Raw genomic sequence first — 144179 nt, forward strand, 5'->3', positions numbered from 1 at the left:
GTCTCCAAAGTCTGGGAAGAGCAGCACGGCAGAGAAGGCCGCCATCCTCCCCGCCGGCCGGGATGCCAGCGCCAGCAGTACCGTCACAGGTCAGGAGACACCGCTGGAGTCAGTGCACTGGAGGGCACCAGTATCGTCACAGGTCAGGAGACCACCACCGGAGTCAGTGCCCTGGAGGGCACCAGTATCGTCACAGGTCAGGAGACCACAGCCAGCGTCAGTGACCTGGAGGGCCCCGGCAGCCACAGCCCCGCTGGGCACTGACGGACCGTAATGCTAAACACACCGCTGCACAGGTCAGAGACAGCAAAGGCAAGCACCGCTGAACAGGGCAAAGACCGCCATGGTGAAGACCGCTGAACAGGGTAAAGCACCGCCATGGCAAAGCACCGCTGAACAGGCCAAAGAGCGACATGGTGAAGACCACTGAACAGGGCAAAGCACCGCTGAACAGGGCAAAGCACCGCCATGGCAAAGCACTGCTGAACAGGCCAAAGAGCGACATGGGGAAGACCGCTGAACAGGGCAAAGCACTGCCATGGCAAAGCACCGCTGAACAGGCCAAAGAGTGACATGGTGAAGACCGCTGAACAGGGCAAAGCACCGCCACATCAAGCATCGTTAGCCCATGTGCAGCTGGGACAGTGACGGAACAGGAACCGCACTCTGGGCATCAGTCCCCCTCCAGAACCAGTGGAGGCATGCATCCACTACCTCTGTCCTGCACAGGATGAAGCACTCTGGGCACCAGTCCTCCTCCAGAACCAGTGGAGACATGCATCCACTACCTCTGTCCTGCACAGGATGAAGCACTCTGGGCACCAGTCCCCCTCCAGAACCAGTGGAGACTGTTATCCACTTGAGGGACTGTGGCTTTGCACTCCCCAGGATGGTACAGTGGGCAAACCACCCACTGTAGGGACTTGAGAGACTGTGGCTTTGCACTCCCCAGGATGGTACAGTGGGCAAACCACCCACTGTAGGGACTTGTGAGACTGTGGCTTTGCACTCCCCAGGATGGTACAGTGGGCAAACCACCCACTGTAGCGACTTGAGAGAGTGTGGCTTTGCACTCCCCAGGATGGTACAGTGGGCAATCCACCCACTGTAGAGACTTGTGAGACTCTGTCTTTGCACTCCCCAGGATGGTACAGTGGGCAAACCACCCTCTGTAGGGACTTGAGAGACTGTGGCTTTGCACTCTCCAGGATGGTACAGTGGCCAATCCACCCACTGTAGAGACTTGTGAGACTGTGGCTTTGCACTCCCCAGGATGGTACAGTGGGCAAACCACTCACTGCAGGGACTTGAGAGACTGTGGCTTTGCACTCCCCAGGATGGTACAGTGGGCAATCCACCCACTGTAGAGACTTGAGAGACTGTGGCTTTGTACTCCCCAGGATGGTACAGTGGGCAAACCACCCACTGTAGAGATTTGAGAGACTGTGGCTTTGCACTCCCCAGGATGGTACAGTGGGCAAACCACCCACTGTAGGGACTTGAGAGACTGTGGCTTTGCACTCCCCAGGATACATCAATGGGCATGGAGCCCCGTTGTGGATCTGGCTTTGCACTCATCCGGCTGAGGTGCCCCGTCTTCCCCCTGAGGTGCCTGTTGTATTTCTATCTGATGCCCCTGCAGTGTTCTCTCCGTTTGTGGATAGGTATCTAGTGTGGGCCTCACCCATGCATTTTGGGCCCAGTGGTCCACGGACATTGAAATGTGCATACCTGCACTACTAATCGTGATGTATATATTTGGAAAGTGTATATCTATCTGTATATATTTGGTTACTGTATTTTGAGACATTACAATGTTTGCACTGATTTCCTTTTGTCTTAGCATTCTTCCGTGTGGGTTGGGGGTTGTTACTGTGCTGTTTGGAACTGCATTGGTGTGTGTGTGTTGTAGTGTGCAAGGGTCGGTTTGGGGTTGGGGGTGTTGCGTGTGTGTCCCCCTGACTTTTGCCTCCCCCCTCCCCTATGTCGTAGGTGCAGTACTCACCGTTGTCTTCGGCGCCTACGTTGCTGGTGATCGTAGATGAGCAGGAAGACAAGCGCAGGGAGGATTTGTAGTTCGGGCTCCATGGTAGCCTCCTTCCTCGTGGAGTGTGTTAAGGTGAGCGTTTTCCCATTGCAAAAGCTGTTTCTGCGTGTTTTTATCCATGGTGAATCCGCCCCGGAAAAGGTGGCGGATTGGCGGGTTGTGATACTGTGGGCGGTACTTTGTCTTCCGCCTGTCTGTTGGCGGTGACCGCCGCGCTGCTTGTCTGTACCGCCGTGGCGGTCGGAGTGTTAAAGTGGCTGTCTATGTTGGCGGTTTCCGCCACGGTCATAATTCCCTTTTTTGTCCGCCGGCCAGTTTGCGGTATTACCGCAGCTTTAACACCGTCCGCCAGGGGTGTAATGACCACCAATGTGTCTGGCCATTTCAAAGTGGTGGATGCAAATACTTTTGCCCGTCTGGACTTCAGGGTTCCATTAATCTGTTCTACAAGTACTGAAACCACTGGTCTGTAGCTGCAATGCAATCTTTGCTCAAGTTGTAATGCCACATACAACAATTTAAGGATCCCACTGTTGAAATGAGTTAAACAAGTTCCCCGGTCTGATTCCAGAGAAGATGGAAAGCCAACTGTGCGTTTCCCAACATTCATCTGCTGGCATGTGACACATCTGTGGCACACGGCTTCTGCAATCAGTCTGAATGTAGAGTTAAGCCACGTTTGTCTGAATGTTCTAATCATTGCAACTCTACTTATATGTGCATGTCCATGATAATTTCTAACCATCACTTGAAACCCAAACATCATCCTCATTTCTTTTTATGCTTCCTGCTCTGACCCAACTTTGCTGTTCTTCTTTTATTTCTTCCTGCCATCTTTTAACTTCTTCCAAAGTTTCAATATTGGGTAATAAGACATTTTGGCTTGTCTCATCACTGTTTTCATTGGTCCATTCCCCATTAAAGGAGGTGCAGCTAAGGGCACAATATCTTGTCGCTTCATCGCCATAGGTATTTCCTAATGTCACACAGGCAGTAGAATTTCTATGTGCAGCACATTTTACAACAGCAATTGTTGCAGGCAACTGTAATGCATTTAGAAGATTGTAAATTGTGTCACTGTTCCAGATAGGGGATCCAGGAGAGGTCATAAAAACTCTCTGAGACCACAACTGTCCGAAATCATGAACAACACAAAAACCATACTGAAGATGATCACATTAAGCTGTTCAGAAGCAACCAGTTTGACTACTTGGTCTGAAAAGACTCCTTGAAGCCAAGAGGTTTCTATCACACCTGAGACTGTGCAAACTGCAAAACCAGTTCTCAGTGTACCATCTTTATCTCTTAAACAGGAGCCATCAACAAATATGACATGGTCATTTTCATCTAAGGGGACATCTTTAATGTCTGGTCTTGGTTTAGTGCACAGTTCAGTCACATCAAGACAGTCACGCTCAATCTCACCCTCGCGGTCATCAACATTTTCAACAGGATTGGGCAAAAGAGTAAGGGCCAGATGTAGCAAAAATAAAAATTGCGACTCGCATTTTGCGAGTTGATGCGACTCGCAAAATGCGAGTCGCAATTTGGAATGCCAGAAAAAAAAGCGATCCGATTTTGCGACTTGCAGCCGGACTCGCAACGCTGTGTGCGAGTCCGCAGTTTGCGAGGTCGCTGTTTGCAAATGTGCAAAAAACGAACTTGCAATTAGCGAGTGGGTGTCGCAAATTGCGAATACCTTCAAAATTGCTTGCAGATGCAGCAGAACACTCCAGAAAGCATACCAGAACACCCTGGAAACACTTCCTGGCACATGATGATGACATCACAGCCAGGAAGTTAACAAATATACCTGGGAGGAGGGCTCAACAGTGAGCAGTGTCTCTGCCACTCACAGTAGGGTGCTGAGGAGTGGTAGGCACAGCACCATGGACGCAGCAGGGACCAGCCAGGCTGGCAGGAGGGGCAGGAGATCATAGATAACAGCCAGGACAGATTCATGTGGCACATGGCGTTAATGTGCCACATGACTGGTTGGCATTTTCCTGCCCATGGACAATTTCAACTTGTATATAGTTTCTTCATGACATTAATAAAACAGTTATTTTTGTTCCACTTAACAAATGGTTAATAGGTGAGTATGGTGGGAGTTGACACGTACCGTCCAAAATATTGCGTTGCAATGTGGTCCCGTCTCAGTCTGCCTTGATTAGCTAGACTCCTATCCCCATGATGGCGATGTGGTTGTTCTTGCTCTTCATCATCAGGATCTGGGTCTGCAGGGGTGAGAGGTAGCCCACGTCGGGTGGCTATGTTGTGGAGGATGGCGCATGCGACCACGATTTTGAAAGCGGTAATGGGGGTGTATTGGAGGGCGCCTCCACTGCGGTGGAGGCATCTGAATCTTGCCTTCAGCAGTCCGAAGGTGCGCTTGATCAGGTTCCTGGTCCTCTTATGTGCACTGTTGTATTGCCTCTCTGATTCAGTTCTGGGTGTTAAAAACGGAGTCATGATCCAAGGCCTGAGAGCATATGCACTGTCACCTGTTGGGCACAAAAGTACACGGTTAGGAAGTCCAGATTGTCGCGCACAGTGACCTGTGTGTATGTCTTCAAGTGTCTGTGGCTCTACCTAGGAGGTAACCGTCTCCAAATTCCCCACGTTCCAGGCGTTGATGTATCCCACTATGCCTAAAAATGTGTGAGTCATGGGTACTGCCAGGAAACTTAGCTACGATGTCCGTGATGACATAATGGGCATCACAAACAACCTGTATGTTGAGTGAGTGGGTACACTTCCTGTTGCGGAAAATGTGTTCCAGATTAGCAGGGGGGCATATTTGAATGTGTGTCCCATCTACACACCCTATGACATGAGGAAAGTGGACAATGCGGTAAAAGTCCAGCTTGGTGCTGTTAATTTCTGCCTGATTCCTTGGTAAGTATATGAAGTGAGACATGTGCGTGACTAAGGCATCTAGGAATGCCCTGAGGAACCTTGACACTGCACTTTGGGATACCCCACCTGCCACGGCAATGACCCCCTGATAGCTCCCTGAGGCCAAGAGGTGCAGTGCGCATAGCACTTGCACATGCGTAGGGATGGCGCAGCCACGCAGAGTCTTGTGTTCTAGCTGTGGTTTCAGTAAATCTATTAATTCTAGAATGGCTGCGCTGCTAAGGCGGTATTTGTCATAGATCTCCTCTTCAGTTTGCTGAAAAAGAGTCTGCCTGGTTCTATATATCTTCTCCTGTCTGTGGCCCCTCCTCCTCCTCTGCTGGGCTGCGTAGACTCTCCTCCTCACTGCTATCAGGTATATCTCCGCCATCTTGAGTAACCAGATGCCTTCTGGGTCCCCTTTTATACTTTGGTAATGGTTACCACCTGCTCTGAGTTAGTGGTAAATGGGACATGCAAACTGGGCTTTTTGCGACTAGTCGCAATTTGCGAGTTGCAATTGCATAAGGTTTGCGACTCGCAAATTGCGACTTGCAATTTGCGGGTCGCAAAATGTGGTCGCAACGGATGCGACTCGCAAACGGGTCCCATCGCTTTTTGCGAGTCGGAAATTGGCTTTTTGCATCCCATTTCCGATTTTGCACTGTCGCAAATTGCGAATCGGCCCGTTTGCGAGTCGCAAACGTTTGCTACATCTGGCCCTAGGTGTATTCAAGACATTACAGTGCTTGGATTAACATCAGGAAAGGCAAGTTTAATTTGTTCATAGTGGGTCAATCGTGCACTTGTTAAATACTGTCTCTTTGTACAGGTCGACAACATTTCCACTGAATGGGGAATAGAAATGTTCAGGGGATGGCCCATAACAATGCCTTTGACATGTTAGATGCTGACGCTAACAGCAGTAACAGCCTTCAAACAACCAGGTAAAGCTGATGCTACGGGATCAAGTGTAGCAGAAAAATAAGCCGCAGGCTTGTTTGCATTTTCTTGCAGCTTTGTTAAAACTGGGAGAGCACATCCATACCTCTCACAAAAAAAATAAGAAAAATATTTCTTATAATCAGGCATTCCCAGAGCTGTGGCTTGGCATTGGCTTCCTCTCAGCTCTGTGAAGGCACGCATGCAGTTGTCATCCAATGGTACTGCATCAGACACATCCTTGTCTGTCAGCCTCTGTAAAGGCTTGGCCAAAAGGGAAAACATTTTAAATACGCTGGCAACAGTAGCCAACCAGTCACAGAAACATTTGAACTTTTCTCTGTGTAACAGCAGGATTCATTTGCATGATTGCTGAGATTCTTTTTTGGAACACCTTTCTCACACATTTGCCAATGTGGTGACTCAGTATACCCTTGAGGAGTTCTGCACCATGGCAAAACACAACTATTGAATTTGAACACAAAGAGGAATTGGCTTTTAAATGCAGTAGTATAGAAAAGATGGCTTGGTAAAGGTCAATCACAGTAAACCATTCTGCTTCACAGGGAATCTGGAATGAAATCACTGCAGGATTCGGTACCAGCGGACAACAAGGAACAAGTCACATCATGGACTATACAGTACTTTCCATTAGGCTTCCACAATCCTAGAATGGGAGAGTTACATGGACTTCCTAAAATATCATTCAGGATACCTTGTTCAATCAAACTGTTTAGTAGGGGTGTAATTCCTGTAATTGTCTCTGGTGTCATGTTATACGTGGGTGTCTTTGAATGCACTGCATTTGGCTTCACTGTTATTTTAATAGGCTCAACTCCTTTGATGAGTCCTATACCTTTGCCTGAAAAATTCCAAACCTCAGGTGTCACTATGACTTGTAATTTTTTGAGCAGATCATTATGTCAGCTTTGGTATATTGTGACACTTGGGTGCTCTTTCACAATTTTACAGGGCACATCTTCATTTGTTTGGATTTCTGTTCCAAGGGGTGTGCAACTAATAGAGCGGTTTAGTTTACACAGCAGATCATGACCAAGCAAGCTTGGAGGACTCGAATCGCAAACCACAAATTGATGCTCATCTTCAGATGAATCTATTTTTACAGGGACATGTTACATTATAGGATTGGTTAACTGCTTATTTGGAACTCCTAGAATCGGAATTATTTTTCCTGAAAGGAGCAGATTTGGCACTGCTGCTCTTCTGACAGTGGAAAGTGTAGCTTCAGTATCAACCAAGAATGACACATCATGTCCCATAATGTTGCAATTTATATTGGGGCCACAGGTATTTACTTCAAAGGATGCAGCTAACATGCAGTCTTCACAACTGAGCTATCAGCTTGAAGGAATTCTAAAAGTTCCCCTTCACTCAGAACTATCAGGTGAAATTGTGATGTCCTGTGGTTCACATTTGTGATCCGGTTTATGTTCTTTTGGGGCACAAATATTTGCTGTTGAGCCATTGGGGATTGTGATACTTATATCTGTTGTCCTGGAGAAACATTTGCGTGTTGTACTCTGGGCTTTTGAACTCTGAATTTGAACCTGATTAATGCCTTACGCATGAACAACTCCAACATTCTGTACTTGTTTTTTTGCATTATTATAGGGACACTCCCTCTGCCAACGTGCCAAAATGTCTCCAAGCATTACAAGGATTAGTTCTCTTCAAAGTCTGAACACCAACAACATTTCTACTATGAGCTACATGAACTCCACGTCCTCTACCTCAGGGATGAATAGCACTTGGCACACCTTACATTCCACTGGTATTTACCATCATCTGTGGGCTCTGAATAACTTTCTGGGCAGCCTTCAATTGCATCATCATTGGTTTTTCCTTCAGTTTCTTCTTTTTCAATCCTGTTTCATCACTGCAGTATTTTACATACCGCAGGATCACATCAATTGGTTTGTTCTGCCAACAAATCAGGTGCTACTGAATCATGTCACTCATATCTGGCTCCAATCCTTGCACAAACCTGAACACAAAATGACCCATATCTTTAATCTTGATTGTTTCTGTACCACTATGCTGTTTGAATGCCTGCATCAATCTTCCATAATAAGTGTGAATCTACTATTTCAACTGCTGGGTCCCATTATCTTTCAGGAACTTAATTACCAAATGATTCCTTTTATCACCTCTTTAGATGGCGCACCTGAAACTGGATCTCTTGGAGGTTTACATTCAGGCTGTTCATCATGCACTTGACATGAATTCCATAATTCCTGATATTTCTCTCATGGATATCATTTTCACATTGTCCTCAGCTTCAATTGCTCCTGCTTGAGGCATATTTGGCTTTGCTTTGTTCTGACCTCGTTTAATTCTTTATTGTGTAATCTAATTTCTAGAGATTTCATGTTAACTATGTCTTTTGTGATGCCCTCCAATCTGTTACTTCTTTTCAAGTGTTTTGATTTTTCTAAATCCACATCATATGTCTCTGCTACGTCTGCTAAATCTCTCATATGCCTGTCCTGCACGCTGTGCAATGTCTTTGCACATGAACCTCCATTTGTATTCTGTGTAAGTTTCCAATTGGGCTTTGTCCAACGTACATAAAATCATTTCATTCAATTCTAATTTTAATCTGGATACAGTAACTGATATCTCTCTTTCTGGAGTCTCTTCTGTTCTCTTGTTGCTATTCGTTACACCTCTTGCACCTTGTGGACTCAAAGTATTTAACATTTAACCAATCTGTTAGCTGTTGTACAGTAAAAACTTGCAACCTGATATTATTTCTATTTGGTACTTCTGCTTTCGGATGTCTCATAATCTGCTGAATTGGGACATTGAAATGTAAAATGCTCTCTGCAGTGTACATTTTGAATCTGATTAGGTCTGGGCATAAATGGAAGTGGATTTCCCTGAGGAAACCTTGCATCAGGAGTAATTCTTGTCTGGTTTGTCATTGAATTTAGATCTACAACTCGATTTGGGCTTAACTGTCTAATAAGAGATGCATGTCTCTCCATTTCTTATATATTGGAATATACTGACCTCTGCATGCCAACTGGTGATATCCCAGTCAAAATAGCTGGGCCCATATTTATACTTTTTGACGCTAAACTGCGCTAACGCAGTTTAGCGTCAAAAAGTTTTGCGCCGTCTAACGCCATTCTGAAGCGCCATGCGGGCGCCGTATTTATGGAATGGCGTTAGACGGCGCAATCAGACCGGCGCTGCCTGGTTTGCGTGGGAAAAAACCACGTAGACCAGACAGCGCCGGCGTAGGGGGAAAATGGCGCATGGGCGTCTTAAAATGGGGCAAGTCAGGTTACGTCGAAAAAATCGTCTTAACCCGACTTGCGCCATTTTTTAACGACGCCCATCCCCCATCAACATGACTCCTATCATTGTAAAGATAGGAGTCATGCCCCCTTGCCCAATGGCCATGCCCAGGGGACTTCTGTCCCCTGGGCATGGTCATTGGGCATAGTGGCATGTAGGGGGGCACAAATAAGGCCCCCCTATGCCACCAAAAAAAAATATAAAAAATAAAAAATAAAACTTACCTGAACTTACCTGAATGTCCCTGGGGTGGGTCCCTCCATCCTTGGGGGTCCTCCTGGGGTGGGCAAGGGTGGCAGGGGGGGTCCCTGGGGGCATGGGAGGGCACCTGTGGGCTCATTTTGAGCCCACAGGCCCCTTAACGCCTGCCCTGAGCAGGCGTTAAAAAGTGGCGCAAATGCGCCGTTTTTTGCCACGCCAACTCCCGGGCATCTCTTTTGCCCGGGAGTATAAATACCACGTAAAGTCCTGGGAGTCATTTTTTAGACGGGAACGCCTCCCTTGCATATCATTAACGCAAGGAAGGGGTTCACGCTAAAAAATGACGCACATTCCGGGAACTTTGGCGCTATTCGCCTCTAACGCCATAGTATAAATATGGCGTTAATTGGCGTTAGTTTTGCGTCGAAATTGCGTCAAAAAAAACGACGCAATTTCGGCGCAAACGGAGTATAAATATGGCCCCTGGTATCTCAGGAACTTGTGGATCACTCATTGAAAAGGCATTACTTCCAGATGTACGTGAAGCATACAAAGAGCTGATTCACACAAGGTGGCTGCACCTTTTGATTCACATTAGAATTTGGCACAGCTTGGTTTACCACTGGACTCAGTAGAGACTGAACTGTATCTACAATGGGAACTGATGGATACAATGCGAGAGCTGCGGTCACTGAAATTTTAGGTGTACCTGCCACTATCTGATTTTGGGTCTGTGCAACTGGGGCAGTTGGCATATTAGAGTTTGTGCTGCTTCACTTGTTGTTCCTATCTCAAATGAATGATAAGGAGGGAGACGAGTCATCAAAAGCTGATTAATGAACTCATCATCAGATTTACTGCCAAATTTTACTGTCTTTTTATCCTTATACTCCGTTGTTTATTTTGCCTTTCCTGTCTTAGGTTTTGCATGTTCTTCTCTTCATTGGAAATAGCTGGAAATATCCTAACTCCATCAAGTATTTCTGATCTCCACATTTTCTGCTCTCCATCCCATCTAGCATCTGCAAGTATCGTCTGCATCCTGTTCTCATAATTAGTTGCCATTTTCTCCCTTGCTATGAGTTACCTAATGATAAGGGCTTCAAACAGTGCGAGTCTTGGAGGCATTTTAATTTTATACATTATTTACCTCAAGTTGTCTAAAAGTCTCAGATAACATGTTCCATAATGGGGAAATGCTAAAGCACCTTCTTTTTCAGTAAGTCTGCTCCACTGTTCAAGCCATACACACGCAGGAAACCCTTTTACAGATGACACATAATAGCCTGGAGTTTATTATGTGGCGCATCTATACCCTCTCTAACTGAAATAAATACCTCCCAACATCTTCTTCAAAGCTTTGGAAAACTTCATTTTTACTTAAATTCTTTTAATCCTAATAACTTTTGATTGAATTAGGAAGTAATTTAAATCCCACACTCCTTTTATCAGGATGTTCTCAACCATTAGCAACGCAATACTGTTCACCAATACCAGCACAGCTTCACACCAACAGACCTATACCAGTGCGGCACAAAATGATGTCACACTCCTTCTTTCAATTGTTGCAGTCACTTTGCAATTTTCTTTCACACAATCGCTCACACACTCTTCTAATGCAAAATATTGAGAGCAAAAATCGCCAATGTGTCTGCGCACTACTGGGTAGGAACTCAAACACTTCAAACCTATATGGATATACACTTTCCAGCTATAGCTTTCACAGTTACACAATGAGTGAAACTTGACCAGCAATTTTCATTCCGGTGATACAGATCCTCCATGTGACCTCAGGATTCACTTAATACCAACCATAACCTACACTCATGCAAGGAGAACTATTAGCACTGTCAACAATGTCTCATGACAAGTACCTCATTGCAGACAATAAATTAAGAAAGTGTCTTCTACACTTGTGCGTTATCCTGGGATTATAAGCCATGATTGTCCCATCAACAGCAACAACAATGCGGATATCTTTTGTGCAAAAGCTTCACAATCAAATGAATGCAATGACTCTGCAAAACAGTTCACAGCATCACACTTCACCTCAATCTTCAAGGCAAAAGCAATGCAAGCGCAAAACCCTATTAATATTGACACATCTGTAATTTGTAGGCACAACGCTGGAACATCATCAATCTTCAGAATGGATCATGGGACAGAATTCAGGGTGGGGAACCTTTGGACTGGGCAATTTTATTGGTCAATCCTATCTCCCTAACAGTACATAGGAATGGTTATTCCACCCTTTTGGGTCAAACCATAACTCTGCTACCAGAACTGTTGGAGAATTTTCATCCTTCACAGGAATCAATGCTCATTGATTCCAATGGACCTTTGAACCTTTCGACACGGTTTGGCCGAACCATTCTACTCAATTTCATTACAGATCAATGAATTTAAAGTGTATGACCCATTTGGCCATACTAGGTAAACTCTAGTCAGAAATAAAGCTAGGGGGTTTATTACAAACTCAAGCTCAAAGTCATGTAAATCAGTCTTAGGACAAAGTTATAAAGATACAGAATCATTAAGGGTTTCCCAAGGCAACTAAATAAATTCAGACAAACTAACATTGATGAAACTAAGCATTCAATGAGAAAATCAAGTCTCATCGGGGCCTCTCAAAGGGGTGAGCAGAGAGGAAAATACCTCTCCAAGGGCCTAAGCATGTGAGGTTCTTCACCAGCAAAGGTTCTGGTTACATGGTATTTGCTCGAAGTCTAACTGGTCAACGGTATATTAAAGTTCAAAAAGCAAATTGATTCCCTCTGAAAAGCAATTCATGTTACATTGAATGGGCATCATCCAATAGTACTTGATCACACACCTTCAGATTGCAACATTTACTTGCATTCCCAGGTATGCAACATTTACTTACATTCCCAGGTCTGGCTATGGAAACCTAATCCACCCTTGTAGTTCCACATAGGATTGAAACATTTGTAGAATGTATTACTCCATCAACTCAGGTTGTTCTGATACCAAGGACATTGTTACAACTTCTCTCTGTGTCTAAACAATAAAACCTATTACCAAACCTAGTATTCTCATGGGAGCGAAGTCTGAAAGAAAGCTCACTTTATTAAAAAATGTATCAGCTTTTTCTGCACAGCAACGACATGCAAATCTAACTTGCCGCACTCAGGCTAACACAAGTGAATCAAAGCAATGTATTTAATTAATACGTTTTTAATTATCACACTTTTAATTTGCAAACATTTAAGTTCAACATTAATAATAATAAATATTATGCATGTTACATGCATTTTAAACGGAAAAAAACTTTGTTAATACATTTAATTAGATATGATAGAGAAGTACATTTCTTTCTTTTTTGCACACATATTTAATTCATTAACCATAGGAAATTAAATGTTTTTTCAATGCAGTTTATTGGATTAAGGCCTAAATTATAAAGTTATATCATGTAAATCCTGCAAACACTTGATTTAATTCAAATGCCACCTATATCGAACTCCACAGTGTAAATGAGAGCCATGCAATTTCAACATTCAAACTATTAACATAATGCATAAACTGTCACATATTGACGACTATTGTGACATGAGTTACAACACTAATATTTAGACTAAAACAGTGTGCATCCAACCAAAATATCTAATGTCATCCCAGAATACTACTCCCACCACTATACGTTCTGTATGAGAAAACATTGTTCCTAAATATGCGATCTACATGTGAGGATAAGAACTCCAGGTTGACTGCAAAAGCACACTTCATACGAACTATCATCACAATGGTTGTGAATGATACTGTGTCTAAGGTCTTGTGCTAACTGTAAGAAATTGGAGTAGTAGTTGAGAGGGGTGAGACCCCACCTCAAATAATAATGACAATCCTTACAAGGGTGAACCACTAAATTCACCAACTAAAACTGTGCTTAACCCTCTGGTAGCTTGGAACAAAGCACTCAGACTGAACTTAGGGGCATTGTGTAAAGTACTTATGCAGTGCTCAAACAGTAAATCAGTAAAACCACAACACAAGAAAGATCCCAAACCAAATTAAAAAAATATCATAATTGTGATAGATAAAATGACACGTAAATTACAAAAATCAAAACATTAGAATAAACAGAGATACAATTTTCTAAAGTTTGTATTAGAAATAGCACCAATAATCACAAACCACCAACCACAGTTGTAAGAAATTGGATTGTTTTTGACTGGGTGTGGGCGTTGGTCAAGCAGAAAGCTCAATCACTATCATAGTAATGCACAAGCAAACCCCAAATTAACCTGTGCTCCTCCCCGGTAGCTTGGCACAGAGCAGTCAGGCTTAACTTACGGCAATGTGTAAAGTATTTACTCAACACTTCAAATAGTAAAACAGTAAAAACATACATCAAAAGGAGTTCACAACAGAGTTAGAAAGATAGTGTCATTTTTAATACATAAAGCAAGAACAAAAAATCCAATAAGTAGAACCAGAGATAATGAATTTTAAAATTCTAGGTAAAAATAGCACCAAACGGCATAAAGCCCCAACTGTGGACATCTGGTTGTGCTGGACTGGGAAAAAGCCACAAGTGATGGAGCCTGGGAAGCCTGCAAGGACCCAGTGCGGCCAGCTGAACAAAAGTACCTTTAATTCTGGTTTGAGGAGCACTGTGTAGGCTCTGAGATGCGGTGAGGCTGAAGTGTGAGGTCTTGTTGCATCGTCAAGAATCCCATCAATGGGGTTTATGATGCAAAGTCCGACGTTGGGATGCAGCGTACAGCGAGCGTTGTGAGGTTAGTTGTTGAGGCTGCCGCTGACAAGAAATGTAATGGCCTGGGCTGTGGCTGCACCATGGGTTAAGCCAATATTACCATGTTTAGAGGAGAGACCACAAACCCTTTATCCCTGGTTAGCAGTAATAAAGTGTGCAGAGTCCAAATACTGGCACAGACCAGTACCAACAGTTATCTGGTCATGCTAGACCAGGTAAATGTCAACAACGAAGGCTGATTGTGATTGAGTGTGCACTATATGCAAGGACTATGTTCATCCCAGTGGAATTTTTACCTTGTGACTTAGAAACTCTCATGGAGTAAAAGGGTCATCAGGGAAAGCTGCAAGCTGGATCAAAAGTAGGGCTTTTCAGTGGATTGTTGAAGAGCAGGGTTCTGGTGTAGTCAATGATGAAGGCGAGAAGGCCCAGAGCAGGTGAAGTTTGAAGTCTGTGCCCAGAAGGACCTTGACATCAATGGTTTGTTGCTTGTTGCCGGCCCCAATGAAGCCCTCTATGTTTGGACTTAGAAGCCTTTCTGGAAGTCGGAACTCTTTCAGTGGGGCAAACCGCATAGTGAGATTGACCAGAGATTCAAAGTATTTGACTGCAGCTTCCATGGTGGTCCCGGTCTCCAATAGTTCTCCAGGCAGAATTATGACAACAAGTTTCTAAGTTCCAGATCTTGAGGTGTGGGGACACAAGGAGTACACTCTAACCCCAGCCCATGGCCCAGGACCTGATGGGCACACTTCGGAGTTAGGACTCACTCAACAAAGGCCAGCAAAAAGGGACAAAGGCAGGTCCAAGTGGTAGTGTTAAGTTGCAAGGAAAGGCCTCTGGAATCTTATTGTTTCTCTGTACCTCAAACAGAGGTCAGCCAACTGACCCTTGGTGTCATTTCCGGGGTCCTGCTTTCAAGGCAAGCAGGTGCACTGATGTAGTATCTTTATTGTTTAGTTAATAAAAACCATAACAATCAGCTCATAATATACCATATAAAATTCTGTTCAAATTCCATAAGCTCCTTTACCATAAAAATCCTTTTGTGTGGTTAAAATCAATGCAAGGCAAGCAGGTGCACTGTTCCTTCAGGGTGCAGTCAAATGGGCAGTACTTCTGATCTTCTCATGTCCAGGAATTTTCTTAGGAGAGTTATGTGGGTTCCACTCTTATGCCCAATGCCAGCCTGTGGGTGGAGGACAAGCCTTTGCCCACCCTTAAAGAAGTTCTGGTCCGTTCCACTACCGCCACTAGGTTTGATGCCATCCTGATTAGATAGAAGAACGGGAGTCAGGCCTAGGTGTGAGTGTCACTTACCAGTGACACAGTAGGCATCCTTTGAACATCAGGAAGGGGCTTGGTGCAGCTCCCCAGGCCATCCTGTCAAGGGAGGAGTCCCCCTTTCAACTCTGAGAGCCCTTTATCCACTGTCTGGGAGCAATACATGTCTCATTACTAGGGAACCATCAGGGATCTGGTAACAGCTGGGCACTGCCAAGAAATTTATTTGGTTTTAGGCAGGAAAATTGCAACTTTCTATAAATGTAATTCCGAAATAGTAATATCAAATCCGACTTGACCATTAGATTGGATTTTAAATTTCTAACAAAATGAGTCCTTGAATTATTTTTTTAGCTTCTCCCAAATTGAATTTATCACCTTTAAAGGTATTAGTATAAACCAGGGCTATGCTATGAAAGAGCCAGCCTTGCCACAGTGCAAAACAACTTTGCAGGTTTTTCAGTGCCAGGATATTTAAAATATTAAATATACATGCTCAAATTTTAACTACCATGCATCTTGCTCTATGGATATTTAGGGCCTTCCTTTATGGTGACTTATATGTATTAAAGAGGAAGGTTTAGGCCTGCTAAAACATTTATTTTGCCAGGTCTTAATGGTAGTTTACAACTGTACACCAAGACTGTATAATCAGGCCTGGAGACATGCTATAGAGGGTACTTGAGTGGGTGGTATAATGAGTGCTGCAGACCACTAGTAGCATTTAATTTACAGGCCCTGGGTAGATATAGTATGATATACATGGAACCAATACGTTTTGTATGCCTAAAAATAAGAGCACAATCACTTTACCACTGGTAGCAGGAGTAAAGTGTGCAGAGCTGGATGGCCAACAAATACGGGTAGAGCAAAAGAAGGAAAATATCTGGAGTGATATGACACAAAAAGGTCACTTCCAACACTAACTCTCCTGCATTTGATCAGAAGAAGTTTTACTTAAAACTACCCACTTGCTGCCTGGTGACTGTTCAATTCTGTGTCTAACTGATGTACCACTTTCTTTTGTTTTTATTCAATTAATTGCCTAACGATCCAAGAAGTCAGCCACAAAAGCATAGAAAAGGCCATATGGGTAAATTCATAAATAGGCAAATACATTTTACAGTATCAAGATTTCAAACAGAATTTCAGGCATTCACCTTTTCCAGAAATTGGATTAGAAGGAGAAGAATGATCAGGCCCTTCCTGACCTAAGATGAAACAGGTATGACACTATTTCTTAGGAAGATACTACCCCCTTTTGCACAAACATAGGCTAGCTTCTAGGCTTCTGAACTCCTACCTGAGCACTGAGATTTTGTTCACAGCGGTCCCTGTGGTTTTAGCTTTTCTGTCAGAGGAAATTAGAAAGCATTCTGTCTTGAATGCCATCCTGATAAAGATTACCTGCTGAAAGTCACAGCATTCAAATAAAGGAGCTGGATAACCCAAACAGTTTCAGTAGAGTTGACTCAGGGCATAGTGCATCCCTCATACCTCTCACTTCCGACGGCAACCATAGGAAATTCCTGAGACCCAACAAGCCTTTTGAATTGTTTTCTGGGGAGGAATCCTCAGCCCTATTCAGCTTGCACTCATCTTCTTTGCTAAACTTAGCCAGCTCATGAGGTGAAGCCTAACTTTGAACCTCTTCCTGTGCACACAATTCTTCCAGGTATGACACAATAATATGAACAATTCTGTGTGCCATGGACATGCCCTTCACTTTCTCTGTGGGGCCGGATCCTCTTTTCTGTATGTCTGTCTTCTTAACATCCTGTGAGAGGCAATGTGTCCCCTGAGCGCCACAGCCTTTATTGAAGAATAGGACATATTTTTCTAGGAAGCCTTTCAATGGCAAATCTTAGCATCCAGCTATGCTTCTCTGAGCAATAACAATTTTCACTTAAGTATAAACAAAGTAATTGATTGGTCATGATAAATTCGTTGAATCCTACCCTCTGTATGCAATATCCTCAAAAACCTCACACATTTTCAAGGCAACTCACGATATTAGAAAGCAGCCTCCATGGAGTCTACATCCAACTCACACCATGCTGTCCCTTAGGTCATTTACTAACACCAAGACGTAAGCCCAACAAGTAAGGTATTTTCTTGGACAGCTCCTATTCATGTTTATGGTCTATAATGGTTATTCCCTCCTCAAGTGTTCTGTGACACTTTTGCCTTGGCATAATTGTGGCGACCTTTTTGGACTCCTTCTGGTGTCCACTTTACCCTAATTTGACTGCTGGAGACATTAATCACTTATCAGTAAGTCCCCTGTAGCACATTCTTGGCCACTTTGGTACTGATAAATTGATCTGCAGCATTGCCAAGTTACTTTGAATCAATGATCTCGGTAGCCAATGTGTATTGGTTTAAATCTGCAAACACATTCTTAAACTAATCTATGTTTTAAGAAGGTTATATAAAGGTAAAGTCTCTTCATTCATAACGCCTGTGTGGCCACTCTAACATTTATAAAGTACTTTCCTAGGACCAGGACAATCATCTTGATCATACTTTTGTTAATGTAAGTGCAGGCTCGACTTTTTCATGCTCAAGTGCTAACATAATATTACTGACGTGGTTGTAAAATACTAATATAAATCCTGCTTAAGTGTTGCATGTTTATCTGATAATTATTACAAATGGACTCCAAAGCTGTCAACCATGCACTAATGGCCATGAATACACAATTGAATACCAATTCCAAGTTTCTTTAGTCCTTTGGAGGCTGGGTTTTGTCATACTTGGATTGCCAATCTCCTTCCTGCCACCTTGCCTTCCAGAGATGACTAATCTCATTCTTAGAAGCTTACCCTCAGCCTAGGTAATCACCTAACAGGCCACATGGTGCTTACATATCTGAGATGGCCCTTGCTTTTCCTGACCAGGTATTTTTCTCCATTTGCATGGCCTCTCTCTCTACTTCACTGGAAGTGGTACTCATACAGGGCACACTGCATTTTGTAGGGGGAATAAGAAACATGAATGCTTAGGGGCTCATCAAGGTTTTTCAGGTCACATCCTCATTCCTGGGGATCTACTCATTATTGGAATTTACTTGCCCAACTTGGTCTGCCTTGCCCTCTTCCTGTGCTCTTGGTACTGGGTTAGTCTCCTTTTCTCCAGTTTTTATGGGTCTCCCGTTAATTCACTGAATGTCAGATGCATTACAGAGGCCCCACTGATGGTGGAGGCAGCACTTCGGTGAATGGGAATTCAAAAGGGTTTCTAGGACCTCCTCCTCACAATCATTCCAGAGTCTCTCATTATTACCAGAGCCTTCCTGTCCTACTTGCACCTTTACTGCCTCTTCCAGGGCTCTTAGGGATCCTCAGGTTTATAGCCATATGTATAAACATTCTCTCTGAATCTCAATTAGTAAATCGGTATTCCTAATGCAGGAAACTCATTGAGTTTCATTTAGGGATTCCTTATGGGCCACAAATTGACCTACCTCATAAATGTTGATGAGGAAGCTTGCAGTTTCCAACGCATTAGGAATCACAGCCATCAAAGGGACGGTGGCCTGCTGGGGTCAGAAGACCACCATGTCTGTGATTACCCCCCAGTTCCCCTTGAAACACAGATAGAAATTAATAGGGTACTCTTCGCACTAGAGAAATCTGCTCCTGGAAAAGCCCCCGGCCCGGGTGCGGTCCCAGTTAACATTTTGAAATCTAATAAAGACTTATGGGTCCAGTACTGACAAATATTTTAAGAAGTGCTGCGGTGGGGGAAATTACTGGGGAAATTCCTGACTCATGGAGATCGGCTATCCTTGTCCCCATTTTATACAAAGGGAGACAAATCATGCCAGCTTGCTACAGGGCAATTTCCTTAATAGATGCAACAGTAAAAAATCCCGGGATGGGTGATTCTTGCCCGACTCAAGACATGGGCAGAAGATAACAAGGTTCTAACGCCCATCCAATATGTGTTCAGGCCAGGTATAGGGACCTTTTGGAGCAAACATTACATTTAAATTTGATCATCAGTAAATATGTGAGGGCAAAAGGGGGTACCAGTCACATGTCTTTTTTTGATCTGTCAAGCGCTTTTGATTTGGTCAACAGGGACAAACTATGGGAGGCAAAGCAGAAATTGGGGGTGCAACCAAATTTGGTTATCCTATTAAAACTCTTACACCATGACCTTAAAGTCTCGGTCAAGGAGAATTATCATCTCCTAATGAAGTCTTTGAGAGGCGGTAGACAGGGTTGTATTGTACCACCCTTTCTGTTCCTAATATACATAAATTGTATCACATAACATCTAACTCTTGCAGGTCTGGACGTACCAAAGTTAGTTGAACAACCTGTGCCGATACTTTTATACACAGATGAGGCCCTCCTGATTGCATGCACCCCAAAAGCACTGCAGAAGCTGTTAGATCTGTTCACTAAGTACATGGAAGGCTTGGACCTGAAAGTGAATTATTCAAAAGTCAAATACAATAACATGTGGGCCACTACGCATGAAATTCATGCATTTTCAAATGGTGGGCACCGCCTTAAAACGAACAAATGATTACAGCTACTTAAGAATTGTTTTTATTGCATCCTTAGCTTGGAAATCTCACCTTCTTATGAAAGCCCAACACTGGGAAGGAATGTGGAGGGCACTTTTTGTTTTGCAAGGTAACTAAGTCATAAACCTTTGGCAGAGATGACTGCCCTGTATAAAGCTTAATGTATCGCCGCCGTCACCTATAGGGCAGGGGTCTTGGGATACCAAAAATCAGGCAGACTTCAACATATTAAGAAAACATATGGCAAATTTTACATGTCATGAGGAGTTGGGTCACCCCTACATAGATAACCAAATAAAAATGTCACCACTTCTTTTGTGGATCAAGCGCTGGCTAAACCCAGAGACAGCCTTGGTAGGAGCTTCTATGTCAGACTGTTTAGCCTTAGGAAATGTGAACAAGATGTCTTGGTTGATGTATGTGAAATCAGGCTTTCACAATTTAGGCTTAATAGAAATGTTCAGTTCTCCTACCCATCTTCCACCAAATGGTAAGTCGATTGTGAAATCTAAATTTGTCAACTTTTGTGTGGAGGAAAGGTTACAGGGCATTTTGGACATGAAAACAGTTGAACATTATTTGAAAATTGCCACAGTTACATTATTTGAACCAGTTCTGGGAAGGATTGAGAATGCAAATCATCGGCTACTTTTGACATATTTTAGATTTAATTTATTTAAATTTAAAGTGCCTTTCCTCGTACAATGCACTTGGCAGTGGGCCTACTCCCATGCCACTGTGACAATGCCACCAAACAAAGCAAATGCCACTTTAACTTATTCTGTCCACTCTATGCACGCCCAAAAAGTACCTTTCTGTTTCCTTTTTTGCAACAGATGGAGATCAGGCAATACCAATCTGCAATGGAATTTTTACAAAGAATAATTACGAAAGACTTGTGTCATGCAGTACTAAATTTTATTAGAAGTGCAATCCAGGTTATGAGTTTGTTAATTTAAACTGACTTTATTTTAAAAGAGTATTAACTTCTTTAGAATTTTAGAAATAGTATGAATTATACTTTTTATTGTGTTTTTTTTTACCACTTCTGCCTTTTATATAGAATTGTATGCATTACATGCTTTTTATGGCATGTTGCCGAAATAAAGATTCAATGATGATGATTGCTTTTTACTGGTGGTAAAGTATTACTGTTCTGTGACCGGAATTCAGTTGCAAAACAATAATACATAACGTACCAATTTAATATTTGGAAGGGATGCCCTAAACATGCCCCTTGCAAATATTGAATCGCAAATATCAACTGCGATTTGGTAACAAGTTGCCAGATCTAATTTTGCATTTTGTACATTTCTAAAAGCATTTTTTAGGGAGCAAAATCAGGTAATTTGCAACTAGAAAATGCTTTTTACATCTAGCTCTATGTTTTTGAACTATACAGTCATAAGAGACACATCCTCCCGTATGTAACACTTGAACTTTAAGCCTTGGTTTAGAGGAAAATACATGCCCAATTGTTTCAAAAGAAAGTATCTAGATGCACTATCCTTGGTAACAACTCTATTTACTTCTAAGACTGACAGGAAGCTATTAGACCTAATTTACCATTTACAGGTTTGGGATCAGCATTGTGCTTCTGAGAAGGACCTTTCAAGGCTAGGTATTACATGCTTCTTCTAGCATTGATAAATAGCAGCTGCCATGTTTCAGAGCAATTATTGCATTTTCCTCCTAATTTTGGGGCATTTCTGCTTCAGTGACCAAGTGAAAAACCTTGACAAATATTTTACATGTTCACCCCGATGGCAGCAGTTAATTTGCAAAAGCCAAATAAGTGCTGGTCCCCAAAAATGATTCCCGGTGGGCTCCAACTGCAACCATCGGCTCAAATTAACCACTGCAGCCAGACATATCTTGGATTTAAAACATTTGAACTGTTTGGCCTACAAATTAAAAATACATAATCACTGTAACCTGATTATCTAATTCTCCTACCAGGTCAAATATGTTCTTTTCCTTTTAATCTTCAAGGCCTAAAGCTCTTAAATCCTGAACGTGGACCCAAAAACATTTTTGAACTGATGAACTCATGCATTAGCATTTCTCTGGAACACAAGTCACAATTATTCAGCAGCTAATTGGACTCTAAATGCTTGGCCCTTGTTAGGGCAAAGATTCTCCTGTCATAAGGATTTTCCTATGTTATCAGATAGGTATAAGGAGGCTGGTGTATATCAAATACTCCACTCCAGGGTACAGATTGTTATTTTGCAAAGTAAGATAGCAATTCTTTATAAGATGGGGGCTTACACATTTTCCACAAATTAAATGTATTTTAGTGGTTGAAGGTGTCACGATGAGCTCCCTCCACTCTTGTGCCCACCATCAGGGGCCTGCATTGTGAGACTCTGCAGTGTTCCAATCAGGTTTTGCACCTTTTACTGTCTGCATACAGTGATTTCCACACTCTAGGACACTAATCAGAAATTCCCAATCTGGTTGCAATTCATCATGGGTTTTGATGAAGCCAGTCTACTCATGCTAAAAAAACCATTTCCTATAATTTCCTACTCACTTCTTAATCTCCAAACCTGCAAGCCACGGATGAGTGGAGGAATTCAGCACACCTGTAGCTGGCAGCTGCTAGACAGCTCACACCTGATGCATGTGATCTCTGTGAGCTAGTTTAAGCCCCAACTGCCTTCAGTCCAGCATTGGTCTTTGTAGCAGTGTTCCTGTTTGGCCTACCCTTTGTTTCTTGAGTTTCTGAGCTTTTGTGTTCCTTGCTTCCAGATTTCTTGAGCTATAGTTATTCCTTATTTCCTGTTCCTGAGTTGTAGCTGATTTATTTGTTTTAGAAATGGCACTGCCTGCAGTGCTACCATGATTCATGAGCTGTAGCTAATCCTTGTTCCTGAGCTAGCACCGCCTGCAGTGCCCTCTTCAATTCTGAGCCAGCACTATTTTAGTGCACCTTTGAACTCTCTCCTCCTATGTTTACCATTTCCCTGTGCCTGTTTTCTTTTCCTTTTCCTTTTTAAAAGTTTCTAGTTTGCTACCTTCCTATTCCTGCTGTTGTAGCCGCTAGTTTCCTTATTGGGCTGTTTTATGCTTTCTGCTAAGTGTGACATTTGTTTTCCCTACTTTACTGTTGGGTACCCCTCCTTGCCAACTCCTTGTCTATTGTGGCTGTGTATTTAGTTCTACACCATCGCTGTTACTGCCTTCTGTGTTCCTATTTGATCACCAGGATCCATGGTCACAGCTGACAACTTAGGTGATGTATCTTGTCCACTGCAAACATTGTCTTTGAGTTACTCTCATAACATCACCATAAGTATCAGCTCCAGAGACTCTTACTCTGCATGTATATCCTGTATGTCGGTATTTGCAGTCAGTATCTGTAACAGCAATTGTGGGTGAGGAACTTGCTGAGCTTCACTTTTACTGTGTGGAGCTCCAGAGTGCTTTACCCCACATTCACTTTGCTGTTAATGTTGTTATGGATAGGTCTTACACATCCATTCTGGGTGTTAGTCTGAATGCCAAATTGTCTCATGAGTACCTGTTCTTTCTGAGCTTTGACAAAATGGTTTGTTTTTGCAGAGCTTTCCTTTGCATCCTTTTTTCCTTCTGACTCTGTGTTATCTTGGGAGCTCTGTACCCAATATTCTGCTTATTTCTTCTACCTTGCCACCAGTCTTTGGCAGAAGGATAAATGTTCTCGTGCCTCAGAATATCTCCATCTTTAGTGTTAGATTTGCAGCTTTAGATGTAAACAAGAGCTTGTATTTGGTTCAAGAGCTTGTACTAATCAACTCTTCAACAGTCACTCGGATTTGGGTTTCAGTGGTGCTTTTTGACATGTACTGAATTGTAGCTTTTCTTTCTTTAGTTAAGTTGTTTATAGGTAAACGTGCATTACGGATTTGCTGATGGATTGCCTTAGACAAAAGAAGATATGTTTTGTAGAATTTATTTGTTGGATCTCGACTGACTCAGGGAGTTTGTTAATTACCGATATTTCACTCTTATAAATTAAATAGGATGGAGTCTAACTGTGGCCGAGGTATCAGGGTAAGTACTGAAAGATGCAGGCCACTAAAAAACATATAAGTAAACTTGGCCACTCCGGTAACTGAAGCTTAGAAGATGGCTTCTCTGCTGTATTAAGAAGAAAAAAGAGATTTCAAAAATGACAATTTTATGAATATTGTTGTCTAAAAGTATCTTTCTGCACTTGTGTTTCTTTCTCATATGGCCCCAGGAAAGCATTCTGATTTTGCCATGATTTCATTTGATGTTATTTGGCCTCAATTTGATAATGTAGTCTGCAACACTTTTTGAAGAGCACCAATGTCTTTAGAAGGAGAACAAATTAATTTGCATATAATACAATGTGAATGCTGGTGCTTCCTATTGGTAGAACATTGGCTCATGTGTAGAGATAGTGAAATGCCCTAGCACTGTTTTTTTCAGGAAAATTGTAAACACTTGATTCCCAAAAGGTATATGAGTCTCACCATTGTCCGCTTTCCAATCACAAAGACAATGTGAACCAAGACAAGTGAGAAATACATCACTCAATGAGCCAAACTAGGTTTTATAGAAATGTATCAAAATAAATTTGATAAACACCTCATTGGTTCTGTTACGGTTAAGTGGTGAGTTGATAATAATACCAATAGGAGGGATAGTAATCTGTTAACCAATTTTCTGCAAGTGAGTTAAAAAACAAATGTTCACAGAGAACATTTGTCCATGTTTGTGTTACTTTTTGGCTCAAAAGCGGCGCTAACTCACAAAACACAATTGTATTTAATAGGTTAGTGCCACTTTTGCGTCAAAGAATGACGCAAACGCGGCGCAACAAAAGTATCAATATGGGCCTAAATTCGATCTGTCAAAGTAACCCCTTTTGATAGGCCTAAAGCTTCCTTTAAAATAATAATGCCACATCTAAATAGGCCTTATTGCCCATAATGGCATAAATAGGCCGTACTGCCCATAAAAGTAGGACATATAGGAATTTAGGTTGAACATGTCCTTACAGTGAAATATCCCTCAAATTTATTTTCACTGAAAGAAGGCTGGCTGCTTCCATTGGCAAACATTGGGCTGCATCATTCATTAATTAAATGCTAATTTCATATTAGATAAAGAAATAATTCAAGGACTCATGTTATTCCTAATTTAAGATCCAGTTTAATGGTGAAATCAAATTTGTCTATTAAACAACTGACACTTTTAGAATGTTAACAGTTTCATGCCTAAAGCTTGAAAGCCTTCAACTGTCATCTGGCATCTTGATGTCTCCCCTGTGGTGCGATGTGCATTGCACCCAGGGAGAGGACAAAAGGTTTGGGTCTGGGCCTTCCCTTGACAGGAAGGTCTGGGGACAGTGCTCTAGGACTAGTTAGATTTAAAAACAAGCCTCCCCATTACAAGTGGATTAAATGCCACCAGGCCTGCCTTTTTACATTAGGCCTCTGGCCAACTTGGCTTCAAACCCTATTGCAGGGAGGGCTGCCCTAGTACTGGTTTGGAGTAACCACAAGGGAGGGTTTGACCATTACCATAGCCACATCTCCAGGTGGGTACAGGATTTCTGACCAAGGGAAGGAGGATTCCGCCATATTGTAGGGGTGCCAATCATCTAGAACTTTTCAGCCACACTTAAAAAATCCTGCGTAAGGGAGAGACAGAGAGCAAGACACTGGACCTGGATGACAACAACACCAGAATCATGGACAGTTGGAATGAGGAGACACTTAATGCCCCTTATGGACTAAGGATTTTGCCTGCATCTGCCCCAGGACTAGATTGGCCTCTCCAGGGCAAGTGGTGCTGACCCATTTAACCTCCTGAGGAACAGTTGGGGGAAGACCTGGGCTCCTGTTCCCACTAGCTGAAAGATAACCAGGAAGCCATGAAATCTGTGGCAGGCAAAGTAGATAAGAAGGCTGGTCTAGGGAGCGTATAAAACTGGCCCCCTCAAACTTCACTCCTTTTGAAGCCTGATGAAAATGCTCCTGGTAGGTGGAGTTCATCACCAGGAGTAAAATAAGCCCAGGATCAAGGAAAATGGCCCAAAGTGGATTATGGCACTTTGAAGTTTCTGCCCATTTAAACTTGCCTTCAGGACAAAATGGAGAGTGTGGCGCTCTGCCGCAATATCTTTCAAACACCCCGAGGTGAACCAGATCCTAAGGGTGTGCGCATAAATACTTTTTTGGTTACTTCCCCTAGTGGCCCCCATCCTCCCAAGGCCTGATGCTTTATATTTTGATGCAGTGACCCCATGACAAAGCCAATAGACCTGCTTTCTTTCAAATCAACTCCCACCCCTATATTGTAATGTTGATTCCGGTAGAAGTGTTGTGGGAAAACTTGGCTGATTGCAGAAGCCCCGTCATGTTTTGCTCCAATTTTTCACGCATACTGGTCTTTTCCTGACTCTGATTTTGAACTGGACACTGCTAAACAACCTCAGGGCCTGTGCTCTGATTAAAATGGTAATGCCAAATTAGGCTAATTATAATTGGCTGTACCAATGTACTTATAAGTCACTAGTATATGGTAGGGCATGTAGGTTTAGGGACCCCAGTATAGATAGTACACCCAGAGGTGCACTGGTGTGGTGCCCAATGTCATTTTAAAAGCAGGCCTGCCTTGCTGGCTGCTTTTAAGATACAGACCCTCATTCTAACTCTGGCGGGCGGCGGTTGCCGCCCACCAGGCGGGAAGCGCCATTTGCCTGCCACGCGGCCAAAATACTGCTTCCCGCATTCTAACATTCCCGCTGGGCCGGCGGGCGCTAAGCAAGTTAGCGCCCGCCGGCCCAGCGGGAATGAGGGCCGCAACACAGGAGCCGGCTGCGAATGGAGCCGGCGGTGTTGCAGTGGTGCGACGGGTGCAGTTGCACCCATCGCGCTTTTCACTGTCTGCTAAGCAGACAGTGAAAAGCCGCCCTGGGCCCTGTTAGGGGACCCCTGCACTGCCCATGCCAGAGGTATGGGCAGTGCAGGGGCCCCCAGGACACCCGTTCCCGCCAGCCTCTTCCTGGCGGTAAAAACCGCCAGAAACAGGCTGGCGGGAAGGGGGTCAGAATCCCCAAGGCAGCGCTGCTTGCAGCGCTGCCCTGGCGGATTCGCCCAGCTGGGGGTAAACCGGCGGGAAACCGCCGGCCCCGGTTTTCTGACCGTGGCTTTACCGCTGCGGTCAGAATGGGCTAGGAAGCACCGCCAGCCTGTTGGCGGTGCTTCCGTCATCCGCGGAATGACCCCCACAGTTAACCCCAAATTCAACTTTTAAATTGAGAGTACTTCCAAAGTCCTAATCTACCTTGTTTTTACATACAGGTCACCCCTAAGGTGTGCCCAAAGTTGAGTGCACTGTAACTATAAGCAGGGGCTTTATCAAAGATGTTTGATAAGCCCTGGTGAGGGAAAATAGCCAAATACATTTTCCCCATTGTAGTGAATGGGCTCCAAAGAATATGGAGAGAGTTTTATTTTTTTATAATAAAGTCTTACTTTCCATAGGAATGAGGTAAAATAATAACATATTTTTGTATCACATTAAACGTTATTTTAAATCCAACATATTGGCACTGTTGAATTTAATATAACTTGGACAGATCAAGATTTTGAGAACTCTTGCTAAAAGTTACCAACTTCAGCCCTGTAGTGCCCTTCTCTGATTGGTCAGACCCTGGCAGCCTAAGCCAGGCTGCCTTGATGAGGTGTGAAGTGGCTTGGCCTGAAACAAAGGGAGCATCTGGTAGGAGGAGATCTGCCTCAGCAAATGGTAGAACAGGATGGGGGGCGGGAGTAGCCCTGCTGGACTTCAAAGGAGGGAAGGACATTTGAGATAGCAACTGGGCCTCCCCCATTTCCTGCAGCCCCAGACAGCCTGTGGCCCCCTGATTAGATTAGGAGAGGGCTGGAAAGGGGTGTGAGAAGGGAAACTTGGCTACACCATCGAGTGGACTTAGCCAGATCTAAAATCTATGACTGATTGTTTGCCATCTTTGCTTTTGGAGGAATGTTGCTCCCTGGGATTGATTTTAGCCACACTTCCCAGGAAGTGGTCACTCAAGAGGGTGGTGGCCTGCACATGATTGGACAGGAGCACCCCCTCTGCTTTTCACCCAGGAGCAAGGATAAATATGGCAGAGCTGCCCCATGCTTTAGATCCCTGCTGGAAAAAGACATGAAGAAGAAGGACTGCACTGCTGGACCCCTGTCCTACACCTGGAGCCTGCACTCAGAAGGACTGCACCAACTGCACACTTTGGGACCCTGTTCTTCAAGGGAACAGTCCAGCCTGAACTGCCAGGCCAGGTCCTCCCTGGACCGGAAACAAGCATCCTGGGACCGGTTTCAGGGTATCACCCTTCATCAGCCTGGGTCTGCAGAAGAAGATCTGCAGGTTGTAGTAGATCTCTACAAGACAAAGTGGTGTCTTAATTAACCATTAATAGAAATTCAGAGCATAGCAATAATTGCAAATGGATGTACATTAGCAATCATTCCGTGTATCTTACTCTCTGTACTTCAATATGAAACTGGTAATTCCTAAAAATCAACATAAAGAATGAGTATGCCAATTAAAGAAATTCACTAACACCTGTCCCCATTTTCTGATTAGCTACCTCAAGCTTCATCATGCCGCTCTCTTGTAGTGGAGGAGTTATTGTTTCTACTTGACATCTGTAAACCTTCTACATGACATTTATATATACCTATAAAACACTTTCCACTCTAAGAATCTTTCCTGTTTCTTTATTTTTAAAAACAAATTTGTTTATTGAGACTTTCAACAAACAGCAACAAACATCCAAAACACATTGCAGTAGTTATTAGAGTTCCAGTTCATTCGTGTTGTGTGGGACACAACGATTGTCTAGGTGACAGAAAAAGATAGAACAGTAGCATGACGATGGGAGGGGACATGCCAGGAGTGCTAATGGTGAGTGAGGATATCATATCGGGTATTGAACATGAATGGCGTATGATGACATATTGGGGAGAAGCTTATAATATGGAAAATAAGGGATTCTGTATCATCCAAGTCTTTTGAGAGGAGGTAAGTGCGAAGAGTTGGCCAAATGACTCCTGGTCGAGATGTGGGGGGCTGGAACTGAGCGTAGTTGTAGATGATCCTCTCGCAGTAGGACATGGATTTAAGACAAGCTGCATCTCCGTGTGGGTGTCTTCTGCCCCAAGGAGAGTGATTTCTCATTTGGCAAGCAAGAATGCTATGGAAATGAATCTACATACAGACTTAGCAAGGTCATGTGTGTACCCCAGCAGTGCCATTGTTAGGTCGGGTTGGATTGTGATGCCTGACAGCGTTGTAAGGCAGGAGAAAATGGTAGTCCAATAGTTGCTGATGATGGGGCATGACCTGGTGAGATGTGCAAAATCAGCATCAGGAGTTTGGTATTTGAGGGAATGGGAGGAGCGCATGGGCTCGGATCTAGCAATATCTATATAGGAGACATATGCTCTGTGGAAAAACTTAAAATGTAAAAACTTGTGCCTTTGATTTATAGACACTAGTTTTGAGAGCAGCAAAACTAACCTTGTTAGTTTAGAGGTCATACCATAGAAGGGTATGTTAAACAAGTCTTTCCTGCGTGAGGGGACCCCAAAGTTATCAGACAGTAGACGGGCTGGGGAGTAAAGGACACTGTCCTCTAAGGAGCGATGAAGCCTCTTCCAGGCCAAGCAGATGGTGGACAACATCTGGACATCAGTTGGGTCTATAGGGATACCTTGAGGTAATAGGTAGGAGAGTGGCTATTGCCCAGCCTGATCCCGCTCAAGCTTGAGATATGATATGCAGATTTCCGGGTGGTATCAGTGATGTGTGTACTGACATTGTGTGGCTGGACAGTAAAAATAGAAGTCAGGGACTCCAAGCCCACCACGCTCATGAGGGAGAGTCAAGGTGTCTCATTTGATGTGTGGTCAGCCTCCAGCCCATGCCAGCCATATCAGAAGGCTACGTAGTGAGGTGAAAATGTATTGCGGAAGTGGGATAGGAATATTCAGAACTAGATATAGAAAACAGACGAGTATTACCATTTTGATTATTGCCACCTGTCTGGCCATAGAGAGCGGAAGGCCTAGCCAGCGTTCTACTTGAGAGGTAAGTCTGTCAATGGCCGGGCCATCGTTGAGTCGCAGTATTTGCTCTTTATTTAAGTATAAATGAATACCTAGATATTGGCATGGCAGACAGTGAAAAGCGAGACGGGTGCAACTGCACCCGTCGCACGGCCGCAACACCGCCGGCTCCATTAGGAGCCGGCTCTTGTGTTGCGGCCTCATTCCCGCTGGGCCAGCGGGCGCTAACATGGTTAGCGCCCGCCGGCCCAGCGGGAATGTTGGAATGGGGACAGCGTTATTTTGGCCGCCTGGCGGGCGGGTATCTTTATATTAATGCTGTGTCCAGTTGGAAAGGTGGAAGGTTTGAATGTGACCTATGTGGGAAATCTTTCTGTGTGATAAAGAATGATTAGTGGATTGCTCCTCTCCTGTACTTAAGTTATGTCTGTGTGCTACTGCTAGGCACACGTATGCCAGGTGCAGAAAGGGGTTGAATGAGAGATACCTTTGTAATTATACATACAATCCTGGAGGAGAAAGGTTTTGTCTTCTGGTGAGTAAAATCCCAGTCACCTAATGGCTATTCTTTCCTTCTGCAGAAAATGGATTCTGTTTACTTGTTGGTGAGATGGTCTTTAGTGAATTCCAAGTGATTTTGGTTATCTATTTTCATCAATGGAAAGGACAGCTATGCTTTGCTAACTATAGAGATTGAGTTTTCCTGAGCTGTTTCCTTCTGTAGGAAAATATGATCACTTGAGATGCCAGTTTACAGCAAAGTGTTCTATCAGCATCTTTGGGACCTTACTAAGATAAAGTATGTGATATTGTAGTTTATGCCTCAATGGGTAATGCAGTGTCTTTAAGGCTTAGCATCTGAAAAGAGGAAAGCGGGAAAGCTCTTGGAGAACAGCTATAATATGTTCCAATGGTTGAAAGTGTAGGACTACTCTTCCTGCAGGGTTTTGGATCCTTTGCAGTCTTCAGAGAAGAAAAATGGAGGGCTCTAGCTAGGTAGCTTTTTTGTAGTATAGATGAAACAAGGGCAATGATGGCCAGTAGCATCAGAGGAAAACCTAGATGACGGAAGCTGCATCAGAGATTGTATGGTGTAAGAAGTGTTTTTTTTTATTTTAATTCACTTGGGAACCAGGGGACATTGGAGCCTATGTTAATTTCCAGATTCCCTACTTCTATGAATGTCCCTGGTAGTTAGGGTCTCAATTTTGGAAGAGTTAAATTGAAATTGATTCTCAACTTTCATTGATCATCAACTCAAAGGCAGTGGTCAGGTACTGAGGCTTCTTGGTTGTTTGGGTTTTCTATTTTTAGAATAATCACTATGTCATCATCTCTTTGTAGCAAGTTAGGCTGAAAGACTTCATTTGATCTGATAGCAGGGTATGATAGAATTTGAAGAGGGGTTGTGTGATAACTAAGGCTTGAAGAATGCCAGAGCTCTTGCTGTAAGTAGCTTGCAAAATGAAGCTAGTGATAAGGTGTTGTATTTGCCATGTAATTAAGAATGTATCAACTTTAGGATTCCTCCTCAGATGACAAGTTTCTCTAGACTCAGTAGAATGGTTTTGTGGCACACTGTGCCAAAGATTGCAGACAAAAGAAGCAGTAATTCACTTCTGTTCATTGTATTTCTGATCTCATTTTAGATGCATGGTTGAAACCCATTCGATGGTCAGGGAGTAAGATGTTTTCTTCTAAGAAGTCAAAGATTTGAGTAGATGCAGCTCCTTAAGCAGTTTTCTTAAGAATGGGCCATCGAAGATAGCAATTTTGTCAGGTTGGAGGGTAGAAGAAAGAGAGGAGGAGGGTGCACAGCAAAACTGTCTCAGGCACTTAGCCATGAGTGTTAGGTGGAGTTAACAGAGACGGTGAGCAATTCATTGGTGAAATGAGAGACTAAGAAGGGGAGACTCAGGGAAGAGATGCAGCAGAGGTGATACAATTACTTACAGCATGCAGCTGTCCTCTTCTGAGTCATGTGTGGAACAGCAAGTGCAACGGGCCAGCAATATAATAGAAAGCGGCCTGACAACTTTATATTTTGCTAAGGCTTCTCACATTTGCATAGGTTCACACCCAGCTCTCCTCCCTCACCTTTGTTATGTTTCTCCTTCAGTACATATCTTCCGTGCAGGCACACACAACACTTTGGGGGTCATTCGCCACCCGCCAGACTTCCCCCCTCCAAAATACCGCTCCGCGGTCGCAAGACCGCTGAGGGTATTTTGGCTTTTGCACTGGGCTGGCGGGCGACCGCAAAAGGCCGCCCGCCAGCCCAGTGCAAAAACCCTTCCCACGAGGACGCCGGCTCAGAATTGAGCCGGCGGAGTGGGAAGGTGCGACGGGTGCAGTTGCATCCGTCACGAATTTCACTGTCTGCAATGCAGACAGTGAAATTCAAAGTGGGGCCCGCTTACGGGGGCCCCTGCAGTGCCCATGCCATTGGCATGGGCACTGCAGGGGCCCCCAGGGGCCCCACAACACCCCATACCGCCATCCTGTTCCTGGCGGGTGAACCGCCAGGAACAGGATGGCGGTATGGGGTGTCTGAATCCCCATGGCGGCGCAGCGAGCTGCGCCGCCATGGAGGATTCAGAAGGGCAGCGGAAAACCGGCGGGAGACCGCCGGTTTTCCTCTTCTGACCGCGGCTGAACCGCCGCGGTCAGAATGCCCTGCGGGGCACCGCCAGCCTGTTGGCGGTGCTCCCGCCGACCCTGGCCCCGGCGGTCTAGTACCGCCGGGGTCAGAATCACCCCCTTTGTTTGTTGTTACTTTTATGGCTGATTACTGTTCCCTTTGATAGGATTACCATCCTGGCACAGTGGCCAGTCGGACTATACCAAAAGGTGAAGCAGGCATGAAATCTGGATCTGTGTTTTGTTTTTATACTTCCTTTCCCCTTTTCCCTATGGGTTCTAGTCATCTATCTGTACAACACAGGAGCATGGCTTGGTAGTTTCAGGGAAGTGATTCCTGATTCATCCTGACAATAGGTTGGCCTGGCAATTAGGAATAGAGGGACTGTTGCCATAAGGAGAAGGGTCAGTACTAATTAGCATGAAGTAGGCCTCTGCTTCAGTTGCACGGTGGGTGAAAAAATGTGGGTTTGAATGCTGCTGTGAATGATCGCACGTGGTTTAGACTAATTGCAAACATTCCTACCATTACCTTTTGTGTGGCCGTTGTAATGCACTAAGTAGACAAGTATATGCCCAGATCAGGTTTCCTTGCTTCATGTGCCACAGGATCCGTGTTATACATCACTGAAAAGGCTTAATAAGGGAGAAAATAGTCTGGGGTTGCTTTTGTTCCCTTTTGGAGAAATCATCACCTGCTAATTTGGTATGGACTGTTCCCAGGAAGAGCTGGGACAGAACTGAGTTCCATGAGGTGACCCTCTGTCTAGAATGGCACAGAAGACAAAAAGCAATTGGTTAGAATCCTACCTAGAGCAATAGTCAGTGGTTTAGACCAGTGTTTCCCAAACTGTGGGTCATGATCCACTGGTAGGTTGTGAGCCAATTTTTGTTTAATTGTGAAAGTCCAAGCAACAAACAAAGATGCCTTTAAATTCTGTAGTGATCTTGTCAGATTTGCTGCACTTAAAAGAGAGGGGTCATACGTTTGGCCATTTCTTCTTACAAATTGTTGCTTGTAATTTTTAACTTGGGAATTGATGTTTACAAACTCCTCTCACTTTGAAGTCAGAGAAAGAAAAGTAAAGTCAATTATGTGACAGTCTTGCTGAGGTTCCGGGAGTGTGAAAGGGAAGGTTGTAGGATATTAACACACAATAAAATGTAAATATCTGTAAATGAACTGTACACATTCAACAGTTGGGAAAGCAAACACGAGGCACATTGTTTTTTGTAATTCGACAGTGTGCTGGAAACAAAGATTTTAATAGGATCAAAACAATTCAAGACACTTTGGTGGTCATTACAACCCTGGCAGACGGTGTTAAAGCGGCGGTAAGACCGCCAACAGGCCGGCGGTAAAAAGTTTGGAATTACGACGGCGGTACAGACAAACAGCGCAGCGGTCACCGCAAACAGACAGACGGGGGACAATGTACCACCCACACTATTATGACAGGCCAATCCGCCACCTTTTCCAGGGCAGTTTCACCGCGGATAAAAACACGGCGGAAACAGGCATTTCAAAGGAAAAATGCTCACCTCTACACACTCCACGAGGAAGTAGGACATCATGGAGCTGGAACTTCATATTCTCCCTGCGCTAGTCTTCCTGCTCCTCTATGAGGAGCACCAACGCCAGCGGCGAAGACCACGGTGAGTACTGCACCTACGACATAGGGGAGGCAAAAAACAGGGACACACACACGCAACACCCCAACCCCCACCCTGACCCACTACAACACACACACCAATGCATATCTATACATTACAGTAACACCCCCCAGCCCCCCGGAAGAATGCAAAGACAAAAGGAAATGAGTGTAACTATTGTAATATATCAAAAATCAGTAAGCAAAAAGATATATATATATATATACACAATAAACAAAATATACACCACGATTAGTAGTCCAGGTATTGCACCATTCATAGTCCGTGGACCACTGGGCCCAAAATGCATGGGCGAGGCCCACACAAGATACCCAAACATGACGGAGAGAACACTGCAGGGGCATTAGATAGAAATACATCAGGCACCTCAGAGGGAAGGGAAGGGGGGGCACCTCAGCCGGATGAGTGCACGATGCCAGATCCACGAGGGGGCACCATGCCCATTGATGTATCCTGGGGAGTGGAAAGCCACAGTCTCTCAAGTCTCTACAGTGGGTGGTTTGCCCACTGCTGCATCCTGGGGAGTGCAAAGCCACAGTCTCTAAAGTCTCTACAGTGGGTGGTTTGTCCACTGTTGCATCCTGGGGAGTGAAAAGCCACAGTCTCTCAAGTCTCTACAGTGGGTGGTTTGCCCACTGTTCAATCCTGGTTAGTGCAAAGCCACAGTCTCTCAAGTCTCTACAGTGGGTGGTTTGCCCACTGTTCAATCCTGGGGAGTGCAAAGCCACAGTCTCTCAAGTCTCTACAGTGGGTGGTTTGCCCACTGCTGCATCCTGGGGAGTGCAAAGCCACAGTCTGACAAGTCTCTACAGTAGGTGGTTTGCCCACTGTTCAATCCTGGGGAGTGCAAAGCCACAGTCTCTCAAGCTCCTACAGTGGGTGGTTTGCCCACTGCTGTATCCTGGGGAGTGCAAAACCACAGTCTCTCAAGTATCTACAGTGGGTGGATTGCCCACGGCTGCATCCTGGGGAGTGCAAAGCCACAGTCTCTCAAGTCTCTACAGTGGGTGGATTGCCCACTGCTGCATCCTGGGGAGTGCAAAGCCACAGTCTCTCAAGTGGTTGCATGTCTCCACTTGTTCTGGAGGGGGACTGGTGCCCAGAGTGCTTCATCCTATGCAGGACAGAGGGAGTGGATGCTGCTCTCCACTGGTTCTGGAGGGGGACTGGTGCCCAGAGTACTTCATCCTGTGCAGGACAGAGGTAGTGGATGCATGTCTCCACTGATTCTGGAAGGGGACTGGTGCCCAGAGTGCTTCATCCTGTGCAGGACAGAGGGAGTGGATGCATGTCTCCACTGGTTCTGAAGGGGGACTGGTGCCCAGAGTGCATCACTCACCCCGTGACGGTCCCAGTTGCGTCACTGCCCCTGCCGCTCATGGGCTAGCGGTGCTCACCTTGGTGGTCTTTTCCCTGTTCGGCGGTGCTTGCCCTGTTCAGCGGTGCTTGAGTTGGCGGTCTTTGCCCTGTTTGGCGGTGCTTGCCCTGTTCAGCAGTGCTTGAGTTGGCGGTCTCTGCCCTGTTCAGCGGTGCTTGCCATGGCCGTCGTTGCCCTGTTCAGCGGTGCTTGCCCTGTTCAGCGGTGCTTGCCATGGCGGTCTTTGCCCTGTTCAGCGGTGCTTGCCCTGTTCAGCGGTGCTTGAGTTGGCGGTCTCTACCCTGTTCAGCGGTGCTTGCCATGGCGGTCTTTGCCCTGTTCAGCGGTCCTTGCCCTGTTCAGCAGTGCTTGCCATGGCGGTCTTTGCCCTGTTCAGCGGTGCTTGCCTTGTTCAGCGGTCCTTGCCCTGTTTAGCAGTGCTTGCCCTGGCGGTCCGTCATTGCCCAGCTGAGCTGTGGCTGGCGGTCCTTCATTGGTCAGATGGGCTGTGACTGGTGGGGCCCTCCTGGGCAGCTGGGCTGTGGCTTGCGGGGCCCTCCTGGGCAGCGATGATTGGGTTGGCGGGGGCCTCCTGGGCAGCGACGATGGGGCTGGCAGTGGCCTCCTGGGCAGCGACGATGGGGCTGGCGGTGGCCTCCTGGGCAGCGACGATAGGGCTTGCGGGGCCCTCCTGGGCAGCTGGGCTGTGGCTTGCGGGGCCCTCCTGGGCAGTGATGATGGAACTTGCGGGGCCCTCGTGGGCAGAGACGATGGGTCTTGCGGGGCCCTCCTGGGCAGCGACGATGGGGCTGGCGGTGGCCTCCTGGTCAGTGACAATGGGGCTGGCGGTGGCCTCCTGGGCAGCGATGATGGGGCTGGCGGGGCCCTCCTGGCCAGCGGGGATGATGGCGGTTCTCTGCCGTGCTGCTCCTCCCAGACTTTGCAGGTTTCTTCTGCCCCTTCCCCACCTTGGGAGGAGTCACAGCTGAGTCCACACTACCCCCAGGACCCCTGTGAGCGGCTTGGCTGGCCGGAGTCTTCCCCCTCTCCCGCTGGGCGCTGGTCAACTTCTGGTGCTTCACAGGGGGGGGGAATGGCTGTGCTGTGGCTCCGTGAGAGACTGGCTGGCCTGGTGGCCGGTGCACTCCACATACCTGTGACAACAGACACCACTGGTCCCGGAGATTTTGTGGCTGAGGTGCTAGTACGGGACCTATGAGTTGGACGGGGGTGGGAAATAGGTTAAGGGTGGACAGGAAAAGTTGTTTGGAGACACTGGGACAGGTAGCTGGAGAGGGTTTGGGAGTGGAGGAAGAGGTGGTGGTTGTAGGAGGTGTACGTTTTGTGGCTTTGGGTGCAGGTGTATGTTCTGGAGGCTGTTGTGAGGTGGATGTATGTTGGGTGGGTGTGTGCCTGCATTTGTGTATCTTCGGAGGGGGCGTCACAGACACACTGGTAGAGGACACAGGGGACGTGTAAATGGTAGTGGGGGTGGTAAGTGCACGTGAGCGGGGTGTGGTGGTGGGTGTGCTGGTGCGGGACGTAGTGGCTGTAGTGGTAGTGCATGCAGGTGTGAGTGTAGACGAGACTGGGAGGGAGGAGGGAGACGAGGAGGAGGGGGACACAGTGGAGGCAGTGGATGTTGGTGTGTCTGTATGTGTGTGATGCTTACGTGAGTGCCTGTGGGATGTGTGGTGCTTATGTTTACCTGAGCTTCCCTTGTGTGGTGAGGTGTGTGCAGGCTGGTCTGATGGTGTGCTTGGGATAGGCAGAGGTACAGGAGATTGGGTCTGGGTGGAGGAAGTTGGAATGGGGAGGCTAGACACAGGGACAATGGCTGCCATCAGTGCTGAGGCCAGAGTTTGAACGGTTCGATGAAGGGCAGCCTGACCAGAATGAATGCCCTCCAGGAATGCATTTGTGTGTTGCATCTCCCTTTCTACACCCTGGATGGCATTCAAAATGGTAGACTGCCCAACAGTGACGGACCTGAGGAGGTCAATGGCCTTCTCACTGAGGGCAGCAGAGGTGACAGGGGCAGGGGCTGAGGTGCCTGGGGCGAAGGTGATGCTCTCCCTCCTAGGTGAGCGGGCACGGGGCGAAGGCTAAGGGGCTGCTGGGAGGGCAGTGCTGGTGTGGGGGGGTGGGGGCTGTACCTGTTGAAGTGGGGGGCACAGATGTTGCCGCCACCACAAGGGAGCTTCCATTGGAGGGCGAGTCCGTGTCGCTGGTTGCAGATCCTGTGACCGCCGTGGTGCTCCCCTCGCCCTCCGTCCCACTGGTGTATTCAGAGTCCGTAGTGTGGGCCTCCATGCCCATGTGGGATGCAGCTCCCTCGTGCTCCGGTGCCACTGCCCCTCCGCCTGATGATGCTAATGCACACAAGAACAGGGAGACCGCAAAAAAAGTGGGGGAACAGAAGAAAGACAGGTTGAGTGCATGGCTTACCGCTACCGTTGGCGGACAAGACAGACACAGCAGCCCCCTGCACTACGTCGCGCTGTTGACCTCTCCAGTGCAATTCCTGGGAAATGGCCTACAAGGCTATGGACGACATCTGCACACATAGATGACACAGGTGCATGAATAGCTGTACTTGGCACTCTTCAGAGGTGGGGTGGGGCGCCACAGGGCCATGCCTTACGAAGGGGCCTAGCCTACGGAACTCACCCTGGCCTAGGGAAACCCACAGCCCTCCTCCCCTACCCAGACCCCTCCACCGCGCGCAAAGTCAGCAGAATGAGAGTGTACTCACCCCCTTGTGTCTGCTGTGATGCCCTCAAGTGCCCATCCAACTCAGGGTAGGCCACCGCCAGTATCCGGAACATCAGGGGTGTCATGGTTCGATGGGCACCCCTCTCACGTTAGGAGGCCATCCCCAGCTGAGCCTCCGTTGTCTTCTTGCTCCAGCGGCGAATGTCCTCCCATCTCTTCCGGCAGTGGTGGTCCGTCTGTGGTGGACCCCCAGGGTCCGGATGTCCTTGGCGATGGCACGCCAAATATCCTTCTTCTGCTGGGCGCTGACCTATATGACATGTACAGGGGAAGAAGAGAAGTCATTAACAACTGCACCGTCAAAGTGAGTGGCCCCATCCCTACCCTGGCCATGTGGCACATGCCCCCACCGTCTTTCATGCACGCAGCACTCTGCCCCCTTCCTTCTTACAACCAGCCCTCTCCACACAGGTATAGCCCATACAACATGCTCCCTGTGTACTTACCTGTTGGTCTGGAGGACCGTAGAGTAGCGTGTATACTGGGGGAGGACCCCGTCGACGAGCTTCTCCAACTCCTCCGATGTGAAGGCAGGGGCCCTTTCCCCAGAAGCAAAAGCCATTGTCTCTTCCAGACCGAGGTCACAGCAGCACTTGCAGTGTAGGTCCTTTCCTGTCGAAGATCAGGTATCGAGTGATTCAACAGCTAGAAAATCGCGGTCACGTCCGCGGCGGTGCGTACCATCACCGCTGGCATACATCGTCATTGGCTCCTGGGACCCATAGGGTCCAATGTTAACCAATGCAGCATTGCGCCGCGGTCTTCGACCGCCTACCGCGACGGTGTACAACGCCAGCGCAGTTACCTCACATCCCATTGTCCCACTTTAGAGGTCAGGCAGCCGCGATTTCAGGGGCCCACATGGCCTAATTACCAACTGCGTCACACATACCTAGGCCTACTCTCAACACACATACAGGCCAGATTTTGTGTATGAATCATGTTCTGTGTAGACTGTGGGTGCATACCTCTGAGTTGTTTGAGTCTGTGCTCGCTGTTGTCCTTCATAGGCACCGTCCACTGGGACATCTGAGGAGATGGCGGAATTCTCCAGTGTACCGACCGCTGGTGGACCTGTCGACAATGGAGGAAAGAAATTTGATCATCACCTACAGGTTTGACCGTGCCACACTCCAGAAACTGTGTACCCAGTTGGAGCCAGACCTGATGTCAGCAATCCGCCATCGATCAGGAATCCCCCCTCAAGTGCAAGTGCTATCAGTGCTCCATTTCCTTGTAAGTGGGTCTTTTCAAACAAATGTGGCCATGGCATCAGGGATGTCCCAGCCTATGTTTTCCAACGTGTTGTCCAGAGTGTTGTCTGCCCTGCTGAAACACATGCAGAGCTACATCGTTTTCCCTCAGGTGGAAGACTTGCCTACAGTGAAAGGTGACTTCTATGCCCTTGGACATATCCCCAACATCATAGGTGCCATTGATGGGACCCATGTGGCTTTGGTCCCACCCCCCCACAGGAGTGAACAGGTGTACAGGAACCGGAAGAGTTATCATTCAATGAATATACAGATGGTATGTTTGGCAGACCAGTACATCTCCCATGTGAATGCCATGTTCCCTGGCTCAGTGCATGACGCCTATATCATGCGGAATAGCAGCATCCCTTATGTGATGGGTCAACTACAGAGGCACTGGGTGTGGCTATTAGGTGACTCTGGTTACCCCAACCTGTCATGGCTACTGACCCCAGTGAGGAATCCCAGGACCAGGGCAGAGGAACCCTACAATGAGGCCCATGGGCGCCCTAGGAGGGTGATCGAACGCACCTTCGGCCTCCTGAAGGCCAGGTTTAGGTACCTCCATATGACAGGTGGATCCCTATTCTACTCACCAAAGGTGTGCCAGATCATTGAGGCCTGCTGTATGCTTCATAACTTGGATTTGCGACAACAGGTGCCTTTTCTGCAGGAGGATGGTCCAGATGGCGGTGTTGTGGCAGCTGTGGAGCCTTTGGACAGTGATGAGGAGGAAGCAGAGGAAGAAGACATTGACAACAGGGACTCAGTCATCCAGCAATATTTCCAGTGAAACACAGGTGAGAATACATTCCTGCCTACTACAAGTACTTTTACACTTCTACCTCTATCCTGTCTGTCGATTTCACCCAGTGTATGGTCACTGAGTTGTCACTTTCCCTTACGGTTTCACAGGTGTAGGTCCCAACGTGAGTCATCTGCTTAGATTCCTCATGGACTAGAGCTGTGTGACATAGGTGTGTTCCTGGAAATGTTGTCACTGTAATTGCAAATACACTATTTCAAAATCACAGACAGACTCCAGATCTTTTGGTGCTTTAGGTGTGTTTATTTACATAAAAAATATTGGAGGGGGAAGTTAAATGGTGAGGGGTGATGGCGGAGGAGTGTTCATGGCAGAGTCCAGTCAATTTGTCTCATAGGTGCATTGCCCATAGGGGCATAGGAAGTGGAGCTGGGGCAGTTCCAATATGGACAGGGTGACAAAGTGGGACAGTGGGTTGACAATCAGGGTGGTCTCATTTCTTGGCGGGGTTCTTGGCATCGTGCTCTGTCTTGTTCCTGGATCTCAGGGACCGCTTGCGGGGTGGTTCTCCATCTGCAGGGGGTGGGGTGCTGGTGTGGTGGTCCTGTTGCGGTGCCTCCTGTCCAATGGCGCCGGCGGAGGTGGTGGGCAGTTCATCGTCCATGATAGTGTCAGGGGCCCCTTGGAGTGCCACAATGTCCCTCCTGGTGTTGAGTATTTCATTCAGCACCCCTACGATGGTGCCCAGGGCGGAGCTGATGGTTCTGAGTTCCTCCCTGAACCCCAAATACTGTTCCTCCTGCATGCGCTGAGTCTCCTGAAACTTGGCCAGGACCGTTGCCATCGTCTCCTGGGAGTGGTGTTATGCTCCCATGATGGAGGAGAGGGCCTCATGGAGAGTGGGTTCCCTTGGCCTGTCCGCCCCCTGTCGCACAGAAGCCCTCCCAGATCCCCTGTGTTCCTGGTCCTCCGTCCCCTGGACTGTGTGCCCACTACCACTGTCCCCAGGTACCTGTTGTTGTTGGGGTGGTGGGTTATCCTGGGTTCCCTGTAGTGGTGGGCACACAGCTGATTGACGTGTCCTGGGGAGAGAGGTATGGGCCCGCTGGGTGGGTGCTGTGCTGGTGTTACCAGAGGGTGGAAGGTCTGTGGTGGTCTGTGCCTGTGTGAAGGGAACCGAGGCCCACGATGGTCCAGGCTGGTCATCTAGATCCAGTTGGACAGAGCTGCTGTCATCACTGTGGGCATCTTCCGTGGGTGGGGTGGAGATGTCTGGACCCTCCTGTCTGGTGACGTTGGGTAGTGGTCCTGCAGGTGTGTAAAAGCATGATTATTGCATCTGTGTGTGTCATGGTGTGCAATGGGTGGGTGACTGTGTACCCCAGTGCTTGCATTCCTATGTGGGGGCTTGTGTGATGATGGTTTAGGTGGGTGTATGGGTATGTGCAGTGGGCATGCTTTAGTGATGGGTGTCCATGCGTTGGTGTTGCATGCACGGCTTGGTGTTGGGATGTGTCGTTTGTGATATTGGCACATTTGTGAGGAGTTGGAGTGATAGGGGAGGGGGCGAGGGTGGGGGTATGTGATAGCATGCAGGTAGGGTGGGGGATATGATAGTTAAAGGTTTGACTTACCAGAGTCCATTCCTCCACCGACTCCTGCGAGGCCCTCAGGATGCAGAATCGCCAAGACCTGCTCCTCCCATGTTGTTAGTTGTGGGTGAGGAGGTGGGGGTCCGCCGCCAGTCTGCTGAAATGCCAGGTGGTGTCTGGAGACCACGGAACGCACCTTCCCCTGTAGGTCGTTCCACCTCTTCCTGATGTCGTCCCGATTTCTTGGGTGTTGTCCCACTGCGTTGACCCTGTCGACTATTCTTCGCCATAGCTCCATCTTCCTTGCAATGGAGGTGTGCTGCACCTGTGCTCCAAATAGCTGTGGCTCTACCTGGACAATTTCCTCCACCATGACCCTGAGCTCCTCCTTTGAGAACCTGGGGTGTCTTTGCCGTGCCATGGGGTGGTGTAGGTGATGTGTGGGGTGGTGTGTGTGGTGATAAGTGTGGTGATATGTAGTGGTGTGTGGTGTTTTGTAAGTGGAAGTTGTGTGGGTGATGGTGTTGAGTGCCTGTGGATGCTAGTTTGTGGATGGTGGCCTTCTCTCTGTAATAGTGGTCGCAGGGGTTTGTGGGTGATGTGGGTGTGTGTTTTATATTGTAATGGGTGTGTGGGAGTGGTGTGTGTATGTGTATCAGGTGTGTGTATTTCGAATTGTCCAATGTGGCGGTGTTTTGTAGAAGTGTGTGTATTTTGAGCACAGCGGTGTGTACCGCCAATGGAATACTGCGGTTGAAAGACCGCCACGTGGATTTGTGTGTCGTGATAGCGTGGGCGTATTTCTGTTGGCGTAGCGGTGGAGGTTTTGTTTTTGCCAGTTTATCACTGACCTATGGTGTGGCGGACTTGTGTGGGTGTCTGAATTTTGTCGTATTTCGAGATGTGGGTCATAATAGCTGTGGCGGAATTCCGCGGCCGCACCAGTGTGTTGGCTGTCTTCTGCACGGTGGTAAGTGGCTTTTACCGCCAATGTTGTAATGACCGCCTTTATTTGGTGATGTCCAAATGACAATTGTTCACTGAAACCTGAGTTCCACATTTGTGTGCTTATAGTTTTATAAGTAAAAATGTATGTCTGTGCAGATTTAGTGGCCATTTTGATGAAAAATGTGCTGTTTGTAAATGGCAGTGTGCTCCCACAAGATGCTATAGTTACATTAACGAATCGCCTGCCTCATCTCCATTAAAGCGTGGTGAGGCACATAAGTTTGCTGTTCTACAAATTTTGTCTTGGCTCTAAATTTTTGGGAGAGCACTGATTTATACTATTTACAACATTTGTTTCATTGCCTGTTTTGTGATTGGCGGTGGCATGATATGGAGATGAAGTTCTTTTTCTTGTTAAATGGTCTGATGTAATATGTCTTGTGGCTGAAGGGTATGCTTCCTGTAAGAAAGTGAAATATGAATTGGGGTGGACGGAAGTCCACCACCAGTAATAAAGTCACCAATGTATAAGGTTGAGTGAAAGGTTTCAGCAATTTAAACCTATGCTTAACCCCTCAAAGTCATGGCACAGAATAGACAGGCTTAACTTAAATAACACGTATAAAGCACTTAGAAGCACCAAAGAAGTTAAAATGTCTATATCACAACACAATCAATATCCCACTCCAATTTAGAAAAATAGCATAAACTTTAATAAACAAAATGACAAGAAAATGAAAATATCAAATACAGGGAACCAGTAATATGACTTTTAGAAGATTTAGGGCAAAATACAGCCAAAAAGCACTAAGTACCAATGAAAGTCTATAATCCGGGATTTAGGTATGATTTCAGGCCAACTGTCCAGGCGTTTTTACCCTGGGACTTAGGGCCAGATGTAGGAACCAAAAAATTAGCAAGTTGGAAATAGTCACTCTTTGCGAATCGCTATTTCCGACTCGCAAAACGAGATGCACGTAAAAATCGCTATACCAAATAGCGATTCGATGCGGAGTTGCACCGCACTTTGCGACTGACTCGCAAATTACACGCAGGTGCAAAGAAAATGGTGAAAAACCCACTTCCTGGTTCTGAGGGATGACATCAGAACCAGGAAGTACCCCCATGGAACAGGGAGGAGCTTACTCATCCAAAACTGCAGTCACAGCCAGCTGAGAGGAGCTACTACAACAATAGTATCTCAGGACAAGGAGCCACCCAGTGCTGGCAGGAAAAGAAAACTAAAGTTTTCAGAGAATGAGTTGGAGGTGCTAACATAGGAGTGATGCCTGCACCATGATGTGTTGTTTGGAAAAGCAGCAATGAGTGTCCCTGACAGCCAAAAGAAAAAAATCTGGCAGGTCATCCTCACCAAGATTAATGCCTTTGGAGTCAGCCACCACACAATAGATGAGGTTCACAAAAGGTGGTACGACCTCCGCTGCAGGACCAAGGAAAGGGCAGCTGCGTATGAGGGAGATGCATGGCACTGGAGGAGGCCCATCTACAGTACCACCCCCTACAGTCATTGAAACCATGGTGGAGACCACTCTGGAGCCAGAGGCAGTGCTTGGCATTGGAGACCTTGACAGTTCAGCTCCAGGAACATCCAAAAGTAAGTACCAAAATTAACATAGTTACATGACTCTATGCACCATGCACAAAACCACAGTACACATAAGCATGCACCTCCAGATTAGCTCCATTCCCATTTTGCAACCTATAGAACAGTGCATTATGGGCAATGTAGTACAGTAGTCTAAATATAGAGACATTTTTATTCTGCAGCATCAAACATGTGTGAGGCACTGACAGTGTTTCCCCTGTGTCCCACAGGTCTCCCACAAGGAGCCACCAACAGCGCTACTGGGCAGGGAGATGAACCAGCCACACACACACAAGAGGAGGCTGCCACATAAACTGTTGGGGAGTGCTTGACAACACCTCCCGTCCAACATGCACCAGAGGACATGGATGATCCTGATCTGGATTTAGAGGCAGCCAACGTGACATCGGGGCCAACGATGAGGGAGAGTCAACCACATAGGTCATCTGGCTCTGTGTGTAGACGGCAACGCCCAATGCAGTCAGAGAGTGAGGAGGATGTCAATGACGAACAATTGTTGGGACTGGAGGCATCCTTACTGAAAAGTCACCGGCTGCAAAACAGACACATGCGGTTGATGAATCGTAACCTGACCAGACTGCAGAACACACTCTCCCAGGGTTTTTCTAATGTGGACAACCAGTTCACTGCTATGAACGCAAACATGGCAAACCTTACCTCTTCCATAGACAACTTGGTCAGGGAAATGGTGGCAGGTAGGGCACATTCAAGGCGCAGGGAGCGCAACACTGCTTCCCATTTGGACAGACTATGGGGGTCATTATGAACACGCCGGAAACAACCGCCGTGTTCATGCTGGCGGTCAAAACAGTGACTGCCAGCGACCCCGGAACCCTGCCGGCCATATAATGAAACTTTCTGAGAGCCGGCGGGCGGAAACATTGTTTCCACCCGCCGGCTCCCAGAAAGGTTTTGGCCGGGATATTGACGGAAAGCCTCTGTGCGGCAGGTGCAGTTGCACCCGTTGCACAGATCACTGCCTGGAATTAGGGAAGTGACCTGCGCGACGGGCTCTGCACCGAGGCCCCTGCACTGCTCATGCAAAGTGCATGGGCAGTGCAGGGGCCCCCAGGGGAGCCCCGGGGCACCCCCTCCGCCAGCCTTTTCCTGGCAGGATATCCCGCCAGGAAAAGGCTAGCGGAAATTGAAACATTATTTGCAGGGTAGCGCACCTAAACCCGCCGCCAGGCTGCCTGACGAAGGGAGCCTGGTGGTGGGTGACAGCTGCTGCTGGCGGCCGTCACCATGTGCATAATATGCCGGTTCGGCCCACCACTGTTGGCATGTTCAAAATGAGGGTCTAAGTGTTTCAATTGAGCGCCTTGCTAGCACAACAACCTGCCTGTCAAAGTGCACAATGAAGCTGCAGGTTGAACTTGGCCATTTTGCATGTGATGTGGCAAGAGGACTTGGGTGCATCAGCCATGCAGTGGACCTACTGGAGACCAGCCAGGTAGCAAGGGGCATTGGCGATACCCTTCAGCATAGCGAGGAGATCTCCAGTGTCAGCAGTGTGTCTGCCACTGATGCACGAATCCTGCGGAGTAGCAGTGCCCGGCAAGTATCAGGGGACCAACCTGGACTGAGCCCTGGTGGCCATAGTCGCAGGAGGCTGTGAGCTACCAATATGTGTTGTGACAGAGGCACATGAACTAAATGTGTCAGACTATACTTTTTGCTTTTTTCATGCAGTTTAGTTGACTATAGTTTACCCATTCTATTCCTGAATTTTGCTGAACTACACAAATGGGCTATGTGTGTCTTACATTAGTGAGTGTTGTTGCGGTTGCCACGTACCTGCCAAAGTAGTGGGTTGCAATGTGGTTCTGTCTCTGTCTGCCCTCCATTGCTATGCTTCCATCCCCAGGCTGTCAAATGTGGTAGCTCTTGCTCCTCATCCTCCGAATCTGTGTCGTCAGGGGTGAGATATAGCCCACGTCTGGTGGCAATGTTGTGTAGGATGGCACAAATAGCAATGATCTTGCATGCAGTTTCCGGGGCATACTGGAGTGCCCCTCCACTTTTGTGCAGGCATCGTAATCGTGACTTCAACAATCCGAACATCCTCTCTATAACAGACCTGGTCCGCCGATGTCCAATGTTCTATCGCCTCTCATTCTGATTGCCAGGTGTTAGGTATGGGGTGAGTATCCATGGTCTCAGGGCACTGTCATCTGTGTGACAAAAGAGGCAAAATCAGCAGGGCATCACAGGGTTACGCTGTAACATGTATTTTAGGCATCAGAGTGTACTCGCCAGTACCTAATAAATATCCTTCGTCAAACTCCCCGCATTCTAGGCGTCGGTGTATACCACTGTGCCTGAATATGTATGCATCATGTGTACTCCCTGGATATTTAGCCACAATGTCAGTAATGACATTATGGGCGTCACATACCACTTGGCTGTTTAGTGAGTGGGTACATTTCCTATTGCGGAACACATATTCCAGATTTGCAGGTGGGCAAATTGGTATATGTATCCTGTCCACACACCCTATTACATGGGGGAAGTTGGCAATTCTGTAGAAGTCCAACTTGGTGCTGTTAATTTCCGCCTCATTCCTTGGAAGGTATATATATCTGGACATGTGTGCGAGTATGGCATCTAGGAAACGTCTGAAGAATCTTGAGAGGGCACTTTGGGATACTGCACCTGCCACAGCAATCACCCCCTGATAGCTACCCGAGGCCAAGAGGTGCAGTGAGCATAGCACTTGCACATGTGTCGGGATGGCGCAGCCACGCATTGTCTGGCGTTCTAGCTGAGGTTTCAGCAGTTCAATGATCTCTAGGATAACTGCACTGCTCAGTCTGTATTTATCATAAATCTCATCCTCAGTTTGTGAAATAGTGTCTGCCTGGTTCGGTATATCCTCTCCTGTCTCTGCCTCCTCTTCCTCTGCTGGGCAGCCTGGACTCTCCTCCTCCATGCAATCACGTATAGTGCAGCCATTTTGAGAAACCCAGATGCCTTCTGGGTCTCCTTTTATACCTTGGTTCTGGTTACCACCTGTTCGGAATCAGTGCTAATCCGGGTGTGCAAAACTGGCTTTTTGCGACTAGTCGCAATTTGCGACTGGCTTGTGCATTCAGTTTGCGACTCACAATTTGCGACATCGTAATTGTGAGACGCAATTTTTGTGAGTCGGTAATGGGTTGCATCGCTATTCGGTACTCCGAAATGGGATTTGTACATCCCATTTAGCTTTTTGCGAGGTTGCAAATAGAGCTGTGACCCATTTGCGACTCGCAAAAGTTTCCTACATCTGGCCCTTAGTCTCTGAAATGGAAGAAGAAATCCTCCTGCGGGGCAAGGTTACAAGTTATGTCTGAGAAAGCCCTCTCAAAGTCAGAGAGCTGAGAATGCTTCATTCAAATTTTCTGATTTCTCTTCCTTCAACAGACCTTTTTAGAAGTTCTGAGTAGTAAAGGGAGTCAAAGTTAACACTTCTAATCAATTAACAGTGTAACCTGTTTGGTCACACAATAAGGGCCTGTTTATGACTTCGGCGGAGAGGATTACTCCGCCTCAAATGTGACGGATATCCTGCCTGCCGAATTGCGAGTCCATTATATCTTATGGAACTCGTAATACGGCAGGAAGTATATCCGTCACATTTGGGGCAGAGTAATCCCCTCCACCGAAATCGTAATCAGACACTAAGGGGGTCATTCCGACTCCCGCCAGCGGCGGTAACCGCACGCCCGGCGGGAGCCGCCGAATGACCGCACCGCGGTCAAATGACCGCGGCGGCCATTCTGGCTTTCCCGCTGGACTGGCGGGCGACCGCCAGAAGGCCGCCCGCGGGCCCAGCGGGAAAGCGCCTTCAACGAGGAAGCCGGCTCCGAATGGAGCCGGCGGAGTTGAAGGCGTGCGACGGGTGCAGTGGCACCGTCGCGATTTTCAGTGTCTGCTTGGCAGACACTGAAAGTCAATGTGGGGCCCTGTTAGGGGGCCCCTGCAGTGCCCAAATGGGCACTGCAGGGGCCCCCAGGGGCCCCACGACACCCGTTACCGCCATCCTGTTCCTGGCGGTGAAAACCGCCAGGAACAGGATGGCGGTAAGGGGGTCGGAATCCCCATGGCGGCGCTGCAAGCAGCGCCGCCGTGGAGGATTCCCTGGGGCAGCGGGAAACCGGCGGGACACCGCCGGTTTCCCGTTTCTGACCGCGGCTGTACCGCCGCGGTCAGAATGCCCATGGAAGCACCGCCAGCCTGTTGGCGGTGCTTCCGCGGTCTTTGGCCCTGGCGGTCGGTGACCGCCAGGGTCAGGATGACCCCCTAAGTCTTGAAGTCAGAGATTAAAGTTCAAAGGTTTATTACAGATTTAAGGCCAACCGATGTAGCTAAGTCTAAGGACAGAATCATCAAAGGTGATGTAAAGTGGCAAATCAGATTAAATCACACAAGTATAAGGCATACAAGAATCTCGGTTGAAGCAATATAAAAGATGAGAAACAGAATCTGATGGTTAGTATTCAAGTCACTGTCCTCATGATTAATCATTTGAAAACAAATGTAACCTAATTATTCTAGCTAAGCTATAGTGAAAATCCTAATTATCTCTCAGGAAATACAGGGTAATCAAAATATTCGGAAAGTGTCAGCATAACAGAAACCTCAGCAGACTTTCTGATAGAGAGTGTGCGTAGCATAAAGCCACTCAACCAGATTAAGAATAGAGAGGTCTATACCTCTCTAAGGGCCAGATGTAGCAAATGCATTTCCGAGTCGCAAATAGTAAGGGGTGTTCCCTTCCTATTTGCGAGTCGCAGTGGTATGCAATTCCATTTGCCACTGTGAAAGCGGTCGCAAATGGACTCGCAGTTACCATCCACTTGAAGTGGATGGTAACCCACTCGCAAACGGGAAGGGGTCCCCATGGGACCCCTTCCCCTTTGGGACTGGACCAAATAATAATTTTTCAGAGCAGGCAGTGGTCCAATGGACCACTACCTGCCCTGAAAAATACCGAAACAAAAGGTTTCGGTTTATTATTCAAAGTGCAGCTCGTTTTCCTTTAAGGAAAACGGGTTGCACTTTGAAAAAAAAAAACGGCTTTATTTAAAAGCAGTCACGGACATGTTCCGAGCAGGCCTCTATCCCCGTGAGTGCCCTGAGTCGCTATTGGGTCGCAAATTGCGACCAACCTCATTAATATTAATGAGGTGGGTCTTCGCTGGGACTCGCAAATTGCAACTCGCAATTTGGAACCTACCTACATCTGGCCCTAAGTCTCAGGGGAATCAGCTCTAATCAAAGGTTAGAGGAGTCTGCTGGTGTCTATCTAAATAAATATCAATTTAGTCCTTTTGGAACCTTTGAGAATCCATGTAATCAACTCCAGTAGTTTTCCATCTTCCATGCACAGTTGGAACTGGCAACTCCCATCCCAAGAAACAAGCATCAGCAAAATGTGGTTATTTCCCAGATCCTGGTGCACACAGGGGAATCTTTTCCTTCTTCAGTATGTTAGCGCTCCTTGTCAGCATATCCTCCTGTACCCCTCTATCTCAAATACACAACTTGCCTTTAATTAACTGTAGACTCGTGCAGATGCACCTGCAAATAAAGAATAATACGACATGAGCAAAACTCCACATTGAAGGATGAGCATCGAAAAACAACATTTCAAGCTTTGAGTTGAGCTCACTTAGTAGACCATTCAATTCACATTTGAGATACATAGTTATACATGCATTTTACTTCATAGATGTAACATAATTATGAAGAACAGTGATTATACATTTTTCAACTATAATACCGTAATTCAGATACATTAATATAAATGCTTACAGGTGTTGTATTTCAACTGATTAAAGTCATTATTAAAACACACATATAAAATTATTACCTTTCTACTTGTGAGTGCATATTATGATTTCGATTTAGATGCACCACTTCAGATAAGTTACATTAAAGCACACAACATATAGGGCCCTATTATGAGTTTGAAAGCCTTTCTGCCAAACTACCGACCACAGCCTATGCGGCGACCTCCCCACCTCAGTTATTAAGAGTCTCCTGTTAGGTCAGAGGATGGAAAAGTGAGTTTGTGCCCACTGGCCTAGTGGGCAACAGACTACAGCATTGTCTCTGGCTCATAATCGAGCCGGCGGCAATGCTGTAGCTTGCAGGGTGCAAAGCAGACAGTGAACATGGCAAGGGTGCTGGCCAGGGGGGCCCCTACACTGCCCATGCCAAGTGCATGGGCTGTGCAGGGCCCCCCCTGGGGCCCCTTGCACCCATTCCCTGTCAGTCTTTTCATGGTGGTGGTACAGCCATGACACAGCTGGGGAAGAACAAGGTTGTACTCCCCAGGGCAGCATTGCTTGCAGCACTGCGTTGGTGGATTGGGACCACCACCATCCTCCAGACCGCCGAGATCTGAGATCCTGGCGGAGTTGGCAGTTTCCTGATGGTCTGAAACATCAGGATTGTAATGTGGTGGTTGGACCGCTGCATTTGGTGGTGGTCCAGACCACCACTGCGGTGGGGAGGTCTATAGACCACCACACTCGTAATAGGCCCATAGTTATGATTACAGCTTCTATGCCAACCTTGAAGTGCATAATGGCGCAGCCAAAGTTATGCATTCTCAGAGCCATTGGGCAAGGTTTCACTGAAGATGTTGGTTGTGACAGGAAAAGCTCTCAGCGGAAATCTTTGCACCCAGCACAATCCTTGCATTGGTAGGATAGTTTTGGCTCTTTCACCCCTTCAAGATTTCAATGTTTGGACTTAGGGCCGGATTTAGATATTGGTAGACGAGTTACATCATCACAACTGTGACAGATATCTCATCTGCTGAAATCTAAATCCCACTACATCCTATGAGCAACTTGTCCGCCAGTATCTTAATCATGCCCTAAGTCTCTTTTTCAGATGGCAAAATCCTTTAACAAAAGAAGGTTCCTGCTGTGAAGAAATTCAGAGTGGGTGAATTCTGTTTCTTCAGCTCAGTAAAGTCACAAATTGGAAGGAATGGCTTGGGTGGTTGGTCTTGGTCTTTCAAAAGTTTGGAAGTCCAAAAATGTTTCAAGTACCAAGCCTCCTGTGGTGTTAGGCGAAGTCTAGTTAGACACATCCAATGGTTCCAGAGCCTCAGTATCATCACTTGAATTCAGTCCAGAAGTGGCTATCAGCCAGTTGCTACTAATCAGCTGTGCACTTCAGGGAAAAGGGCTCTTGCAAATTGTTGTGTCCCTGTAGCCACAACAGAAGCCAGCTAACTGACCCTTGGAGGTCACTTCTTTGTCTTGGGTACAAGTGGGAGGTGGACTAGCCCTGTTTGTGTTTCTGAGAAAATGTAATTCTTCATTAGAGAGGTCTGGCATCCTGTAATGCTTTGTATATGCCCATATTGCTAGGAAATGTATCTTGACTCTGAATTTGATCCTTCCCTCAGCAGGTTTCATTCAGAGACTGAGGGTGATTAATTTCTGTCACCAAAAACCAGCGCCAAAAACAGTGCGCACAAGTAAAAATGAAACTTGGCTTGCTGACATACCTAATTCCTTCAAGATACAACACCAAAAGGAAGATCCCATCCCCACAGCATGTAGGTTCTGCAGTGCTTAATACATGGCAGGCCCATGACTGTGGGTCAAACAAGAAGCTAGCTTATCAGGACTTGTCTGTGGAAATTCTCATACCTAGTCTTCTGCAGGGGGGGATGAGTAATCTACATCCTCTCTTCTCAAGGCTTTTGCTTGAGGGTTTGGGATGAGCATGGTATTTTAAAGGGGCAGCATACAGTATGTTGTGGGTAATGATGTACCAACTAAAAGGCATCTTTATTGTGCCCCAATCATCCTTCAAAGTTATTCCTAAGGTCCTAAGAGAATAACATGCGCACCCTCTACTCCCATCTAGAAGAGTCATAAATCCAAAGAAGTACAATGGAACACGTTGACGTGAGAACTCGACTAGTACTTTCCATACCCTGGCCCAGAATCTTATCCTCTTAATCTCACTTCTGTAGTTAGAGTGCTACGGAACAAAGGAAGGCTGGTGGCTACGAGAGGTGGTTGTCTGTATTCTTTAAATGTTTGTCCTTCCAGGCACACTTGTCAATTATCCTTCGTTAGGTAATCCAACCCGTTATCTAATTTGTGACTTTTATTTGCACATCAATCATACTTTAACATTATGTTTAAAACAAAACTGTCAGCAATCAGAAATTAATAATGCAGTTATGGGATATTCAACTGGGACCAGAACTGCATGGCTGGCATAAGTCAAATGTCAGCAAGTCATTTTTGTCAAATGCCACATTAGATAATGCTTGGCAAGGGGAAGCAACAACACATAGTTTACCATTCCTTTAACAGTAATACCCAACTGAAGAGTCATTAGTCACCCAATGCACTTACTCCCAATGGACAGACCACGCATTTCTGTGACAACTTGATGAATTATAACAAAATATGTTATTTATGTGCCATTTTAAAGGGACTGCATTGCAGAGGAAAGAAATTCCATAATGGGCATATTGGGAGTGAGGCCTGGCTAGCTGTTTTCATACTACATTGGGTTAAGCAAATCCACAAATTCCAAAATGGTTTGGTTTTACTAAGGACAGAAGGGTTTTCCTAAACATCCATTCTTGTTCTAAAAGAATATAAAAAATGCCTGACAATAGTCTTCTGCATCAAGAAATAGAGCAACAATTGGTTTATCTATAGTGCAGAAAAATAAATAGTGTAGATGAAGGTTTCTCTTCGCTCAAGCTTTCATGATGTTTTGGAACTTCAATTTTATATATCCTTTGTTTTTAAAAGTCAAAGAGGAGGTGGAGGAGTTATGAATATGAACACGCAGACCTCGGAAAATGTTTATTACTTACTAAATGGACTGTGTGTCTTCATTATTTTAAATTGTTTAAATTGTTTAATTGTTTTTGTTAGAAATTGGGTTACTAGTTGACTGAGGTGTGAGCCCTAGTCAAGTAACAACCACACACACTTCTAGTGAGGGTAAAGCACAAGCAAACCCCAAATGAACAGGTGCTTAACCCTTGGTAACTTAGAGCAGAACACTTTGTGAAACACTTCAAATAGTAAAACAGTGAAAACCCCAGACAAAAACTATCCCACAGAAAGACAAAATGACAAAAATACAATGAGTGGAACAGAACTTATGAATTTTTAAAGAATAAACCGCAATATAGTGCCTAAAAGCATAACGTGCCAACCAGGGCTATCTGGTCACACTGGACTGGGTCAAAATCAAAAGTTCAGGCCAACCGCAATGGAGGGCGTGTCAGATAGGGTCTCAGTTTAGTGTTGCTGAAGTTTTAGCTCCTCAAATTGTGTGCCAAGAGTCCCGTTCACATTGGAGAGGGTCGGGGACAGCAGGAAGTGCATCACTGGTGGTTGTTGGCATGAGGTGAGGAGCAGGCTGGGCATCGCAGACAGGCAGGCAGGTACTTTGCATTGGTGGTCCTTCACAGCGATTGATGCTGTTGTTTAGAACATGAATAAAAGCAAACACCTAAGAAATATTATAAAGTGATGTAAAAACAAATTATATTTCTGAAACATTACTACTCAACAAAAGACCTGTAGACAGTGCTTCAATGTACACAAGACCTCACAATTTACATTAACAAATATGTATCCACAAACAAAATGTCATAATATATCCACGTACATAAGGGTCAAACAATTAAAAGTGTCCCCAAATATTAATGTTGGCAAGCATAATGAGTAAACATGTACACAGCTCATTCAACTAATATAGTGTCCAATAACATTGTTTAGTCACAATTGCTTGGGGTGTATTATTACCCTTGCAAGCATACTGCTCCAATTTTCATGGGGGCCCTAAGCGGTCTGGACATGATGTTGTAGAAGGATACAGATCCCCTCAGTCCTTGTCCTTTGATTTTTGGTTTTATGAAGGTAGGCGATCCCACAATTCGTGTTTTAAAGTACCCCAACTCGTTTCGACTTTCAAGGATTGTCTGTGATTTCTGACCAAGATCTTTTTCAGGGCTAAATAGGTGTTGGAGCTAAGCGGACACCTGTTACTGTGAAGCGTACATCGGGTCTTTGCGATGTAGTAAGTGCAACATAGCATGTAGGGTCAGCAGTAATGCCACACCTTCTGTCTAATTACTATATGGAACAGTGTAAAGGTCCTTTAAGGGATTAGGAAAAGGAAGTCCTGTGGTTGTGTTATGCCCATGGAGTGGTGCACGTTAAAGGCTGATCACATCGCTTTGATTATTATTATGTTGGAATGTGGAGTCAATTTCTCGCTGGTGGTGGTTCCATATCTGGTCAAGGCCAATGTTGTTTAACTTTCTAAAAGTAGCATTTTTAGAATTGTCATTTAAAATTCGACTTCAAAATAAGTGAGGATGTTAAATTAGGAATCCAAAGACACTACCCTCTGGGCTGTCCAGTGCCTACCTTAAGGGTGATGTATATGTAAGATGAATATGTAAGAGGAGGTTTGGGCATAGCAAAAGATTTACTTTGCAGGTCAATTTGACAGGTTAAAGCTGCGCTCACAGGCTCTGCAGTGGCAGGCTTGAGACATGTTTAAAGGACTACTTAAGAGAGTGGCACAATCAGTGCTGTAGTCCCACTAGTAGCAGTTAAAATACAGGCCGTGGGCACTTGTAGTGCCAATTTATTAGGGAATTAGAAGAAAATCAAACATGCTAATTGTGTATAAACCAATGTTACCATGGTTTAAGCAGAGGGCACAAACACTTTAGCACTAGTTAGCAGTGCATCCTTGCACTTCAAAGACATGCATCTAGAGGATTTCCCACAGTTCAAGGGCACAACTGTGTATAAAAGAAGGACCCCAGGCACCACCACTTCAGTACACTTCTAGACGAGTGGCTGCTCTAACAGAAAGAAATACTGCTGAAGGACTGACCCTCTGCTGCCCTGCCCTCTGCTGGTCTCCTGCTTTGCTCTGCTGGCCTGCTGTCTGCTACCTTCTTGCATGGGTGAGAAGGACTGGACCTACGTCTCTTGAACCCAGAGCACAAAGGGACTCCAAGGACTGGATGGCTGGTCTTCTGTTCTGAAGCCTCGGGGACATAACAGGCTTTCAAAAGCCTTGCATCTGTGCCTGACTCTGCCATCTGTGAGTCTATCCTGCCAATGGTGCCACCTGAGTACTGGACCCTTGAGCTTAAAATGCTTTGCCAGCTTCTGCGGATCTAGTGGAATTGATGCATCTCCCCCGTTGTGTGGCACATCCCCAAGCAGAACAGATGCATATCCACTGCTGTGTGGATTGAACCCGTCGCAAAGACACACATCACCACTGCAGCCCACATTGCCTTTGGAACTGCCACTATGTGAAATATCTTTGGCTCATGCCCTAACATCTGTTGTTAACACCAGCCTTGAATAAAATGACGAACTCTGCCTCATAACTCCTCAGCATTGGCCTATCGCCTTGACTTTGTAATGCAGCCCGACTCCGAACTTTGCATTACAAGCCCCCATTGATGGGATCCTCGACACTGATGTAACAGGACCCAGCACCGCAGCCTCGCCAAACTCAGAACTGGCACATCACTTTGACTGCAGGACGCATCCTCAACATGAACCAACACAGCACTCTGCAAACCAGAATTTAATATATTCTGTTCAGCAGGCCTAACAAGATTACAGTGGCTGTCCTGCGCTCCATCTCAGTCAGCCTGAACTTAGGACTTTGTCCTTGTCCGGCATGGCCAGATTTCCACAGTTAGACCTTTATGTCTTTTGAAGCTAGTTTCTCCAAAAACATTACAATTCTGCTAATTGAATTTTTTATCATTTTGGTATTTTCTATTTATTAAATTCAGATCTATTCTTCTAACATTGAGTGGGGTATTTTTGTGTGGTGCTTTCACTGATTTACTGTTTGAAGCGTTGCACAAATAATTTACACATTGCCTCTAAGTTATACCTAACTACTCTGTGCAAAGCTATCATGGGGTGAGCACAAGTTTATTTGGGGTTTGCCTTACCCTGACTAAGATTTTGGTCCAGGGCTTGACCAGGGTTCATGTCCCAGTCGACCAGTAACCTAATTTCTAACAGTAGGCCATGAACGTAACCGGGAAGAGTATGAAATTCATGAGTGCATCCCTGTCACTCACTGGACCTCCTATCTTAGTGGTCCTTGCAACCATTCTCCAGCTGCAACTTTATCCCACCTCAACACGAAGTATATGTGAGGCAGCACGCCGAATAGGGTGTCTGAACTATATTGAATGGCTGGTGTAAGTGGAATTTTGTGAATGCATCCCACATGGGTTTCAAACTGAGGTGTGTCAATGTGGTGAAGTCATTGCATGTGGCAATGAATTACACTAATGATCTATATCATGAACCATGATTAACATTGGATGCTAAATATACGGCATATATATGTATGAGAGAAAGAAGCATAGTCCCACAGCGCAGGCCCGATTCTACAATACCAACAATGTGCCACGGAGAACAGCTAGTGCTCACAGTAATTGTTGCAGCACATTTCGATGTGCGCCAAGTGGCATTTCAAATATGGATGGCCTGAAAGTCTGCACCCATTCACATTAGGTACGGAGGCATACTTTTAATTTGTGTAAATTAAATGACCATTTGTAGCAGGCCTTGAGTGAAGAGTGTTCACCCTTTCTCTTTCTCTTAAGGTTTCCTTTTAAAGAAAGCACAAGCCTGAGAGAATCATGTGTTTGTATCCTTCCGGTCCTCAAATAACATACAGTGCGACCTACAAAACAAGCCGGCATATTACAGAATTGTCCATCAACTCAATCGCCCTAGCCAAACCTCCCCCTCCACGCCTCCCTCCCCCCCCCGTTCATAACTGCCTCCCAAAGATCTGATCGTAATTACACGTTGTATTACAATTCTCCCATGGGCATATATACATTTCTCACTCGCCCTTATCAATCAACAACTAAATATTTTAACTAAAAACATTCAATCTTTCCTGATACAGTTAAGAAAATATAATGCATGCTTCAGTTAATCTCACACCTCCTTAACTGGCTCTAAGCCAATTTACTGGAAGCAGTACAGCATGTGACAGATGATTCTTAAGGGAATCAGAGTGCAAAGAAATGTACCAATGTGTCAGTCTTCTCATGCACTGTTGTGAAGATGACAAGTGCAGAAGAAACAGCGGGCCACAAAAGACAACCTTTGCTCAAGAGCTGCATTTTTCGTGCTTGATGCTGCGAAAATAGTTTAGCTCATAAGTTACAATACTAGACCAGGCCAAAATGCAACTGATTTGCTAATCATATTTTACTTAATTAGTCACATATGTATTCTGGGAAAATATATGTTGAGATAAATCGCGAAATATTGAATAGGTGATTTGTTTGAATTAGGAAAGTGTGAGACAATGTAACTTGGAAAAGTGATTCATGTGAAAGAACACTGCTACACCTGTCTGACAAGTCACCTGTTAACTAAGCTCTTCTTTCTATGAAGCGTACTGGCTGGTGTAGATCCAAACAAGTAAGCAATCAAAACAGACATTATGCAGTACATATTGTTTACAGCTCTGTTCTGCCATTTGTTGTAATTTCTCATCATTTTATTCTTCTTCTACAACTAAACCAACAACCTACAAACAAAATTCCTGGCACCATTCTCTTGACATATCTGAAATGCCATTTTTAATAAATCTCTTAAACATATCAAAACAGTAACTGCTGATTATACATATACTTTTGTTCGAGAGTTGCTGCATCTTCCTCATTAGGTATTTTTGCACATTTCCAAAGCAAACGCTGTCAAGTGCAGATTAAAAATACCTTGATTCTGTCATATTGTGAGCACACTAGGACCCCGCAGACAAAGGTCCTTCCAGGTCCACAGTCAGGAAACAACTTCTTTTGTGTAATAAATTATGTGAACTTTAGAATATAGTACAAGGAAGACTAGAAAATGAACTCGTAATTTAGACCTTTGTGAGAAATAATTGAAGTTTTGTTTTCCATAACAGATGTCAACCAAAATCATATAAGTAATCAAATTGAAAAGAAATGGTTATGGAGCCTGTAGGAACATGAATTATTAATTGGGAGGATGGTAGACCACCATCAGTAATTAAGTCACAAACCTGCTAAGTTAAGGCAGAGGTTTCAATAGTTTAAACCAGAGCTCAGTATATGGTAGCTATAACACGCAGCCAGTAGGTTTAAATTAGACAATATGTGCAAAGTATTTAGAAGTAACAAAATACTTAAGAACATTTGAAAACATCATGCAAATCCCAGTCTCATTCATAAAAAGAGTATTATTTATTAAATAAAATGACATCAAAAATCCAATAAGAGGAACCAGAGATATGAGTTTGTTGAGAAATAGTAGAACAAATTTCAACAAGAAGTAAAGCTACATTCAGTAGTTACTGTTCGCAAATGACTGGGACATCAGTACAATTTCGGGGCCCACTGCGATGTTGTGCAGATTTGAGACACCACTCAGGTTAATCACAGTTAAAGGCTTTGTTCTAGAACTTAGGCCCTCAATATGAACTTGGCGGTAATCACTGCCGACCGCCGTGGTAATGGTGAACAGAAGACCGCCAGTGGCGGTAGACTGCACACCGCCGAATAATGATGCCAAAAAGTCAAACCTCCAAAAATACTGCTCCACCCACTGCCAGGGCCTACGATGGCGAAAAGGCAGTACACTCCACCCTGCCGCCACCATGCAGACAAATCCTCCGCCCACCAAATAATGATGCACAAATCAGAGTGGCGGATAGTGAATGCCGAACGACTATTGGCAGTACGGACCGCCATGGCCAGCAATGGGACCCACCAACAACAAATGCACACATTGGCAAGTTTGAAAGCCACACACCTGACTCACATCCAAAACACTATAAAACACTCACATACACACACCACAATCTTTAGCATCACAACAGAAGACAGATATTGACAACATGACACCCATACACTGAACTAACCATCACACAAGTCACACACACAAACACACCACCAAAACACATACATACCTCAAACACCATCACAAGCCACACACACAACCACACAACACACCACTCACAACACACACCATGGCACCCCCTAAGCACCCCTGCTTCAAAGACAGGGAGCTAATGACCATGGTGGACGAAATACTCAGGGTCGAGACACAACTATTTAAGGGCACAAGTGCAGCAGACACCCGTAGCCAGGAAGATGGAGCTATGACAGACAACAGTCAACAAGGTCAATGCAGTGGGAAACCATCCACACACAAGGGACGACAATCGGAAGAGATGGAACGACCTGAAAGGGAAGGTCCGGTCAATAGCATTCAGGCACAACATTGACGTACAAAAGACTGTTGGTGGTCCCCCACCTACACCCCCTGAATACATCGACTGGGAGGAGAAGGTCCTGGCTATCCTACACCCAGAGGGCCTTACCGGACTCACTGGAGAACTGGACTCGGGTAAGTCAACCTTAACAGTCACCACACCTGTGATGCATGTATCACCCCATCCCTCTTACTACCACCAGTACCCCATCCCCTACCCAGTCCACAACACCCACATCCAACTTCCCTGCATGCCCACAATCCCACAAACAGACCGCCATCAAGCCCTCTGGGCACAGTAACCTACCCCAGCATAGATTCCCAGTGGCACGACAGCACCCACAATGCACCTCCACCCCCCACATAAAATGCAACTAAATGTACAGGAAGGGACCTTGCATGCCATGACAGGGGAATATAACCATCAAATAGTGCAGAGCAGTGCTGCATTTGCTGATAAAGTACCTGACACCCACCTGTCTATTCCCCTACACACAGGCACCACTGCCCATTCCACCCAGACGGAGACGTCAACGAGTGTCAGCGCCCCACCTTAAGACAGAGGCCCTACTCAGGAGAATGTGAAGGGATGCCTTTAAATTGAGGAACTCCCTGGCCCATCACTATCACCCTCCAGCAGCCCCACCCAGGATACCACTGACACCCCTACCACCCAGCCACCATCATTAGCTCTGGCAAAAGAAACCACACCAGTGTCTCCCAGCCACTGACTGGCAGCCCACATGTACAGGGGCCAGAGTCTCCACCCACCAACATGCAGGATGACGAAGGGCCCAGTGCAAGTGGGACTTGCAGACCTGTGCAGGTGTCATTGGCACAGTCGGCTAGGCCCAGTGGGAGGGCATCAGAGGCCCAGGGGGGTGGCCAAAGGATGGATGCAGCAGCCCAGGAGGTGATATCCGAGGTCCTGGGAGCATACCACTATACCCAGGACAGGATGGGCCAGATCCTGGCCACCTTGGAGCAGAATCAGAGGCTGCAGGTAGCACACCACCAGGAGGCCATGGAGCAATGAAAACAGCTCAGTGTCACCATGGCCTCCATTGCACGGGTGCTGCAGCACCAGTACCACAGCCAGTCTTAGACCTCCACCCACCTGCAAGCCCCAACCACTAGCCAGGACACTGCCCTGCCCCCTACATCTGCAGCATCTACTGGACTGGTGGCACTGTCAGAGGTCACACAGGAAACCAGCACCGCTACCCCTGCAGCCCAGCTTCACCTTCCCAAACGTGCTGTCAGACCCAGATAAGCCAGTGAAACACCAGCCAAGACCAAGTCCAGTGCCAGGAAGTGACTCTGCCCTGAACTGTCTCCCTTGTGTGCCACTGAGCTACTTTGTTGACATGCCACTGCCATCACACCAACTTCCAATGGCCACATGGACTAAAACCCAGTGCTACCAACAGCTGAGCATATGAACCTGAGAATGTATTTGCACCATGTACCCACTTCCGTTCACTTTTCCAACACTTATGTATATGTCCTTCTTGTGGTGGAAATCCCTCTGTGGTCATAATATGGTGGACAGATGGTAGCCGCGGCGATGGTCTTTTATTGGCTATCGCTGCGGCAATAGGCGGTTTTTACCACCAATGTCAAACTGAGGGCCTTAGTCTCTTTTTAGGAGTTCAGAATCCTCCATCAGGGCAAGACTGCAGGCTGTTCCACAAAGTTTGCACTGAAGTCAGACATGCTTGCAGCGAGGATCGGTTGAACACATTTTTTCAATGACAAAAAAGTTTCAGGATGAACAACTTGATTTTCTTGCTCAGCAAAATCATGTCTCGGGCAGACTGACTGGGGTGGTTGATCTCAGTCCTTGAGGCGTCTGAATGTCACATTTTTCAGAAATTGTAGAATAGGTCCGTCTGGATGCCATGAAGGCTTCCAGGACTTCAGGGACAGCATCTGGGATGTCAGGAGCCATTTCAGCAGAAGCCACCAGAAGGCTCCAATCCTCTTCCATTCACAACTGATCACTTCAGAAAAATGGCCTCTTGTAGTTTGTTGTGTCATGGTAGCCACACATGAGGTCAGCTAACTAACCCTTGGAATCTACTCCTTTGTCCTGGGTACAGGTTGCAGCAGGTCCAGCCCATTAGGTCTCAAACAGAAGTTTCAGTTCAGTTCTTCTGTTTTTCCACATGAGAGGGTTCCTGAAGTTGCCACCTTTATGGCTGCACTAGAAAGTTGGTGGCTTTGACTCTTAGCTCATCCCTAAACAATGGGTACAAATTCTGACTTTTCCAGCATTTTATCTGTGCCTTACTGCAGAAAACCCTACATTTCAACTATTTCCTAAAATTCTAGTTGGAAAAACATGTACCCCTTCATGCAAAGCCACTGTTTGCCTTCCCCAAGGTTTCAGCTTACATTTACTTGTAAAAGGGTAGGTCCTTTATAAGTTAATGAAGTCCCTGGGTCCTACCTAACTCATCATCTGCAATGGGAAGAAAAGGTTTTCTAACCTTATGAAGGTCAATCTCTGTCTGGAATTTAGCCTACAGGAACTTCAGATAGGAAAAAGGTAACTTTCTAAAATTACCTTTCCTAAATACCTACTAGAAGTCTAACTTTAACTTTAACATAAGATTAAATTTTTAATAAATATTAAAAATGATAGTTGGATTGTTTTTCTAGCTGTTCCTAAAGCTGAAATAGCAGAATGAATATTTTAGTCAGTGATCTAGTTTTCATATAGGACAGTGACAGCCTTCCACTGTGAAAATAGCTGTTTGGGGCTTGTTATTGCAGGGACATGGTAACATTACATTTCCAAATGTCCCACATTTGAATACCATGCACCTTATCTTGTGGGATATAAGGCCTACATGGGATGACTTATTAATATACAAAATGAAGGTTTTCCCCCTGTAAGAAGGGTTATTTTGTCATGTTGGCAGGTTTACACTAGCACTTAGGCTACAAGGTTAGGCCAGAAGCCATGTATTCCTTTTGCACACTACTGTTTTGCTAAATAAGTGCTGCAATTCACAGGTGATTTTTAACTTTCATGCCATTGGTGTATTCCTGCACCATACTGTCAGGAATGCAATAGCCTGCATCACTCTCGAATCAAGCATAAAGTATTTTTCAGGAAGCTGGAAAAATAAGAAAAATAAAATATGTTTCCTTACTTAAGTATCACTGGAGAAAGAACCATGGTTCAAGAACTTCTGAAATGCAAACAGTGGTGAATGCCCTGTTGACCAATGGATACTCAGGCCCATATTTATACTTTTTTAGCGCTGCATTTGCGCCGCTTTTTGATGCAAAAGCGGTGTAAACTTACGAAATACAATAATAAGTGCAGCACTAAAAAAGTATACATTTGGGCCTCAGTGGTCTAGTCTTTTAGCTGTCAGCATGAGCTACAGTGAAAAGTCTGTGTACTTCAACTGTGATCTGAGGAGAAAAGGCAGTGTTCCCAAGTCGCGCACGCTCAGAACAAAATAACTGAGGTACCCTTGTATTGTTGTTTCTGTTTGGGTGTGCGTACTGAGGCAGTTCTCAATTTGGCAAGCCTTAATTGCAGTTTTTCCAATGGTTCCGCTGCATTTGGAATTTTCAAAGTAAATTTCTCTGTGAGAGGAAGAAGCGAGGTGTTATTAATATAGTGAATGGAAACCAATAACGTGAAGAGAATTTTGGGTAAAGATTCAAAGACTTAGCCTTACTATTGTTTACCTGTTTTCTTTATTTGCATGAAGCCAAGTTTCAGATTATTTAGTCAAGCAGTAGATAGTCAGTTTAGTAAAATATGTTTAAAACAGAAAGGGAAGAGTTTTCATCAGTCATCTACATCATTTCATGGTTAACTAATAGGAATAATATGCAAACCAGAGAGAATACATAAAGAGATAAAAAACAGTCTCCACACCATTATTACAAGAGAGAATTAATACCCCAGAAGAAACTAGGTACCATGTTGGCCAATATAATTCAGTATTGATGTATAGTATAAACAGAATGAGATAGAGGGTGACCAGTGTTTCACTAAGTTTGTAAATGTGCTTAATTTGTCTGATAAAAATGCCTGAGGTAGTCTCACAGAAGGTGCAGTAAGAGAAGAGCACCCATCAGCCCAAGAGAATACAGTTCACAGACCAGAGCATGTATGACAATATCCCTTCTGAAGCAGTCTCTCTTTCCTCCACTTCTCTTCCCCCCTTTTGGTTTACCAGGTCATACATTTCTCTGTGCTCTTGTAGTAGTGAGAGAGTATTGGGAAATTCACTTCTGCTCCTGTGAATTATGACTGCCATCAGGTTAGTCTACAGTTCTGACAGATTGAAGTGCCAGCTTATCCACTACCCAAACAGAATGGTAGAAGGATTTGACATTAAGGATCTAACTCAAGTTCTAGAGAGTATGCGGAAACAACTGAATAACAACATAGAGGAGAATAAAGTGCTGAGAGAGTATATTAAAAGATCTCAACAGGGGACTAGGCATTATTTTCAAAAGATAGACAAGATAGTTGTGGTCGGGTCCTGATTGCCCAGAAAGAAGAGAGCTCAAAGCCAACCTAATGCTTAAGACATCTCCACTCAAGTAATTCATGCAGTTTCCCCCATCATCTCATTGGCCCCACCCACAAAATGTAGTGGTCATCCTAAAAAGGTGCCAATATTTCTAATCCAGTGTTTCTTACATTTATTATGCAGACCATTATTGTTCATGGAGAACCAATTCAAAGTTGCGTTCATATTGTCTTATTTGAGTGGGCATGCAGCAGCATAGTCTAAGCCTTTGGTGTCTGCAAATACCTCATCTATATGACTTGAAAGACTGAAAGTAGAATTCCTTCACATTTTTGATAGAAGCAACAGATAATTAACTTTTAGAGTTGAAACAAGTCAATAGATATCTGATATGTTATTTGGCCCAATTTAACAAGTTAATTGTGGAGCCACAATGGCCAGAAGCAAACAGAGCTGTAATTTCTATCAAGAATTAAGAAAGGATTTGAAGGATGCATGGGAGCTGTTAGAAATGGGGTATCTGGTTGGCAGTCAGTTTGCACTCTGTCCAAGCCGGGACCTTCACTCTAACCATGGCAACATAGATACACACATAGATAACCCCTGCTCACCCCTGCTTGGCACAAGCAGTCAGGCTTATCTCAAAGGCAATGTATAAAGTATTTTTCAACAACACATACAGTAGTACAGTGAAAACACTACAAAATGGACACCACACCAGTTTGGAAAAATAGGCAATATTTATCTAAATCAAAGAAGACTAAAACAACAAAAATCCAACATACACATTTAAAGTTATGAACTTGAAAAATAATAGATTCTTACCCCATAGAAAACAATGGAAACATTGTTGTTACACAAAGCACCTTTTTCTGTGTCGAAAATAAAGCCGCCTGGGCAAGTGTGTGTCAAAAAAGTCAGTGATGCGTTGTTTTCTTACTGCATGTGAGGCTGTGCATCGTTTTCCAGATGGGCACCTCAGGTCCATGCAGGTTTACGTTGATTTTTGATGCCCAGCGATGATGCATGAGAAATCTGTCCGCACGGTGATGGAAAACCACCTTGCGTGGGGTTTGCCTTGTTTACAGCAGCTGCAAGTGGGTGTTTCATCATTTCTCCAGCCTTGATACCATTGATGAGTCGATTTCTCTGCAGGGATGCAGGTTGTGAGTCAATTTTACCCGCAAGGTGGGTCTCCCATCGTTTTTACAGCTGTGTTGAGGTTGTCCTGATGCTATGGGGTCGCCCTCAGCAGATGGCCCTAAGGTACAGGCTAGGCACCCCACTGGTGTTCCCTCATGGAACCCTCCAGACTCTGGGACTGGATCCCAGGCATCCTGGGACTCAGTCCATCCAATTCCCTCTCCTCTGAGACTGGATATGCCATCCTTCATCCATCCCATTGCACAGGGACCTACCTGGGACACTTCAAGTCTTCCTCACCTCGCCTGGTGTGAAATACCTAAGCCACTCCCTTCAGGAGCAACCCCAAATGCCTCTTCAGACACTCTGGAACTCACCCTGAGGTCTGCCTCCAGTGCAAGTCTCCTGAGGTCAGAGAACTCACACTCCACCTGGTGTTGGCATAGCTCTGGAAAACAAGGACTGGACATATGCTCTCCAGCAATCACATCACACAGCCCCTCACATGAGATAATCAAACTACCCTCCGCCCAACCACGCAGTGCCTCAGCCTTGTAAACATACCCCATATCACCCTTCTGAGACTGGTGAGATAGTATCTGACTGTCCCTGACTCTCAACCCATTCTCTTCTGGAGTGTCTCCATACCACACAACCAGGACCTCTACCTGAGGGAAACCTCTCTCCCTGTCATTCACACTCAGAGCCAGAAAAGTGTCCCTCCCACCACTAGGAATATGACTCCCCATGCCAGTTCCCCAATCCACCTTAGGGATCCTGTGCACCGTTGAGCTACCTCATACCCCGGAACCTCCTGGTGTATGTTAACCCCCTCCTTAGAGTTGAGCACCAAGTCTTTGGGCATGTGCACTTCTTCCATTCTAGACACAAGACATTTACTTCCACCATCTTAACTGGACTCAGCCCTCATGGCTTCCAGCCTTCTCAAACTTAGCTCATGAGCAAAGAGCATCTTTTTCTCCTTTAAGGCCAGCCTTCTCTCCTCCATCTTCATCTCCATCTTAAGCTTCTGTAGCTCAAACTGGTGCACCCTGCCTGCCTGTCTTTCCCGCATATCCTTAGGAGTCAGACCCTTGGATGACACACTGCAACCTGCCTTCGAGACTCCCCCTCCAGGCAGAACAGGCACATCCACTACACCACCTGGATTACTCTGCACCTCTTTACCCTCCTCCTCCTCTGTGTGCCACCCAGCCTCCTTGGCTGCCACCTACACCCTCAATGCCTTTTGCAGCTCCTCCTTCCTGGTGTAACTCCTGATTGGGCAGGCAAGATCATTACAAAACTGCTTCAGTTGAGCCACTGCATACACCTCCAGTTTCTCTAACTCAAAAACTGCCTTTGTAGCCACAGCTGGTGCATTCCCAGATTGAGACATGTTGGTGAGTACTTAAAAAGGCAAAGTTCCAAAAGTAGTTCAGAGAGTTCCCAAGAGAAGTTCAAAAGTCACAAAAAATATGGAAGCAGGAAAAGTCCAAAAAGAGAAAAAGCAAAAACAGGTAGTATGTGATCACGTAATGGTCTGCACTGAAACAGTAGTGTACACTTAATCACTGTATGCCAAGTACAAATACAAGTTCTATCCTCATCGCTGATCACCAATGTTAGAAATGGGGTCTCTGGTTGGCAGTCAGTTTGCACTCTGTCCAAGCAGGGACCCTCATTCTAGTCAGGCCATTGGAGATACACACTTAGATAACCCCTGCTCACCTTCATGGTAGCTTGGCACAAGCAGTCAAACTTATCTTAAAGGCAATGTGTAAAGTATTTGTACAAACACACACAGTAATACAGTGAAAACACTATAAAATGGACACCATGCCAGTTTAGAAAAAAATAAAGCTGCCGGGGAGCATGCTTTGAAAAAGTCAGCCATGTATTGTTTTCTCACTCGCAAGTGAAGCCATGCATCGTTTTTATGGACAGGGGACCTCGGGTCCGTGCAGGTTTATGTTGATTTTTGACACCCAGCGATGATGTGTGAGAAATCCTGCTGCACGTTGACGGAAAACTGCCCTGTGTGGGGTTTGTGTCATTTTCAGCAGCCGCAAGCAGGTGTTGCATTGTTTCTCAAGCCGCAAAGCAGGTGATGCATCAATTTCCCAGCCGCAATGCAGGCGGTGCATTGAATTCAGCAACAAGCAGATGGCGTATCATTTTTACAGCTGTGTTGCAGGCTGTGCATCAAAATTTTCCCTGCGTGGCTTTCAGTCCTTTTTCTACCAGCTTCACCTCTCAAGTGCCCAGGACTGGGTAGGGCACCACTTGGCAGGACAGGAGTCTGTAGGAAAGTACCATCTTGCCTGGCATGTTACCCCCATATTTCACTGTATATATGTTGTTTTAGTTATATGTGTCACTGGGACCCTGCCAGCCAGGGCCCCAGTGCTCATAAGTGTGCCCTGTATGTGTTACCTGTGTTATGACTAACTGTCTCACTGAGGCTCTGCTATCCAGAACCTCAGTGGTTATGCTCTCTCATTTCTTTCCAAACTGTCACTAACAGGCTAGTAACCAATTTCACCAATTTAGATTGGCATACTGGAACACCCTTATAATTCCCTAGTATATGGTACTGAGGTACCCAGGGTATTGGGGTTCCAGGAGATCCCTATGGGCTGCAGCATTTCTTTTGCCACCCATAGGGAGCTCTGACAATTCTTACACAGGCCTGCCTTTGCAGCCTGAGTGAAATAACGTCCATGTTATTTCACAGCCATTTACCACTGCACTTAAGTAACTTATAAGTCACCTATATGTCTAACCTTTACCTGGTAAAGGTTGGGTGCTAAGTTACTTAGTGTGTGGGCACCCTGGCACTAGCCAAGGTGCCCCCACATTGTTCAAGGCAAATTCCCCGGACTTTGTGAGTGCGGGGACACCATTACACGCGTGCACTATACATATGTCACGACATATGTATAGCGTCACAATGGTAACTCCGAACATGGCCATGTAACATGTCTAAGATCATGGAATTGTCACCCCAATGCCATTCTGGCATTGGGGAGACAATTCCATGATCCCCCGAGTCTCTAGCTCAGACCCGGGTGCTGCCAAACTACCTTTCCCGGGGTTTCACTGCAGCTGCTGCTGCTGCCAACCCCTCAGACAGGTTTCTGCCCTCCTGGGGTCCAGCCAGGCTTGGCCCAGGAAGGCAGAACAAAGGACTTCCTCAGAGAGAGGGTGTTACACCCTCTCCCTTTGGAAAAAGGTGTCAAGGCTGGGGACGAGTAGCCTCCCCAGCCTCTGTAAATGCTTTGATGGGCACAGATGGTGCCCATCTCTGCATAAGCCAGTCTACACTGGTTCAGGGATCCCCCAGCCCTGCTCTGGTGCGAAACTGGACAAAGGAAAGGGGAGTGACCACTCCCCTGACCTGCACCTCCCCTGGGAGGTGCCCGGAGCTCCTCCAGTGTGCTCCAGACCTCTGCCATCTTGGAAACAGAGGTGCTGCTGGCACACTGGACTGCTCTGAGTGGCCAGTGCCAGCAGGTGACGTCAGAGACTCCTTCTGATAGGCTCCTCCAGGTGTTGCCAGCCTATCCTCTCTCCTAAGTAGCCAAACCTCCTTTTCTGGCTATTTAGGGTCTCTGCTTTGGGGAAATCCTTAGATAACGAATGCAAGAGCTCATCAGAGTTCCTCTGCATCTCTCTCTTCACCTTCTGCCAAGGAATCGACTGCTGACCGCGCTGGAAGCCTGCAAAACTGCAACAAAGTAGCAAAGACGACTTCTGCGACCTTGTAACGCTGATCCTGCCGCCTTCTCGACTGTTTTCCTGGTGGTGCATGCTGTGGGGGTAGTCTGCCTCCTCTCTGCACTAGAAGCTCCGAAGAAATCTCCTGTGGGTCGACGGAATCTTCCCCCTGCAACCGCAGGCACCAAAAAACTGCATCACTGGTCCTCTTGGTCTCCTCTTAGCACAACAAGCAAGGTCCCTTGAACTCAGCAACTCTGTCCAAGTGACTCCCACAGTCCAGTGACTCTTCAGTCCAAGTTTGGTGGAGGTAAGTCCTTGCCTCCCCATGCTAGACTGCATTGCTGGGAACTGCGTGTTTTGCAGCTACTCCGGCTCCTGTGCACTCTTCCAGGATTTCCTTTGTGCACAGCCAAGCCTGGGTCCCGGCACTCTAACCTGCAGTGCACGACCTCCTGAGTTGTCCTCCGGCATCGTGGGACCCTCCTTTGTAACTTCGGGTGAGCTCTGGTTCACTCCACTTCGTAGTGCCTGTTCCGGCACTTCTGTGGGTGCTGCTTGTTTCTGAGTGGGCTCCTAGTCTTGCTGGATGTCCTCTCTGTCTCCTCATGCAATTGGCGACATCCTGGTCCCTCCTGGGCCACAGCAGCATCCAAAAACCCTAACTGCGACCCTTGCAGCTAGCAAGATTTGTTTGCAGTCTTTCTGCACGGAAACACCTCTGCACGACTCTTCTCGACGTGGAACATCCATCCTCCAAAGGGGAAGTTTCTAGCCCTTGTCGTTCTTGCAGAATCCACAGCTTCTACCATCCAGTGGCAGCTTCTTTGCACCCACAGCTGGCATTTCCTGGGCATCTGCCCACTCCCGACTTGATCGTGACTCTTGGACTTGGTCCCCTTGTTCCACAGGTACTCTCGTCAGGAAATCCATCGTTGTTGCATTGCTGGTGTTGGTCTTCCTTGCAGAATTCCCCTATCACTACTTCTGTGCTCTCTGGGGAACTTAGGTGCTCTTTGCACCCACTTTTCAGGGTCTTGGGGTGGGCTATTTTTCTAACCCTCACTGTTTTCTTACAGTCCCAGCGACCCTCTACAAGGTCACATAGGTTTGGGGTCCATTCGAGGTTCGCATTCCACTTCTAGAGTATATGGTTTGTGTTGCCCCTATCCCTATGTGCCCCCATTGCATTCTATTGTGACTATACATTGTTTGCACTGTTTTCTATTGCTATTACTGCATATTTTGGTATTGTGTACATATATCTTGTGTATATTTGCTATCCTCATACTGAGGGTACTCACTGAGATACTTTTGGCATATTGTCATAAAAATAAAGTACCTTTATTTTTAGTATATCTGTGTATTGTGTTTTCTTATGATATTGTGCATATGACACTAGTGGTACTGTAGGAGCTTCACTCGTCTCCTAGTTCAGCCTAAGGTGCTCTGCTAAGCTACCTTTTCTATCAGCCTATGCTGCTAGACACCCCTCTACACTAATAAGGGATACCTGGGCCTGGTGCAAGGTGTAAGTACCTCTTGGTACCCACTACAAGCCAGTCCAGCCTCCTACAGAGTCTCAACACAGAGTCAAGGTGCAGGCAGAGGAAGGCTTTGATGACCCTGAGACTTCCAAACAGGAGGCAAGCTCAATCCAAGCCCTTGGGGATTCTTCACAAGCAGGAATATACCACAAAGTCCAGTATTCGTTCTCTTTAAGCTCCTCAGCTCTTCTCCTTGACGGAGGTTCCTCTTGGTTCCGGAAGTAATCAAAAAATCTGGGGTTTTGGGTCCAATACTTATACCCCTTTCTGCCTTTGAAGTTGCCCAATTTCAAAGAAAAGTCTATGTTCTTTACAAGATCCTACCTTGCCCAGGCCTGGCTTTAGACACACACCAGGGGCTTGGAGACTACATTATGTGAGGGCAGGCACAGCCCATTCAGGTGTAAGTGACCACTCCTCTCTCCACTCTAGCCCAGATGACCCCTCAGGATATGTAGGCTACACCCCAGCTCCCTTTATGTCACTATCTAGTGGAGAATCACAAACCAACCAAACTGTGAATACACAAGCAGGCAGAGCCTCTGAATGGTTTAAGCAAGAAAATGCCCACTTTATCAAAGTGGCAATTTTCAAACTGACAATTTAAAAAACAACTTTACCAAAAGATGTATTTTTAAATTGTGAGTTCAGATATCCTAAACTTCATATCTCCATCTGCTCCCAAAGGGAAACTGAACGTCAAAGATATTTAAAGGCAGACCTCATGTTAACCTAAGAGAGAGATAGGCCTTACAACAGTGAAACCGAATTTGGCAGTATTTTACAATTAGGAAATGTAAAACACACCAGTACATGTCTCACATTGAACATACATTGTACTCTGCGCGTGGGGCTATCTAGGGCCTACTTTAGGGGTGACTTACATGTCTAAAAAAGGGAATGTTTGGGCCTGGCAAGTGGGTACACTTGCCAGGTTGAATTGGCAGTTTAAAACTGCACACACAGATACTGCAGTGGCAGGTCTGAGACATGTTTACAGGGCTAATCACGTGGGTGGCATAAACAGTGTTTCAGTCCTACTAGTAGCATATGATTTCCAGGCCATGGGCACTACTAGTACATTTAACTAGGGACTTACTAGTAAATCAAAAAGGCCAATCAGGAATAACCCAATCACCAATACAATTTACACAAATAGCATATGCACTTTAGCACTGGTTAGTAATGTTAAAGTGCCCAAAATCCTAAAGCCAAAAAACTGGTCAGACAAAATAGGAGGAAGGAGGCAAAAAGTTTGGGGATGGCCCTGCAAAAAGTGACAAATCCAACAGGCACAGATTTCCCAAGTGACAAACTGAAATTTCAGCTCTGATTGATTTAGTTCTTCAAATAGACCAGATATTGAATAAGTGAAGATCAGAGAAGAGGAGAAATTTTCATAATTTCCCACCAGGGTAAAATAAGATTAAGATTGAGACTCACAAGAGCACTGGGAATGCACCTGCTGAAGAACCCATGCACATAGGGTCCATTAGAGGTTGGTTAACCAAGGAACCGAAGAAGAATACACAAGGGAATTTATGCCTGTTTTGTGGCAATGCTACCAATTTCATTAAGGAATGCCCAAAGAAGACTAAATTATTTTCAAGTGGGAAAAGAGAAGCGCCAAAGTAAGAGGAGTTGCTCTGATGGGTGCCAAGAACAACACAACTTCTAATGTGCAACAAGTAGTAAATACACTACAATCAGCAGCCCCCATCGTACAGTATCCTTCACTGCAGAATTTGGAGATACCATAATTCCAGAGTGTTCTGCCATGATCGATTCAGAAGCCACTGGAAATTTTTGTGATATCAAGTATGCCCATAAAAGTGGATTACGTTTCATCATGAACAGAGTCCAAGAAATAGTCTGAGCTTTGGACTGAGCCAATCAGTCTTTGGGGTACATCACAAATGTAACCAAACCAGTACTTTTGAAAGGATTAAATTATCAGCAAGAAATGACACAGTTCAATTTAATCGATGTTCCACAATTTCAACTAATTTTGGTTCTGCCCTGGCTTACAGAACATAACCCAAACATTAATTTGGAAGGAAGAACAGTATTTATGAATTCAAGCTTTGGCAATGAAACTTGCTTGTAGGTAAAGGAGAATACTAGACATGAAGATTCACCTGTCTCCATGTTAGCACAACAGTCCAAAATGATATGTGCTTTGGAAACAGTCCGATTTCCAGTAGAATATGAGGATTTGTCAGCAGTCTTCGATGAGAAAGATGCAGAAAAGTTACCTCCTCACAGATCTTATGACTGCATAATCAAACTGGAACCATGAGCTAATTTGCCCTGTCATCATATAAATGCATTAAGCTGAAAACACTTCCCTGAACAAATAATTGGACAAGTATTTGGAGAACGGTTTCATACACCCATCTCAATCTCCTGTGTCATCTCCACTACTTTTTATTGCAAAGGAAGATGGGGAACTGAGAGCCTGTATCGATTATAGAGCCCTCGACCATGTTACCATCATGGATCGGTTAGCTTTACGTTTAAGTTCCATGCTGTTAGATGAAGTGAGAGGGGCTAAAATATACACAAACTTGAATTTGAGAGGACTGAACCATTTGAATTGAGTTGCTGAGAGAGATGAGTGGAAAACAACCTTTCAGAATCAATATGGGCTTCATGAATATCAAGTCATGCCTAATGGGTTGTCCAATGCCCCAGGGTGCTTCAACATTTTGCAAATGACATCTTGAGAGAATTCTTGGACAGAGTGGTGATGGTGTATATCAACAATATCTTGATTTTCTCTGACACAGTGAAAGAACACATTCAACATGTAAGATCAATCTTGAAAAGACTACTGGACAATAATTTTATGTGAAGTTAGAAAAGTGTTCCTTCCATACCCCCAAGGTTGAGTTTTTTAGGATTCATTCTTTCTTTGGAAGAAGTATCAATAGACCCAGCCAAGGTTCAGGTAATCTCCAAGTTGTGTAAATGAGTTGCAATGCTTTATCGCATTTGCAATTTTTTTTTAGAAGGTTCATCAATGGATTCTCTCAGAAGGTTAATCCAGTTACCCGGTTATTGAAGAAAAGTGAAAACTTTTTCTAGACCCCAGAGGCAAACCAGGACTTTGACTTCTTAAAACTATGTTCACATCAGCTCCCATTTTGTTGCTCCTAGACCCTGAGGAACCATTCAATGTGGAAGCAGATGCATCCGATTTAGCCATAGGCGGAATTCTTTCGTAATGACACACATCTACAGGTCAACTTCATCCTGATGCTCATCGGTCCAAAAAGCTATCCCCTCCAGAAATTAATTATTCAGTTGCGGATAAGGAACTACTACTGGTAAATGATGCCTTTCAGGAGTGGAGCCATTACTTGCTGTGTTGGCATGTAGTTACAGTTTTGACAAATCACGGAAATCTACAGTTCTTAAAATCAGTTAAGGCACCTACCCCAAGGCAATTGAGATGGCCTCTCTCTTTTGCATACTTCAATTTTATGATCATTTATCAACGTGGATAATCTAATGGGAAGGCTGAGACTCTGTCAAGTTTAAACACCACATTGGCAGTAAAGAATTCAAAAGAAGAACCTATTATACCTGAAGAGAAATTTGCTTGTCTCACTCAATATTCAGACTACAAGGATGGAGTTAAGAAGGCATTATGAACAGGAGCAATGCAGGAGTGGGTTAGGATGATCAAGAGAGAGAAATCAGAAAAAATCATTTTTTCCATAATGGGGCCTTGTTGTTTTACATGAAGAAACTTACAAATTGGCCCTAATGACTTGTCATGATGACCCACTGGCTGGACAGAAAGGAATTTGTAAATCAACTGAGTTGGTAAAAGGGGACTTTTGTTGGCCCACTATGACTACTCAAAAAGGACGATAGGTACTTACATGTGAAAAGTGTATCAAGGGAAAAACAAGTAGACAAGCCCTTCAAAGGTGGTTCCTTCCCCTTCCAACAGCTCCCTATCCTGGGCACAAAATCACAATGGATCTAATTGTAGATTTACAATTGAGTATAGGGTGCAATACCATCTTAGTTTTTATAGTCACCTTCACCAAAATGAGTCATTTTGTGCCCTTCAAAGTCATTCCTCTGGCAAAACAATTGGAGCAAATATTTGTTCAGCATGTACTAAGAGCCCATGGAATCTCATAGTGATAATCTACAATTGTGGACCACTGTTTGTGTCTCATTTGTTAGAGCTTTTATGAAAGAATTGGGGGTTGATGCCAGATATTCGATCAGTTACCACCCAGAAACTGATGGGCCGATGGAAACAGTAAATCATGAGTTAGAACAGCATTTTCGTTTATACATACTAGAACAAGAATGAGAATAGCCAGATGTAATTTGGACTGCAGAATTTGCATATAACAACACAGCACTCGCCTCCACAGGGTTTTCCCCAATTTATTTAAATAGTGGAAGACATCACTATGTATTCTTAGGCTGTAAGGACGGGTCAATGCAAGCTGCAGAATTAGTGGTTACAGGTCTTAATGGGGCCCATCAACTTCCTAGGAAGAATTTGTCCCATCCTCAAAGTTCCTACAGGAGACAAGCAGATAAAAAGATGAGAAGGAATCCAAACTATGTGAAAGGAGATAAGGTTTGGTTCTCCACACAACACATTTGTTTGAAGAGAAATAGGAAGTTTCAGCTTAGATACCTAGGGCCGTTTGAAGTCACTAAGATAACCAACCCAGTGACAGTGAAATTGAGACTGCACCAACAGTTGAGTATCCAGTCACTTTTTCATGTATCTCTCCTTAAAAAGAGTCCTTCACAATTGAGATCAAATTTGTTTGAAGTCATCAGAATATTGCAAACACAATTAGTCAAGGGAAGATAACATTATCTGGTTGATTGGAGGGGTTATGGCCCAGAGGAGAGGTCTTGAGAGCCAATGTCTAACCTCCATACCCCTCAGGTAACTATAGAATTTCACAAATAATTTCCAAACAAACCTAGAAGGTTGAGTGGTATTTTGGAGGGAGGTACTGTCAGAAATGCAGTAGCCTGCATGTACTCTAAAATCAAGCATAAAGTAAGAAGTCATCAAGCTGGAAAAATAGGAAAGGTAATGGTTGTCCCTTTCCTAAGAATCACTGAAGAAATAACCATGCTCAAGGACTTCTGAAAAGCAAACAATGGTGAAGCCCTATTGGCTAATGGACTCTCAGTGGTCTAGTCTTCCAGATGCAAGCATAAGCTAAGGTGGAAGAACCATCACGCATTTGCTGAGTCTGCGCTGCACACTTCAACTGTTGTCTGAGAAGAAAAGGCAGTGTTCCCTCTTCGCGCACTCTCAGAACTAAAACATGGATACCATTGTATTGTTGTTTCTGTTTTGGTGTTTAGACTGAGGCATTCCTCATTTTTGTAAACCTCAATTATAGTTTTTACCAATGGTTCAGTTGCATGTGGAATTTTCTAGGAAATGTATCTGTGAGAGGAAGAAGTAAGGAGTTAGTAATGTAGTGAACTGAAACTGATAACGTTAAGAAGATTTTCGACAAAAATTCAAAGACTTAGCGTTACTGTTAGTTAGACCTGACAGCCTTATGGTGGTCACCCCTAACTTTTTGCCTGCCTCCCTCCACTTTCTAGATACTGTTTTTGCTGGCTTTTAGACTCTGCACACTTTACCACTGCTAACCAGTGCTAAAGTGCATATGCTCTCTCCCTTTAAACATGGTAACATTGGATCATACCCAATTGGGCTATTTAATTTACTTATAAGTCCCTAGAAGAGTGCACTATGTGTGCCCAGGGCCTGTAGATTAAATGCTACTGGTGGGCTTGCAGCACTGATTGTGCCACCCACTTCAGTAGCCCCTTAACCTTGTCTCAGCCCTGCCATTGCAAGGCCTGGGTGTGCAGTTTCACTGCTAATTCAACTTGGCATTTAAAAGTACTTGCCAAGCCTACAACTCCCCTTTTTCTACATATAAGTCACCCCTAAGCTGTGCCCTGGGTATCCCCTGGGGCAGGGTGCTGTGTAGACAAAAGACAGGACATGTACCTATGTAGTTTACATGTCCTGGTAGTGTAAAACTAATACATTTGTTTTACACTGCTGTGGGGCCTGCTCCATTCATAGGCTAGCATTGGGGCTGCCCTCATACATTGTTTGAGTGGTAACTGCTGATCTGAAAGGAGTAGGAAGGTCATATTTAGCATGGCCAGAATGGTAATAAAAAATCCTGCTGCCTTGTGAAGTTGGATTCAATATTTCTATTTTAGAAATGCCACTTTTAGAAAGTGAGCATTTCTCTGCACGTAACTTTTTTTTGTGCCTTACAATCCACGTACGGCTGGGCATAGTTGACAGCTCCCTTGTTCATTCACTCAGACCCAACCCAAACACAGGATACTCAGCCTCACTTGCATACATCTGCATTTTGAATGGGTCTTCATGGGCTGGGAGGGTGGAGGGCCTAACACTTGCATGTCAAAGGACAATAGCCTGCCCTCACACAAACGACTGCCACCCCCCCCGACTGGGGCCCTGGCAGACAGGATTGAACTGAAAGGGGACCTTGTGCACTTCTAAGCCACTCTTTGAAGCCTCCCCACCTCAAAGGCACATTTGGGTATTTAAACAGGGCCTCTGCCCCTACCAACTTGGACACTTCTTGGAGGAGAAAACTTGAACCAGAACCTGCATCCTGCCAAGAAGACCTACTTGGCTGCTCCAAGGACTCACCTTTCTGCTTACTGTGAAGGACTGCTGCCTTGCTGCTCTCTGGCTGTGTTGACGAAGTGCTCTCAAGGGCTTGGATAGAGCTTGCCTCCTGTTCCCTGAAGTCTCAGGACAAAAAAGACTTCATCTCGGCCAGAAGGACTCCTTGTGCAGCGAAAATCGATGCACAGCCTGCCAGAAACGACGCACAGCCTGAACCGTGGTGAAAATTTCTCTGCACGCCGAACCGGAATGACCCAGCCTGATTTCGCAACAAGAAGATAGATGCAGCGCCAGCGTAGTGACCAGAAATTCAACGCACGGCCTCACCGGATCGACGTGCAGCTGAGCTGGAACAACACAGCCCAACTTCAAGAGAGGAATTGACGCAGTGCCTGCCATGCAGTAGAAAATTTGACGCAGTGCCTACCGGATCGATGCAGCTCCTGGGTCTTCATACTAGCAGTGCTGGAAATCTACGCATCGTCCCTGGGGCATCTGAAAACCCTGCAACCCAAAGAAGATCCAAGACCGAGCATCGGAAAACGACGCACAGCTGTCCCTGCATGAAAACTAAACGACACATCACCATGTGCGACCTGAGAAATCGAAGCACACCCCTTTGTTTCCACGCATCTCCTCCTCTGCGGTTCTTTGCAGAGATTTTTCACGCGAACCAGGTACTTTGTGCTTGAAAGAGACTTTGTTTGCTTTAAAAAGACTTAAGACACTTTGGCGGTCATTCCTACCTTGGCGGGCGGCGGTCACCGCCCGCCTGGCGGGAACCGCCAGAAGACCGTACTTCGGTCAAAAGACCGCGGCGGTCATTCTGACTTTCCCGCTGGGCTGGCGGGCGACCGCCAAAAGGCCGCCCGCCCGCCCAGCGGGAATGCACCAGCAACGAGGAAGCCGGCTCCGAATGGAGCCGGCTGAGTTGCTGGTGTGCGACGGGTGCAGTTGCACCCGTCGCGATTTTCAGTGTCTGCCAAGCAGACACTGAAAATCAATGTGGGGCCCTGTTATGGGGCCCCTGCAGTGCCCATGCCAGTGGCATGGGCACTGCAGGGGCCCCCAGGGACCCCGCGACACCCGTTCCCGCCAGCCTGGTTCTGGCGGTGAAAACCGCCAGAACCAGGCTGGCGGGAAGGGGGTCGGAATCCCCATGGCGGCGCTGCTTGCAGCGCCGCCGTGGAGGATTCACAGGGGCAGCGGGAAGCCGGCGGGAATCCGCCGGCTTCCCTTTTCTGACCACGGCTTTACCGCCGCGGTCAGAATAGCCCCAGAAGCACCGCCAGCCTGTTGGCGGTGCTTCCTCCGTCCCGTACCCTGGCGGTCTCGGACCGCCAGGGTAGGAATGACCCCCTTTATCTCACTTTTCAATGATATCCCAACATATACTTATTGCATTTTAATCGTTTTGACCTGGATTTACCCAGATAAATATTATATATTTTTCTAAACACTGTGTGGTGTATTTTTGTGGTGCTATATAGTGTTATTGTATGATTTATTGCACAACTACTTTACACATTGCATTAATTTGGATTGTGAGACTTACCCTGACTAGAATGAGAGTCCTTGCTTGGACAGGGGGTGACCTGACTGCCACCCAAAGACCCCATTTCTCACACTGTTGTTTACCCATTTTCCACATTTGAAAGAAGCCAAGTTCCAGACAATTTAGTCAAGCAGTAGAAAGTCAGTTTAGCAAAATAAGTTTAAAACAGCAAGATAAAAGTTTGTAACAGTTATCTACGTCATTTAAGGTTTAACCCATAGGAATATTAAGCAGCCAGACAGAATACCTAAAGAGATAAAGAACTGTCTTCATACAATCATTACAAGAGACAAGCAACGCCTCAAAAGAATTTAGGTACCATGTTAGTACATAGAATTCAGTATTGATGTATAGTATAAATGGAAAGAGATAGAGGGTGACCAGTAGAGTGCTACGTTTGCAAATGTGCTTAATTTTTCAGATGTAAAACACCTTAAGTAGTATCACAGAAGATGCAGTGAGAGAGGAACACCCATCTACCTGAGAGAATAAGGTTGACAGACCAGAGCAGGTGTGACAACATCTCTTCTGAGGCAGTCTTTCTTTTCTCCACTTCCCCTTTCCCCCACTGGTATAGCAGGTCAGAACTTGCTCAGGGCTTATGTAGTAGTGGAGTGGCATTGGAAGATTTGCTTCTGCTCCCATGGATCGTGGCTGGCATCGGGTTAGTCTACAGTTCTGAAACATACACTATGGCCTTATGGAAAAGTTAAAGGATGCCAATCAGGGATTAGGCAAATTTTACATGTTTTAGGGGTCGGTGTTCATACACTGGGCACTGGATTAGAGTGCCCCAGTGTGCAGAGTCTAAAAAATAGCACTACACTTGAGTAAAAATGGCTATGACCATGCCAAAAGGGGTATTTTCTCACAGTGCCCAATCATGATGGGGGGTATTATTGAGGGCTAAAATGTTTATAGGTTTACTTATCCTTTAGGAAAACATTCTTGTTATGTGGATAGGACAGAGACCGCATTGGTGGGGCCAAATTCCCCAATACTTAGAGAAGCAATTCAAAACATGTAGCAATTCAATATCGAGTAATGTTGCACTATAACTTATATACATGGATTGTGTTCAATTCACATACAGGACACTGCAGGTACAGTGACTGCGTTCTTACTCCCTGGACAAGACACTGTGATGATTGAAGTAATGGATCATCAGATTTCCACCTTTCACATGCTACAAAGCACACGAGCCAGGGCGGTAAGAAAGGAAGCAAGATGACACACATGTACACAGTTCAAGCACCAAAGGAATGACGCTCTGGATTACATTCTGTATGAGAATCTAAATACGAAGCCAAAGTCGAGTATTTAAAAAAACATGAAATCATCCTTAAAATATGGTATCATCATTCAATTTATTGTTAGATGTGAAGAATGTGACAGAAAAGAACAAAAATCACGTTATTGCTCTTATTCTGTTGAATAAAAGCTGAGAAGAAATGGTCACTCTTTAACCCTGTTTTTTTGATGTAACAAATTGCTTATAGTACTGTCAAAACATTGCATTATTCCACAATCATATTGCATTTTTTAGACAGTGACGTCTTTGTATTTAAGTGTTGCACACTGCGCATCCAGGTTGACTGTTCAAGTAAGCATAGTCTTATAATGAAGTTGGCATAACGTGAGAGGAACCACAGATTTAGTTAAGTAAGGTTACTACCGTGCCCCATTGTATTGCCTTTTCAACAACCTTTCACATTCTTCCCAAATTAAAAGCTGGGCACCTTGTTGTTAGCAGCTATCATGAGTTTCTCTTTGACCATATATTCTGTAGTTTGTTTGGTGCATTACAGAAAAAATGTCACCGCAGTAGCACTGCTTCGTTAACACTGTTTGCTATTTTTGCTCTTCGTTACATGTTTGCATTAAACATGTATTAGAGGACAGCAGTCTTCTTCAAATGTTCATCTTTAGGTCGAGCATAGTGTGGTTATGTATCTGGGCTTTTAGCAATACCAACCTCTTGCCTAGCCTATAACTATCACTTGTTCATGGGCTTGCCCTTCAAAACTCCTTTGATGACATTGGTAAATGGTTTACTTTTGTCACTCCTTGGGGAGGTTTCGTTACTCCCTTAGCTATGGCCCCTGTTACATGGCCAATTGCACTTTTGACAATAAGTTTGCGAGCAAACTTCTTTTTCCTTTTGTGTCTCTCCTTATCGCTGATGCTCATGGCGGCCGTGGCGCTATGAATCAGCTTGCTTATGTGAAACTGTTTTACTTGTGGCAAAAAAAGTCCGTTAGGAGTTTACAACGCCAAAAGCCCTAACTCGAGCAAATGTGAGACTCATTGCATTGCAAATGCTTGTTCTCACAGAGATTTGAGGCAAGGGGGATGTCTTTCAGTAGCAGCGATTCCATCCTGAAAAGAACACTAAAAATCTGGGAATCTCAGATACAGCAGGAAAACGACAATGCATAAAAAAGTCTGAGGATTAAAAGTACTGCTGCAGAATAAATAAAGCACACGCCTGGTACCACTGACTGAGATAAGATTAAAAAACACGATTCAGGGTGAAGGAAACAGGTGCAATGAATTGCCTGACAAACATAAACAGGAACATTTGTGCTGCGCCACTGGGGTCGAAGCAATGCCTAAAGTATTTAAGACAACAGGAAGTGGAAGAAAACAATCTAGATATTACTATGATATTAGCTTCGATATTAGTTTATGCAAATAGGTAAAAAAAAAAAAGATTTAAATGGGCATAGTGCATCAATACTCCACCTCCCACTTGGCATCCTGACCCTGCTGCCTTTAAATGTGGTGATGGCATCCTCATCCTCTTTCCACAGCTCCCATCACCACCATCATGCAGAAACTGGCTGTAGAGCCCATTCACAAGCAGACTCAAGTGTCCCAACCCACAAGCTTGCTCTGTTCACAAACTACTGAATGGCCCGTAATGGGTCAAAAGGGCATCCACCCATACCATGCCTCTGTGACCACTTCTCCCTGGGAGCACCAGAGACACGACCGCCTCACAACCATGTTCATGTGCTGGACAAGCTCTGAGGTAAGCAGTCTCTGCAGGGATCACAAGGAAAGGGATGGCCTCAGACAATCATTCAATACAAAACTATCTTCTTCTGTGTAGTCCTGTCTACAATCAAACTGCAAAAGGATAAATCATTAGAAGGCCAGTCCATTAGCAACATTACGGGATCAACCCGACAGCTCCAGCGACGAGGAAGCAGTTTGTAAACAATTACTGCCACAGGGTTACTTGTATCGCAGGGTTTAGATGGTAGTCCACGTTCTCCTAGGTCAGAACACAGTTCAGTTACAGACTACAACCTTCCCAGGTTGGGTGCTGGGCACTGCCAAAGGATGCCAAAAGTTAATTGGTACATATACAGGCTTTTTAAACAGGCCGTGCATTTTAAATGTGTGCGAATGTCTGCATCAAATCTTTCTGGGAAGGAGGGTTTAAATGCTTGACCTGTTGCTCAGTAGTCAGAGTCGACCCTGGTACGCTATCAAAGTGTGGAGGATGAGTCTGCCAAGCTCTGAAAGGTACCTGTGATCAGGAGCACAGATTCACATTGTATGTTGATGCTCCCAATTACACACATTACCTCAAACGAAACGAGACTCAGGGCTGCTTGTAATTTACCAATACCACCCTAGTAACATTAGTGCGAATGCGATACATCGGACTTTCTCTCTGCATTTTACGTTGGAAATATTCCCTATTAAAAGTGCCTTTGCTGACACTATCACTACTTTCGTCAGAGGTCGATCTAAGGTGTTTAAGTATTGTTAAATCACTAAAACACAAAATACAGGGGAACACCTCAATTCCAAGCCCACTTTTGGACACTGCACATTCCAAAGCTCTCTGTCTGAATTATGTTGCACTATGACCCCAAGATCTCGATATTGCTCTACAGACTCGTCTCTCTAGTTTAAAACTGAGATGCTTGCAAAGCTCATACGTTATGCTGCTTTCTAAAGCAGACACGTGAAATAGTCTAAAGAAAAGATCACTGTTTTGCCCTGTCAATGTTCATGAATACAAATTGTAAATTGAACAAGTCAGCAAGAGAGGATATTGTTATCGTTTGTCCGTTGCAAAATTATGAGATTCACAGAACTCCTATTTCATGCCAATACAATTGTATACGTACGGTCAGTATCAAACATCATACAGCATATGGCACAGGTCGAATTAGAAGAAAATAAAATAGCAGACTGCTAGTTGGACAAGGGTCAGTCTCATCGGTATGTCTTCAAGCAGGCTCTGACCTGGAAGAGAGGTTTTGATAGAGCCCCTGTGGAAGCAGTGCCTTTTTAGTGGAATGAAAGTCCTGGGCATAGATCACACCTTGCAGCAGTATCTAAAGGCCACAGATTGATTACATTTCGTCTCTTGATCTTGCCATGTTGACATTTTGTCTGATGCGCCTAGTCGCATATGAGGCTGCAGCAGATTTGTTTGTGTATTTCAGGAAATGTAAAACCTTTTATAGCCAAATGCAGAAGTAGCCAAATGGGTCAAACGAAAATGATGAATGCTAGATTTTCAAAATAACCACAGACTATGTGCATGACGTTCTGTGGGTTTCATGGAGTACATGGTCACCCAACAGATGTCCCGAATTATGCTATTTATCAGCACTCCAAGGCCTAAGTAGAAACCCCTGTCTACTACCTCAAATAGGGAAATGCAGTTTTGAAAAGATGCCTTTAGCAATATTAATACAAGGTCAGTTATAGTTAGGGACTCTAGAATTATAGGGCAATGGAGTATCAAATTATGTGGGACGGTTGAGTAAATTATGTGAGAAAGAAGGGCAAAATCTGCCACAATTATACTGCCTCTCCTTAAATTAAAAACAGCCCTGCAGAACCGTATTTTGGGGCATATTTATACTCCGTTTGCGTCGAATTTGCGTCGTTTTTTTCGACGCAAATTCGACGCAAAACTAACTCCATATTTATACTTTGGCGTTAGACGCGTCTAGTGCCAAAGTTCATGGAGTCAGTGTCATTTTTTGGCGTGAACACCTTCCTTGCGTTAATGAGATGCAAGGTAGGCATTCCCGTCTTAAAAAATGACTCCCAGGCATGTGCGTGGTATTTATACTCCCGGGCAAAAATGACACCTGGGAGTGGGCGGGGCAAAAAACCCCGCATTTGCGCCTCTTTTTAACGCATGGGTCAGGGCAGGTGTTAAAGGACCTGTGGGCTCAGAATGAGCCCAGAGGTGCCCTCCCCTGCCCCCAGGGACACCCCCTGCCACCCTTGCCCACCCCAGGAGGACACCCAAGGATGGAGGGACCCATCCCAGGGAAGAAAAGGTAAGTTGTGGTAAGTATTTTTTTTTATTTTTTTTGTGGCATGGGGGGCCTGATTTGTGCCCCCCTACATGCCACTATGGCCAATGACCATGCCCAGGGGACAGAAGTCACCTGGGCATGGCCATTGGGCAAAGGGGCATGACTCCTGTCTTTGCTAAGACAGGAGTCATGTTAATGGCGTCTGGGCGCCCAAAAAAAATGGCGCAAATCGGGTTAAGACGATTTTTTTGCCTCAGCCTGACTTGCGCCATTTTGGGACGCCCAAACGCCATTTTTCCCTACGCCGGCGCTGCCTGGTGTACGTCGTTTTTTTTCACGCACACCTGGCAGCGCCGGTCGGCTAACGCCGGCTAACGTCATTGAATAAATACGGCGCCCACATGGTGCTTCAGAATGGCGTTAGCCAGCGCAAATTTTTTGGGCGCAAAACTGCGTTAGCGCAGTTTTGCGTCAAAAAGTATAAATATGGCCCTTTATGTTTCAAGTTTATTAGGTATGTGTCTCACTGGAGGTAATTTAGCAATCAAGATATCTTATATTTAAAAAGATGCAATATATATTTGTGCACTGTTCAAATAACTCTAGCGTTGAGAAGAAAGCCTGATATGTGAATATAAATAGCTAATACTAATAATAAAAGAAGAAATATAGAGGGTCATTCTGACCCTGGCGGCCGGTGGCCGCCAGGGCCACCGACCACGGGAGCACCGCCGACAGGCTGGCGGTGCTCCAATGAGCATTCTGACCGCGGCGGTTCAGCCGCGGTCAGAAGCGGAAAGTCAGCGGTCTCCCGCTGACTTTCCGCTGCTCATTGGAATCCTCCATGGCTGCGGAGCGCGCTCCGCAGCCATGAGGATTCTGACCCCCCCTACCGCCATCCAGTTCATGGCGGGAAAGCCGCCATGAACAGGATGGCGGTAGGGGGGGTCGCGGGGCCCCTGGGGGCCCCTGCCGTGCCCATGCCAATGGCATGGGCACGGCAGGGGCCCCCGTAAGAGGGCCCCAAAATGTATTTCACTGTCTGCCTTGCAGACAGTGAAATACGCGACGGGTGCAGTAGCACCCGTCGCACCTTCCCACTCCGCCGGCTCGATTACGAGCCGGCATCCTCGTGGGAAGGTCGTTTTCCCCTGGGCTGGCGGGCGGTTTAACTGGAACCGCCCGCCAGCCCAGGGGAAAACTCGTAATACCCGCCGCGGTCTTTTGACCGCGGCGTGGTAATTTGGAGGGCGGGATCCTGGCGGGCGGCCTCCGCCGCCCGCCAGGGTCATAATGAGGCCCATAATCTACTGTTATAAATTGGTATCAGATTTATTTCATGTAGTATGGCTTTCTTATTTTATTGTTTGGTGTTTTTAAAAGGTTTTTAATAGCTGCTCTAAGCCACAACTACCTAGTGTTGGCTAATGGTTTTACAAATAAGCCTGACTGGACCCAAGATGGTTTTTGTGAGTATATTACACGGTAAGGTTGCACAACCATACCATGTAACACACCCAAACCTTCACAGTGAGAGATATATGCTCTCTGTGGGATGTCTAAAATCGACTTGAATTGAAAGCATTTGAAGTTTCTTAATAACTTGCTTGTGACACCAAGATAGAGGCTGTTTGCATAGTCCAATCTTGAGGTGTTCAGTGCGTGGGCCACTGTCTTAAGTCTCCTCAGCAGCAAGAGATAGAAGAATTTTCGGCTGGATTTCAGAAGGGAGAGACATTTGGTGGCAACAGAAGTGATTTGATGAGAAAAGGACAATTTGTCATCTATTTTTACCTCTAGATTCCTAGCTAAGAATGTGGGGTCTGGGGATGGGGGATGGAGGAAGGTCCAGAGGCCAGCATCTCTGTGGCCATTTTTCTTCCAAATGACCTACCAGGAGAATTCTGTTTTATCGTTATTCCGTAACCAATTATTCTTCCTAAACTAAAGCAGAGTGGCAGAGAACATTATCAGATTTTCTATTAGCAAAGGGACTACTTTCACCCTTTTCCAACCGAGAGAAAATATTGCTGAAGTCAAAGAGCATTTGAAAAGCTGCTGAAACACCAGAGCATAGCTGGAGGACATAGATCACCAGGGAACCCTGAATTACGGAGTAAACGGGCGTACCAAATTTGTTCCAGGAACAAAGGTCCACATTCACTCAGATTACAGGCAGTTTCACTGAGTGGCTGAACACAACTGCCCATGGCCCAAGAAGATACAATTGACAAAGGCTCAGTGGATGCCTCTGACAAAGGTGCAGACGGAGTTTAGTGGATTTTTCGGATCTTTTCCTTAGAGAAAACTAAGGGCTTATTGCAGAGGTCGAGTGAGGCAGAAATAGTAGTACTGCAAATTTTAGGATTAACAACAAATTAGCAGTTTTAAAGATTTCTTGCGAGGAATCGTTGGCTGAATCGATCGTTCTGCAAAAAATGCACTCTGCCAGGTTTTGATTGCCTAGTCACCTGCCCTAAAATACAATTACCCCGATCCCACCACCCACCCCTATAAACTACCCCAATACTCTCACCCACCCGGGGGCCCTAAAACCTACCCCAACCCCTACCTGCCTAAAAACAACCAACCCCACCCAAAAAACCCTACCCTGCCCCTAAAAACAAAATTACCCTAACCCCCACCCTGCCCTTAAAAACCCGACCCCCCACCCGCCCTAAATACAAAATTGCCAGGACCCCTCACCCCGCCCCTAAAACAAAATTACCCCTGCCCCTTAAGACCTGACCCCTCCACCTGCCCTAAATACAAAATTACCCCCACACCCCACCTCCACTCCTAAAAACCCACCCCACCCACCCTAAATACTAAATTACCGACTCCCCACAACCGCCCCTAAAAACAAAATGACCACGACCCACCCACCTGCACCCCTAAAAATCCAGCCCCCCAGCCGCACTTACCTGACCACGTCCTCTCCAGAAGCTCACTCCCTTTTTCTCTGGCTTAACCATGCATGTGTTGTTCAGCAAATGCGTGGTTATGGCAGAGAAAAAGGGATTTGCTGTTCCGATACGCATGGTGACGGCATCGCGGTAAATGCATCTTGTTGCATTTGGGCGTTGCAAGTGATGTACACCTTCCCTATTAGCAACTTTGGTGCGTTGATATATGAATTAAAAAAATATATATTTTGCTTCCACATCTTTTTTTAGGTTGGTGTTTAGGATGCAGTTTAAAATAGTTTACCATCTGCTCAGGCAGCTTCATCTGTAACTTGTGATAAGAGGTTCTGCAACACTGCACCTGCTATTACAGGTATCTGCACCTTGTCCTAATACCCACTTGAAACCACTACTAACTCATAATGTAGTCTCTGAAATGCTCAGGTACACTCATGTCTCATAGTGGGATTGCTTCCAGAAGTATTTCTCCAGGAAGAGATCCTGGAAGAACTAATTTCACCACTTTGCGCCCTTGCTCCAGGAAGACTTTGGGCCATATTTATACTTTTTGACGCAAAATTGCACTAACGCAATTTTGCGTCAAAAAAATTTGCGCCGTCTACCGCCATTTGGATGCGCCATGCGGGCGTCAAATTTATAATTTGACGTACGGCGGCGCAACCAACAGGTGGGAGTCATTATTTCGTGACGCAGACAGCGTCGGTCTGTCATAAAGGAAACCAACGTAAATGCGACGCACATCACTGTGGGTCGATTTACGACAGCGCAATCGTGAAAACGCCGTTTTTTTTCACGCAATTGCGTCACATTTTTGCGCGAAAACTGCCCTTTCAGGAGAGGAGACCCAAAATGGATCCTAGATGCCCCAACAGACCCCAGGAGGATGAGAGCAGACCAGGAACCAGCCAGGAGGAAGCATACAGGAACCAGGACATTTAAAAAAAAAAAAGAAAGTGTCGCTTCTGTGCAGAGGAGCAGGAAATCCTGGTGAAAGAGGTGACGGAACACCAGCACCAACTTTTCATCACCTCCAAATTGCCACTCAGTAGGAGAGAGGCCATCTGGAAACAAATTGTGGACAAGATTAACAGTGTGGCTGAAGAACGCCGGACAGTCACCGAGTGTAAGAAACGCTGGCATGACTGCAAACGTAGGACCAAAGAGAAAATGGCCAGGAACAGGAAGGCAGCAATGCAGACTGGAGGGGGGAGTCCAGCACAACAGGAGGCCCTGGACCACATGGAGGAGATGGTTGCAGCCGTCATCCCGGAGGAGATCGTCACAGGGATTCAAGGACTGGACAGCGCAGACTACCACGACACTACGCACATGCAGGGTAAGTCGCATGGGGAATCCTAATACAATAATGGGGACTGTAAGCAGGGGGGGGATACCTACTACACAATGCATGTAAGTCAGCACATATATGAAGTGGCATGGGGAAAGGGGCACGGCAGGGGGGCATGCCCAGTACTGACCGAAGCTGGGGCACGACAAAATACAGCAACCACAACAGTCCCACGGGGACATCCTGTAATTACAACAAGAGAGCCAAGGGAAAGCAGTGACAGGTGGGAAGGACACTACCTCAAATCCACATCCAGGCACTTGTATTGCAAAATCTATTCTACATCAACTAGGTCCCTATCTGTAATGCAGTAGCAAATACAACAACTGTAACTTAACTGCAAACACAGTTGACAATAACACCTCTCATCTCTATGCAGCTATAGTACCAAATGGCAGAAACCCCACCCTGGAACATACATACCTAAATTAGGGGGTGAGGGTGACATCTGCAATTACTCCTAGAAATAAGACAAAGGTACCAGTACACTCAAATGCCGAATGTCCATAACTGACACATACATAAGCCTAAGGAAACAGCAATAGGAGCCACACAGCACTAACGATACAAACATGCTGCATACGTCAGGGTCCCTCACGTGCCTGGCTAACAAGGCTACATCACTAATGTCATACTGCTCAGAACACAACATTGAGGAGGGGACACAGGCAACTGGTCACTGAAACACACCTGCAAAGTCGGACAAACAAATAGGACCTTCATACGATAAACAGGCCAATCCAATTCAAAACACATCACCCAACATCATCTCAAAACATCAAGAATGTTTACATCCATACCACATCCTAACATTGACATGCATAGGTAATGCCACGTTACATGTACAGATCATGCAATGTGAATAAAAAGTGTATGGGGCAGGGCCTGAGAGGCAAGTGTGCTGGCAGGGCAGTCACAACACCCACAGTCAGTCAAAGTGTAGTGTGGCAAGTGAAACGTATACTTTGCGCATTAGCCTCAGGCTGGAGGCCTTTGTGCATCTTACCCTGAATGTACTTATACTCATTTGCTCACATCTAAGTGCCTCAGAGCAATTTGCACTAAATGATTCTCATTGCCCTTCCTATCAGTTAATGTAGCAAATAGTCAGTCCTAAGGTGTTGTCAATTAGTCAAATCACACTGTTTTGCCTACTTCTGCACTGGAGTTTGCCAGAACATATTCACTCTGTGCCCCAGTCAAGGATACCGTCTGGTACGTTGCTGATAGATGTGGTAGGGGTCAAGGTTTGGCATTCCTGCTTAGGGAAACTTTGTCATCACCATGACATATGTCTTTTACATTCACTCCCTTGTCCCAAGACACGCATGGGGGAGTTTCCAAACAGAAAATAACAACTAGATGCTGCCTGCCTTGCTGCTGATGCACAACCAGATCCTAGCCCATTCCTCTGATATGAGGGATGATGTCTCCCCTGTGATTCTGACAGGCAACCTCCAAACTTAACAAGCTGTGCTATACATAGAACATGCAGGGGGAGAGTAGAAACAGTTAGGCACCATGAAAGCTGTGTACTAATGTATTACTCTCCTGCGGACTATTTCAATTCTAACAGTGTGTATTGTTTGTGTAAATGGGGCTCACACCTAAATTCCTAGAAGTCAGTTGTACAATGAAATTTCATATCAAACTAATACTGTCTATGTCATTTGTGTATGGGAACCTACCGGAAAAGATACAAATGTGTAGGACCTGAGTGACCACCACTTCCCTGAGAAGTTCCAAAGATGTCATGCGCTCGGATGTCTAAACATTCCTTTGATGTGGGAGACCAGAGGCACTGCTAGTTAGTCTTAGATAAATTGAATATCTGGGTGACAGAGTTATTTTCAACTGGGTCAAACTTAGTCCCCCACACCATTAGCTATCCTGCTGCCTAGAAAGCCAAGAATCACATGTTGGATAATGAGAGCCCACCCTACAAAATGTCCCTCCATAACAATAGTGAAACACCGAGTGAGGAGTAGGAGAAAAAAACGCCTATTCCTAAATAATTACAAAGCAACACCTAGAGGCGACCTGGCAGACATGTCTGAAAGATCCATATCAAACATGTGACACACAGGTGGGCCATAGGCCTACAACAATGTCCTATGACGGACAGCAGATACCTAGACAAACACAGAGTACAATGTTAAGGCATCCAAAGGCTTGTATCTTACTGCAAAATTGTCACAACACAGACACACTAATTGTACCCTGTTTCATTGCAGAGGAACACGGATCTCCTGCTGATCTGCCTGTCCATGAGTTCCCTGATGACATGGATGACGACACCATCAACCTCCCACAAGAGACCATTGACATGGTCCTTGAAAGCCTCCAAACCCCACCTTCAGTCACAAGGAGGAGCACAGAAGAAGCAGCCACCACAGTAGAACCACCCGCCACCCCAATTGTAAGACCTGCCAGCTCCAACACAGCTGAGGACTCTGATGACACTGGCACCAGCTTCGAAAGAACTGTCGTTGGGGTCCAGCGGGAGCTGGCCAAGGAGGTGCGGGTGGGGATGCAAAATATGGCAGCCAGCCTTGAGGGGGTGCGTTCGTGCATGTTGTCAACTGCTGATCAGGCAGCTGCAATGCAAGCCAGAAATTTTCTCTTGGAGGACATTTCAAAAACACTGAAGGAAATTGGCACAGCTGTCATCCAGTTGACACAACAACTCAAACTGCAAGCCACTCAACGTGTGCACGAATGCAACATAGAACCCCTCAGGGCCGACCTGGCTGCCTACCATCGGGATGTGGCTGCCATTCTGAAAAACCAGCAGGCCCTCCTTGCTGCAGTACTGCCCTTCCTTACTCAACAGGGATCAGCCCCCGGGATGTCTGCCTCCATGTCTTCTAACACTGAGGTGTGTGTTGCCCCTTCACAACCAACAACAACAAGGACACACCAGGCAACACACACATCAGAAGAAGAAGACATGGAACAGATAACATTCACACGCAAGAGTACCCGGAAGCCCTAGTCCCTGCACCATGCCCTACTCTGACCAAGGTCCTACGTTTTGACACATGCCAGTCTCACTACAACTAACCTCAATGACTGTTCGGCAATCCACTGTCTGACTTGTCCACCTTGCCAGTGAATGTTTCTCTCCTACCATTTGGCATTTCATGTTCCTCTGCACTGTCTGTGACATCACCCCAGCATGTCAGGAGCATCATCCACACCCCTTCTGTAGGATCACCATGTAATAATGCACCAGAAAGGAGTCAGCAAACATGGTGAATGGACATTTTGCACAACACCACTTATAAATAAATATCACTTGCACACCTATTGTGTCTCTGTGTCATTTCAAAATTCAACTGTGCAGTAGATAACTCCAAAGTGGCTGTGTGGAAACCATGTCGATTCTCTATACTACTGTCCTGATTTCATGTATACTGAATCATCTTTGCAGTGACCAGGATTGCATCATAGCTTTACTATACTGAGGAAAATAACTGATGAAGGGACTAAGCACACACAATCATGCTGTGTTGGACAGAATGATGCACCATCTATAGCTATTCTACACAACTAATGGTGGCAGAGAAATGTAGGCACCATGCAAGACTAAAATTTGAAATAATGCTGTAGAATGAAAGGAATGATAAACAAATTACACTGCATCAATCACCTTTACGGCGTATACTTCCATGAAGGAAAGTCATGCTGAATCAGTACACACATGATGTAGGTCAGCAATGATAGCAACAAGACAAGAGTGTGAACAAATCATCATCTATAAAGCTCTCCCTGAACTTCACAATGCTGTCCGACCTATCTATTTACCTACAATAACAAGTCTGGAAGCACTCTTTGTGAAGTAGGATACATACCAACCCCAAACCTTGATGATCAATGCACACTACCAATGGTGGCTCTCCAACATGGTGGATACTTACCAAGTTAGCACACGGGTAGCTGGCATGTTAAACCTCATAAGCCTGGGGATAGGGAGCATGGAACACAAATGTCATACTTAACATTTCTGCTACCCTGATGTCAAGGCCATGAAAAGGTAGCACCTAACGCATCAGGTAAAGGGTTAACAATTTTTTTATTTAAAAGTAGTAATAAAAGAGGCAACTAAGGGAAAGGTAAACCTACACTAATCTAACCTGACTACTACTAACCCACAACTGTTCCTAACTAACCTAAGCTAAACTTACTCTACACATGTAACGAAACGATCTAAACGTCAACCCCCCACCCACCATTAAGAGACAAGACACATGCAGGACAACACTTACTAACCTACACACATACTATACTATCCTAAACAAACATATATTTTTTTGTATTATTTAATTTTTATATATATATATTTTTTTTTTTTATTAAACAGGAATCCCAACATTGCCCCCCACCCACCCACCCACACAAAAATATTAGATAGAAAGTATAAGGACCCCCCACCCTCTTACCTAACACTAACTAAGCTAATTACCTATACTTATCCTATAACTAACCCCCCAAACCCAACTAACAGTATGAAAAGAGGAAAGAGGGGAGAGGGGAGGGGTAAAAGTTCAGTAGGGCAAAATAACTACAGATTTGCCCTCTGAAGTGTGCGCCGGATGGAGCGCACCTTCTTTTTAACCTCCGCCATGTCCTCCGTCAGGTTGTCCACCTTTTGAATTAACCTGTCCAGTTTCCTAGACAATGCCTGGAAGGCTGCAGGGTCAATTGGAGGGTCACTGCTGGTCTGCGTGCCGGTGGAGGTGGAGATTGTCGCTGGAGTGGAGTGGCCACGGGACAGCCCTGCTCCCAACACACGGCTGGGTCCAGGTCTTGAGGAAGATGGCTGGTCCGTCGCTGGGTCCCCTTGGGCAGACCTGGTGGTTGTAGGTGGCACCGTTGGTGGAGCCTGTGGTGTGGCATACCACGCCCCGGAGGCCCGATCGGAATTGTATCTGCGGGCCATCCTCCGATACCCACACTGCACCTGCAGGATGTGCCTGTACCTCATTGCCCTGTGCTCAAAATGGTTGCGCTCTGCGGCACTCAGGTTTGCAGCTGTGAAGAGAAAAGGGAAATATTGAGCATTGAATTTACAGTGGGTTGAATCCCACAATGGCTCATTTGTCCATTACTAGAAATATATTGTATGCACCAATTGTTACAACATAGTTCACGGAAATGCTGAGAGGAAGTACATGTGAATCATGCATCCCTAAGGTCATATCACACCTAGCATATCCATGTCTCTACATGATGGATGACATCACCCTAAACTACTCATCCAAATCATACCTAAGGCATTTGACATTATGGCACCAGCTCTTCCGCATACTGACTTCAGTACATATGTCATTCTATGTGATTACACTCACACTCCTCACTCAATAGCATTTGTTATTAGTTGTGTGCTAAGATTGAACCCCTGGCCCAGAATCATGTGTCCACACTAGGTGTCAGATGTAGGAATTTAGGAAAATCAACTAGCAAATTGCAAAGCAGAACGGTGTCTCTGACACCGTCTGCGAGTCGCTATGGGGTCCCTAAAACCCACCTCATGAACATCAATGATGTGGGTTCCAAGTTGCCCCACCTTAGCAACATGGGCACTCACGGGGATGGTGGCCTGCTGGGACCAGCAGAACTCCATAGACGTGACTGTTTTTAAATTAAGCAAGTTATTTCTCCCCAAGTGTAGGCCGTTTACCGGAAAGAAAAATGAGCTGCAGTTATTTTTAAATCACAACAATTGTACTTGGAAATTTTCACGGTAATTATTGGTCCCTTAGACCACTGGCTTTTTTGCGCAGGATTTTTTTAGTCCACTCACAAAGGCTGAAGCTTTACAATGAGGACCCCTTCCAGTCAGCAAGGTGGTTACCATCCACTTCAAGTGGATGATAACAGCTACTCACTTTGCAACCACGTACTCGGTTGCAAATGGGATTGCCTACCACTGTGATTTGCAAGTAGGTCTGGTAAAACCCTTCATTATATCAATTTTGAAAAGCATTTTACTCATATGTACATGACCACCAAAAACATTTTGGATTAGGAAACAGACGTTTGTAAATCCCACACAGATATTTATGCCATTTGCAACGTATAGACATTTTTCTCACTCTGGCCCAAGGTACTAACTCAAGTCACAAAAGGTGTTAAGTACGTGTAACATACTGGTTGCTACAGTCCTAGGTACCCTGTTTCACAGTAACATCCCAGTCTTTGTGGGTGGTGTGGGAAGAACAACCAACAATCCCATGTTCAATGCACACCCAGGAGTGTACAGAAAGTGCAACAATTATGTGCCTTCACACACAACACCTATGAAGGGCTAGCAACACGTTGTAGTCAGCCCAACCTTGTCACATCCCAGGTCCACACATGTCAAAATGTTATGACTTAGCCCAACATAACATACTATTAGTGAGGCATACTTAACAACACACACAGGGGAGGTAGTACACCCATTCACATGATTCAACTGAACACCTAGGGCATTGCACTCAAGTCACACACACTTCGAGTTCACCTTGTGGAAGTACATGCCCATGGAAGATCCAACCTACAGTGTACACAGTCCATCCTCAACTAGGAAGAAGCACTTGTCATCAATGCCATGTGCCTAAGCTATCTGGGAGACTGTCAGTCTGATATGCAGACTCAGTTCATGGCAAGTCCCTGACCAAGTCTAACATTGACCAGTCTATTCGAAATGAGTCATACCATTCCCAATTGCCGCCATAATTGAATGGGCTACAGCCCCTCAATCTGAGAGATGACTATGTATTGCTTTGCAGAAACATAATTCTAATTTGATATCACACTAAAAGAACAAAGCCAATGAACGGCCAGCACATCAAATCATGAATTCTCTTGAACACACAGTAATCCATCATGCGTCATTACCAAACAATGTAAATAGCACTCAGGCGACACTCACTGTAGGTATCAGGGTCGTCAAAATGGGCCACCTCTCCCACGGTGTACGGGGCTGGTCCACCTGTAAAGCATGAAACAAAGATTATACTCAGACTGGGTGAACGGACAAAAGATTTCTGTTACAATGACACTGTGTGAAAATGACATGGTAATGATAGACTTTCACACATGCTCATCCTGCATGGATCACTTTGTATTCAACATTAACATTGGATGAGTCTCCTGCTCCAGTGTCACACCCTACTACACTCATGCAGTGGTCAGTACAGTCATGTGTCGTCCAAGTTAATCCTCCATTAGTATGCCCCAACAATAATGTTATCCATACATCTCAGCATGTGCATCCCCGAGAGACATTCCAAAACTGGTTCCATTAGGACTGCATGACCACTCACAATTAAACAGGCTATTTGGACAGGGTCAACAGACAGCAAACAGACACACATGTGACATATGTGTGAACAACATGACTAACTTCATGTGACGTGACGGCAACACACATGTATAGCATCATCATGTGTTTCCAATTTTCTGTCTAGCTATGGCGTCTGCATATGTAGGTATGTTGTTTCTACATGACGTACTCACTGGCCATTATGACCAGTGGAGTACAAATGGAGCCGTTCACGTGTTGCTTTTCTGACACAAAGGCAACACTACATTACATGCAGCTACAGGCATCTGGTATGTGTTGCAAAAATGATCCATCGGACTGGTAGCATAGGTCTTCATACACATTCTGCAACAAATACACATTAGGACACATATGTATACCTTTGTAGCGCAGCATTTGAAACATTTTGGGACGCAGAGAGGGGGCGACTTAGCATAATACAAATAGATGTTGAATATATAAAGCTGTCATTGCGTGTACATGTGTTGCAAGAATGGGGATTAATGTGTATAACCATGGGCCTAGGTTTCCCTGGCATTACACACACTCAGCTACTTATTTTGCAGGTTCGCTAACAATCATCACATGTTCACACACCGATTTCTGTCATTCCCATGTAATTGTTTTTTACTCACCAACATGGCCACCAATCTGGAGTCCCAGGTGGTCCAGCAGGTCCTGTTCCCTGGTGATCAGATCTGCCCAGCGGTGCTTGAGTTGGTGTACATTCCTGAGACTCCCATAGACCCGGACCAGGTGATGGCGCACCTTCTCCCACCGGATTTTCCTGGCCTCCGTGTGATACCCCTGTATCACACGGCCCCCAGCTTCCAGCATTAGTGGGAGGAAATGGCTTACGAGCCATATGAACCCCCCCAATTCGTCTTTCCCCATCCTGGACAGGCGAGGCCTACCTGACATATTGAGAGGGATAAGAATGTACCAACAAAATATAAAATATAAAGGGGGAAATGGGGAAAGGTAGAGGTGTGAAAGAAAAAGGAGAAGTAGAAAAATAGCCCAACTAACCCCCCAAACTATGCTACCCACAACAGACTCCCACAGACAATACAAACTATCACAGGTATAGACAAAATAACACTAAACAGACTGAGACAATGTGATACAACAATAATAGATTGACACTAAGACAAAATACAAGGCACACAGGACACTAGAGCAGTAAAACACACGACAACACCTTTCACACAACCACACAGTCTAGAGAAATCTGAGACTGCAAAGTGAAAGTGAAAGTTACCTCCCAGTACAGATTTTGTAAACAGGATATCCTATTACATCACTTCCTGCATAAAATGGCCGCCGTTTTAATTTTCCCGTTATGCGTCATATTTTCACGCATACACAGTTGTGCGTCAATTTTTTATGACGCATTACAGTGCACATGATGCAGAGTGAAAAAATATGATATGAATATTAATAATTAATACTGTCCATGAAATGACCAACATATTGTGCATGTAGCGTCAATTTCACCACGCATACATCATGGGCGTCGTTTTTTTTACACGTACAGTGGTGAACATGATGCGGAGTGAAAAAATATGTTATGAATATTAATAATTAATACTGTACATGAAATGACCAACATATTGTGCATGTAGCGTCAATTTCACCACGCATACATCATGGGCGTCGTTTTTTTTACACGTACAGTGGTGCACATGATGCGGAGTGAAAAAATATGATATGAATATTAATAATTAATACTGTACATGAAATGACCAACATATTGTGCATGTAGCGTCAATTTCACCACGCATACATCATGGGCGTCGTTTTTTTTACACGTACAGTGGTGCACATGATGCGGAGTGAAAAAATATGTTAGGAATATTAATAATTAATACTGTACATGAAATGACCAACATATTGTGCATGTAGCGTCAATTTCACCACGCATACATCATGGGCGTCGTTTTTTTTACACGTACAGTGGTGCACATGATGCGGAGTGAAAAAATATGATATGAATATGAATAATTAATACTGTACATGAAATGACCAACATATTGTCCATGTAGCGTCAAATTCACCACGCATACATCATGGGCGTGTTTTTTTTTTACACGTACAGTAGTGCACATGATGCAGAGTCAAAAATATTGTGGATGTAAATAATATTTTGAAGGCGAAATATCAAGACACTTTTGGATACATTTGTATCTGACTCTGCATTGTGTGCACTCATGTACGTGAACAAATTATGACGGCCATGCTGTATGCGTAGAATATGGAGCAAATTTATCCAAATGTCTTCATGTGTTTAGCTTTGGAAAGGTGATTTGTCATGGTCAAACGGTGCGATGCGAGACACATTTGTGTTTGTATATGACAAATGTCCGTACTTTTATGTATAGACGGCCTTCACACTGTGATGTTTGGGATACGTTAACTAATGTATTGACCATATTTGACAACATATTTGGTGTAATTGCTGATGGCTATTTTGAAATGATGTTTTTGATACCATTATGTATTCCGTCTCCAAAATGTGCCCACCTTTATGATGGGGATGCTTTTATCTGTAGTCCTAACAGGGAGTGGGAGAGTCACTTTCAGTTTTTATGGGGCTGACCATGTCCCATTATGATTTTGTGTTTCATATTTGTGTAGGACTTGTGACATGGAGGCCACACATGTGCCTTATGCATGTGTTTAGTTCACAAGTACATGATTCTTGTATGTTTTGGGGGTGGTAGAGGTGGAGTTAGGCCCCCAGCACCCTAGGATTTGACCATCCAGAATAGCTACTGTATCCATGGAGAATTTTTATCATATCATGGCAAACCTGCAGCAGCGGGCGAATGTAAGGCCATATGGTATGAATGACTGTTGACCATTCATTCATCTCATTAGCCCATTTGACGTTTGCAGTAATGATGATTTGGAGCTAAGTTGCATACCATTTTCATATGACTAAGTTTGCAAGACTCTCAGCGTTCACAATGTGATAATGTGAAGATTTTTTGCTTGTCTGTGTCCCTTTCTGCATAAACTGGTTTAGTGTCATGTTACAATCTTCCTGCTAGGTTCAAACTGGGACACAACTGTGATGGTCTACTTTCAAATATTAGGTTGGTTGTATGACATATGTGTACATGTGTGTGGGAATGTGGATCCAGTATGACCTGTCTGTGTGTATGTTGTCACTGTAACTTCAAGGTCTCCTCCCGAGTTAGTGGCAGCTGATGTTGTTGCAATTGTGTATTGCTCACATCATACACTTGAGAGAAGCCATTGATGACATGTTCACGTACACATGGATGGTCCCACCCTGTCTCTGAACACGTGTGATGTGACTTTCAAATGATCTCCAATTTTGGGCTGGATGAGAGACTGTTTCAGTTGTTTGGATCCGGCATGTGTAATTGTCACATTTGTACTCTTGTTGGGCTCTGTGTATGGTAATGTAACATGTCACATCCTACCCTCTGTGCATACAGTTGTGATGTTTATTTTTGGTGTGATGAATTTTAATGGCATTCTTGATCAATGAGACGACATTCATCTTCAGCTATTTCAAACTAAAGGTGGTCAGAAATGAATAGGCCAAAGCATGATGTGGTGTTTGTTATCTGTGTTTATTTACAAGTGTGGAATACAAGTGATTATAATAACTTAAGTAAAAAAATTGTTCACAAGCTGTTGGCGCCTACGCACTCCTGCTGCGGTGTTAGGTTGTTCCCCCTCCTGTTGCAGGCCAGCATCCTCCTCATCATCATCCTCAGGCATGTCTGGGTCCGGTTCAAGGAGGGGAATGTTCCTTTTTACACAAATATTGTGTAATATGGCACAAGTGAGTATGATCTTGCAGACCATCTCTGGGGAGTATAGTAGGCTTCCGCCAGTGATGTCAAGGCAGCGGAACCTTGACTTTAGGATCCCAAAGGTCCTCTCCACAATGCTGCGTGTCCTCTTGTGGGCGTCATTGTATGCCCGCTCAGCAGCAGTATTTGGGTTCCCATATGGTGTCATTAGCCAAGGCTGGATGCCATACCCCTGATCAGCTGAAAGAGAAACACAGAATGGTATCAATTAGATGTAGGAGGCACTGTTGTACGTATCTTTGATGGCAGTAGTTGTGTTGTGTTGTCTGTGACTATTTTGTGTACTAATGTGACAACCTATGGTTGTTGGTGGAAACTTTGGCATTGTTTTTTTTCCTTGGCTGAGCAAGTGTTTGTTGTCTAACTGTTTGTCAGCAGGATGTATTGGTTTCTCAAGTACAGTGTGCCCTCCCTTGCATTGTGACTTGTGACACAGGTGTCCGTGTGTCCTCACTAGGGGTGTGATGATAGTTCCATGCAGAGTTGAAACTTGAAAGTGTATTAGAAACGTTCATATGAACATACCCAGGCCATCCCATCCCTTAAAAGTTATGCATTGTATTAGTGTACAGGTTATTGTGAGACTTCCAATTTGCAAGGTGACATTTAGGCAACCACAGTCATGAATGTCTTCACACTAAGCTGTGGAGTAAATTCAAATGTGTGAGAGGTTCAATGGTGACTTGTGACACATGGCTAGTGATGTGAGTACCTCAGTGTGTTCCTGTCTAGGTGTTGCTATTGTGGTGTATGTGTTGTTTATCCTAGAGGGTTTCTGTGCAGTGAGTATATAAGTAGATTTTTGTCCTTACCAACAAGTAGTCCATTGCCATACCGTCCATCCTGGAAGTGTTGGTTGATGGTGGAGTGACGGAAGATGAATGCGTCATGTACACTCCCAGGATATTTAGCCACAATGTTGCTGATCAGTCCTTGGTGATCGACTATGGCCTGCACGTTGATGGAATGTGTGTGCTTCCTGTTGCGGTAGAGGTGTTCACTCGCAGCAGGTGGCACAAGGCGTACGTGTGTGCAGTTGATTGCACCAAGGACGTGCGGAAAGCCACTGATGGCGTAGAACCCCTGTTTTGTTTCCTGCTGCTTCTGCACTGTGTTAGGGAAGCAGATGTGGCGGGGTGTCAGTCCAATGATGGCATCCAGTACTTTAGGCAGGAATGCGGAGAAAGATGGTTGTGAGATTCCACCAACCAGGGCACCAGTTGTCTGAAACGAGCCACTTGCCAGCAGGTGAAGTACGGCAAGCAGCTTTGTTTCGGTTGGGATAGTGCGTGGAGTCACTAAAGTGGGGGCCAATTGCTGTTCAATATTTGTCAGCAGCTGCTGAATGGCCTGCCAGTTCAACCGGTACCTCTGGATGATGTCTCGTTCCCTGAGGCCATGCAGGGTTGTTCTTGGGCGGAATATCCGCTCCTGCCTTCTGCGCTGTCTTTGGGGTCCCTGCTGTTGTTGTTGTGGCTGCTGTTGTTGCTGCAGGGCTCTGCGTCTACGTGCACGTTGAAGAAAAAGCACCTCCATGTCTCCCTGTTGCTGCTCTGCTGCTCTGCTGCTCTGTTGTTTGTTCTGTGTGTTCTGATTAAGTACAGGTGTGTTTGCCCCATTTTAACGCCTGCCCTGACCCAGGCGTTAAAATTTCACGATATTCGTGCTTTGCGCCATTTTTTTGCGCCGCCTGCCGCGCGGGAGTGATTTTTGCCCTGGAGCATAAATACCACGCACCGCTATGTGCGTCTGTTTTTGGACGGGAACGCCTACCCTGCATGTCATTAACGCAGGGCGGGGTGCCGCTTCCAAAAACTGGCGCACATAGCGCCATTTTCCTGGTGCGCCGGATCGGGCGTCAGGGTTTAAATATGGGGCAACGTTTGCGCTGAAAGTGCGTCAACATTTTTGACGCACATTCGGTGCACACGGAGTATAAATATGCCCCTTTATTTTTTTTTTCATGTGGCAACTTGTTGCCCCTGTACTTCACCAATCAAAACATTGTCCACTTACTCCCATTGTGCACTTTCAGCACATTTTTCCTAATCGAGGTATTGGCAAAAGGTTCTGTAAATTTAGTAACACTTTTCCTTTCTAACTGCGGTTTCTTTACTAGTACCAATTCTCCTATGTTCCATTTTTTATTTTTCAATTATTTCTTTTCATCACATCTTTGTTTATATTCCTGCTGATAGAAGGTGATCATGGACCAATCTCTTCTTATATCCTCGCCACCAGTGTTAAGACACTGGGAACTTTTATTATGTTGTAATGCACACCAACAACTACAGCAGCTTGCCAATCAGCTCTCAGTCTCTAACTGAACTTTATGAAACATTACTACAATGGAGACTGTGAACATTCCTGGCATGAGCTGCTGTGCTTACTTAAAGAGTAATGTACTTAACCTTCAATGATAACACAGTCCTTTTTTCAAGATGTTGTTCACCATTTCTCTGTGAGTACACAAGTCGTAGCACATTCAGAGCAAGTTCAGAAGGTGAAGGTTGGTGGCGGTGGGGCTGAGACTCATGGAACAGAGCGGAGAGGCGCAGTGTGCCGGCACACAGGAGTAAGGAAACAGCAAAGAGACACCAACATCTGACCACTGCCAAACTGCAGCAAAACTGCTGCAACCCACCCACCCGGACTCGTGGATGCATGGTGGTAGTGCATAGCAGCACCTAGAAGGAGGAAAATAGGAAAAAAACTGCAGGTGGACGCTAACTGCTGTTAGCCGCCCACCTCCCGCCCTCAACCCATCCATCTTTCCACCCTTCAGGCTCTCATTAAGCCCATCCAGCATCTTGTACACAGCAATTGCCACCACTTGAAAGGCAGCCATCGGAAGCTGACCAAAGTTTGGCACCCGTTCTCTCTAAAGGGGCCAAGTGGCCATGTGGCCATGTGGTAAGCTAAATAGGCAATGTGGAGACAATTAACATCAGCTAGGACAGAGAAGGAGGAATTTGGTAAAGCAGTCTGTGGAGAGGGGAAGTGCACGAGATGTGGCAGGGTATGCTCACCAGTGCACAGAATCAGTGTCTTAGAGCCGGTGCGGCTTGCATCTAGGGGGCCCCTGTCATCCACCTGCCAAGTGCCTGGATCTCTTCTGGTCTGCCTCCTTGTCACCTCACGTTGCTTGGCTCCTGCATGGTCAGTCTATTCTCTCCCTCTTCACTATCTTCTACTGATCACCAACCATCCTCCCATATGGTTATATCTTCTCATCTCTTGCCCCCGCTGCTTCTGCCTCATCACTGCCAGCTTGATTACTGCCTATCCACCGTCTGTTGTCTACAGTTGTCTACAGAGCCTGCTGCCCTGGTGCCTGGGACATAAATCCTGGGGACAGTAATGGTCATGCTCAACCCACTACTAAGCTATCAACCATCTCCACTAGACGTTTTCCTTCCAAAGAGTGTCAGCCCAGCCCAGCCCTGTGCAGGCCATGCAGCATCAGCTTGTTGGAAAATGGGTTATTGGTAGGGCAGGTAGGTACCTACACCCAGCAACAAGCCACTAACCTCCACATAGGTACAGTTAGGTCTCAGTAAATTAATCCCAGCTCTACCCTTGGTAGCTTGGCATCGAGCGTCAAGGCTTAACTTAGGAGACAAAGTGTAAAGCATTCAAATATCACAAAACAGTAATTAAATAAAACACAGGAAACAGTTTAAAAATCCAAAACCAATTTATAAAAATAGCTTATATTTTTATCTTTAAAATGACACAAAAACGATTAAAATCGGTTCAGGGGAACCGGAGATATGAATTTTTAAAGTATTATTATTTTCTAGCTCTTAGAAACAAAAAGCGCCAATCGGGTCATCTGGTTGCACCAGGACCGGGGCAAAGTCAAACTTTCAGGCCGACCGCGATGGAGCCCTGCTCGGCTACAAGTCGCGGGAGGCCTCGGTTAAAAAGTTACCTTCTGACTTAGTCTTTATTTTGAAGTTTTTCTTCACCGGGACGAACCTGCCAGTTGAATCCGACCTCCTGGAGCCCTTGTCCGGATACGCGAAGTCGGTTTCCTCGGTGGTGATTTTTACCTTCGGACTTAGTCGTTTTTTCGAGATGAAAATCCTTCGACCGGGGTAAACCTGGATCTTGATCCGACGTCCATGGAGCCCTTCTCGGATACGATGGCTGGGAGGTCCCGGTCAACTTTTTACGTTCGGACTTAGTCTCTTTTTTGGATGTTTTTCTTTACCGGGACGAACCACGAAGTCAGGCCGGGTCGCGGTTGAGGCAAGCCGGCTAGAATTTCCGCGTCGGGTCGGTCACTTTATGGAGCTTTTTTTCAAAAATTCTCCAATCTTTTCCAAACTTCTGGGGCTTCACCCAGATGTTCTTTTAAGGTTCTTTTGGGGTCCACAGCTCACCCCAAGGGTCCAGAAGTTCTGTGATGGTCCTTGGGAAGTGCGGACTTCAACTCCCAGAATGCACCTGGCGCAAACTCCTTTTTGGCCACTGGACAGTGGTCAGCTGGTCACTTTTTCAGGAGTTGGTGCAGGGGACTCTGGATAGCAATTTTTCACCTGTAGCAAACAGGGAGTCCCTCCTTGAACCAGGCAAAGTCCTTCTTGTGGTGAAGCCCAAGTGTGCAGCTGGTGCAGTCTTTCTGAGTGCAGGGTCCAGGTGCAGGCCAGGGGTCCAGCAGGGCAGTCCTTCTTCTCCTTGTAGTTCCTTCTTCTTGAAATTTGGTGGGGATCTGAGGCGTGGGTGCAGGTCTGCCAGTTTTATCCTTGCTCCTGGGTGAAAAGCAGGGGGGCCCTGATTCTCCAATCAGGGACAGGGTCGTCCCCCTGTGATGACCACTTCCTGGGAAGTGTGGCAAAAATCCATCCCAGAAGGCAACAGTCTCTAAAAATCCAAAATGGATGAATCTGATTTTTGGAGGAGAGATCTGGCTGAGCCCACCCACTGGTGTGGCTAAAAATCATAAACACACCCCTCTCCTGCCCTCTCCTAATCTAATCAAGGGGGCACCTAGCTGTCTGGGGTTGCAGGATGTGGGGGTGTTGCTGGGTGCTCCAGATGTCCTTCTCTGCCTTTGAAGACCAGTTTGGCAGCCCTCCCCCTTCCTGCCTCACCATCTGCTGAGGGGAGATTCTCTCCCCCAAGCACATTCCTTTGTGTGAAGCCAGGCCACTTCACACCTCATTAAAGTAGCCTGGCAGAAGCTGCTGTAGGCTGGCCAATCAGAGCACAGCAGCAAAAACAATGCAGAGCTGAAATTGGCAACTTTTTAGGTAAAGTCTAAACTTTTTACCTGAACTGGTTATATTAAATCCAGCAACTGGAAGTTGTGGGATTTATTATAACAATCAATTTGATACCAAATTCTTGGTATGTAACATTTAAGGAGACTTTAAAATTTAAAATAAAGTCTGCCCATTCTAGCCTATGAAGGCCATTTACTTCAATGAGGGAAAAACGAATTTGGCTGTTTTTACCTCACCAGGGCTTATAAATCTATTTTTATAAAGTCCCTGCTTATAGTTACATGGCACCCAGCCCTAGGGGCACATAGGGCACACCTTAGGGGTGACTTATATGTAAAAATAAGGTAGTTTAAGACTTTGGAAGTACCTTTAATTCCAAAGTCGAATTTGCATGTAACTTTAATTTAAAAGCAGCCAGCAAGGCAGGCTTGCTTTTAAAATGACACTGGGCACCTCAGCAATGCACCTAGGTGTGCACCACCTATGCTGTGGTCCCTAAACCTACATGCCCTACCATATACTAGGGACTTATAGGTAGGTTAACTTAGCCAATTATAATTAGCCTAATTTGCATATCCATTTTACACAGAGCACTGGCCCTGGGACTGGTAAGCAGTACCAGGGCACAGCCAAGAGTCAGTACCCACCAGTACCTATCCAGAAAGAGTGGGGGTGATCAGGCAAAAAAAAAGGACTTTCCTACACAGCTGTTATCTAAAAATTCAGCATTCATAACCTCCTAGCTTTCTCACAACCTGGTGTCCACTGTCTATCAAGACACAACAGAGTCCTTCCTGGAAAACCAAACCAACAGCAAACCAACGTTGCTGGCATCAAATGATGAGATTGCGAAAAGTTAGAGCATCTCCAAAATTATTCACATGTATTAACCAGAAACACCGAAGTCCATCAGTGCTAAAACACACAAAATCAAAATTGGCCTAGGAAACCCAGGCCCTCATTCTGACCTTGGCGGGCGGCGGAGGCCGTCCGCCAAAGTCCCGCCGTCAGGTTACCATTCCGCGGTCGAAAGACCGCGGCGGTAATTCTGACTTTCCCGCTGGGCTGGCGGGCGGTCGCCTTCAGACCGCCAGCCAGCCCAGCGGGAAAGAGGCTTCCACGATGAAGCCGGCTCGGAATCGAGCCGGCGGAGTGGAAGCTGTGCGACGGGTGCAGTTGCACCCGTCGCGTATTTCACTGTCTGCGCAGCAGACAGTGAAATACATGTAGGGGCCCTCTTACGGGGGCCCCTGCAATGCCCATGCCAGTGGCATGGGCACTGCAGGGGCCCCCAGGGGCCCCGCGACCCCCCCTATCGCCATCCGGATCTCGGCGGTAGTGGGGGTCGGAATCCCCGCGGCGGTGCAGCAAGCTGTGCCGCCGCGGAGGATTCAATGGGGCCGCGGTACACTGGCGAGACCCCGCCAGTGGTGCCGGTCCGACCGCGGCTTTACCGCCGCGGTCGGAATCCCCATTGGAGCACCGCCGGCCTGTCGGCGGTGCTCCCGCGGTCCTCCGCCCTGGCGGTCAAAGACCGCCAGGGTCAGAATGAGGGCCCCAGTGTCTTATCTTTTTTCTAGCTAGAATGTATGCTCAATACTAGGCCAAAGATCACAAGATGTGAGTCAACAATCAGAATGCATTAAGGGCAAAATAAAGACCACATTTGAAGCTAGTAATACAGAGTTCTTTCCAATATTCAAAATCTCACAAAATAAGTCAGAACCAGCCGTGAACAAAAGCAATGCAGAGTACATATGCAGAACCAGGTGGCGACATCCAAAGGTAACAATAGGGCCAGTACACCAGACCACTGCCCTCAAAAAGTTCCAACTATGATACCAACTCCTTCTAGCAAAGAACACTGGGGGTCATAACAAAATAAGCATAATAAGACCACCTCATCAATACACTGCAGTCATTGCATAAATCCACCAAAGACAAACGGTGGCCTTCCAGATAGTGGAGCCCCTGCCACAGGAGTCAGTGATAATGGGAATAAGGTAATAGGGTTGGTTAGGCATGTGTAAGTGTAAGTGGGCACATCATAAAACCAAATGCATCTGCAAAGCCAGAGCATGAACTGGGCAGCAAGGGCACCTACCTCCAACTGAGGTATTACTCAAGGGCAGCTTTGATATATATAATAGAAGAGGTATTCTAAGACTACTTCACACCCTTTATGGCCCATCGGCTACCTATGTCAAGCATATAGTCTGTCAAATTTCTCCCTCCCGAGGCAGATGACACAAATGAGGTAACAGTAGTTACTCAGGCTTTGCAAGAGGTAGCAAGTCTGATTCTGAGGGAAACAAAATCATGCTTAGCCATCGGGGCATTGGGATTCTACTGTATATCACTGAAGGCTTCCCTCACATGTTAGCCCCTCTGGAATTAAATGCGCAAACAGTTCTGTACATGGAGTATCTGCAGTTCACTCTGTATTGAGTGGGGAAATTGACAGCAGAAACAGAGACATGGCAAAGATCCAAGACCAGATAAAGAGCAGTGATTTGCCACCAATGCCTTGATGGAGATGGCTGACAACTGCATCACTGAAAACAAGCATTTGCAATGCAATCAGTCTAGCATTTGTGAAAGTTATAGCTCTTGATGTTGAAAACAGCATTTTTTTTTTGTTTTTTTTTGTATGCAGTGGAGTGATGATATTTGCACGGCACTATTGCCATTCGTATGACTTTGCGGTGCTGGAGAACCACAAAATGGGAAATAGGTTATGAGGGAGGGGAGACAAGAATAATATGCTAACTGAGACAAAAAAGTAAGTAACAACATCCTGGAAAAAGCAAACAATCATAGAGAATGCAAAATTAAGTAAAGCATGTCAAATGTAAACAGAAACAACATGGTTATGTCAACGTTTTTACACTTATAATATGCTGGCTGAAAAAAACTGCCACATCTAGGTTTCTCTTGAGACCTCTTTTTTCCACATAACATTGTAAAGTTATATGAGAATCTCAAAATTTAATTCTTTATAAGATGGTGAATTGTGCAGAGGATTAGGCCGCAGCTAAAGTGGAGCCATTTTGTGCATAAGGTACAGCAACACAGCATTGTGAGCAAGCAGTGTAACAACATTGCCAACAGAGATCCCTTGTGTCGCAGCACTGCAGACAGGGTAAGGAGCCACAGGACAAGGCCCAGATGCTGCAGCACTATACCGAGGCAAAAAGTGAGTGTTTTTTTTCTATAATCAAAGCTTCACAGTATTTTTTGGTGAAGTATTTTTGGTGGCAGTCTACGCCCAACATCTTCGTGTACACACACAGGTGTGAAGGCCACACCCGGCAGTCGCTCCTTTCTGTTGTGGAGACAGAGGAGTATAGGCACTGACTTCTCACCAACTCAATGAATACGGAATGTTTCATCAATTACCACCCCACCAAACGCAAATGGTCGCTAAAGAGTGTGACAGCGTTCTCAGGTCAGTGTAAAGTTACATGTAGTGTAGGCTGCTCCTGGAGCACACCCGACACATCCACTGGAGAGCTCACTGGAGAGAGCGGCTCACACAGTGAGCAGGGCGGATTTAATGCAGCAGACAAAGAAAGTTGAAGGAGAGTTATGTAATTTAAAGTTGGCCAGGGCTGGAAACAATTAATGCTGTGAGGAGACTCGAGAATACTATGGGGATAGTTTATATATCCCTCTTCCACCCCTTATCTTGAGCACCGCCTTGCCATTGCCTTGATATCAAGTAATCAGAGAGAAGGATTGTGGGTAGGAGAGGGTTATTAACCGTCAGATTAAATTACAAAAAATGCCCACTTCCTTGTATTTTGAAATAGTATTTGGATGGTGTTCTGCAGATAGGACATTAGCACATCACATTAATGTTCTAAAATGTTGATACTGAGTTTCAAATAAAGTTACTGCATTGCCAAGTAAGGCGTTAGAGCACATACAATTTATCAAGACAAAAGATAAATTGTTTCTCTCTATGTGCTACCATGCCGTGCATAGCTTGTGGGCTTCACAAGAAGTAGTAATGGCTTACAGCATCATATATGCACTTTTTGTGGCTTTGTTTAAAGTGCTATTGACTGACTGCCTGCTTCCTTAACTCCCTGTATGACTGTATTTTCCAAAGTGGGACCATGTGACATCGGAGCTTGGGAGGTTCAACAGCAACCTGATCTGTTTCCCATCAGGGCAGGGTGAGCAGAGTCATCACTTTCTATATGACTGAGCGTGCAAATTTACCTCATAGAGACCACAGGGCAATGCTACAGGGAAGCTGCCTGCCTGGATGTTGACCCTGCGTCTAGCGCCAGTCATTGCCACTGGGAAGGGCAGCAAACAGTGGGCTTTGTCAAAGGAGACAAGTGGGCCTCCGCCCTCAATCCCACCACCGGGGACCACACAGAGAGCTGACGAATAGCAAATGTGACCAAGATAGCAGCCTGATTTGCAGCCTTGTTTACAGTGAAGCTAAGCTGAGAGCAAGAATGCTCTGCAAATGAAAAGGGAAGCTTTGCCAAAAATGAGCAGGATGCAAAGAAAACAAGTTCCCTAAAGAAGAGATAAACAGGACAAAGCGTAGTTATAGAGTACTTGGTCCCTGCTTCCAAAGAGAAAAAGGAGGGACAAAGAGGCATGACTGACCACTAGCAAGGAAGGATTATTAAATGACACTAAAACAAGCAAATGACATGCCTTTAAACCCACAGTAAGTATACTTAAAAGTATACGAAAGAACACAAAATGACCTAAAGCTCCTTCTCCTGCCGCCAACCGTAACAAAATGAGTATCTGCTCATGGAACATAGGCCGCTTATCAAGCAAAATCCATAATAATGATCTGCTACATTACTGGAAAATACTTTGGATTAATAATCTTCCTAGAAATATGGTACATCTCATCACTGCTGCTGCCTGGTTACATTGTATTCTTTAGTCCGGCTGTTAATTCTCTGAAGCATTTTCTCTCAAAGGGCGGACTTGCAATTTATATCTCAGATGCTTTGAAATGTCACAACAAGGTTCTGCCTCACGACAACTCAGGCATACTTTGGGTCCTTCTTACAGGCCTGTTTCCAAGAACACACAAACCACTCCTGTTGGTTAACTTACACAGACCCCCAAACGTTAAAATAAAATAGGAGCTAAAAGAAAAACGAATCTCAATTATCATGGATGTAAGGGAAAATTCAGAAATGCCTGATACATTGACTATGTGGGACTTTAATATGAATCTAATCTTCACCCCAGATCTTGACAGTATGCTTGTATACCATAATCAGGAATGGGGAATCCAACTCAAGGGACTTGGGCCACTAGACATTGAAATAAGAAAGGTCAACATGTTGTCAATGAAATAGAAAGTCTTGGTCTCAGAGTACTGAATGGTAGATTTCAGGCTGATCTGCCCTCAGCTCCTACGTATCAAACGTCTACATCACACCCCATTGTTCACTATAAGTTAGTCAGTTTACCACTATTCATAAAAGTTGTATCTTCCAAAATAGAAGAAAGACTGGAAAGTGATCACTACCCACAATTTAGCGAGCTGATTGCTGATACACAACATCATTGCTCAGCAAATAGGTTACTCAGCACCTTGAATTATGCAAATGTTAAGAAAATAAAAAGGTCAGATGAGCCAATCAGTGCTATCGAAGTCACAGCACCATACATTTTTTAATCCTGTCAAAAAAATGCCTTCGAAAACTGGACACTCTTCATAAAATAGCTACTAGACAGTATACTGAATCCTGGCAATCTAGGGAGGGTACTGTTCACCAAGCACATACTGGTCCTAAACCAAGAAAAACTGTCACTAGCTTCTAAGCTGGCATTAAAGATACTTCATCAGGGTCTGAGGACACTGAGAAGATCTCCAAATAAAAATCAAACAATTTGCAAGTGTCCATAACCTTAGAAAATCTTACAAAAATGTACTGTTGACCAAAGCTAAGTTAAAGCAGAAAGACTGCTGGGAAAAGTCTGACTCCTAAGTATAAAGCCAAACTCAAAGGATTTCTGGAAGCTAGTGAATGGCTTCAAAAAGCTCCCTACTCCATTAACAACTCGAACATTGTTGAGACTACCTGAGCAGCTTATCTCACTGACAACTTCAATCCTCCACGGGAAGTTCAGCTTGGAAACTCTGCTTGGAGTTTAGCTGAACTCCCACGAAGGATAAGGAACAGGAAACAAGTGCAAACGGCAACAAATCTTCATCTGTAGCGGGCAACTGGGGCAACTGCACTAATAGCTACACTGGAGGCAATACCTTTGACACAGCCAGTCAAGGCAATGACGCAAACACACTTTGCTGTGTATCCCCAGTACACATCACAAGCCTCTCTCTCAAAAATGGAACATTATGATAAACCCAAAATGATCATGCAAGGACATCAAATGGAGCACCAAAGCCTGTAAGTATCCCCTGTGTAATTTATAAGATTAACACATTGTATTGGACCGAGAAACTGGCACTGTTTTCAACAATGCCCTACAGTCAGAGGGTAATTCAGACACCTGGAGAGGTTCGCTAGTTAATCCAATTTTCAGGGTGGGTACATACCTTATTTTGTATCCCCAACAGACATCGCAAAACACACTCTCATAAACAGAACATCACTGATAAACCTAGCTCAAGCAAAAATAGTCATGAAGGGACATCAAGATGGAGCAGCAGGACCTAATGGTATTCCCCAGGAAATTTGTACGATTAACACAGTGTATTGAGAAGAGAAACTCAGGCTGTTTTTCACAATGTTCTACAGTTTTAGGTTATTCTAGCCTCCTGGAGAGGCTCACTAATCAATCCAATTTTCAAAGTGGAAGACAAGCCACAGCCCAGAAATGATTGCCTCATAGCACTCTGTGATAATCGGTCAAAGTACTTTACCTCACTCGAACTTGCGGAATTAACAACTTGTACTGTTGACTGAAATATAATCCCTCTAAGTCAAACTGGCTTTAACCATGTGTTGGACACTGCCCACTCCGCAGGATCACCCATAAACTTTTTGCTTTCCCCCTCCTATTTTTCTGAATTAATTTTTGCTGGCTTAAGGACTCTGTGCACTTTACTACTGCTAACCAGTGGTTGTGTTCACTCCCTAAAATATGGCAAAATAGGCATACAGCTGAATGGCATGGTTCAATTACCTATAAGTCCCTAGTAAAATGGCATACCGTATACACAGGGACTGTAAATTAAATGCTGCTAGTGGGCCTGCTGCACTTAGACCTATATTTGAAAGAAAGTGACAGAGGGCAATGCTGCGTCAAAATTGGCAGCGCCGCGCTCCATCATTTTTACAATGCAGGGATGCACCGTATTTAATTGAAAACAGTGCACCCCTGTGTTGTCCCCTGCGCTGGCGCTAAAATGAGCTGCCTCACGCCAACGCAGGCATCCTTGCACCACTGTGCAAGGATGCCTGCGTTGAGGGGTTTGATTGTTTATGTGCAGGAAGGTGTCCCTTCCTGCACATAAACAATCACTAATGGCGATTTGTCACTTCTATGTGTGCTGCAGAATGCAGCACACACAGAAGTGCCAAAGCAGCAGCACACATAGAAGTGCCAAATCGCCATTAGTGATTGTTTATGTGCAGGAAGGGATACCTTACTGCACATAAACAAACATGTCTGGCATTTGGCTCTAAAGCACAAAAATTAGGAGGAATAAAAGTATTACTTCTCATTGTGCATTGTTAACACTACCCCTGGGGTGGCGTTAGATTTTGGCACTGCCTCCGGTTCACAAAATCTCATACCTCTGAGGCAGTGTCAAAATGCAATGGGTGTTCAGCAACACACTTTGCTCGCCCCTTCCACGCAAAGGACTGCATGTGAAGGGGTTGTATTTACAAGGTAGAGTCAAGCCACAAAAAGTGGCTTAACCCCACTTGTAAATACATCACAGGGCATAGCACCACCTGAGCGTCACTAAAAGTGAAGTACCAGTGGCACATGGGGCTCTTAAATATGCCCCTTATTGTGCCACTCACTTAAGCAACCCTTCAAATGCCCGGGGTCTGCATTGCAGCCTGAATGCAGTTTTAAACTGTCAACTCGACTCAGCATAATAACCCTTTTGCCAAGCCTTAAACTCTTTTAACTCCTGTTACATATGTCACCCCTAAGGTAGACCTTAGTTAACCCACAGGGCACAGTGCATTGTAAATAAAGGTTTGGACATGTACCTTTACATGTCCTGGGAGTGAAAAGTTCCTGAATTCATTTTTCACTACTGTGAGTCCTCCCTCTCCCATAGAATAACTTTGGCTTGCCTTATTACATTTATTAAGTGCTAACCTCTAATTGGGAACAGGTAGCCTTTTCATGTATGGTGTTTGAGAAATTGCAATTTAAAATCCTCTTTTCTGGCAAAGTTGGCATTTCAGAAGGCCACTTTGCAGCATATAGAAGAACTGCTCTGCTGCCAGAAGCAGACCTTGAGCCCTCAGAGGCCTGCCCTGCTGCTTGACCCCTGTTCTACTTCTTGAACCAAGGACTACCATAGTGACTTGAAGGACTAGTTGGCTGGTCTCCTGATCAGAGCATCAGGGACAGAAAAGGCTTGAATTATCTTGCACCTGTACCTGGACCCACCCTGAATGAGTCCTGAGGTCCCTAGTAATGCCCCTCTTGCCCTCTATCCTTGGTTCTAGCGTTAACGGTGCCTAGAAAACAAAAATGCAAAACTTGAGAATTAGACATTTGTTGGCTAAAAACTGCTCTCAGAAGCAAGAGGAAACCAGGACCTAATATCCCAAGATGCTTTGCTGGTCAGCTTGATTTCACAGTAGTTCCTGCTATGTTCTTCTCCGCAGCTGCAAATCTTGTTCAACTGTCCTTTGCAAAGGAATATCTGGCCTCGTCGAACTCTCGTCAGCTGCAGCCTCTAGCGTTGTCCCACTGGCAATTTTTGACTTTCAAAAAAGAGATCAAAGGCCTCGTTACGAGTATTGTAGTCAGCGGACTGCCACAGTGTGGTTGGAGGTTGCACTGCCTCGGGGCTGGCGCTGAAGACTGCCATATCACAAGTACTGGGAATCCAAAAGTTACCATTTTGGACTGCCACTACGGAGGGGCTGGCGCGGCTGGTGGCAGCCATCTTCAGGCCAGAGGTCAAGCAGTATCCCACGACCACATTACGAGGTTGCACACCGCCCGGATTTCTGGGGTGGATCCACCCCCACCATAAGCCTGGTGGAAACAAACAATATAAAAGAGAACACCTACCTTCAGGAACATAGGCACATCCTTAGGTGCCATGGCACGTGAAGTACAACTCCTCCCAATGTTCTACCTGGCCATGCAACTCCTGGACCGGCGACCAAGATACCAACTGAAAGTACACCTACCTAGCACACACTGGAGGGAACGACATTAGTACACACACATAACACACACACGGGAAGCCACGCAAACACCTGTATCAACTCACACATACACAAATGCATACACGCTACTACCTCACATACATGTGGAAGGAAAACCAGTACCATCGACACCAATTGTGTTGTGGCACAGATACATTAGAAAATTGTAACATCAGGAATAAAACTGTATACACCCAGGACCAAGGGACAGTCCATAAGTCCCACAGTGCCCGAGCATACTGGGCACAAAGTGATATCCCAACTTGACTCCTGACTGCAAAGTGCTGGCCTCCACAGAGCAGGTGCATCAATGGGGTATGCATGCACCTCAGACATGAGGTGGGATGAGGGGGCTTTGGGCTTGGAGGGGGGATTCTTTGGTCTGGACTTAGAGTGGGGGCCGTTGGGGGTGGATTTGGAGGGGGGTTCGCAGGATTGTGCTTGGAGTAGGGGGGGCTTAGCCAGGGGTGGTTTGGGCTTGGCATTGGAAGTGGAGGGAGTAGGCTTGGCCTTGGTTGTGGAGGGAGTGGGCTTGGCCTTGGAAGTGGAGGGATCGGGCATGGGCTTGGGTTTGGCAGGAGGAGCAGTGGACGTGACAGGGGCAGAAGTAGCAGGTGGTGGAGGAGCATGGCGAGGGGTAGTGGTGGACTGGGAGGCAGAAGGGAGGGGCCTTGGAAAGGTAGCAGGGTGCTTGGGGGGAACAGGGACCGGGCATTGGTGGGGAGCAGGGAAAACGTGAGGAAACGTTTTTTGGGAACACAAGGGAGATCAAGGTAAGGACTTTTTGGAGTGGAGGGAGTGGGTATAGTTGTGAGGTATGCACGTGGAGGTGCCTTGGGTGCAGGTGCGTGGGTGGTTGAAATGTGTGTGCTGGGGGACTGTTGGGTGGGTGAGTGCGGGTGTTTAGATGTACTGGGGTGAGGTGGGGAGGAGATGCAGGGAGATGGCAGGGGGGACATATAGGTGTATGTTTGGGTGGTGTCTGCAGGTAGGGTGGATGTGCTGCATGTGGGTCTGTTGACAGTCATGGTGTCTGCACCAGTGGTGTATGGGGTGCATGAATCCCCATTCCTGCACCCCATACACCATTGGTGACGGTGCCATTGATGGCACATGTGCCAGGATCAGTGGCTGATGTGGTGCTCACTGCAGGTGTGAGTGATGTACTGACTCTGAGGGGTGGTGGGGGAGTCCGTGCAGGGTGAGGATATTGCCATGTCTGCATGTGTCTGTTATGTGTGTGTATGGTGGTGGTGGTGTTTGTGGTGCTTATGTCTGTCCTTACATACTGTGTCTGTTGATGTGTATGCATGTGGGTCAGTAGGTGTGCTTGGATGGCTGAGGGGAGAGGGATGTGGGTATGGGAACAGGTAGCTGGTGGGGGGACGGAAGAAGAAGGGACACTGGCTGCTGTTAAGGAGGAGGTCAGACCCTGAAATGAACTCTGCAGGCCAGATAAGGCACCATTAATGCCTTCCAGGAATGCATTGGTCGGTTGCATCTGTGATGCCAGTCCCTGGATGGCATTCAGGATAGTTGTCTGTCCCACAGAGATGGACTTCAGGAGGTCAATAGCCTCTTCATTGAGGGTAGCAGGGCTGACTGGGGCAGGGGCAGAGGTACCTGCGGTGAAGGAGATGCCCACCCTCTTAGGTGAGCATGCACCCGCAACTGGGTGCAGAGCTACAGGGATGGTGGTGCTGATAAGGGGGGATGGCAGACAAGGATGGTGCTGGGATGGTCCCAGATGGGTCCGCTACCATCAGGGAACCACCATTGGAGGAGGAATCTGAAGCTGAAGTGGTCAATCCGGTCACCCCTGTGGCACTCCCCTCGCCTACTGTCCCACTGATCCCTTCGGCTCTGCTGGTATCAGCCTCCTGGGTCCCGTGGGCTGCAGCTTCCCTACTCACTGGTGCCCCTTCTCCTTTGCCAGATAATGTTGATGCACACAAAGACAGAGAAGGACAGGGAGGGAGGGAGGGAGAGAGAGAGAGAGACGGGGTGCAATCTGTCAATGCCAGCACAACAGTAACACAGGGTTAACATCAGCATGCCATGACATAATACACCATGCCCACCCCTGCACATCCTACAACTAGGGAACACCATGGTGGACACCAGAACAATGCACATGTCAACCGCTGATGGTCTGACTGATGCAAACATGTACATGAGGAGTGGCATACCCGCCACACTTGTCCAGTACCAACCCAGTACCCATTGCCATTGAGACAGGCATGTAATGGACTGCACACCCAACAGAATTCTGCATGGCTAGATGGCAGGCATACTTGGCTATTGTCAATTAGCACTGTGACCATTTAGTGCACCCTACCCCACTACATATGCAGTGCCTGCCAGATGATTGAGGTCCCGGGATCCACCCCTGGCAAGGACCAATCACAATGGCCTGACACCCCAGGTCCAATCATCCTGTTGCAATGAGCTGGGAAGCACATCTAGCTAGTAGGTGGCCATACAGTTACAACATTGGAAGAAGCTGCCCGCTACCACTGACTGCATGGCATTACCCACACCTGTGATGCCAATCATGCCCAGATGGACACTACCCATAGTGGACATCATTGTACCAAGCACCTATGCCACAGCTACCCAATGGTGCCCACCCAAAGCCACTATGGCAATACATGTAGCAAGTGAGTGTGTGCCGTCCACTGCTGTCCGAGGGATGCCGCTCTTCATGACTGTGTTCATCAGTCTGTGTCACCAATGCAAGTCAGCACCCATCAGAAGAAGGGGATTTAGCATATTATCGCCAAGCAAGTGAGGACCCTGTGGGTCCATGCCCGGCGGAATACCCACTGCAGAAAGCGGTGGGAGGCCCTGAGACGCTGGGCCTGGAAGACCACAGAGGCCCAGCTGGGAATGTCCTCCCAACGAGTCCTGGTAAATGCTAAATCCCCTTCTTCTGATGGGTCTGACTTGCATTGGTGACACAGACTGATGAACACAGTCATGAAGAGCGGCATCCCTCGGACAGCAGTGGACGGCACACATCACACTTCCACACCTACATGTTGTCACCCAATGTAGCTTTAGGCCTCTCACCCATGTCCATGCATGAGACACACTGCCACCTACCAAGGCCCCCACCACCATGTGCACCACTCACATACAGGACCCCATCCATGAGCCACTCCATCTCTTCCTGGGTGAAGGCTGGGGCCCATTTCCTGTAGGACGTGACATCTTGGCTATCAGAGTAAGAACAGCAGTACATGCAGTTGAGGTCTTCAGTGTGCGAGGTTCAGAGTCAAGTAAGCATAAGCACATAAAATGGAGGTCAAGGCCGTCACGGACGTCAGCGTCACCGCCGGCGGTGATCACCATGGCTTCTGCATCCCATAGGCAACAATGTTAACCAATGGTGAGGTGCACGGCGATCATGACCGCCTACCGCCAGCGGGAAGACCTCACGCACACCTGTCCCATGTATGCAGTACAGACGGCTGCCATTTTACATGTCCAATGTGTATAGTGGGTGAAATGTTAGTGCGTCATGGGTGACATTTGGTGACCTGTGGCCACATTAACACCTTCCAGACAGTCTATGGTGCACAACATAATATCAACTCTTTCCTGTTCCCAGGTATGATATGAAGTTGAGGATGAGGAATGCACCGGTATACAGGCTGCTAGTCGACCTTGCCACCGCAAAGGAGCGTCACGTAATCCAGACCTATATCCTGAACCGTGTGACCATCATGGAACTGGTGGCCCAGTTGGAGCCAGATCTGTTGCCTGCCGTTCACAATCCCAATGCCATCCCTCCCACAGTGCAGGTGTTGTCAGTCCTCCACTACCTTGCCTCAGGCTCCTTCCAGGTCACAGCAGGCCTGACAGCAGGGATGTCACAGCCCCTGAGGGATGTACTATGTTCCCTGCTCAAACATCTGGGCAGCTACATCTGGTTCCACCAATGTGCAGAATTGCCCACTGTCAAGGCTGCGTTCTATGGCATGGCACATGTCCCTCATGTCATAGGGGCCATTGATGGCACCCACATTGCCCTGGTGCCACCCAGAAGGAGTGATCAGGTCTATAGGAACTGCAAAAACATTTATTCGGTTAATGTGCAGGTGGTGTGTCTCGTGGACCAGAACATCTCCAAGGTGATGGCCAGGTACCCAGGCTCTGTGCATGATTCCTTCATCATGCAGAATATCAGCATCCCATAACTGATGGCACCACTTACGAGAGACCAGGCCTGGCTCATCAGTATGTACCCCTGCATATGTGTACCCCTCAGCTCTCTGCACTCTTGTGTCCCTGCCCTATCGTCCTCCCGGTCTTGACATGCCTCTTACCTCTGTGCACACAGGTGACTCTGTCTATACCAACCTGCCCTGGCTCCTGACACCTCTGAGGTATCCAACTTGAGATGCAGAGGACCGTTACACAGAGGCCCAAGGTCGTACCAGACATGTCATTGAGAGAAGCTTTGGCTTGCTGAAGGCCAGATTCCGATGTCTGCATATCTCCGGGGTTGCCCTGCTCTACAACCCAAGAAGGTGTGCCAGACCATTGTGGCCTGCTGCATGCTGCACAATCTGGCCCTGAGGCATCATATCCTATTGCTGGATGCAGAGGAGGGGGTAGCTATACCAGTGGCTGATGAAGGGCACATGGGGAGTGATGAAGAGGAGGATGAGGAGGATGCAGCTGACTCCAGGGAAGAGCTGATTCGACATTACTTCGGCTGAGATGCAGGTATGTGTCAACCGTCTGGTATGTGTCCTCTACATCTGCTGTCTTGTCCCTGCTACCACCTGTTGTCTGTGACCACTGATGGTATTGGTTGCAGCTCTGCCTCTGGGTGGGTTAGGGGGGGGGTTACATGTGCCCATGACTTAGGTAGTCACAGTGTACAGGTCAGGCCTATAGTCAGGCAGCTGTTGTGCTGGTGCACTGGTGCCTTCAACGTGTATGTACAATGTTCCCTGAGCTGCCAGTTCAAGTGCTATGTGTGTGCCACACAGGGTTGTTGCATCTGTGCAGCATCTATCCTGGTAGTCAACATTGGGTGGCAGTACGACATTGTTGTTGGTGGCAGTGGGTATGGGGTCAGGTCTGGTGCTGGGTGCTGTGAGGGTAGGTCCATTGGATTGGTATGTGTTGTCTTTGTGTGTTTGTACTGGACATATGGTTGTGGACTTGACTGCTATATCTGCCGTGGATACCTGTTCCTACAGTGCATTTGTGTGGAGTTGGCATCTGTCACTCCTACAGTGATTGTTGTCCCTGTCTTGTTCTACTTTCAGGACATCGTAGTGGTGTACTCTGGGCCCTGCCTAACCTGTTGCCTCCCTTGACACATATCTCCAGCCACTGGCTGCTCCACAATGGACCTCTCTGAATTTTGCTCCCCACTCTGTCAGCCTCCCACGCATGTGCTGGGCGATGGGTTGCCAGTTGCACATGTATTGGCAGTTCCATTCGTACTGATGACAAATAAAGATGTAGGCAGTAACTGTGCTCAATGGTGTTTACTTGGGAAGAACAAGTTCAAAGGGTGCTGAGTGGGATCATGCGGCTGAGATCATCAGAGTAGTGAGGCCAGCTGTGGGTAGGCCAGATCCGGTATGCTGGCCATAGCAAAATGGAGATATGAGAGTGGACAGTCGACAGAGTGTTTCACTCACACACAAGGGAGAATGTTCAGGAGAGGGTCACTTCCTGGTGGTAGTCATGGTCTGGGCATCATGTCCGGCTGGATGTCTAGTTGGACGTCCTCACTTGCGTGGTGGTTCCTCAGCTACAGGGGTAGGGGTGCTGGTGTTGTGCAAGTCCTGTAGTGGGGCCTCCATACCACTGGCAGACGCTGACGTGGAGGTCTCTGATGGGATGTGGCCAGTGGAAGGGGCCTGCTGGTGGGTGGTGGACTTACGCACGATGGTGGTCAGGTCCTTGAGCACCCCTGCTATGGAGGCCATGGTGGCACTGTGGGCCTGCCACTGCTGCATGGCCTCCTAATGTTATTCCGTTTGCAGCCTCTGGCTTCTCCTACACGGTAGCGAGGATCTTGGCCACTGTGTCCTGGGTCTGCTGGTGTACACCCAGCACTTGGTTGATGGCCTGCTCGGCAGTCAGTTGGTGTGGTTGCCCAAGACGTGGACCACAGTTCACCTCCCACTACTCCTGGCCCCCTGTGCCCCTGGCACAGTGTGCCCACTCACAGTAGCAGCAGGGCCCTTCATTGTTTGTGGTGTGTGCCCTTGACACTGACCGCTGTACTATGGGGCACACCTCTGATTGTAAGGTCCCAGGGGCACATGTTTGGGGTTCAGGGGCTGGCTGTGGTGTTATTGCCACATAAGTGGAGGTGTCCGGTGTGTCCAGGGTGGCACTGCTGTTGGTGGACTGTCCAGTGGCCCCAAATTGCCCAGGCAAGTCGTCCCCATCCAGACATCCAGTGGGGCCTTCATCCTGGGGAGGGCTGTCTGAACCTGGCATCCTCTGCAGGGTGTCAGTGGCAGGGGTACCTGTAGATGGAAACGGTAGATGTTAGTTGTATAACTGTAGTTGTTAAAACCCTGTTGTGATGCGTGAAGTGGCTCAACTTGCTTCACTGTGATGGCAATGACAGCTGCAGCACTGCAGACATTGATTTGGTGCAGGGGTTTGTGGCATGGGGGTTGTGCATAGTGGTTGGCATTGCTGTCATTGCCCTGTGTTGGGACAAAGTCGTAGCAGCCAGTAGGTGTGGGCTGTGGTATGGTTGTCCATGCAGATGTTCCACTGTGCAATGGGTCTGTGGTGTGTTGCTGTGTGGTTTGTGCTGGATTGTGGGAGCTGTGGTTCTTCACATTGTGGTTGTCATCCGTGCATTAGGAGTGAGTGAGAAGGGATGGTTGGAGTGGTGTGGTGGGGCATGCAGAGGAGGGGCGTGGGGTGTTTTGGACAGGTGCAGTAGGGTGGTTTGTAGTAGGTTGGAGAGTGGTGGGTGGTGGGGAGGCATGCTGGGCAGGGGTGGTTAGTGCTTGGGGGGTATTGGTGACTTGCCAGAGTCAAGTCCTCTGCTGCTGCTAATCAGGCCCTCAGGTTGCATGATGCCCAGGACCTTCTCCTCCCAGGATGCCAACAGAAGGGGAGGATGTGGGGCCCACTGCCAGTCTTGTTGATGGCTATCTGATGCCTAGATGCCATGGAACAAACCTTCCCAAGGAGATCATTCCACCTCTTACTGATGTCCCCCCTGCTGCGTGAATATGTGCTGACTGCGTTGACCTTGTCTACGAACCTCTGCCATAACTCTGTCTTTTTGGCTATGGATGTTTGCTGTACCTGGATTCATATGAGCTGTGGCTCTACTCTGATGATCTCGTCCACCGTGACCCACAACTCATTGTCTGTGAACCTTGGGTGCTTATGGCTTGACATGTTGTGGGGTGGGTATGTGGTGATGTGGGGGTGTTTGGCTGTGGAGGTATTTGTACAATGTGTGATGTGTGATTTTTTTGTGTGTTTGTGGTGTTCTCCATGTTGAGTGTGTCTGTGGCTACTCGTAGTTGTAGCTAGGGATTGTGGGTGTGTGTGAGGGTGTTATAGGGTGTCATATGCAGCTGTGCTTGGTGTGTGAATGAGTTTCAGGTGTGGGATATTCTAACTGGCCAATGTGGTGTTGGATACTTTCGGCGGTGCCTATTTGTACTGCTGCAGTATGAACCGCCAATGGTTTCTGCCGAGCATGTACCACAGGGCGGGAGGTTGCCTCTAAATAGTCTCAGCGTGGCAGGACACTGGTTGGACAGTCACTCTTTCGTCATGGGTTGGTCTTGAGTCTGTTTTTGGGCAGTTTGTGTTCTGTGACTCACAATCCGCCAGTCGCTATACTGACACCATTGGCTGTATGGTGGCGCCATTTCACATTGCGGTCTTGCCGAAGAACGTCAAACTCGTAATGAGGGCCCAAGTCTAAAGACAGAAATCTTCACTATGACTTTGCCTAGCGGCTTCCCAACACATGCACCTCCTCCTTGGATCCACATGGGGCCTTGTCCAACTGAAATTCTATCTTCTCAGAGACTTTTTTACAAAATTCTTCAAAGTCCAAAGGTAAGCACCAACCAGGCCCAATCCATTTTTGGAGTTCAGCACATGCTCCATCACGGTCAGTTATATTTTTCAACTTTGACTCGGTCTCAGATGAAGAGATGTGCATGGTTGCCATTTTGATCTTTTACAAGTTCGTTTTTACCTTAAAAAATCATAACTCTGATTTTACTGATTGGATTTTTGATGATTTGGTGTCAGATAATTCAATAAAATGTATTATAGTTTTCTAAACTTGTGTAAGATTTTTTTTTTGGTTTGTGTTTTCACATTATTACTGTTTGTGTGCTTCATAAATACTCCACACATTGCCTCTAAATTAACCCTGACTGCTGTTGTGCTAGCAGAGGGTTAAGCACAGGTTAATTTAGTGACTTTTGTGATTCAACCTGACAGGGACTGTGGCTTTTGCTTTACCAGGGCTAACACTGCATTCAACTAACAACCAAATTTCTCACATTGTGGAACTGGGACATCCACCGATCTTGTGTCCTTTGCATTAATCACAGATCAAATGTTAAAAAAGCATCAGCCAATATACTTATGTTTTATCAACTTTAAGGCAGCATTTGACTGTGTACCATGTACCCTTCTTCGATCTAAAATATCCTACTGAGGTCGACCACAATATCTGATATGAGCTATATAACTATTACAAACAGACACAGACATCTTGAGAATCAAGATCGCCAATAGTACCCGCGTATTGAGAAGGATCTCTACACATCAGGGTCTAAAGTAGGGATGTTTGTTGGCACACCAGTTACTCACTTTTCTTCTGACCAACATGACCACTGCCTTCAACTCAGTTAATTCACACCCACCAGAGTTTGGAGACCTTTAACTCTTAAATCTACTATATGCCGATGGTGTAATACTTTTGTGTCAATCCAAATAGGTCTTCAATGACTCTGTGTTGCACCAAATCAATATTTCATTTCCAATGGGATGCTTATCAACCAAAAAAATTAAAGGTGATGATGGTCAGCAACCCCTTCAAGGGGAACCACAAATGGTACCTGCAAGGACAACTCCTGGACATTGCTGATGTGTATAAATATCTAGGGGTTCTCTTTGATGCGAAGATCCTTTTCAGTTTCAAAATTCACAAACCTTATTAAAAGGTAATGCCTGGATACAGGCTTTTCATATCCTGTGAAGCACCTTAAAATGACCAAGTCTTGTCCCTTTCTAAAAAATTATTTCTGCTAAGGTTTACCCACTCTGACCTACATCAGTGAGGCCATATGAGGTTGTGATGCAGCGCTGCTGGACACAATAACCTCAAAAGTGTTCTGATGCATCTTCAATCTATCTAAAAATGCTTCACCGGTCCAGATACATCTGGAGGCCTGTTGAGTACCGCTCAATTTCTTTCACTAACAGATGGCACTTTCTGTCCCAGTCCAGATACAATCTGAGGTTTCAGTTTAATGTGGTTTGACTAAAGAATGCACATGACAACCTGCCAGCTCTTTCTCATAAGGTATCATTTTATGAATGGACTTGAAGGAAATTCCAAAATTCTTGATTGTGCATCACTTTATGCACCCACATAAATCATAATGTTTGTCAAAAACAACTTAGCAGCAGCTTTATCGTCCACAATTGTTAACTGCACTACCATGTCAGCAAGGACTTATCCGGACTCAGCTCTCCAAGCCCTCAAAATGGCATCATGCTGGGATATAAACATTGCATCCTCTGCCCTAAAGAAATCGGTCAATTGCTCCATGAAGAAACTCTTGTTAGTCTCTGAGGAGGCAACATTATCAAAAAGATCACATGCTTGGATGTAGTTAAACAATTATAATATCTTAAAATCACAGCCCTATCTTGAGACTTGTTAGTCTGCATTCTTAAAATGCAAGTTCATGAACTTTTGTTTTGGACACTTACCATTACTCATGCATAGCTTGCCGTGGCAGCAGAATAGTGGAACAAACACTTGTCATCTATGCTGGGCTTGTAAAGAGGACCTAATCCATCTGGTATGCTTCTGCCTGCCACTTCCTGCAGGATGAAAGAGAACTCCAGAGGGTGGCCTTCAACCAATGTTGCGTTGCTCCTGCTGGCAAGCCATTCTTGTGTGTGCTAATTAAACTGATACAATCTTAAATTGGCTCTTCACAAAGTTGTTATTAATGGTCAAGTATAACATGAACAGTATAAAAAACAAAGAACCTATAGTTGCACTTTTTGGGAGGACTGTCTCATGCTTGCACATTTTTTGATTTTAAGAATTTTAATGGTGGTGAATTTGTATTCCTTTTGTCAGCAAAGATTTTAATTAATTATGCATGCATAATTAAAATTAGAAATCCTAAAATCCTGAAAAGATGTTTCTAACAGAATCGGTCAGTAAGTTAACCGCTTGACATCTGCTGTGCTCTGCAAGTGGGACTGAATCCTCAGCCATTGTAAGGTTGTTCAGTATCAATACATTTGACAAAAGTAATACCTGTCAAATACAGTTTTGTGGAATAGTAGAAGTGTGATATGCATGTAAAATTTTGCACCAATTCACCAAAATGTTCAGTGAATAAATTGAATAGATGATAATTTTTAGGAGAAATAAGTTGAAGTAATTCTCCAAAGGATGGTTCGCCCTACAATTTTGATGTTCAGGAGTGGGAATGTGCATTCTCGCACTGAAAACAGTGCACAAATGGTACCACGTAGTTTGCATGTGCGTGGCCATTTTGTTTTCTTCTGTTTCACTGTGCATGATGCTGTGCCTAACTTAATCCACCCTTAATCTTTTCAATCTCACCCTTATATAATTCACCCACCCCTCATTTTCCCTTTTTGTATCAGTGTGTGTGTATTTGTTTGTGTATTTTACATTGTTGTAATTTCTTTGAGTGATTTTTGTGACTTTTAACTTTTCCCTTTACTTCTTTATTTTTTATTTTTTATTTCCTTCTGTTTCTTCCCCTTTTTTCTCCACTTAGTGCCATGGCAGAGCACGGCAGCAGAGGGAGTGGCGGTGCCACAGCAACTGCTAGTCACACTTTGCAGTCGTCTTTGTATTTTTTGTGCAGCGCCAAATCCCTTCCATGCTGGCAGAAGGTGGCAGGCCTGGGAGCATTTACACCCTGAGGGTGCGCTGGTGTGTGCATCAGCATGCTGGGGTCCATCGCATCCAGCAGCAGTTGACACACTGTTTGGCACACATACTGGACTGCAAGCAGGACCTCCTCGACCTGCTGGGCACGAGGGTTCGGGGCTCAGTGAGTAAAAAATTATTTATTTGTTTTAAGTGATCCACATTGCAATTTATTTTTGAAAACAGTAGGGCTGACTTTCAGAGATAAGTTTACGTTATGACAAATATTATGTGATCCAGCTTGAGTTAGCCAGGTGCTCATCCAGCGCTATTTAATTGTACTCATTTGGGTTGATTATTTAAAAAGCCATGCAGTTTGAGACTCCTCCGTTCTGTCATTATGAATAAGATAGTGGAAGTAGTGGTAAGTAATATCAGTGAGTTAGTGTTCTCTTCTCTGTGCCTTTTTTTTAACTTAGCTTATGTACTCCCAAGTGCATTCTCCCAGTGATGTGGAGTGTGCATCAATGCACTGACAAAAAAAAAGGGAAACTGAGTTGGCCTAACAAATGTGGTTGAGAAGCAAAGATCATTTGTTACAATATGAATGCAATAGCAGTGGTACGTAGTTGCAAATGTAGTTTAAGTTTATGAAATTTTGAGTAGGGGTTATGTGTTGGAAATTAATAGGTCAATTTGAGTCAATACAAGTATTATAGGCAATTTGATTTAGAAAAGTACAATGTCATTGTGTTTGCCTTTGCCAGTCAAAATATTTTTGGGGAGATTAACTGTCCCACTACACTATTTTGTAATCTTTATTTCTTACCTCAGCACCCAAGGGGAAGAAGAGAATGTTCCGGGAGACGAGGGTGCCAGTGCCACCACCAGTACATCATCTGGCAGATCTGCTGGTCCCAGTAAGTCTTCCTGTCATATTATTGTTATTTACCTTTCACCTCTCCTCATTTAGAATAATTTTTCTTTTTTTTTTACCCTGCATGTCTACCTTTTTTCATATTTATCTTCGTTCTATCTAAGCTTTGTTAGATTCTTGTTATCCCTGCATTGTCCTGTTTTTTTTCTTCTATTTTTCATGATTCAGTACCTGACTTCCTCAGGTCTGTTCTAGTATGTAGCTTTCTTCTGCTTTGTTAGCATGCCTAGCTGTCCCTTTTCCCCCTTATATATCTGCTGGACTGCTACTGTAGGACCAAGAGGACAGATTTTTAGGAGAGGTACTCTATTGAGAAGTTTGTATGGCCAAATCAGCTTTTTTACACATGTTTGTTGAGAAGGTTTTATTTTCCTTGCTCATGCTCAAACAGTAAAATGAGAGAGTGGCAATGGTGCCTCCCATGATGTGTGTATGTATTCATTCATACAGTAGTATGCCATACCAGCACTTTTGATGACAGTGCAGCATGGCTGGAAAGTAGTATGAGGACGGCCCCATTGCATTTGCCAACCAAGACTCACCTTTGGTCCTTAATAGACCAATAATTCCACCCCTTCATTGCACTTCAGTGACTTAGATCTGCCGCTCCACTACAAAATCTTAGTGGTTGACTTGACTTGACAACCTGATTTATCTAAAATAGTTAATCATCAAAATTCGTAAAGTGAACAATAGAAGAAGATAGAACTGTGGTGATCTATTGCAGCTGTATTTTGTTGAATTAAATAAAAAATAAGGGGAGGCTTATATGGCATCTAAAATCTGTAAGGCTTTTTCCAGCCACACCGACCACCAATGCAGGGGCCAGCAGCAGCACCAGTGCACTCGATGCAGCAGCAGTCAGAGGGGGAGAACCTGCAGCAGCATTTACAGGCATGGGTAAGTCATATTTCTTGCTTTTTGACAATTACTAGTTCATGCACTGCAAGGGTGTTGCTTTTGAACCCCCTTATTTTGTAGCTATAGAGGGGTTGAGTTAAAGGCCACTTCTGTCTGCATCTCAGCAGAAAAAAGCTCATAATGAATGCTACAAATGATGGATTGGTGGAAAAGGGAACAAAGGTAGGACAGCAAAAAGAACGGATAGGTGAAATGGTATAAAACTGAATGAAGATACGTGGGTATTATATATAAGTGAAAGGATGTGTGAAAAGGATGCATAGGTGGATGATAGGAGATGCATAAGTGGGTGAAAGGATGGATGGAAGGGTATGTGGGTGAAAGGATGCATGAGTGGATGAAGGGTGGATGGGTAAAAGGTTGCTGAGGTGCAATAAAGGATGGGTGGATGGTAATGATGCATGGGTAAATGGGTGGATGAGTGAAAGTATGGTTGAAAGGGTGGATAGGTGAGTGTATGGATGGAAGGATGGTTTGGAGTGCTAAAAGACTTGATGAGAGAGAATGTAAAGCTTAAATGCTGGGTATCAAATGGTGAATGGAACAATGAAAAGATAAGAGAGAAAGTAAAGCTTAAATGGTGGGTATCAAATGGTGAACAGAACAATGAAAAGATGAATGTATAATTGCTTGGATCACAAAATAAAGGAAGTTCTTCTGGAGACAGACGTCTTCACCTACTTCGCTTGGTTTGCTTGGTTATCAAAGGTTTGTTTGAAAGTGGGGAGTATTTTAATGTTATGTCTGTTCCCTTAATGCACCATATTCATTAAGCAAGGCAGATATGTATCCCCCCACCCATCATCATTCATTACCTCCCAGCCCATGGCATTTAGTCACCCATGCTACTATGACATAACAGCAGCTTGATTCAATTTGGCAGTACACTAGTGTTGTCTGTGCAATGTGCGTCTGCTTCAGTTCATGTGGCATTTACAAAGTTGTCCATGCATTTCAAACTTAAAACAAGGTGTGTTTCCCTTCCCTCCAAGTGCCCACTCTGTCATCTTCTAGTACTTCAGTTCTTTATTCTTTCTAAGTTCTGTCCCACCAAACCCAAAAAAAGGAAAAATCCCTTTTTGGCATGCACCACATTTTATTGGGAAAGTGATTTAAATGTCATGGCTTTCATAACGGATTAATGCCAGTTCAAATTTTACCCTTTTGACATTTGTCAACTAGAGTGAGGCATTTAAGGGTTAAAAATGTCCCTGTGATTTGTAATCATCTACATCAGACTCCAATGGCCTTATGGGACCAGCAATGTACTGCTGTGATGCCACTCTACTTTTTAACCAATTGTTTGCACAGAGCACTGTTTACAATATGTCACTTTCTTTTTTCCTTCTATAGCTACTCCTGGTAGACATCTTCCTACATGCCAGGAGATAGCAGCCTGGCTGTAGTGGCAGAGGCTGGGGGCAATCTGCATGGAGTACTAGAGTCTGGTGGCTCTGCAGGAGGAATAGGACAAGGCAGCTGCCAACATGCCTGTGGGTCTGAGCTCCTCCATCTCAGCCACCAGTTCCTCCAGCCTCCTAGCAGCAACAACTCCATCAGTGCTGCCACTAGCAGGCAGCAGCCCATCTGCGTCTAACCACTGCTGCTCCTCCCTCACCCTCGGACCACATATTCCAGCACTGCATTTTACAACACCATGATTTTTGTTTTGGGGGAGGGACACTTGCTGTGGGTGGAGATTTTGGGAAAGGGAGTTGGGACTGGGGTTTTTCACTTTGGACTTTTTGTTTGGACTTTTAGTGGACTTTGGACTTTTGTTAGACTTTGATTGGGCATGGGGGCAATTTGTTTGGGGTGGGCCATTTCTGGGTGGAAAGGGTGGGATTTATAATTGTAAATAATAAGATAATACATTTTTTACTTTATTGATGCCTCAAATCTTTATTTTGGTGTTTTAGTTTGCACTGTTGTATTTTAGTGTAGCCTGTTTTTTAAAATCTGCTTGAAAAGTGTGTGTTCTTTAGTTATACCCTATCTCTACTACCCTCTGTAACTATATTGACCACTAGACGGTGATTGACATTGCCTATTTTGCCTATAAAAATCTAGATACACACAAACAATATCTTCAGTAGACGTTTATTACTGACTAAAATATTTCATTTCACTCCATAATTCTCTTACCAGAATAGGTGAAGTGAGGGCTGCTACCTAAGTCTTCTTACTGCAGGGTTTCCCAAGGTGCCATCTTATGGTGATGGTAGTAGTAGCAGGCTAGTGCGCTAACAGGGAAGACATCACAAGTGAGGTTCTACTCCCACCTGTTCTAACTCAACTATAGAATTAATCAAAGCGTTATCCATTACAGTCAAGTAGATAAAAAAACACAGAGTTAGTGGGTTATATCATAACTTTCAAAAGACTGAGACCAGGCTACCACGATGGCAGTAGGAAATACAAAAAAGAAGACCTGATATGATTACAAAAACTAGCAATATCAACTTATTCTGAATGATTGGGAGCTAGCATTTAATGAAAACTAAACTTAGGAAATGAAATCCTCAAACCAAGAGAAGTGGGCTTGGAGTCCAAAAGTGGAGTGGACAAGGCCTGAATGATGATGCTGACAAATGATGCATGGGTGGGTAAATGGGGCCAGTGTGGGCTATTGCTCGGATAATAGAAGATCATGCAGTTGGTTGGTGTCGCTTTCACCACATCCACCCCAGCAAGCGTGTCATCCATTTATGGTGTAAAGTTAGAAACATCAATAAATCACACAGCCCGGGAGAAGAGGGTTAGGGGTTTGATGAATGGATGGGAAAGGGTATTTTGGGAAAGGTGCGACAAAGATAAAAACGAAACAAAAAACAATAGTTATCAGGGCACTGAACAGTCATCAATCTGTTGTGGAAGGAAATGAAGGAACAAGTATCGCACAGTCCAGTTAAATGCATTGCAAATAGTCCTTCAGCCACAGAGAGACACAAGATAGTACATGTCTAAGGGGGTCATTCTGACCTCGGTGGTAAAAGTCGCTTACCGCCGGCCAGAAGGCCGCCATAACACCGCCGCAAACCGCCACGGTCATTCTGACCCGCAACTGGCAAACCGCCAAAAACCCGACATCCACAAAAGTCCGCCACACCAAAGGTCAGCGGGAAACTGGCGATGACCAAACCTCCACCGTCACGCCAACAGAAATACGCCCATACCATTCCGACACACAAATCCCTGCAGCGGTCTTTCAACCGCGGTATTCCATTGGCGGTACACACCGCCGCGCTCAAAATACACACATCTTAACAAAACACTACCACATTGGATAATTCAAAATACACACACCTGAGACACATACACACACCACTCCCACACACCCAATTAAATATAAAACACACACCCACATCACCCACAAACCCCTACGACCACAATTGCGAGTGAAGGACAGAGAGAGAGAGCACAGCATAGAGTACACCATCACACAGAGGCAAATCACAACATCACCCACACAATTTCCACGCACAAAACACCATACACCACCACACTCACCACACTCTACAACACATACACCACCCCTCACCTCATCCACACCACCCCATGGCACCCCAAAGACACCCCAGGTTCTCTGACGCAGAACTCAGGGTCATGGTGGAGGAAATAGTTTGTGTAGAGCCCCAGCTCTTCGGGGCACAGGTGCAGCACACTACCATTGCCAGGAAGATGGAGCTATGGCAAAGAATAGTGGACAGGGTCAACGCTGTGGGACAGCATCCACGCAATCAGGAGGACATCAGGAAGCGGTGGAACGACCTACGGGGGAAGGTGCGTTCCATGGTATCAAGGCACAACATTGCGGTGCAGAAGACTGGCGGCGGACCCCCACCTACTCCCCCAGAATTCACATCATGGGAGGAGGAAGTCTTGCACATCCTGCATCCTGAGGGCCTCGCAGGAGTAGGCGGAGGAATGGACTCTGGTAAGTCAAATCTTCACTACTTCATTCCCCCACCCCACCTGCATGCCAAATCATACCCCCACCCTCACCCCCACCCCCATCACACCAACTCCTTGCAAATGGCTCACCATCACATCCCACCCATCCCAAAACCTAGCCCTGCGTGCGTCCCCAAAACATGGGCACCCATCCCCAAAGCATGCCCACTGCACACACCCATCACACCCACAAGCCACCGTCACAAAAGCCCCCACAAGGGAATGCCAGCACTGGGGGACACGGCCACCCACCCATTACACGAAATGCCACACACAGAAGCAATAACCATACTCTTATACCCCTGCAGGACCCAAACGCCACCACACTGCCCAGGAGGGTCCAGAGATGTCCATCCCACCCCCAGAAGAGGCCCCCAGTGATGACAGCAGCTCTGTCTCCCTGGACCCTGATGACCAGCCCGGCCCATCGGGGAACTCGGGACAGTTGGTTCCCCACAGACAGCCACAGGCTACACCAGACCTAACCCCCTCTGGGAACACCAGTACAGCTGCAACCCAGCGGGCCCATGCCTCTGTCTCCAGGACACGTCAATCAGCGGTGTGTCCACCACTACAGGGCACCCAGGTTGACCCACCACCCCAACAACAACAGGGACCTGGGGGCAGTGGTAGTGGGCACACCGTCCAGGGGACAGAGACCCAGGGAAACAGGGGAACTGGGAGGGCTGCTATGCGACAGGGGGGGGACAGGCCCAGGGAACCGACTCTCCAAGAGGCCCTCTCCTCCATCATGGGAGCATACCACCACTCCAAGGAGACGATGGCTACGGTACTGGCCAGGTTCCAGGAGATCCAGGTCATGCAGGAGCAACAGTACATGGGGTTCAGAGAGGAACTGAGGAACATTAGTTCCGCAATGGGGACCATCGTCGTGGCCCTAACCCAGATAGTCACCACATTGCGGGACCATGTGGCACCACAAAGGGCCCCTGTCACTAGCCTGGACCAGGAACAGCCTACCACCTCCACTGGCGCTAGTGGACAGGAGGCCCCCACACAACGACAGGCCACCAGAACCCCACCTCCTGCAGAAGAAGAACCACCCCGCAAGCGGAACCTGAGATCTCACAAGAAGACAGAGTATGATTGCAAGTCCCCCGCCAGCAAACGATACCCCCTGATGTCATCCCACTGTCCCACATTGTCACCCTGTCCAACCTTGAACTGCCCCTGCCCCATCCTTCCACAGGCATATGGACAATGCACCTGTGCGACTGAGAACTGGACTCTGCCATGGACATTACTCCACCATCACCCATCCCCGTTTTACAATCATGTTCCTTAAATTTAGCACTTGAATTAAATCACTTCTTGCACTAAAAAATTCTGGAGTCTGCTTGTATTTTGAACAAATGTATTAGACATAACGGTGCCAAAATGTTCAGTTACATTGTGATGACAACATACCACTGTCACACAGCTGTAGTCCATGGGCAAACAAAGCAGAGGTCACGCAGTGGGGCCCACAGCTCTGAAAACGGAAGGGAAAGTCACAACTCAGTTAACAGGAACTGGGGGGGAACTCAGACAGTAGAGAGGCAGGAGACTTTAAGTAAATGTATAATGGTGTGGTTGATTCGTACCTGTGTGCTACTGAAAATACTGTCGTATCACTGTGTCCCTGTTGTCTGTGTCGTCCCCGTCGTCCTCCTCCTCTTCACTCTCCACAGGCTCCACAGCTGCTACAACACCACCATCTGGACCATCCTCCTGCAGGAAAGGCACCTGGTGTCGCAAAGCCAGGTTGTGAAGCATACAGCAGGCCACGATGATATGGCACACCTTCTTTGGTGAGTACATTAGGGATCCCCCTGTCATATGCAGGCACCTAAACCTGGCCTTCAGGAGGCCGAAGGTTCTTTCTATAATCCTCCTAGTTCGCCCATGGGCCTCATTGTAGCGTTCCTCTGCCCTTGTCCTGGGATTCCTCACTGGGGTAAGTAGCCACGACAGGTTGGGGTAACCAGAGTCACCTATTAGCCACACACGGTGTCTCTCTAGCTGTTCCATCACATAAGGGATGCTGCTATTTCGCATGATGTACGTGTCATGCACTGACCCAGGGAACTTGGCATTTACATGGGAGATGTACTGGTCAGCCAAATAGACCACCTGGACATTCATAGAATGATAACTTTTTCTGTTCCTGTACACCTGCTCACTTCCACTGGGGGGAACCAAGGCCACATGGGTCCCATCAATGGCACCAATGATGTTGGGGATATGTCCAAGGGCATAGAAATCACCCTTCACTGTAGGCAAATCGGCCACCTCAGGGAAAACAATGTAGCTCCGCATGTATTTCATCAGGGCAGACAACACTCTGGACAAAACCTTAGAAAATATAGGCTGAGACATCCCTGATGATATGGCCACTGTTGATTGGAATGATCCACTTGCCAAAAAATGGAGTACTGATAGAACCTGCACCAGAGGGGGAATCCCTGTGGGTTGGCGAATGGGGGACATCAGGTCTGGCTCCAGCTGGGCACACAGTTCCTGTATAGTGGCTCGGTCATGTCTGTATGTAAGTATGACATGTCTTTCTTCCATTGTCGACAGGTCCACCAGCGGTCTGTACACGGGAGGATTCCTCCATCTCCTCGCAAGTCCCAGCGGACGGTGCCTAGGAAGGACAACATGGAGCACAGAGTCAAGCAAACCACAGGTACGTAACCACAGCTTGCACAGTACACGATTCGCTATGCATTGAATGGCTTGTATGAGTGGCAATGCAAGGCCTAGGCCTGTGTGACGCAGTAGAAATTCTGCCATGTGGGCCCTTGAAATGGCGGCTGCATGACCTGTGAAGTGTGACAATGGGATGTGAGGTCAATGTGCTGGCGTGGCACACCGTGGCGGTAGGCTGTCGAAGACCGCGGCGCAAAGCAGCATTGGTTAACATTGAACCCTATGGGTCTCAGGAGCCAATGACGATGTGCGCAGGCGGTTGCGGTACTTACCGCCGCGGGCCTGACCGCAATTTTCTACTTGCTTAATCACTCGAGATCTGATCATCCACAGAAGAGGACCTATACTGCAAGTGCTGCTGTGAACTCGGTCTGGAAGAGACAATGGCTGCTGCGACTGGGGAAAGGGCCCCTGCCTTCACATCTGAGGAATTGGATAAACTTGTTGATGGGGTCCTCCCCCAGTATGCACTACTCTACGGTCCTCCAGACTAACAGGTAAGTACACTGGGAGCACGTAGTATGGGCTATGCCTGTGTTGAGTGGGGTGGATGTAAGATGGTGGGGAGGGGAGCCAATGAGGAGTGCAACGCACGACAGATGAGAGCATGTGCCACATGGCAAGGTTGGGGAGGGGGGGCCGCGCACATCGACCATGCAGAAAAGTGATGATATTTATTTTTCAACCCTGTACATGTCACATAGGTCAGCGCCCATCAGAAGATCGGCATTTGGCGTGCCATCGCCAACGACGTCCGGGCCCTGGGGGTCCACAACAGACGGGGCACCCACTGCCGCAAGAGGTGGGAGGACATCCGCCGCGGGAGCAGAAAGACCACCGAGGCTCTGCTGGGGATGGCCTCCCAACGTAGGAGGGGTGCCAGTCGTCAATTGACCCCCCTGATGTCCCGGATCCTGGCGGTGGCCTACCCCGATTTGGATGGGCGCGTGAGGACATCACAGCAGACACAAGGGGGTGAGTATCAGCACATTCCGCTATATGAGCGCACAGTGGAGGCGTCTGGGTGGGGGAGGAGGGCTGTGGCTATCTCTAGGCCAGGGCGGTTTCTGTAGGCTAGGCCCCTCCGTTATACATGGCCCTGTGCCCCCGCCCCCCACCTCTGTAGGGTGCTAAGTACAGCTATCCATGGCCCGGGCTCACCTATGTGTGCATTTGTCGTCCATAGACTTGTAGGCCAAGTCACTATAATTGAGTAGTGTACCCGAGTGCGCGGCGTAGTGCAGGGGGCTTCTGTGTCTGTCCTCTCCGCCAACGGTGCCGCCAATGCATGCACTCAACATGTCTTTCTTTCTTCCCTCCCCCCCTTTTTTTAGTTTTTCCTGTTCATGTGTGCATTAGCATCATCAGGCGGAGGAGAAGTGGCATCGGCGCACGAGGGAGCTGCATCTCACATGGCCCCGGATGGCCCTACAACCGACTCAGAGTTAACCAGTGAGATGGAGGGCGAGGGGGGCTCCACAACGGGGACCCGTGGAGACGTCAGCGACACCGACACATCCTCGGAAGGGAGCTCCCTTGTGGTGGCGGCAACATCCGTGGCCACCGCAACAACAGGTACAGCCGCCACCAAGCGCACCAGCTCCGCCCTCCCAGCAGCCCCTCAGCTTCCGCCCGTGCCCGCTCGGGCAGGAAGCCGGCCATCTCCTTCACCCCTGGCACCTCAGGTCCTGCCCCAGTTACCCCTGCTGCCCTCAGTGCGGAGATCATTGACCTCCTCCAGACGCTCATTGTTGGGCAGTCTACCCTTTTGAATGCCATCCAGGGGGTAGAAAGGGAGGTGCATCGGAGCAATGCATACCTGGAGGGCATTCATTCGGATCAGGCTGCCCATCAGCGATCGTTCAACGCTCTGGCCTCAGCACTGACGGCAGCAATTGTCCCTGTGTCTAGCCTCCCCCCTCCAACTTCCTCAACCCAGTCCCACTCCCCTGTTCCTCTGCCTATCCCAGACACACCTACAGACCAGCCTGCACACACCTCAACACCCAAGGGCAGCTCATCCAGACATAAGCACCACAGATCACACAAGCATTCACCCAAGCAACATCCACATGCAGACATGCCAACAGCCACTGCCTCCTCTGTGTCCCCCTCCTCCTCGTCTCCCTCCTCCCTCCCTGTGACGTCTCCACTCACACCTGCATGCACACCACCATCAGCCACTACGTCCATCACCACCACACCCACCAGAACAGTCCACACACGTGCAGTCACCACCCCCACTGCCATTTACACGTCCCCTGTGTCCTCTCCCAGTGTGTCTGTCACTCCCTCTTCCAAGCCACACAAACGCCGGCAGCCACCCACCCAACAGCCATCCACCTCACCACAGCCTCCAGCACAAGCACCTGCACCCAAAGACAGCACACTTGACTCTCCTACAACCGCATCCTCTCCCTCCACTCCCATACCCACTGCACCTACCCTTCCCATTGCTCCTAAAAAGTTGTTCCTCTCCAAAATTAACCTCTTTGCATCACCTGACCCACCCCCTCCATCTCGTAAGAGTCCAAACAGCACCTCAGCCACCACAAGCCCTGCACCTACTAGGACCATCGTTCAGGGCTATTGGAGTCCACCAGCTCCTAGGGCAGGAACATCGGCCAGCAGCAAGGGGACAGCCAGCCCACCGCCTGGGAAAAGAACCAAAAAAGGGAAGGGCCGGCGCGACAGGCCTGAGACGGCTGCCCCCAATGACACCACCCTTGCACCTTCACCTGGCCCATCCACAAAGGGAGGCAAGGGCCCAAGAGATTCGGCCAAGGGGGGCAAGGGCAGCAGGGCAGACAAGTCCGGCAGCAGGCGAGCTGCCCAGGAGGGCCCCACCAGCCCCATTTGGGGTGTGACGGAGGACACCCACGGGCCCAGGAGTCCAGCACAGGAGGGCCCCGCAAGCGATAGGTCGGATGGCGACTGAGCGGGAATGATTGCCCAGATCTGGTTCCCTAGGAACACAAGACAAGCACCGCTGAACAGGGCCCCGCCGTGAGAAGCACCGCTGAACAGGGCCCCGCCGAGAGAAGCACCGCTGAACAGGGCCCCGCCGAGAGAAGCACCCCTGAACAGGGCCCCGCCGTGAGAAGTACCGCTGAACAGGGCCCCGCCGAGAGAAGCACCGCTGAACAGGGCCCCGCCGTGAGAAGCACCGCTGAACAGGGCCCCGCCAAGAGAAGCACCGCTGAACAGGGCTCCGCCTAGAGAAGCACCGCTGAACAGGGCCCCGCCAAGAGAAGCACCGCTGAACAGGGCCCCGCCGTGAGAAGCACCGCTGAACAGGGCCCCGCCGTGAGAAGCACCGCTGAACAGGGCCCGCCAAGAGAAGCACTGCTGAACAGGGCCCGCCAAGAGAAGCACTGCTGAACAGGGCCCGCCGTCTCTGCACCACTCCGCTGGGCCCTTCCTGTCAAGCACTGCTCCGATGGGCCCATCCGTCTCTGCACCGCTCCGCTGGGCCCCTCCTGTCAGGCACCGCTCCGCTGGGCCCTTCCTGTCAAGCACCGCTCCGCTGGGCCCCGCCGTCTCTGCACCGCTCCGCTGGGCCCCTCCTGTCAGGCACCACTCCGCTGGGCCCTTCCTGTCAAGCACCGCTCCGCTGGGCCCTTCCTGTCAAGCACTGCTCCGCTGGGCCCCGCCATCTCTGCACCGCTCCGCTGGGCCCCTCCTGTCAGGCACCGCTCCGCTGGGCCGTTCCTGTCAAGCACCGCTCTGCTGGGCCCCGCCGTCTCAGCACCGCTCCGCTGGGCCCCTCCTGTCAGGCACAGCTCCGCTGGGCCCTTCCTGTCAAGCACCGCTCCGCTGGGCCCTTCCTGTCAAGCACCGCTCCGCTGGGCCCCGCCGTCTCTGCACCGCTCCGCTGGGCCCCTCCTGTCAGGCACCGCTCCGCTGGGCCCTTCCTGTCAAGCACCGCTCCGCTGGGCCCTTCCTGTCAAGCACTGCTCCGCTGGGCCCCGCCGTCTCTGCACCGCTCCGCTGGGCCCCTCCTGTCAGGCACCGCTCCGCTGGGCCCTTCCTGTCAGGCACCGCTCCGCTGGGCCCTTCCTGTCAAGCACCGCTGCGCAGGGCCCTTCCGGTCAAGCACCGCTCTGCTGGGCCCTTCCTGTCAAGCACCGCTCCGCTGGGCCCTTCCTGTCAAGCAACGCTCCGCTGGGCCTTTCCTGTCAAGCACTGCTCCGCTGGGCCCTGCCGTCTCTGCACCGCTCCGCTGGGCCCCTCCTGTCAGGCACCGCTCCGCTGGGCCCTTCCTGTCAAGCACCGCTCCGCTGGGCCCTTCCTGTCAAGCACCGCTCCGCTGGGCCCTTCCTGTCAGGCACCGCTCCGCTTGGCCCTTCCTGTCAAGCACCGCTCCGCTGGGCCCTTCCTGTCAAGCACCGCTCTGCTGGGCCCCGCCGTCTCTGCACCGCTCCGCTGGGCCCCTCCTGTCAGGCACCGCTCCGCTGGGCCCTTCCTGTCAAGCACCGCTCCGCTGGGCCCTTCCTGTCAAGCACCGCTCCGCTGGGCCCCCCGTCTCTGCACCACTCCGCTGGGCCCTTCCTGTCAAGCACTGCTCCGCTGGGCCCCGCCGTCTCTGCACCGCTCCGCTGGGCCCCTCCTGTCAGGCACCGCTCCGCTGGGCCCTTCCTGTCAAGCACCGCTCCGCTGGGCCCTTCCTGTCAAGCACCGCTCAGCTGGGCCCTTCCTGTCAAGCACCGCTCCGCTGGGCCCTTCCTGTCAAGCACCGCTCCGCTGGGCTCTTCCTGTCAAGCACCGCTCCGCTGGGCCCCGCCGTCTCTGCACCGCTCCGCTGGGCCCCGCCGTCTCTGCACCGCTCCGCTGGGCCCCTCCTGTCAGGCACCGCTCCGCTGGGCCCTTCCTGTCAAACACTGCTCCGCTGGGCCCCGCCGTCTCTGCACCGCTCCGCTGGGCCCCTCCTGTCAGGCACCGCTCCGCTGGGCCCTTCCTGTCAAGCACTGCTCCGCTGGGCCCCGCCGTCTCTGCACCGCTCCGCTGGGCCCCTCCTGTCAGGCACCGCTCCGCTGGGCCCTTCCTGTCAAGCACCGCTCCGCTGGGCCCTTCCTGTCAATCACCGCTCCGCTGGGCCCTTCCTGTCAAGCACCGCTCCGCTGGGCCCTTCCTGTCAAGCACCGCTCCGCTGGGCCCCGCCGTCTCTGCACCGCTCCGCTGGGCCCCTCCTGTCAGGCACCGCTCCGCTGGGCCCTTCCTGTCAAGCACCGCTCCGCTGGGCGCTTCCTGTCAAGCACTGCTCCGCTGGGCCCCGCCGTCTCTGCACCACTCCGCTGGGCCCCTCCTCTCAGGCACTGCTCCGCTGGGCCCTTCATGTCAGGCACCGCTCCGCTGGGCCCTTCCTGTCAGGCACCGCTCCGCTGGGCCCTTCCTGTCAAGCACCGCTCCGCTGGGCCCTTCCTGTCAAGCACCGCTCTGCTGGGCCCCTCCTGTCAAGCACCGCTCCGCTGGGCCCTTCCTGTCAAGCACCGCTCCGCTGGGCCCTTCCTGTCAAGCACTGCTCCGCTGGGCCCCGCCGTCTCTGCACTGCTCCGCTGGGCCCCTCCTGTCAGGCACCGCTCCGCTGGGCCCTTCCTGTCAAGCACTGCTCCGCTGGGCCCTTCCTGTCAGGCACCGCTCCGCTGGGCCCTTCCTGTCAAGCACCGCTCCGCTGGGCCCTTCCTGTCAAGCACCGCTCCGCTGGGCTCCGCCGTCTCTGCACCGCTCCGCTGGGCCCCTCCTGTCAGGCACCGCTCCGCTGGGCCCTTCCTGTCAAGCACCGCTCCGCTGGGCCCTTCCTGTCAGGCACCGCTCCGCTGGGCCCTTCCTGTCAAGCACCGCTCCGCTGGGCCCTTCCTGTCAAGCACCGCTCCGCTGGGCCCTTCCTGTCAAGCACCGCTCCGCTGGGCCCTTCCTGTCAAGCACCGCTCCGCTGGGCCCCGCCGTCTCTGCACCGCTCCGCTGGGCCCTTCCTGTCAAGCACCGCTCCGCTGGGCCCTTCCTGTCAAACACTGCTCCGCTGGGCCCCGCCGTGTCTGCACCGCTCTGCTGGGCCCCTCTTGTCATGCACTGCTCCGCTGGGCCCTTCCTGTCAAGCACCGCTCTGCTGGGCCCCGCCGTCTCTGCCCCGCTCCGCTGGGCCCCTCCTGTCATGCACCGCTCCGCTGGGCCCTTCCTGTCAAGCACCGCTCCGCTGGGCCCCGCCGTCTCTGCACCGCTCCGCTGGGCCCCTCCTGTCAGGCACCGCTCCGCTGGGCCCTTCCTGTCAAGCACCGCTCCGCTGGGCCCTTCCTGTCAGGCACCGCTCCGCTGGGCCCTTCCTGTCAAGCACCGCTCCGCTGGGCCCTTCCTGTCAAGCACTGCTCTGCTGGGCCCTTCCTGTCAAGCGCCGCTCCGCTGGGCCCTTCCTGTCAAGCGCCGCTCCTCTGGGCCCTTCCTGTCAAGCACCGCTCCGCTGGGCCCCGCCGTCTCTGCACCGCTCCACTGGGCCCCTCCTGTCAGGCACCGCTCCGCTGGGCCCTTCCTGTCAAGCACCGCTCCGCTGGGCCCCGCCGTCTCTGCACCGCTCCACTGGGCCCCTCCTGTCAAGCACCGCTCCGCTGGGCCCTTCCTGTCAAGCACCGCTCCGCTGGGCCCTTCCTGTCAAGCACCGCTCCGCTGGGCCCTTCCTGTCAAGCACCGCTCCGCTGGGCCCCGCCGTCTCTGCACCGCTCCGCTGGGCCCCTCCTGTCATGCACCGCTCCGCTGGGCCCTTCCTGTCAAGCACCGCTCCGCTGGGCCCTTCCTGTCAAGCACCGCTCCGCTGGGCCCCTCCTGTCAGGCACCGGTCCGCTGGGCCCTTCCTGTCAAGCACCGCTCCGCTGGGCCCTTCCTGTCAGGCACCGCTCTGCTGGGCCCTTCCTGTCAAGTACCGCTCCGCTGGGCCCTTCCTGTCAAGCACCGCTCCGCTGGGCCCTTCCTGTCAAGCACCGCTCCGCTGGGCCCTGCCGTCTCTGCACCGCTCCACTGGGCCCTTCATCTCAAGCACCGCTGGCCCATTGGCAGGGCCGGATCTGTGTCGGGTAGTGCTTCACGAAGCACTCTGGGCACCATGCCTCCTCCATAACCAGTGGAGTCTGTAATCCACCAGATGGACTGTGGCTTTGCACTCCCCAGGATGGTACAGTGGGCAATCCACCCGCTGTAGAGACTTGAGAGACTGTGGCTTTGCACTCCCCAGGATGGTACAGTGGGCAATCCACCCACTGTAGAGACTTGAGAGACTGTGGCTTTGCACTCCCCAGGATGGAACAGTGGGCATGGAGGCCCCTCGTGGATCTGGCGTTGTGGACTCAGATGGCTGAGGTGCCCCCCCTTCCCTTCCCCCTGATGTGCCTATGGTTTTATTATCTGATGCCCCAGCAGTGTTCTCTCCAATGGAATCGGGTCTCGTGTGTGGGCTTTGCCCATGTGTTTATGCACATTGGCCCACAAACAGTGGCATGTAGCCAATATGTGCCGGACTTTTGGACTATGTATACATTGTTCATGTTGTGATTTATTTATTTTAAAAATCTCATATTTCACTTAAGTTCAAATATGCTTTAAAATACTTCTATTTTAATGATCATTTTATTTTGTCTTTGAATTATTCCAGGGGGTTTGGGGGGTGTAAATCTGACTTGTTGCTCTGCATTGGTGTGTGGGGATTTGGGGGGGGGGGTCGCGTATGTGTGTGCCCATAATCTTTTCTCCTCCCCCCTCCCCTGTGTCGTAGGTGCAGTACTCACCGTTGTCTCCTGCGGCGGCGTTCGTGCTCCTGGTAGAGGAGCAGGTAGACAATCGCTGGTAGGATGTTTAATTCGGGTTCCATGCTGTCCAGATTCCTCGTGGAGTGTATAGAGGTGAGCGTTTTCCCGTTCGTGGTCTGTTTCCGCCGTGTTTTTATCGGCGGGGCTCCCGCCCCGGAAAAGGTGGCGGATTGGTGGGTCATGATAGGGTGGGCGGTACATTGTCTGCCGCCTGTCTGTTGGCGGTGACCGCCGCGCTGTTTGTTTGCCCCGCTGTGGCGGTCGGAGTGTTAAAGTGGCGGCCTGTGTTGGCGGTTTCCGCCAGGGTCAGAATTCCATTTTTTTAACCGCCTGCCTGTTGGCGGGTTGGCTGCCGATTTAACACCGACCGCCAGGGTTGGAATGACCCCCTAAATGTTCTATTGTCTATATTTGAAAAATACAAATCATGGAGGCCTTAGATTAACCCACCGATTTCTAAAAAAATATTATTGTTAAAAGAAAAATGATGCTGCATTGTCAAAGTAGGCAATGCATCTGCATTCTTCTCAGAATGTCAGTCACTTTTGGGTGCCTTGCTGAACCTGTTGGATAGGTAAGCAGGAGTGTTGAGCTTTCACAAAGTTTCGCTCCTGCAGGAGAGTAGAAGGCCTGTGGATTGAAAAACAGAAACTGTATTGTGTAGTTAAGGAGAAGGACAGATGGAAGGTAAGCTTCATGAGGAGTCAGAAGTGTCCCAAGAAGACTTAGAGGCAAAGCAATAAGAAGATTTTCACGTTTGAGCCATCATTGTGGAAAACACATACTCGGCAGCATTTCCCAAAACAACGCACCTCTCTCCAGTCCACAGAGCTGAGTGAGTACTAGGCCTCAGAGTCTTCATCATCATCATGAGTTCTCATTGAAGTTGTTGAAGAAAAAATTGAGTCGCAAAATTGAAGTATTTTGTGCAGATTTGTGTTTGTTAAATAAAGACATTAGTCTGGTCTCTTAACAACCAGAAAAAAGAAGTGGACTCTGCGTGGAATATTTCGCTAAGTTTGGAAGGCCACTCACTTTCAGGAAAAATGATCACCCATCAGCCCCCAAACATTGCAAATCATCGAAATCAAGTTTAAAAATTTGTTGAACTCCCTCCTTCTCTGTCTGCCACCATGTACATCATCACTGACAATCACTCAACAATCCACCTCTTGTATTTTGAAACATCCCTTTCAGAGAGAAGAATGAAAGTGGGAAAAGTTTTTTTGTACTGTGGGTCAAGTATTGTGGCACAGATGTACCCTTTGGATGAGATGATGTGATTTTGCAGCCTTGCATTACAAGCCAAGCAAAAGATCAATCTCTCAAACAAGGCATGCGCTTCTGGGTTTTCATTCACACCTGCGACTTCGAACATTTCAGGCACTTTCTTTAGCTGGCCCTGTATCAGATACCACAACAGGTTAGCTTGGCCCATTGCACTGTCCTCCTTGCTAACTTCCTGTGTGAAAACTTCAAAAGGGAGTAGCATCTGTGTCAGGCATTTGACTATGCACCATTTGTCTGCATCCATGCTCAAAAAGATGGTGCAACATATAGTTGGTTGTGTTCCAACATTTTTGACACCTCCTGCATTAGGGCTTTAACTGACACTCTAGTAGCACGCTGAATAATCTGCAACTGCTTCTGGGCTTTAAAAGAATGGCTAAAATGAGTGCACATTTTTCTGCAGGTGGTCACTATGTTGCTGACTATGCCTTTTATTTAATAAGAAAGTCTTGAACAACCAGGTTGATGCAATGCACCAAACACAAGACCCTGAAAAAGCCACTGTCTGCCATTGCCTTAAACATGTAGCTGCCATTGTCCATTGCAACAAATCCAGTTCTGAGACCTCAGGGTCACAACCATTCAGACACCTTGATGTTAAATTCATCCAAAATGTTTGCGGCTGTAATTGATGTCTCCATGGTGAACATAGCTACTGTTGCATGCCGCTGAACGCTCTGAAAAGTTTGTTCAAGGACAAGACCTGTAGACAGATTTTGATTTACCCCCCCAAAAGAGAATAAGTGTGCAGTGATGCACATAGAATCAGTCACCTGACACCTGGTCCATATGTCTGTCGTCAGGTGGATAATGTGAAAAGCACTTTGCTGCAAAGCTTGTCCAACATATTGCAACACATCGTGATGTAGCACTGGAACAGCAACTCTGGAAAAAAAGGGACACTTGAAACCTTACATTTCAGGCAGATGGCCTCCACA

Source organism: Pleurodeles waltl, chromosome 4_1 (genome assembly GCF_031143425.1).
Source record: "Pleurodeles waltl isolate 20211129_DDA chromosome 4_1, aPleWal1.hap1.20221129, whole genome shotgun sequence".
NCBI lineage: Eukaryota > Metazoa > Chordata > Amphibia > Caudata > Salamandridae > Pleurodeles > Pleurodeles waltl.